Here is a 144,179-nt window from a genome sequence, read left to right as displayed (position 1 = left end):
ATTACATTATCATTAAACAGAAACAGTTTGACATCTTCCCTTCCTAGTTGTATATCTTTGCCTAATTACTCCAGTTAAACTTTGCAATTTACATTAAATAAGACTAGTGAGAGTGCATACTTGTATCATCTTCCTGATATTAATGGAAATTGTGCTCTGATTATCTCCATTTTCTAGGATAGATGTAGGCTGTGATTTTTCTCACATGCAGTCTTTATTATGTTGATTTGTTCTAGGCTCTTATCATTAAGGAAAATCAATATTTTTTTTTTGCCAGTCCTGGGCTTGAGCTCAGGGCCTGAGCACTGTCGTTGGACTTTCTCAAGGCTAGAGCTCTACCACTTGAGCTTCAGCACCACTTCTGGCTTTTTTTTTTCCAGTGTATATGGTACAGAAGAATCAAACCACAGTCTACGTGCATGCTAGGCAAGCACTCGACCACTAGGCCAAACTCCGGGCCCATGGTGTGGGGTTTTTTTTGCAGGCTTACTGCTCTGACATTAAGAGCATATAGATTTACAATTATTGTATCTTCTCATGAAAGTGATTATGTAGTGAACTTTTTCTCTTACCATGTATCCTTAAAGTCTCTTTTGTCAGATATAAGTACAGTTATTTCTGCTCCTTCCAAATTTCCATTTGATTGGAATACAGCTTCCATCCTTTTCTTTTCAGTCTGTGTATGTCTTTACTGGTAAGGGGGACTTTCTTGTAGCGCTTGTTTTTTAATCCAATGAAGCAATTTGGATTCTTTTCTTTGGAGTATTACATTTCCTTTAAGATTGTTATTGATAAGGAGTTAATCCTGTGAAGCTGCTGATTTTTCTTCTTTTGAAGATTTTGTTCTTCCTATCTTGTGTATCTTTGTGGTTTGATGGTTTATTTAATTTGTACTTTTTGATGGCTTTCTTGTTTGTTTATTTAGTGTGATTTACATTTTCACATAGTCGAGATAAATCATTTTCTCTCACTTCTGTATGTAGGACTGCCTTCAGTATCTTTTGTTAGGCCGGTTGGGTGATCACAAATTCTCTTAGTTTTTATCTGTTGTGAAAAGACTTTCTCTTATTTCTGATTCTTGCTATGTTTCAGGTTTGTTTGTTGTTTTTCTTTAGATGGCGGTTATTTTGAGACTTGGGACACATTATTCCTTTCTATCCATGCTTACAGGTATTTGTTGAGAAATGCATTGATGATATCCTTAACTATGACTTAGAGATTTGTACTTGCAAATTTTAGCAGTTAACTTTGTCGCATACTTTGGATAGCTGTAGTGAAGATATTGTCACAACCATCATGACCAGAAATGTTCTTATATTCACCTAAGATTAAGGATGATTTTTGCTATTACTTCATTGGATGATAAGATTTACATGCAATTACATAACGTAAAGTGATGAATGTATTTCTTGTTGGACATTGTTTCCCCCTGCCATGTTTTTCTCCCACTTTCCCTTCCCCCAACTCCCACCCCCAAGTTGTAGATTCATTTCCAACATTTTTATCTTGTGTGTTACATTGATTAACCCTTTATCCTTTTTTGCACCATTTGATCCCCTTCTCTTCCCTGATTTGAATAAATATACATACAATATGCCAGCCAGCAAAATCAGATTCAGCGACAACAGGAATAAAACCATAGGGGAGGGGGAACAAAAGAAAAAAGAAATAACTTAATTTAGTACATTAGAAACAACAACCATTTAAATTCTTGGTCATGTATTTCATATTAATTTCTTTGAGATCTTTTTCTAGAGAATTATCAGCTTCTGTAGGAGGAATCATATTTTAATATTTCATATTTATTGTGCTCCTTTATTGTTACCTGGGAGTGGTAGATCAGATATTCTACACGGTTTTATTTCTAGTTGAAAATTACAGCATAGACTGTCTGCTTTGGCACTGACTACAGATTTGGGACACAATGCATATTACGGTGGAGTCAGACAGTCCCTGTCTCTACAGAGAAATGTAATGCAGACAATAGTAGGTGTGGAGTTACTACTGAATGAACATATCTCCCTTGTGTATGCAATTCCTATCAACTGTTGGTCCATATCAGGCAATAGGAGCTTCTTCTGAAGCTCCTATTGCTAATAGTTCTGCTATTAGCAAAGGCCTCTGGCTTTAGCATCGCTAGCAGTGGCAAGGGGTGTGTAGTACTTCTCCTCAGCCTAATCAGTGGGAGAGGTCTAGATGGGAATGGGAGCAATATTCAGAGGAATTCAAGGGGAAAATCCTTCTTACAGTGTGCTGTGTAAACATTGCAATAAAGGTCTGTATTATTTTTCAAGGCACCTGGAATTTGTTGTATTTCCTGTGGCTGTGCAGATGCTTGGTCATCATGGCTGTGGCTTCTATTCAGATTCTATTCTGAATATTGGCAGCTAAATACTTCGCCCAGTTCACAGTTAATTTTCTATTTGCTTTTCTAACTCATCAAACCCTGAGTATATCACGAGTGCTTTTTTTTTGGATCAGTCATGGAACTTAAACTCAGGGCCTAGGCACTGTCCTTGTGAAATTTTGCTCAAGGCTAGTGCTCTACCACTGTGAGCTAGAGCATCACTTCATTTTTCTAGTGGTTAATTTCAGTAAAGAATCTCATGGACAAAAACAAAGTCTCATGGACTTTCCTTCCTACACTGGAAGATCTCAGATGTTAGCCTCCTGACTAGCTAGGATTACAGGCATGAGCCACCAGTGCACAGCAGTTGTTTAAGTAGTTTTAGGAATTATGAGTTAAATAATTATGACGTGTGTGGATTATATAGTTGACATAAATCTTTTGTGTCAGAGTTCAGGTCTATCAGACCCTGAAACATGAAATTGTGTGCTATGCATCTCCAAGAATGCGTCTCCATGTGATATGCCACATTACTGTTTGATCAAAGAATTCTTTCTCGCAGGATCGTCTGATAAATTGCCTCACTTTGATTGTTTGAATTAAAATGAAGTTCTCTCTTTTTTTTTTACCAGTCCTGGTGCTTGAATTGCGGGCCTGAGAACTGTTCTTGGGCTTTCTCAAGGCTAGCGCTGTATCTCTTGAGCCACAGCACCACTTTGGGCTTTTCCTATGTATGCGGTACTGAGGAATCAAACCCTGGTCTTTATGCACACTAGGCAAGCACTCTACCACTAGGCCAAACTCCCAGCCCTAGAATGAAGAGTTAATATACTTGATCAAAGGCAGTTTATTGAAGTTATCAGACAGTATCTTGAGAGATACATTGTTACTCATTGTATAATCTAGAAACAATTTACCATGTAGGTGTTATCTGTTGTATCCGTCAATATGTTCAGTCATGTTCTAAGGCCTCTTGGGCTCTCTCTTCATGTCCATAAACATCACAAGACTATAAAGGCAGAAGTCATAACCTATACCTGATAATCTATAACTGAATCATTCATAGTATACACATGACATAGTATTAAATACAAAATCAATACTCAATAACTATACCTTATTGGAAAATGCAGCAGAAGCAGATTTTTACCAACTTCCTTTTGTCTGAATAAAGTTGAAACTTAACTATGTTTCTAATTACTAGAAACATACATGCCTTTTTCTCTGCCTGTTTCAGTGTAAAAACAAGATAAATCAGGGCCTGGAGTTAGGCCTAGTGGTAGAGTGCTTGCCTAGCATACATGAAGCCCTGAGTTTAATTCCTCAGTACCACATACACAGAAAAGGCTGGAAGTGGTACTGTGGATCAAGTGGTAGAGTACTAGACCTGAAAAAGCTGAAGGACAATGCCCAGGCCCTGAGTTCAAGCCCCAGGACTGGCAAAAAAAAATAGGATAAGCCTAATAAGACCATTATCAAGTCTTTCTTTAATATTCATGCAATGTAAAGAATGTATCATCAGCTAGAAACTTAAAACTAATCTTAACATAGTCTTTTGTTTGATTCCTACTTAGTTTCTTCATTAATTGATCAAGAATTTTACTCCTGCTTTTTCATGCTTACATGTCCCTTAAATGTAAACTACTGTGTCTTTCAGGCTTCTTTGCACTGACAAGTCAGAAAAACTTTCCCTCTCATTCTGAGAGAGCTTAAAAGGTAAACTCCATTATCACATCCTTGAATATGAAGATCCTTAGCTTAAGCTGGTGGGATTTTGCCAAGTAAACAATTTACAGTTCATTATTTCCACTGGAAAGTCCCTTTTACTACTTGTTGAATTTCTCAAAAAAAAAAACTTTAGTGATTGTAGTTATTTGGGGTTTGCAACTTAATAATGGGGTTACTTGTAGAACTAGGTTAATAAGCCAAATATATCAAATTTACAATGGACACTTATAGGAAAAAAGGCAGATTTGTCAACAATTTCATTGTCTGTCTGCTCCTTCCCCAGCAAACTCATCTCCAAACCACTGGTCCAAATACACAGAACTCCCTAACCCCTGCTCTTGCTATCCCCTCAGCCTCATCCAGGCCCCTGAACTTGCAGCTTCTTCTTGCTGTTTCTTATCTATATTCCTTGTTGACTATTACACTCTTGGTTCTTCAAACTCTATTAACTTTCCATATACTTCCTCTTTCTTCCCAGGTCTCTCAATGACTTCTCTTCTACCACCCCAAGTCCCAACCAAGGCAAGAGACAGGGGAGGCGTGCTTCTCAAGAAAGCCTCAGGGCCACAATTCCAATGTGTGTCAATAACCCCACACCTCTCCTCACAGATTGTCCCAACACTTCTGCTTGTTCACCAGCCTCCAGGAGTATCTCAAGTCTTCCGAGATACCAAGTGCCCTGCTTATGTTCTCATCATATTCCATACCCTCTTATTTATTTGAACCACACTAACAAACTGGGCACTGTAGCCAACATGTTGACTTCCCGGCTTCTTGGACCTTACCTCTTTTGTGACTTCACAATCATCTTCCCCTGAGCACCTCCCTGCCCCCCCCAACCCCTGCATGTCCTCAATGTTTTTATTGTGTGTTGACTAGTGTAGGATCTTATAATGGACAAAGATGCTAATCAGTAGACCAACCTTACCAACCTTACCAACCAGCTTACTGCTTATTTCACACAACTGGCTCTGGCTCCATTGAGCATCTTTAACCTTTCCTATCCCAGGATAAAATTTTAAGCCAGTCTTATGGCTTTTCTAGTTCCTGACAGATGTTTATGAATTGCTTCATCTTTAATTGGTCAAAAAGTTCAGCTAAAGAACTCTCACTTATAGATGTCAGATACCGAAGCTAGTATACTGCTTCATTGGCAAGCTCTGGTAATGACATACCATTTGTAATACCTCATTTCTCCTGTTTTTGAGAAAGACTTAACAGTTTGAATGTGCTAGCAACTTGACCCCAATGTATGCGAACTAGGAGGTAAAGGCCTAGAAAGAGACTAACTGGCCATGAAGATGGAGTGAAGGAATAAATGTCATTTATTGAAAAAAAAAAAGGTCCAGCTAAGTCTAAATAAAATCTTCACTTTGGGAGAGGAAAATGGGGACAAAATCATGAGAAGGGGTGCCAATGTGTGAGAAGTAATGCACCTACTACCTGGCAAATGTAACTGTAACCCCTCTATATATTACCCCTACAATAAAACAAAAACAAAGCTTCACTTTGTGCATTAGCCTTTTCCCTTCCCCTACACTTTGGGCTACTTCCCTCTACATCCTCTTCTTGTTATTGGTTTTAGTTTGTTTGCTTTTGGTGTCAGTACTTGAACTCAGGACCTGGATGATGTCCCTTCATTTTTTATTTCTGTCAAGGCTGTCACTCTACCACTTAAGCCACAACTCCACTTTGACTTTCTAGTGGTTAGAGTCTCATAAAGAGTTTCCTGCCAGGAATGGCTTCTAATTTCCATCACAGAACTCATCTCCTGAGTAGCTAGGATTTCATGTGTGAGCCACCCGCCACTTCGTGCTTTTCTATGTATGTGGTACCGAAGAATCGAACCCCAGTCTTCATACCTGCTAGGCAAGCACTCTACCACTAGGCCAAACTCCCAGCCCGCAAAGCAGTTTAAATATTTTTCTGCTAATCACTTTTGTTTTAGTTTGCTTTAGTGTAGATTAACCATTGAAGTGTTAGCATCCAGTCTGGAGGTGTGGCTCAAATGGTATAGTACCAGCCTAGCAAGCATGATGCCCTGAGTTCAAATGCTAGTACCAAAAAAAAATACCAAGAAAGAAAGAAAATTAGTATATGCTATAAAAATAAAATACACACTAAATTTCAAAGATGTCAGAAAAAGCAAATAAAACATTGTATTAGTATATTTTACATTGATTAACTGTTGAAATTGTATTTCAGAAACTTTATCCTAGGTGTAACATTAAAAAATAGCTACATTTGTTTTTCCTGGGCAGGGCTGTTTCATGACCCCCAATTCTTCTTTATCACACATCAGCACTGTTGTGCTGAGTAATAGCTAAGTAATAAGTGTGTGCATAAACTGTTCTGTTGAATGGCAACTCCTTTGTACAACTACGAAAAGAAAATTAAAGATAATTTAAAAGAAGATTCTGGTTCTAAAAATTAATGCAGCTCAGATTCCTGAAAACAGGCTTAAGATAATGTGCTAAATTGGGCTCTGGGGAAGAAGACTATACCAATCTCCATTTCAGTGAAGAGTAATAATTCCTGTTTCAAGGGGGGGTAGTCCTGTACGGTATTCTGTTATTAGTGCTTTTAAAAATGTTGCATAATTTCTGACCATACAAAGAAAATAAGACATGATAAAATGTGTATTCTTTAAATAGTTAAAAAGTAAAGAGAAATTTTCCCTTCTTCTGATATATTGAATGCTAAATGCTAAATCCACCTTCCACATAGAAACACTGGCCAACAGGAGTTTCTAGGAGAAGAACAAATCCTACAGCAGGGGCCCAAACTGGAGTCTTGGTAACTAGGTCCCTCTAATCTTCAAGAGAGAATACATGAGGGACACAGGTTTTATTGCTATTTCCATTTTGCCAAAACAAGGACTAGTTGCTTGCTTCATCTCTAGGAGCCAAATTTCACCTCTGAATGTACATGATTGTGGGGGGGAAATCCCATTTCAATCTATAGTCCCTAATATGCGTCTTGTAAGGAAGAAAATTCTCTCATTTTTAACTCTTATTATTAGAGTTTACATTTGAAACCCCTCTATGTAGACTTCTTTGGGGTCTCTGTATAGAGATATTAGTTTGTGTGGGAATGTTGTGCATAAATGAATGCCTCTGTAGAATGCCACTAGTAGATAAAGTAATGCTGCAACGAATTTAAAGTGAAATTGGAATTTCAGAGCAATTTAATTCTCAAATGTAGATGAATCTGACTTCCAATAAATATGATAGGAAGAGAGAACACAATTACTTTATAATGGAGAAATCAGACAAACTCTTAGGCAGACAGTAATGATCAAGCTAAACATTGTAATTCATGTTTATAGCATTGGGCCCTTTTCCTTTGTGGTTTTCTCCTCCAAATCTGTAAGCATAATCTAAGCATGAGAAAAATCCCAATGATACAAAATTTAGTGGTTCATTTAGTGATAACAGAAGGATTGAAAATCAAGGCCAGCCTTAAAAAATAGTTTATACGACCCCCGTCTTAACCAATAAAAAAAAACCTAGGTATTGTGTCGTGAGCTTTTCATTCCAGATAAATGAAAAGTATAGAGAGGATTGTGATATAGGCTAGAATAGGTGAAAACCCTATATGAAAAAATAACAGAAGCAAAAAGGACTGGAAGCATGGTTCAAGAAAAGTACTTGCCTAGCAAACACAAGGCCCTGAGTTCAGATCTTATTACTGCAAATAATAATAATAATAATAATAATAATAATAATAATAATAATAAATTTTCACTGAAAGATATTCTACAAAAACAGTAGTCCTCAAAACTATTGGAGAAACCAAACACAAAACTTTGACAACTTTCTCAAGATATGATAACTACATGAAACATGGTAAGAGCATTGAAGATTCTAAATAAAGTATGGACTTAAGCTAATAATACATCTGCTGGGGGGGTTAAGTTTTAAATTATATATTTAACTTAAATATATTAACTTATACATTAATATAAGAAATAATAATATACAGAAATGTGATATAGGGTATATAGTATATCTATTCCCATACTGGCTTAAATTTGTTCCAGAATTAAAACTGTATTTATAAGTTGCTTGCTCTATACAAGTCTTTAATATATTATTAAAGAACATGAGCAGCCAGACACCAGTGGCTCATGCCTGTAATCCTAGCTACTCAGGAGGCTGAGATCTGAGGATCATGGTTCAAAACCAGCACAGGCACAAAAGTCCATGAGACTCTTATCTCCAATTAACCACCAGAAAATGGGAAGTGGCACTATGACTCAGTGGTAGAGTTCTAGCCTTCAGCAGAAGAGCTCAGGGACAATGCCCAGACTCAGATTTTAAGTCTCACAACCCACCAAAAAAATAAATAAATAAATAAATAAATAAACAAACAAAGAACATGACCGTAATGACTTATTCCAAATCTTATTATAATACCATTGGAATTAATGCCTTGATATCACCTTCTAAATTTTATATTTTAATAATTAAATGGCCCACAGAGTATCTTTCCCCAAACTCCAACGTGCTGACTCTGTGAGTCACATTGACCTTGAACTGATGCTATCTTCATTCTAGCTCTTTTGTCCATTTCAGACCTGGCCTACACCCAGTGTATTTGTTGTTTAGACAGGGTCTGGATATCTACTGCCGGCTGGCCTTGATTTGGAAATCCATCTGTCTCTGCCTCCCAAATGATGAAACTACAGGTGTGTGTCACCACTTTCATCCCCACTATGATTCACTGGAATTAGTACTTGTTTTTTGCTATGGGAGCATGAGGAACCCTTCCTATAATAGAAAGAGCGCGAGTCTTCAAACCATGGGTAGCAGTAGTCAGCTCTTAATTGCCTAACCTGTTCCTAGTTACAAAGTGAACCAATTTGGAAAGAAGTTTGTGCACCCAAAAGAAATGTTTGCTCACTGTTTCTCACTTTTTTGTGCATTTCCCCTCCGTTTAGATAAGAACTAGATATAAGTTGACTAATACCAGTTTCTAATGGGAAAGTACAATAGCAGTAACTTCTGCACCAAGTCCTTCTTTGACTGGAAAAAATGCTAGATGTTTTTTAAAATGTCATAAATTGAATAATGGACCATTATGCTTTTACAGATAGCTGTCTAATTCTCATGAGGAGTGCATGCAACCTTTTAGCTAGAAACAAACAACAACAAAAACTAAAAAGAAAAGCAGATCACTCACACTACTCACATAGTAAACAAGCCAGCATTGACAGTGTCACAGGGCAGGGCCTAATGCAGAGTACTGAGAATATGCTGTATAGTGGGGGTGAGTGTAGAGGTAGTGAAAGCACAGCAGATGTGGACTTGGTCTTCTTGGTAATATTAATCAAGGGCACTTGTGTTTGATTATGTAACCAAGTTGACTGAGCAGTTTTAACAAGTTGGGTATAAACATAGAACCATTTTATTTTTCCAGTAAATGCTTTTAACTCTGCTCTGGATGGCATGGAGCATAAACTAGCCTTGAACTTGAGAGTCCATCTACTGCAGTCTGCTAAGTGCTGAAATTACAGGTGTGTGTCACCCCCACTGTCTCCACTAGTATTGATTGGTATTCATAGGAACTGAGTCTTAGACCACAATTTGCTGTCCTTCTCAATCACTACAGCAGTGTTTTTGCTTCATATTCAGTTCTGCTTGCTTGAAAATTTTCAACCACTCACATGATAAAGCCTTCCCTTTCTTCCCATGGAAATGGATTTACAGCTGGGGGAGTATGAGTATGGAATGTCTCCTGGTCTTTCATACCACTCCTCCTTCTCTGAAGATTTATTCCTTCTACATTCCATCCAAAACAGGAAAACTCACACGTGTGGTTATGGGATAGCTCAGGCAACATTCCTTTCCTCTTGTTCTCACCTCTAAAGAACCTTGGTAGACATGGTAATAGATAACGCTGTGGAAGCCAGGGTCCGTCAGACTCATTGATGATATGCTTAGACCAAGGAGCTTGCCCATCGTGAGAGACTCAGCCAATGGATTGGCAGTGTGGCTCCTTTGGTAGAGGGCCTGCCAATGAGCGAAGACAGCAGGTACCAAGTTTGAGTCCAGGTCTCATGCTTACAATATGTGGCTGTCTTTTAGTTTTTTTTAAAGAATTTATTAACATTGATTTTTACATCATATTTCAAATGACATGTTTAACAAACAAGTGTTGTAATTTTTTAAATTTTTTTTGCCAGTTGTGGGGCTTGAACTCAGGGCCTGAGCACTGTCCTTGGACTTTTCTCAAGGCTAGAGCTCTACCCTTTAGCCACAGCACCACTTCCAGCTTTTTTTCTATGCATGTGGTGCTGGGGAATTGAACCCGGGTCTTTGTGCATGCTAGGCAAGCATTCTACCACTAGGCCAAACCCCCAGCCCTGTCTTTTAGTTTTTTAACTGGCAATCCTTTGCCATATTTCTCTGGTAAATGTATCACTTTGCTCCTCTCTGGAGAGCAAGCCTGCAAACCTCAGTCAAGTGTGATATCTGGTTCCAGTCTGGAGTGAATGGGTCTGAGCAAGATCCGTCTTCCACACATACTTGAAAATATGCAATTCCCTACTTGTCCTGAGTTTACCTCCCAGTGCTCGGAGGAGATATCATCTTTCCCTTTCTCAAGAAATAAATTAACAGGTGAAATCAAGTTTATCCCACTAGGAAAGGTATCAGTTTCCAGATACAACCATATTTACAATGGTCTTGCTCACCACACCTATTTTGGTGGCTTCAGGAATCGAGCTTACTGTAGGATAAATATTCCCTGCCATTGTTTTCTAAGATAGTTGACTGTCTGCCAACCTGAAGAAGCCTAAAGCAAACAGGCCTCCAGACAGGAAATGTTAGAAGTTACGTGTAAAATATATGTGAAATATGGCTCTAGCCTTGAGAAAGCCCAAGGACAGTGCCCAGGCCCAGAGTTCAAGGCCCAGGACTAGCAAAAAAAAAAACTGTAACAAAAGATCATAGATGGATGTACATTGAATGAAAACATTGTAGCTACAAAATCCAAGCAAATATCTCTCCAGTTTTGAATTTTTTAATTGACTTTACAATAGCACTCACAATAATGAAAGCTGTTTCACATTTCTCCAAATAAAATGTCTAGCCTTCTTCCCCTGCAATAGTGGAAAATTATTGGAACTATTTCTATCTAACTTTTCTTTTGAAAAATCTGAAGACTTTGATGTAAAATTGGCATCATTTGACACATCGAGAAGTTCTGCTAATGGAACTAACACATTAAAGTTCTTCTTTCACTTTTGCATATGCAAAGAACATTAGGAATTGAAAATGAGCAAAATAAGGGGTGGAGGCATGGCTCAGGTGATAGAACATCAGCCAATGAGCAAGAGAGTCATATGCTGAGTTTGAATCCCTGTCTCAAGTACCAAAAAAAAAAATGAATAAAATAATTTAAATGTTTGCTCTAAGTAAGTAATGCTTCACTGTGGAATAAGCACTAGTTTGGGCGAGTTGTTCATGCTAAATTACATTCTTTGGATCCAGTATTCTCTCTGTCTCTGTCTCTGTCTCTGTCTCTGTCTCTCTGTCTCTGTCTCTCTCTCTCTCCCTCCCTCCCTCCCTCCCTCCCTCCTCTCCCTTTCTCTCCCTTTCTCTCTCCCTTTCTCTCTCTCTCTCTCTCTCTCTCTCTCTCTCTCTCTCTCTCTCTCTCTCTCTCTCTCTCTCTCTCTCTCTCTCTCTCTCTCTCTCTCTCTCTCATCCTACTGCTTGAATTCAGGGCCTGGGCACTGGCCCTGAGTTCTTTTTGTTCAAGGCTAGAGCTCTACCACTTGAGCCACAGCACCACTTCTGGCTTTTTCTATGTATGTGGTACTGAGGAATCAAACCAGGGCTTCATGAATGCTAGGCAAGCACTCTACCACTGAGCCACATTCCAAGCCCTCAATCTAGGATATTGAAACAAAAGCCATATAATGAATGATTGTTGTCCTTAATGTACTATGTTATCTCTCATCTCTTTTGCTGTCCCTTGGTTATCTCATATTGTTACAGTATCTCACTTTGTTATCTGATATATTGGATGTATTTGTATTTGGTTATTTGAAATTGGATAGGGAAGGGGGGAAAACCAAGATGGGGGTGTGGGGGGAGGGTAATGGGGACCAAGACATATGACAGAGTATCAATGTATGTGAATTAATGCACCTTCTGTCTGGCAAATATAATGTAACCCTTTTATTAATTACAATAAAAATATTTAAAAAAAGAAAAAAAAGGAAAAAAGCACATTGTTCTAGTAAACACTATACTGAAGTATAATTCTCTTGCTTTATAGGAAACTGAGTATAAATGTTGAGCTCAATAAATATTTGATCATTATCTTGATATTAGTGCTATCATTCAGCATTGCCTAATTTTTAGCTTGATGGAAACCATACATTATGCATTTTCTCTTGCTTTTGGTTTCTTTCCTCGTAAATCCTTACATTGTGCTTAACTTTTGCACTGGTACTAGGGTGTGAACTCAGGGCCTCAGGTCAACTCAGATTTTTTGCTTATGGCTTGTGAGCTACTACTCGAGCTATGCCTACTTTTCCTAAGCACTATGTTTATGAAATCAATCTGTGTTGCATAAAGCAAGCACTTCTATTCTTTGCAAAGAATTCCTTTGTGTGATGAACAGGCTGAGAACCAATGGAATAAAATTAAAGACCCAGAAATCATTCCACAGACCTCTGGCCACCTAATCTTTGATAAGCGAGCCAAGAAAACAAGATGAAAGAAAGACAGCCTCTTCAACAAATGGTGCTGGCTACACAAGTGTAGAAAACTGAAGTTAGACTTTTAAATATCACCCCGCCCCAGAATCAACTCCAAATGGATCAAGAACCTCAATTCGAGATCGGATACCCTGCAATTATTACTGGAAGGGATAGGCGATACTCTAGGGGTCCTTGGCACTGGTTGAAACTTCCTAATAAAGATCTAGAAACATAGCAAATCAAAGAAAGGCTAGATAAATGAAATAGAATTAAACTACAGAGCTTCTGCATTGCAAAAACTGTCTCAGCAAGTGCTTAACTAATACCAACAAATTCATCATGAAATGGCCTATAACTTTAAACTGATTTTCTGATCTACCATGTCTGAGTTTAATGAACCTTTAGCAGTTGTTCCTCAGAGCAAAGAAGAAATGGAGAAACACATTAAAGAAGCCTCAGAAGTCACAGATCTTAAGAGCATTTCCTCTCGTTGCTCAAGGTCATTCTATTTCAATAGGGAAGGCTTAAAAGATATTTCAGGAAAAAAAATGAACCATGTCTTGGCCGTGAGGTTACCCCTTCAAAAGAGATCTGATAGGCATCTTTTTGCCAAGAAATTAGCCTAAATCTCTTGGGTAATAACAAAAACCCTTACATTTTTCTACTGAAACCTCTTAGTCTTTTTTGTTGATAACAAAAATAGCATTGTCCATAATATCAACTTGTATTTAAGCCAATTAGGAACAAGGCCAAACCACATTCTTCCTCGGTCTATGTAATTGATAAGTGGCATTTCACTGTTGACTTTTTGTGTTGACTTTTGTCATGTAAACTAACAAAAACTTCTAAGTTGCATGGATTATTCCACAAGAGATGAGGGACAGATAATTGATATGTTCACCTCAGAAAAGATTTGCCCATTTTCTGTCCTGTTCAAGCCAAATTGTTTGGAAAAACTTGGAGAAAGACTGAAATTCCCCACCAACCTGAGACTGATGGGAGTTTTCACAACATTAACTGGGAAAAACAAGAGTCCCAACAGGGAACCCGAAAGACCTCCACAGATGAAGTCATTGACCTGTGCTCTGCTAGTTGTAGCAGTCAGAAAATGGTCCTTAGTGGGACCCCAAAGGCCAGAACAAAAGACATTGCTGCATCCATTACAGAAAAGAATATTTACCAAACCTTGATAATACTCTCCAATGCCATGGCATTTCAGGGCCTGGAAAGCCTAACATGTGTTTGTGAATTTGTCATGATGTTTGTGGTCTTCAAGCAATATGTGAACTTTTTCCAATGGAGTGGAAATGACTTCTGTGGTTCCTGAAATCACTGCATCCATGATGAGTTGCAAATTTGGGAGCATGTTAATGCTTATGGAGAAGGGAAGGCAAATTCTCATACAGACCCCAAAGGTTATGACCAGTTGTCTTCTGCATTAATGAGAGAAGAATTCCATGATACAAGTTTCAAAATCCATCCTTCCTCAACCGCATCCTGGGTTTTGAGTCCATACAATTGATCCTAAAGAGGAGCCACTGAATGGGAAATGTGACCACTATGCTGTTGAGCCCTGCACAACAACCACAGAAGTAACGCTTCATCTCACCAACATTTGTAACGTGAGGTGATAGTTTTTGCTTTGAAGATGTTTAACATCAGTGGTCTCTTTTCATGAGCTTCTGAATCCATCATGTTGCTTAAGATCTTTCTTCATGAAAGATTCTTTTTTTTTTTTTGCCAGTCCTGGGCTGGAACTCAGGGCAGAGAACTGTCCTTGGGCTTTCTCAAGGCTAGAGCTCTACCACGTGAGCCTCAGCACCACTTCCAGCTTTTTTCTATGTAGGTGGTACCGAGGAATCCAATCCACGTCTTTGTGCATGGTAGGCAAGCACTCTATCACTAGGCCAAACTCCCGGCCCCCTGAAAGATTCTTTTAAGCTGACATGCCAGCTGTAAAGAATTACAACTTTTAGGTGACTTTCTGGGTTTCTTCCATTGTTATTGGTCAGCCAGAGTTTCTCTTCTGGAGTCAAGTCTCATTTCCCATGGCTTTGAGCCCAGCCATGCCCCCGAGTATCCCACCCCCTTTGTTTTGTATATAAATTGATCTGATGTGGGGAAGGGAAGGCGAATTGCAGAAATGGTGATACTCACTAGATACTATGTTGGAAATGAACTTGACAATCTGGGGGGTGGGGAGGGAAACAGGAGGAAATGAGGGAACGTTGTTCAAAAAGGAACATGCTCGTTAGCATACTTTTGTAACTGCAACCCCTCTGTATATCACCTTTACAGTTAAAAAAAAAAATGAAAAGATCCCACTAATGCTGAACTCAGCATTGTGCTGCCGGAACACCTAGCCACAGGCATAAGGATGAATAATGCCAGCCTGGTTATCCTCGAAAGGCTCAGAATGCACAGCTCTCCAGTTTGGACTCAGTGAAGACTCCGGTTTCTGTGCAGCCATGTAAAACATATGGGAATGTACAAATGGAAGACCAGTTGCCATGTTCCCTGGATTATTCATCCTAATACCAGACGAGGTGTTAAGCCAGAATATCCCATCTCATCTTCTCAAAGAAGAATCTGTGACAGCAAGTTCCAGTAGAGGGTTTGACACCAAGCAAAAAAAAAGTTAAGTGACATTTTCAAAAAAAGTGGAAGAAACACCAAATGAGCAACAGCAACCTGTCCCTTCAGTTAGTCTGCATCTTGCACTTGCAAAAGAAAAGAACAATATGATTCTTTCTGTTCGTGAGAATCATTGTAGGTGCATATTTCTATTGATAATAAGAATTTCTTTCAATAATATTGCACATAAATGATTTTTGAAGGCAGTAATCAGAAATGTATTAATCATTATTCTCATTTAATATTTTCTAGTAAATGTAAATAAATATTTCTATATATAATAATGAATTTAGGGGGCTGGGAGTTTGGCCTAGTGGTAGAGTGCTTGCCTAGCATGCACAAAGGCCCGGGTTCGATTCCTTGGTACCACATACATACAAAAAAGCCGGAATGGTGCTGAGGCTCAAGTGGTAGAGCTCTAGACTTGAGAAAGTCCAAGGACAGTGGTCAAGCCCTGAGCTCAAGCCCAAGACTGGCAAAAAAAATGAATTTAGGGTTATATTTAGATATAAGAAAATCTCCAGCACACTGATGATAAGTGTGTCTGAAATTTAGCAGAATAGGGACTCTGTTACATCACTCATAGTTTAAATTTTAATTTCTGTTTCCTAAGTTGGCTGAACAGCGTAGGAGATGAGTTATTGTGCTATTCTGAGGAGAATTCCACCTAAGTAAAATATTATGGACATGAAAATTTTTCTCTTTGATTATATAAAATATAATCAAATAATGATCTTATCCACATGACATCTGAGTAAGGCACAACAAAACATGAATTAACTCACACTTACATTTTCTCAGAATAGTGTATGACTAAACACCAAAGTATTTCACAAATTAATACTTGAGTAGTTTTTTCTCTTACATAGGACTTCCTGCCTGCCTGCCTGCCTGCCTGCCTTCTTCCTTTTATTCTCTCTCTCTGTCTCTCTCTCTCTGTCTCTCTCTGTCTCTCTCTCTGTCTGTCTCTCTCTCTGTCTCTCTCTCTGTCTCTTTCTCTCTTTCTCTCTCTCTCTCTCTGTCTTTCTTTCCTTCTTCCTTCCCTCCCTCCTTCCCTTCCTGCCTTCCTTCCTTCCCTTCTTGAGAAATTTCCAGAAAATATCATAAACATGTGCCAAAATACTGTTTCCACCATGAAAATTCTGGAAAATTCAACTAAATTTAGGCTTCTTACTGCCTCTCATTATATCTGGAAGCTTAAATCTAATTAATGTTTTATAAATGCAATTCACATTTTGCTTGAAAACTTGTACTTGCATCATATTGTGTTCAGTGATACTAAATTCACTGCAATAAAAAAAAAGCTAAAAAAAAAAAAAGAATCTGTGAGCAATAGGACCAGACAGGCATGTATATTGCTAATTCAAGTTATGTTTTCAGATTATTGTTGGAGTAACATATAGAGGGGTTACAGGTAATGGATACATTACTTCTTGAACATTGATACTGGTGATTTTGTTTGAAGGGTCCTCAGGGAACATGTGGGAAGCCCATTGGGAAGAAGTGAGATCCAAAGTTGTGCTGAGCTCAGGACAGGCATTTCAAGTTAAACATAATTTGAAAAAATAAACCTCTGAGGACCACAAAAAAATGTAAAACAAAAACAAGAGAAAACCTAATGTTACATAGTCTACAAATAGAATCCAAAATACACATAAAATTCAAAGATCTACTCTGGTCTTTATTTCTAATCTTCACAAAAAATGAATAATTTTAATGATTCTTATCCTTTCAAAAGTGTCCTAGTTAATATATTAAATATGTTAACTTATCTGGTCTCCTCACCTATAACAAATAGCTGAATTATCCATCTAACCATATTTTTCTTCCATCTCCAACAATCTTCACCTTCTTACTCCAGACCGAAGGAAGGGCCCACACAAGGCTATATGGACGGTAGATCTGCCTGAGGTGAGGACAGTGGGGAGAAGATTTAAACTACCATGTTGTTTCTCAGGCTCTTCCCAAATGGAAAACTGTCCTGTCTAAGAAACTAGTACAAAAAAAAAAAAGAACTAGTCCATCATGGATGGCAGGACAATGAAAAATGAAGAGCTAGAAAGAGAATGAGGCTTGAGCCAGGACTTTGGCCTAGTGGTAGAGTGCTTGCCTCGCATGCACAAAGACCCAGGTTCAATTCCTCCGTACCACATACATATCAAAAAGCCGGAAGTGGTACGGAGGCTCCAGTGGTAGAGCTCTAGCCTTGAGAAAGTCCAAGGACAGTGCTCAGGCCCTGAGCTCAAGCCCAGGACTGGTGAAACAAAAAAGAAAGAAAGAAAAGAAAGAGGATGAGGCTAGAGAGCTCCACTGCAAACATCTACCTAGACCAAAAATTTAGAAGTTTATCCAATAATCAATGGAAAATCCCTAAAAAGTTTCATAGAGAAGATCTCACATGCGCATTTAGGGAAATAATTTTGACAAGAGCAAACCAGGGATTAAACTAGAAGCAAGGAGATCAATTGGCTTCACTCAGCAAAATTTTTACTTTTATCTTCATTGTCCTTAAGGAGTTGTACAAAGAGGTTTCAAATCAACATGTCAGTTTGTGAGTACAATGCATATTGACCAATAGCAACCCTTCTATCATTCTCCCCATCATTCCCCAAACCCACCCATCTCCTCAATTCATTTGAGTTTTATTTTTACATATGTATGTTGAATATATGAAATTACATTTAAAAGGGGGGAAGGGAAGGTGATAGGGGAGGGCAGGTTAGGTTGTTGGGATAGAATGTGTACTAAATTAGAAATGTCACAATAAAATCCCTCTTATACAAGTAATCTATGAAAGCTAAAAAAGATTCTTGGGGTCTGGTTTGCTTTGCTTAATACAATTTTTCCAAGTCTTTCCATTTCCTTATGAGTGGTACAATAATATTCTTTCCATGGTGTCTATATATCACATTTTCTTGATCTATTCATCTCCATATCTTGGAGAAGATTTTTTTTTACCAGCTGTTCATCAGACAAGTTCCACCACTCTGGAAGGAAGTATAGAGGTTCTTCAAAAGATTGAACATAGAACTTCCTAAGACCCAGAAATTCCACTCCTGGGCATTTATCCAATAGACCACAAACAAGGCCAATGCTAAAGTGACCAGCACAACCATGTTCGTGTCACCAGTGTTTACCATAGCTAAAAGAGTTTGTGATATTTCCTTACATATGCATCATATACTATGCTTGACCTCTCTATTCCCATTTCTATTCCCTTTCTTTTTAAAATTTTCACTATATATATATATATAGATATATCTATATCTATATATATATATATATATATATAGAGAGAGAGAGAGAGAGAGAGAGAGTGCTTTGATTATATTTGCCCTTTCACACACTCTTTTCCCCTTCCCACTCTTGCAGAATCCTATACCCATTTCCTCAATTTTACACTCATACATACTATTTTTCTTTATAGGTCTAGAATATATGTTTGAGAGGGAGAATGTAACATTTGTCTTTCTTAGTCTGACATGCTGCAGTCAGCATAATAATTTCCAATTATTCTTCTATATATTCCATTCTTCTGTGTACAGATGATATATTTTACTTATCCATTTGTCAGCTGGTGGTCACCGGGGCTGATTCCATAGCTTGGCTATTGCAAATACTGCTGATACAAGCACAAGTGTCAATTTATCTCTGTTGTATGCTGACTTTTCTTCAGGTAGAAGCCTAGGAGTAGTATGCAGGATCATACGATTGGAGTTTCCTCAGGAAATGAAAAGATCTTACTGATTTCTGTAATGGTTTCACTACTTTACAGTCCCAGCAACAGTGTATGAGGGTTTCTTTCTTTCTTTGTTTTTTGTTTACAGTCCTGGGCTTGGGCTCAGGGCCTGAGCTCTGTCCTTGGATTTTCTCAAGGCTGGAGCTCTACCACCTGAGCCACAGTACCACTTCTGGCTTTTTTCTATGTATGTGGTACCAAGGAATTGAACTGCAGTCTTCATGCATACTAGGCAAGCACTCTATCACTAGGTCAAACTCCCAGCCTGGGGTTCTTTTTTAATTTTTTTTTAATTTTATTGTCAGGATAATCTATACAGTTACATTCATCAGGTAATAGGTGCATTACTTCTCACACATACTCCTTCTCAAATTTTTGTCATCATTTTCCTCCCTCGACCCCCTCCCAATCATTTTGTTTTGAGGGTTTCCTTTTTTTTTTTTTTACAGCATTCTTGCCTACAATTTGCCTTTGCTTTTTGATTATCACTATACTGGGGTGAGATGAATTCTCAGTGTTGTTTTGATTTGTATTCTCTTAATGGCTAAAGTTATTAAACCTTTCTTCAAGGATTGTCCATTTATGTTTCCTTTGAGAGCTAAATGTTTAATCCATTTGGCTATTTAACAATTGATCTATTCATTGTTAATGATACTTGATTTTTAGAGCTCTTTAGATATTCTGCCTGTTTAACCCTTTATCTGATGAGTATCTGACAAAGATGTTCTGCCTCTCTGTAGGTTGTCTCTTGACTCAGTAATTCTTTCCTTTGCTGCACAGAAGCTTTTTAAATTGGATTCAATCAGGAGACAGAAGATAGCACCGAGACAATAGGGACGCTGCCTAGCTCTCTCTCACAAAAAGAGAGAACCAGGGAGTCCCACGAGCCAACTACCTTAAGAAATCCACAACAACAAACTCAAAAAGCAACAGAGAAGGACTCAAACCAGAAAAGAAATCCAGATAAAGCTTACATCCAACTTTCTCAAAGAATTCGGAACGCGAGGACCACTCCCCCACTCCTCCCCACCGGCTCTGAGCCACCAAAAGCGGCAGCGGAGGGCGACAGGCCGGGCAGCCCTGACCAGCATAGGACCGGGCCAGCGAGCCACAGAAGCAGCAGAACCCAGACGTGCAACCAGAACAGCAAGCAGCGGAACCCAGACGCGGAACACAGGCAGTGGAGGAGACCCGAGGGGAGTGAAAGACTCCTCATCACCATGGAGCACCCACAGATGGAACGCAGAGGCGTAAGTAATACAGCGCGTCCCCAAATCCATCGGGAAAGCAGAGCGGTGCCAAGCAATAGAACTTAACTCAGACCCCAACACCCCGCCCGAGAAAGACTGGCTGGAGCAGGGGGGCAAGGAATTTAGAATCCTGTCCCTTCCCTCAACAGCCCCCTCCCTCAGGCCATTGACTGGAGACTGACAGGCGGGCAGTGCTAAGACCCAGCACCCAACCAAGGGAGGCGGGACTGTCCCAACTCCCACCAGCCCAACGGGCTCAACTCCCAGCCCTCTAACTGGAGACTGACAGGCGGGCTACACTAAGACTCAGTACCCAACCAGAGGAGGCAGAGCTGTCCCAGCTCCCTCCCACACAATAGGTTCCTCTCCCAGGTCACTGGATCTGGAGAGTGGACAGCACTGAGTCCCTGCCTTACAACAGTGGGTAGGGGGTGCGGGTAAATAGGAGCCTGTATCTGCCCCCCCTCAATTCTTGAGCGGGGCATCCTCCAGCTGGGAATCCTGAACAAGACAGCACCGAGGGCCCCCCCACAGTCACAGACTCTCTGACAAAGCAGTGGAAACACAACAGGGATCTGAAGGGCCAACCAGCAGCCACACTCGCCTTCTGAGAATCAGAAAGGCGCGGCTCTGCCCTTGGAGCCCACCCCTGGGAACAGAGGGGTCTCCTGCTGGTCCTGCTGAGAGCCCCTGGAAACTCTCAAACCCCAGACACTTGGCTGGGGGCCGCCCCTGGAAGCAGCACAGGAAAACATCTGCCCAGCATGCTCAGACTGAAGCTCACAGATCCATCCTATGGCCCACTGTGAGGCCACTGGCTGGGCTGAGAGCTAGTAGTGGAGCAACACATAAGTTTTATTCTAATACTTTCCAAACTTTGTACTCAAATATGCTACCTACTTACCAACTTAGGTCAGTTATCCCTACGCTATGCCTTTTCTTCATTACTATAATAATCTTACACTCCTACATTAATCCTCTTATACCTCCCCTGATCTCTCTCATTCTATTTTTCTATCTCTGGTCCTCTGTTCCTCTTTCAACCCTTATAATGCATGGATCTACACTTGATGGCTGTTGAGCAATACTGTATATCTAGGTGTTCAATTATACTCTAGGTTCAGAAGGACTTAAATACAATAGAGATTGGATTGAGAGGCTTATTGTTTTGGTTATAAATCGCTGATCAGTGGTTGTATTAGACTGGTCTGTAAGTGCACAAAAAGAAAGAGTGATAACATCAATCAAAAATTATGAACATCTAGTGTCTGCCAGCTAAAGAGGTCTAGGTTGGTTATATCTGAAAAACTATAATTATGTTTAGTATTAATCTTGCTCCCATTTTCAAATGGGCAGAACAAGAAACTCAAGAAAATTGTCAAACCAAGGAATAACATCCCCACCCAATATAAACAGACAATGGAACAGTCACTGGCAAACCTAGAGGAGAGTCTTCCAAGTGCTATACAAATGCAATTGATAAACATCATTAATGAAAAATGTGAAAATATAAAGAAAGAGATAAGGGAGGAAGCCATAGCTGAACAAGAGGAAACCATAAACAAGGTGATAAGTGAAAAAGAAGAAGCCATAAAGGAGGCCATAATAAATGTTTTTCAAAGAAAAATATATGAATTCATAGAATCCACAAATAAAAAGGTGACTGAACTCCAACAAATGTCCAAAGAAAATAAAGCTACTGAGCTAACCACTCAAATGGAAATCAAGGAGCTAAAGAAATCCATACATGATCTAAAAGAAGAGATGCAAGGCATCAAAAATGAGCAATCAGAAGCAAGGGAGATGAAAAATAAAGTAGATAGCTTTGATAACAGGTTAGACAATGCAGAGGAGAGAATTTCCGGGGCTGAGGATAATTTAGTTGTTATAGAGAAAGAACAGAAAATGAGTCAATCCAAATCTAGGAAATATGAAAGAGCGCTTCAGGAGGTCCAAGATACAATTAGGAAGCCTAATTTATGGCTAATTGGTATTGAGGAGGGTATGGAGAAAGAGGTCAATGGTACTGGAACTATACTTCAGGGAGTCATCTTAGAGAATTTCCCAAATATCCAGAAGGGCAGGCCCAGCCACATACAAGAAGCTTTTAGAACCCCAAACAGACCAGATCAGAAAAGAACATCCCACCACCACATTGTAATCCGAACTGGATCAATAGAGACCAAAGAAAGGATCCTAAAGGCAGCCAGGGAAAAGGGATCAATAACCTATAAAGGCAAACCAATCAGAATAACCCCAGATTTCTCAGCAGAAACCATGCAAGCAAGAAGTGACTGGAAGCACATATGTCATTGCCTTAAGTCAAATAACTACCAACCAAGAATACTGTACCCAGCTAAGCTCTCATTCATAACTGAGGGAACACTAAAAACATTCCATTCCAGGGAAAAGCTGCAACAATATGTAGCAACAAAACCAACACTACAGAAAATTCTCAGATATGTTCTACACATAGAAAATCAAAATAAATGCAATATAGGGAAAGAAATGGCACCTAAACAGCATACCATCTAAGGATCACAAGAACTGTCAAGACACAGGCCCTAATACAAGCTTTTAAAAATGGTAGGAATTAACAAATATCTCTCAATCCTAACTCTCAATATCAATGGACTTAACTCTCCAATTAAACAGCATAGGCTGTCTAGTTGGATCAAAAAGCAAGAGCCATTGTTCTGCTGTCTTCAAGACACACATCTTACCCAAAAAAACAAACATCTTTTGAAAGTGAGAGGCTGGATAAACTCTATCAAGCTAACGGCCCCCATAAACAGGCTGGAGTTGCCATCCTCATATCACATAAAATAGACTTCAAACTAAAATTAGTAAGAAAAGACAAAGAAGGTTACTACATACTACTAAAGGGATCTTTCCTCCAGGAAGACATAATGATCCTAAATATCTACACACCCAATCCTGGAGCTCCAAACTTCATCAAGCAAACTTTACTTTCACTGAAACCATTCATAGATCGAAACACAGTGATTGTTGGTGACTTTAACATACCACTCTCACCTATGGACAGATCAACAAGGCAAAAACTCAACAAAGAAACCTTAGAACTGAACAACTATATAGACCAACTAGATCTAACAGACATCTGCAGAATATTCCACCCAGCAACAACACAATATATGTTTTTCTCAGCAGCACACGGAACATTTTCCAAAATAGACCACATCTTAGGCCATAAAACAAACCTGGACAGATTCAGTAACACTGAAGTTATTCTCTGCACACTCTCAGACCACAAAGGCATCAAATTGGAACTGAACACACATCTCCACCAACGAAAACCCTGTAACTCACGGAGACTGAACAACACATTGTTGAATCACCAATGGGTCATCGAAGAGATCAGAACAGAAATCCAACAGTTTATGAAATTTAACAATAAGGAGCACACAAAATACCAACTCCTTTGGGACACGGCAAAGGCAGTACTCAGAGGAAAATTTATAGTGCTGAGTGCCTACAACAACAAGTTGGAAAAATTGCAAACCAACAAGTTAATGTCTCACCTTAAGCTCCTGGAAAAAGAGCAACAAACCAACCCTAACCCCAGCAGAAGGAAGCAAATTATTAAAATCAAAGCAGAATTAAATGATTTGGAATCCAAAAAAACTATAATAAGAATCAACAAAACAAGGAGTTGGTTCTTTGAAAGAATTAACAAAATTGACAAACCCTTAGCAAATCTTACGAAAAAAAGAAGAGAGCATACCGAAATAAACAAAATCGCAGATGAAAATGGTAATATCACGACAGAAATTACCAAGATCCAGAATATCATGAGGGAATACTTCTCAAACCTTTATGCCAACAAATTTGAGAATCTAGAAGAAATGGATGAATTCCTAGCCAATATTAACATACCCACAATGAACCAAGAAGAACTAACCCAACTCAACAGGCCTTTTCAAGCTCTGAAATACAAATGGCAATAAGAGAACTTCTACCTAAGAAAAGCCCAGGGCCAGATGGATTCACAGCTGAATTCTATAAGGTCTTCAAAGCAGAGCTCACACCAATACTCCTCAAGCTCTTCAATGAAATTGAAAATGAAGGTTCTTTACCAAACTCATTCTATGAAGCCAGTATAACCCTGATCCCCAAACCAGACAGAGATTCATCAAAGAAAGAGAACTATAGACCTATTTCTTTGATGAACATCGATGCAAAACTTCTCAACAAAATACTGGCCAACCGTCTACAACAACATATCAAAAAAATTGTACACTATGATAAAACAGGATTCATCACAGGGAGGCAAAGCTGGTTCACCATACGCAAATCAATTAACATAACTCAACACATCAACAGGAGCAAGGACAAAAATAACATGATTGTCTCAATAGATGCGGAAAAGGCATTTGACAACATCCAACACCCCTTTATGTTAAAAGCTCTGGATAAACTAGGAATCCATGGAACATTCCTCAATATAATAAAGGCTGTGTATGACAAACCCACAGCTAGTATTATACTTAATCGCGAAAAGCTAAAGCCAGTTCCTCTAAAATCAGGAACGAGACAAGGATGCCCACTCTCTCCACTCCTCTTTAACATAGTATTAGAATTCCTAGCCAGTGCAATAAGGCAAGAAGCAAGCATAAAGGGGATCCAAATAGGGAAAGAGGAAGTAAAACTATCCCTCTTTGCAGACGACATGATTCTGTATTTAAAGAATCCTATAGACTCTACTCCCAAGCTCCTTGAGCTGATTCAAAACTTTGGAAGGGTAGCAGGCTATAAAATTAACCCTCAAAAATCACCTGCCTTCCTCTATGCCAACAGTGAGAGGAACGAGGCAATAATCAGGAAAGAAACTCCTTTCACAATAGCCTCAAAGAAAATAAAGTACCTAGGAATTAGCTTAACTAAGAATGTAAAGGACCTTTTTGATGAAAACTTTAAAACCCTAAAAAAGGAAATTAAAGCAGAACTAAGGAAATGGAAAAACCTCCCATGCTCCTGGATTGGAAGAATCAACATTGTGAAAATGACAATCTTGCCAAGGGCTGTCTACAAATTCAGCGCAATACCCATCAACATCACAATGTCATTCTTTAAAGAAATAGAAGAGGCGACCCAAAATTTCATATGGAATAATAAAAGAGCCCGTATAGCAAAAACACTTCTTAGCAGAAAGAACAAGGCAGGAGGAATTTCAATTCCAAACTTTAGACTCTATTACAGAGCTATAATTATCAAAACAGCTTGGTACTGGCACAAGAACAGCCCTGAAGACCAATGGAATAGAACTGAGGACCCAGATATTAAACCACAGACCTATAGCCACATAATCTTTGACAAGGGAGCCAAAAAAATAGACTGGAAGAAAGACAGCCTCTTCAACAAGTTGTGCTGGCAGAACTGGTTAAGCACCTGCAGAAAACTAAAGTTGGATCCTTCTTTGTCACCCTGCACTAGAATTAACTCCAAATGGATCAAAGACCTGGAGGTAAAAGCTGACACATTGAAAACTTTACAGGAAGGAATAGGAGATACACTAGGCCTCCTTGGCACAGGTCGAAACTTTCTTAATAAGGACCAAGAATCACAGCAAATAAGAGAAAGCCTGGATAAGTGGGACTGCATTAAACTGCAGAGCTTTTGTATGGCAAAGGATATAGCTAGTAAATTAATTAGGAAGCCTACAGAGTGGGAGAAGATCTTCACCAACCAAACAACGGACGAAGGCCTCATATCTAAAATATATCAACAACTCAAAAAATTGAATCACTCCAAAACTAACCTCCAAATTAACAACCATCCCATTAAAAAATGGGCCAAAGACTTAAAGAGAGTCTTCTCTGAAGAAGAAACAAAAATGGCCTATAGACACATGAAGAAATGCTCAACATCTCTGGTCATAAAAGAAATGCAAATCAAAACAACTCTAACATTCCACCTCACTCCAGTTAGAATGGCCAGGATCAGGAAAACGAATAATAGCAGATGCTGGAGGGGATGTGGCCAGGAGGGATCACTGCTACACTGTTGGTGGGAGTGCAAACTCGTTCAACCACTATGGAAAGCAGTGTGGCAGTGCCTCAAAAGACTAAACATAGAGCTCCCCTATGACCCAGCAATTCCACTACTTGGCATTTACCCAACAATCCAGAAACTAGGGCATACTAAGTCCACTAGCACATCAACATTCATTGCAGCATTATTCACCATAGCAAAGATATGGAACCAACCTAGATGTCCCTCAGTTGATGAGTGGATCAACAAGTTGTGGTATTTATACACAATGGAATTCTATGCTGCTGTCAGAAAGAATGACATCACCCCATTTGTTAGGAAATGGAAAGACTTAGAAAAAATCATATTAAGTGAAGTAACCCAGACTCTAAGGAAATTAGGCTCAATGGTTCCCCTCATTTGTCATAATCAGTAGAAACCTTGGGCTCTCCTAGCAGAGATTTGCAATAGAGCAAAACCTTGATGCATAAGGCCATATAGTATGAAGCTAATTGAAAAGACCTCCAGGATATTGAAACAAAAGCCATACAATGAATGATTGTTGTCTTTAATGTACTATGTTATCTCTCATCTCTTTTGTTGTCCCTTGGTTATCTCCTATTGTTACAGTATCTCACTTTGTTATCTGATATATTGGATTTATTTGTATTTGGTTATTTGAAAGTGGATAGGGAAGGGGGGAGAACCAAGACGGGGGGGGGGGGGAGGGGAGGGTAATGGGGACCAAGACATGTGAAAGGGTATCAATATATATGAATTAATGCACCTTCTATCTGGCAAATATCATGTAACCCTTTTATTAATTACAATAAAAATAAATTGAAAAAAATAAAAAAATAAATTGGATTCAATCCTATTTGTCACTTTTTGCTCTTAGTCCCTGAGTAACTGGAGCTTTATTCAGAAAGGTGCTGCCTGTACCTACTTCAAAGGTCATCCCTACACTTTCCTCGAGGCCTACATTTAGTCCTTTGATAGAGATAAATATATTGGTACCCATCACAAACTTATTACACATTTAAAACATTGGCAATAAAAATAGAGAAAACAAAGAGCCAAATATGTATTGTTCTCTAAGCTCCAGAATGATGATCTGCTCACTACTTGCTAAAGGCTGCAGGGCAAAAATGGGGTCACATTTTTAAATGCTCCCCACAGAAGCAATAAACTACCATGATACAGTAGACAGTTCTATTTGTTTGGGCTTCACCCACGGGCAATTCAGTCATTGTTCCTGCAATTCAATCATCGCTTTTGGACTGGTCACCTTCTCAGAACGAATCTCCATCCTGATCGTGTGCAAAGGCCAGCCACAGAATTTAATCCTGCAACCAGTACCACTTGACAGGCACGACCAAGGCTGTCTCAAGCCATCACGTGGTCACAACAGTTCTGAGCCTGAGCAAATGAATTCCATCAGCCTTTTCAGAGCATCAGATGAGGGCAGTATTTAGTACTAAACAAGTTCATTCATTTAGCTGACCAATCTAAGGTCTGGTTCACACACCAGAAATCTTTTCAGTTGGCATAGAGTTTTCTTTTTAGAGGGGGGAAGGTTTTGATGGCATTTTGCACACAGCTGCTGCCCATATAGAAACACAGCAGCTACATCAAACTCATCCCAGGATTTGTTCCTTATTGCCCTATACACACCTTCTGGAAAATAATTTGTTTAAAAGAAGGAAGGTGAGGGGGGATGGAGAAAGGGAAGAGAGAAGGAGACAAAGATAAATAGAGAATGGACAGAAAGAAAGAAGGAAGGAAAGATAAGAGTGCGAGAGAGAGGAAACGGGGAGAAAAAGCTGGCACTGGTGGCTCATACGTCTCCGGAGCCTGAGATCTGAGGATCATGGTTTGAAGCCAGCCCAGGTAAGAATACCCATGAGACTCTTATTTACAGTTAACCAGCTGTACATTAAGCTCTGGTTGAAGTGATAGAGCGCTAGCCTTGAGAAAAAGAAGCTCAGGGACAGTGCTCAATTCCTGATTCAAGCCTAAGAACTAGTACAAAAATGGTAGGGGGGGTGAGTGGCATGATGGAGGGATAGAGGAGGGGAACAAAGAAAAAAAGAATCTAAGAATCTGCAATGAAAAGGATTCAATAAATGGCCTTCAATATAAGAATGGGACAATATTGCCACCTAGTGTTGAAAAGGAGGGAGTGAGCAGCTACATAAACATTGGGAGAAAGGGAAGGATTTGTGGGAAGACAAGGAAACACAGATACAACCTTATTAGGCAAGTGTGTTTAACACATCTGCTTTTTTAATCCTTACAGACTTTTTGCAAGCTCACTGTTATATTCCTCATTTTCGTGGGTAATAAAAATAGAGATTGAAAACTTTACTCAAAGTCTCATAGCAAGGAATAAATAGAAGCTTGATTTCTTTGCATCATTCTGTAGGCTTTATAAAAATGGGGTCTTTAAGCCCAGTATTAATGGCTCAAACTTTTAATCCTAGCTATTGAGGAGGCTGAGATCTGAGCCAGCCCAGGCAGGAAAGTTAATGAGACTCTTATCTCCAAAGAAAAGTGGAGCTATGGCTAAAATGGCACAGCACTAAGAGTTTTTAATACTGAAAAATCTATTCAGCATCGATTGATTGATGCCATACAGTGAACATGAGGATATCTGAGGACATGAGGATGCTTTAGAGTTCTTGTGTGGGGGGAGGGAGGAGGAGGAGGAGGAGGAGGAAGGGGAGGAGGGGGAGGAGGAGGGGGAGGAGGAGGAGGAGGAGAGACTATTTTGGTGTGTGTCCCCATGTGTTTCATTCATTAATAATGACTCCTACAACTTTGATAATACTTTCCTACATCCCTTATAAAATTTCCTCATCAGTCTTCACTGATTCTTGGCTCTCTTGCTTTTGAGCATCCTACCAATTTCTCAACACCAGCTTTCTTAGTCATGCTGCCTTATTGTACCATAATGGGTTTATCTGTCTTATTCCTGTGTTTACCATACCTATATGGTAAGTTACCTGGGAGCTGAGATTCTCTTGTTATTTTTTTCTCAGAACTGGGGCCTAAGGTCTGGTGCTTGTAAGGCAACTGCTTTGCACCCCAAATACTCTCTTTCTCCCTCTCCCTCTCTCCCTCCCTCCCTCCCTCCCTCCCTCCCTCCCTCCCTCCCTCCCTCCCTCCCTCTCTCTCTCTCTCTCTCTCTCTCTCTCTCTCTCTCTCTCTCTCTCTCTCTCTCTCTCCCCTCTCCTCCCCTCCCCTCCCCTCCCCTCGCCCCAAGCCCTTGTCCTTTAAAAACATTATGCCTCTATAACAACTCTCATAATGCCCCACTATAGGCAATTAATATGTGTTCAGGATTTGGACTCCAGTGAATGTCAGCCACTGTCTCAGATGAGATTTCAGTTCCAAGAAGTTAACAACTTCCAATCTAATAAAATCTCACACTTGTCTGTCCTTTTACTGAGTAAACTAGCCATGTGAAGGCTAATAGCATGACAGGATCAAAGCTCCCCAAGTTACATCCAGATACAATTTTTCAAAGCACAAGACACCAAACCCAGCAACTGGGAAATGGGCTAGAGGAACTCTGTCTCCCTAAAAGAAGAGTAGGAGTAGTATTCTGCTATGCTTATTTCTGTCTCATTTCCCCACCCTACCCCACACACCCCCTTCTCCGTATTTGGTAGTTACTCGGTTCTCTTTAGCAGCATCTATCCTCTCATCCAGCTGTTCCCTTAAATAGACCCTTTATGCTTTTCCTTTCCGTAAATGGCGTTCACTGATCCTGACTCTGGCATGTCCTCTGTTTTCAGGGAAATGTGGCTAACCTACTCACCTCTAAGTTTGCTCCAGCCCAGCTGTCTTCCCACAGGCCATATATTAACCCTGTTTAAGCAACTCTTTAAATTCCTGGCATGCTCAGTCAGCAATATCATTAACAGTCACACCATCTGCTAGGAGTTTAACCCCTAGATCCCTGGACTTGATTGGTGGAGGCAGATTAGAAATGATTTTTACATGTAGCCTTGTATATGCTACATATTACCTAAATTCTCTTTACAACCTGTTTAAAGTAAGTTTTTTTTATGTTAGAAAACAAAAATTACAACATACTTATGCTAGTCTCATCCTACAATAGAGAAAAATATTAGAAGCAATTTAAAATAATACGATAAAACAAAAAATCAGCCAAATGATAACCAAACAAAGCACTTTGGATGGCATCATAATACTTGTGTGGTTCTGAAGTATATTTATGAATCTTGAGAAATACCAGCGTTAGATAACAGGCTACATTTTTAAAAAATTTTGCCAGTCCTGAGGCTCAAACTCATGGCCTAGACACTGTCCTTGAGCTTTCTCATGGCTAGTGCTATACCACTTGAGCCACAGTACCACTGCTGGCTTTTTCTGTGTATGTAGTACCAAGGAATTGAACCCAAGGCTTCATGCATGTTAGGCAAGCACTAGGCTATACTCTCGGCCTACAAAAATGAGTTGTAGTAGTGACGCCAGGTGCCATTGGCTCACGCCTGAAATCCTAGATGTTTATGAGGCAGAGGAGCATGGTGTAAAGCCAGCCTGGGCAGAAAAGTCCCTGAGATACCTTATTTCCAACTAATTATACAAAAAATCTGGAAGTGGTACTGCGGCTCAAGTGATAGAATGCTAGCTCTGACACAAACGGTTCGGGGACAGACCAAAAAAAACACCCCCAAAAGTAGTAATCATCTTGATGAATTTTCCAGGGACTTTTTTCTACACATATTTTTTAAAACAAAGAACTAGCACTGGTTTTGCAAGCATGCATACTTTCTAAACAGTCATAAAGCAAGACCACAATAATAGCTCTGCTAGGCACAGCATGTTGACAGTCACAGGTGACAAGAAAGAGAAAACATGTCACTATTTCTACTAGTTCTGGAACTTTTTACCAATTCTTTAAAAGCACCACTCTCAAAAAAAAAAGCCTCACCTTTAAAACGAGATGTTGATGGCCCACACTTATAATTCTGCCCACAATTTGAAAATTATGGTTCAAAGGTATCCCAGGATGGACAGTCCATGAGACTTCTCCAATTAAAGCTCAGAGCAGAGCTGTGGCTGAAGTGCCAGTATGCCAGCTTTGAATGAAAAAGCTAAGGGAGAGCCAGGAGGTTAGCCTAGTGGTAGAGTGCTTGCCTAGCATGCACGAAGACCCACGTTCAATTCCTTAGTACCACATACATAGAAAAAAGCCAGAAGTGGTGCCGTGGCTCAAGTGGTAGAGCTCTAGCCTTGAGAAAGCCCAATGACAGCACTCAGGCCCTGAGCTCAAGCCCAGGACTGGCAAAGAAAAAAAAATGCTAAGGGACCATATTCAGGCCATGCATTTTAGGCCTCCGTATAGGTACACACATACCATAAAAAAGGAAAATCCAACATTTTTATTTTTTCCTTCTTCTACCTCTTCGCTAAGTCATCCCCAGAGCCTCTCTTTGGCACTTCTCTGAATTGGAGATGAGGAGAAGCAGAACTGAAAACACATTTCTCCATTCACCAAGCCTCATCCTCATATCCCTAAGAGAGGTCAACTACAGAAAAAGTGGCCTTTGAATAGACAATTCCATTGGAAGATGATGGTCCCATTACTGTGTAATATGGGCAACATATTTGCTTTTAAAAGCCATGGAAGGCACTCTGTCCTTTGGCACATTTGCTGGAAGGATTTCTTATTCCTCTCCCTGGCATTTGTTTTCAGGATATGGCACGTTACTGTGAGCCCACATGACAGAACACTTGTCCCTCCAGACAGCTGAGCATTTCCACAGATTGTCAACGGCATCTACTTGGAAGAGCTTTAATGTGCATTTAGACAACAGGTGCTCAGAACATAGATCAGTCCTACCAGACAAAGCCATTTCTAGTCATTTCACAAGGATTCTGAATGTAATCAGATCAGAAATAATATTATTCTGGGTCATGTTAGAGAGCGGAAGGGTCACCATGTTCCATTCTAAGCCCATCCACTGTGCCTTGGAATCTGGGAACATACACACAGACGTATAGATTTTAGGTGGTTAAGATTTCTGATTTATGAACTCCTATACTTGATTATATATTTATATAGAATATATATTCTATATAAATAATATTCTACATAAATATTTATTTAAATATATATTATACAAATATACTACACATCAATATGTTTAATCCATATTATCAATATATCTCTTTTTCTATTGCAGCAAATACACACCTCTCAATTAGGGATTGATGTATTATGTGAAGTTATTTTTCTTTTTCCTTTGGTTTATCCCCTGCTGTCACTGTATTTGATTCTGATATCCTGTGTCTTGTCTATACATCATTTGATTTGTGGAAGGGAAAGGGCACAACAAAATAGTGAGACAGGGAAAAGGGCAACCCAATGAAACAGCAATACTGCAAGACACTATGTTGGAAATGTACTTTACAACTTGGGATGATTGTGTGGAGAGTTAAAATGGGAGAAAACCAATCAAAAGGGTAATAGTGTTTGACAAGCAATGTAGTCATTACCTTATGATTAACTATAATCCCTTCATATATCACCTTAACACTAAATTTTAAACAAGATCTCCCCTGCTTTTTCTGTCATCTTAAGGAAAAGAAGGGTATGAGGTTGGCTGTTATAGAGAATTGATTCCTTTTCCATGTAGCAACTTTCAAATATTTTAAGGGATGCCATATTTCTAAATCTTTAATTCATTTGATAAAAATTTATTGAGGACATTATGCAAAGATCAGAGAAAAAGTGGCTTCACTATCCAAAAAATGAGAAGTTACACAGTGTCTAGACTTTGATGCTTTTTTCACCTCTGTAAGCTTCATTCTGGATTTCCCAATGGGTTTATGATTCCCTGCTCTCCTGCTCAAAATAAAACAAACAAACAAAAAACCCTGCCAAGAACCATTTTGCATTGAGAGTCGAATCTAGCATTAAAGTTCACATAGTTTGTAAGCAGTGAAACAGGTATTTATAAAGAAACTTGGCCACAAAAAACAACTGCCTATCCAGTTGTGCTGAAACCCAGTCTGCAGGGGTAAGAGAAGTGGAAATTTCAGGTCAATGTCTGAATCTAACTTCCTTGCCACAGAACAGAAAGTCACATATTCAGAACATATAGTCCATTTTATTTTTCCTTTTAAAGCTATACAATAGTAACTAAACTTTCAGATTTAGCTGAGCTACCATAGATAAATTGCTTCACGAGGGAATGAAGTCCCCTTCGCGAGGTAAGGGAGGAAAATTATGTAAGTATTCTATGCAAATATTTTAAGTATTTGAGCCATGCCACTATTATGCTCTGAGAAGTTATAAGTAGGTGTTTAGCTTTCTGCCCAGGCCAGCCATGGCCATGAGCCTTCCATGTAAATTTCCTGCCATGGCTGGGTTCACCAGCACACACCATCACACCCAGTTTCTGCTGAGCATAGGCCTTACAAACTTTTTTGCTTGCTGACCTAAAACCATGATCCTCTTGACTCAGCCTCTCATGAGCTGAAATGGTAGGTGCCCACCTGTGCCCAGCTATTGATTAAAATGAGGATTTTTCTTCCTGGGCTGGCCTTGACCCATGATGCTTTGGATCTCCTCCCAAATAACTAGGCTTCTAGGACACCAAACATCCCGAGGCTGGCTTCTTTATCAATCACTTCAGGTTAGCATTAACCATTGGAAAGGAGGGAAAACTAGAAAATTTCTCTTAGTGCTTCAGGTATCATTTCCAGGACTCAATGTTCTCTGTGATCAGAGCCCCCAAAGATGCCCCTCCTTCCTTGATAGCACCAGCTATGAGAAGCCCTTATCATGGCTGCAGTCCTGCTAGGAAACTCCAACTCCAATGTCCTGTTTACTGTCTAAAATGGCAGTGATGGCTTGTGAATGTCATTAATCCCTGGTTTGCCTCACCATTTACTATTTGACTTCATCTTTCTCTCACCCACTTACCTCGACTGAAAGAGAGGAGCTTCTATTTTTCCTGTGAACCATGGCTATTGGGAACTTCTAAACTAATTCACAAAAAGAGATGACAAGTTCTTACAAATTTGTCTACATTGCACTTTCAAATATGGTCTATACATTTATCTTGATATGTTCTACATAAGTTTTAAGTCTTCAGTATACATTTACAAAGTACTGTTATGTACATGCATACAAATACATACACACACTTGCACATACATAGTACCTATATGTCAAATATTACTGTCTTCTGTAGTAATCCAGAAATGCTAGAATTATCTGACACGAAACCTTCTCCTCTTGCCTTGGGAAAGAGACTGGCATTCAGAAAGTTTTTATAAGTATGTGAAAAAACAATGCAGTCATAACAAAGGCCTTGGTAATTTCACAGAGAGATTTGGAGCTGGCAAGTCCCTTTAGAATTGCTCACACACTGGTAGATGGGAGCTGAGCCTTAATCCCACTTGACCAGTTATCAGCAGCAGGAACCCCTATACTTCTCAAATGTGGAATGGTCTTCTTAAAATTAGAGAGTCCCAGCTTCCTCTATCACAGCAGATGAAAAAAAAAAATGAGTCCTAAAGAGGGGACTCAACAGGATACCTCAGGGCCAGGAAGTTGGCCCAGTGGTAGAGTGCTTATCTAGTATGCATGAAGACCTGGGGTCAATCTCTTAGAACCACATACATAGAAAAAGCTGGAAGTAGAACCACATACATAGAAAAAGCTGGAAGTAGTGCTGTGGCTCAAGTGCTCTTGAGAAAGTCCAAGGACAGTGCTTAGGCCCTGAGCTCAAGCCCCAGCACCAACCCCCTCTCACCCCCCCACCCCCCCGCAAAAAAAAGAGAGGGTGCAACACCACAGCATCACCTTGGGCTATGTAGTCACTTGACTTTGTGTATCCTTGGGTACCAAATACAACATCCATTGTACTGAAGCACTGCATAACAACAGATGAAGCTCTAAGCTCATAGGTGTGCAAGATCTCATGACACAGTGGGAAAGGCCTTTTGCACTATAGCTAAGACTGTTTCACAGCCCTTTCCCACATCAACTGGTGTCCAAGACCTCATGGCTAATAAATTTTCAATCTTTGTGGGCCATGGTTGCAACTGGAAAACAAAGAATTACAGTATGCATTTTACTGAGTTGTGAGAATAAGATGTAAGAAGCACACAAAGCCTGTTTCAAAAGCACTTTTTAAATTGTTTTTTAGTTGTACAAAGGAATTATTCAATAGTTTCTAAGTACAATGCATCTTGACTGATGTTACCTCTTGTATCCTCTGCCATCCATCCCAAATTCCCCAGCCCTCTAAACATAAGTTCTACTTGTATTTGCCATGATCTACAAATGAGGAGTAAAATATTTCAGTAAGATCTTTATCATTTGCTATTGTAACTAAGTGTATCTCCTTTGTTTCAACAGAAATCCAAAATCTCTCTGCATGTCAAATCTGAAGAAAAACAGACTCGGTCTGTGAGGGAGTTAACACTCAGGTAAGTGACCTTTGACTAATGGGATAGAGGAACGATTGGATACTAGCTTCTTGTTCCTTAGATGGACATCGCTAATAGGGATCTTCAAGCCTCAGTTGCCTAGATGATTTTGGCTCAGTAACTCATCACTTTCCTTGATTCTTCAGTCCTCTTGTCTCAGATCATGACCCTAAATTCACTACCTGCACAAATTTCTCAGGCTCTGTCCTTGATAGAAAATTGACTTAATCTAGTAGCAGAAACAGGCCAAGGACATATTCTGGATCTGGATCACTCTTAGTCTCATCACACTGCTTGTTGAGGCACCAATATGCTTTCACTGGTGATGGATTTGATGTAGAGCAATCATCCATTAGGTATTACTCAAGGGCAAACATTAAAGATCAGCCTGAGGATTCACATATGAGAAAGAGCCACAGAAAATATCAACATGATCTTCAAGTTGTACATGAAATTCTTAACTGGAATAGAGAAGGGAAGAAGACACATTGGTCATAGTCTCAGAACTTCTTGTAATGGAATGTTACTTTCATTCTACTATTGAGGGTTGGCTGGTTCTTGGTTTTTGTTTTTTGTTTTGTTTTGTTTTTTTTCTGTCACAGCCAATAAGGCTGTGATGAGATGGCCTTAACAGTAAGGCCAAACTAATCTCAATTGTGCAAAGGACACATTACCATACTATCTTGTGTTTAGTGTCACAACCTCAGCTCCCTTCCTGTTCTTACTACTGCATCAGTAACCAGACTCACACAGGTAATTCAGTGTAGTTGGCACTAGCCATATCATACATTTCTTGCTTTCGGTACTATCAAGCCTATTTTTTTCACTATTATGTGGGACACCTGCAGTAAGATGCCACCTGAATTTGAAACAAAGATGAGAAAACGAATTGACACCCATGGAGTACCATTCTCTACATAGGAGATGGTAATCCACAATTCCCTGCTCTCATAGTTTACATGAACAATGCCAGAGGGCACTCCATTCCTCAAAGTCCCTGGAGGTTTATGCCCCACCATAATGTACCACTGGCTTTGCTTTTCCTTCTTCCCAGTCCATTTTCTGGTCAATATCAAAATAAGCTATCTCAACCAGGTGCTACTGGCTCTCACCTATAATCCTAGCTACTCAGGAGGCTGAGATCTCTGGATCACAGTTCAAAGCCAGCCTAGGCATACAAATTCATGAGATTCTCAGCTCCAATTAACCACCACAAAACCAAAAATGGTGCTGTGGTTCAAGGAACAGAGTGCTAGCCTTGAGCTGAAGAGCTCAGGGACAGGGCCCCTGGCTCAGACTTCAAGTCACATGACCAACCAAAAAAAAACAGCTATCTCTATGCAAGCCCTCATCTTAGGCTCTGCTTAAGAAAACTTTACCGATGAGCCTTGTTTTGCCCAGAGTCACATAGCAGAATGAAGGAACACCTAGCGATTATCTTCTAAGCCCTAAGGAGCATGTTTTGAACAGTCATCTTGAAATGTAGGCTTAGAAATCTACTTTACATGTGAGTGCTGCAGCTCTTTGAGAACTTCCTTAAGGTTTAGCAATATAAAGGCAGGACCCTCCAGCTGACACTGAATTCGTCATTAAAGGGACAAGTGAGCAGTGCACGTTCAACTTAGAAATTTTGACAATGTTGGCAAATTGTCATTCTTATTTCAAAATAACCTGCCATATCTTCCTAAACACTTTTTAGGTTGATCCACTCAGTTTGTGTCACTCACTCCAAGAATGGTATTCTAAATGGTACATCTTTCTCCCCTCTACCTTCTTTCCAAGATTGTAAGTCTTAAGATTAGCCAACATGTGAACTTTTATCTGTCCCCTAAAGCATCTTGTTCCTCAAACTTATCTTAACGTTAGTACTATTAACTCAGCTGGTCTGTTTGATGTTTGTCTATCACTCAGGATGTACCAAATTTATATCCTTACAAAAAATCTTTATATTAAAGATATTAAGACTTAAGTTAGGGCCAGGAGTGTGGCCTAGTGGTAGAGTGTTCTCCTAGCATGCACAAAGCCCTGTGTTTGATTCCTTGGTATCACATACACAGAAAAAGCCATAAGTGGTGATAAGGCTAGTACTCATCTACTTGAGCCACAAGAAAGCTCAAGGACAGTGTCCATGACTGGCACAAAAAAAAAAAAGAAGACAAGTTATTTCTTACTATATGTACTACATGTCCAAAGGTCAGAGGAAACTTGTTTCACCAAAATCACTTAAGGGTCTAGAATGAAAATTCTTGGCATATATTTACATGATCACCAAGGCAAGAAAATGAAATATGTACCATATCTAAAATTCCACCCACAAGTGGCACAGGTTTCTTTGTGAAGACTTCTACTGGCAAAGCAAATCATATTAATTCAAAATCTATTCTAAAGAAAGTACTCAATATGGGACTGGGAGTTTGGCTTAGTGGTAGAGAGCTTGATTAGCATGCACAAAGACCTGGTTCGATTCCTCTGTACCACAAACATAGAAAAAGCTGGTAGTGATGCTATGGCTCAAGTAGTAGAGTGCTAGCCTTGAGAAAGCCCAAGGACAGTGCTCAGGCCCTCAGTTCAAGCCCCAGGACTGGCAAAAAAATATATACAATGTACGTACACACACACACGTACACACACACACACACACAGAGCCTGCTGTAATCACCTCCCTAGTTTACTTTCTAAGAGAAATACCAACATAAATACAGAAACTAACATTTTTACAAATAATCAAAAACCAAGACAAAAATATGCAGTTGCAAAATGGCCATTTATTGCCTACAGGGGAAGGAAGGGGAGGGGAGAAGGGAGAAGTACACAGGTGCAAGGAAACAAGCATATATATTTAGCCCTATACATCATGTGTGAGCAGTACCCAATCTCCAAAATGGATAAAAGTATTTTGTCATCTGACATAGTAATTAAGGTTCTTAAGCACCTCCCTTCTGAGCTGCCATGAGGTTTAAAAGGCAGGGCTGCTTTGTATAGTCAATGTTCACATTAATGAAAAAATACTACCACCCAACTGTACTTTTGCACGCACACGTTGTACAGTGTCTATAGTGAAAAACAGCTGAGCAGTTTGGTCAAGCTTCAGACATCAACTGTTTAATAAATAGAAAAATAAAGCAGCTGGTGGTTTTATCAGAGAATGTGATCAGTAAGAGTAGAACCACTTTCTCCAGGGATGACAGAGTGTTGTGTGTTTAAACATCACAGAATCAGTCTATTAAACATTAAACACTAGCAAGCTACAGTTACATGGCACTTCATTATATCTTCTAATATAAAATTAAAAGGAAAATTAAAACTGGTTGGAATATATTAACAAGTTGATTTAATGCTTGGCTTTTTCTTGGGACAATAATCAAAAGTAAATACAAAACTGAAAACAGTAAAATTTGCTTTGGAATAGTAGTCAGAAATTACCAAGTATTCGGGGAGAAATTACCAAACCTCTTGCTCAGTTTTAAAATCATGTGCTTTGCTTTTGGATCATTATAATTAGTTGTAAAAACACTTCATAGACCTCAGAATCACTCAAATGTGTACAAAATAATTTTTCAGCTTAATGCCAAGTGATGAAAGAAAAGTTGAGTTCTTTCCTACAAATTGCACACTGAGTGAAAGAGTAGACAGTCCATAGACAACTAGTTGGCACTTAGCAGAAATCACAATTGAAAACAAGTCATGATGAATTTGTCCAAACATCATGGCCCTTTTGAAGAGGTACATAGACATTCTAAGAAAGAAAGCATTATGCCACCCAACTTCAGAAAACCGAGCTGAAATGCCTCTTAACACTCCAAGTATGCCCACTGAATCCTCTATACTTCGGCTCCTAGAACTATTTGTGTTTAGAAAACTGTGAATGCCCACAGTGCACTTCTCAGTGCTGCTGGTGTTTAAGAAATTTGCCACAACACTGAACAAATCCAGATCCACAGTGCAGTAACACAGCCATCCAAGCCCCTCCTCCCCCAAACACTGGCAAAGCACCCCTCAGGAATTTCACAGGTAAGGGAATATATTTTTAGCACATTAAGCACAGAGAAAGAGCAGTACAGTTTCTGGACAAATATAAACTCAGAGACTGCATCAATTACTCTATCAAGATTGAAATATGTAGCAGTATACTAAAATCTGTTCAGTGGAAAGCAAAGCCATTGTTTAATACATTAATGCTGAGCCCATTTTGTGGGTTAAGATAACTACAAGCAAATTAAACGTGGTACATTTTTTTTAATGAAAGCAAAATAAAAACCTGAAAGCTAAAATACATCAGTAATCTGAAGAAAAAAATGACAAAGAACTGTTCTTGTTACCATGATTCCCATGCTTTACAGTTAAAAGTGACAGACATACAAGTAAACACATTGTATAGATTTGGGGAGATTGTAAGAACTAGAAGTGAGTGCCAAATTATGCTTTTTGAAGGATACTGAAAGCTGAATGTACCATGCTATTGTGCCCAAAGTCATGACCCTGGTATTTGAATACCCTTGTGTGTTATTTCTGATGCACACTCAGTATGCATGCTACTCAACTTGTAGGATGTTTCATAAAAAGTTTTAACATTTAATAGACATATCCTTGATTCGTATGTTTTCTAAGTATTCCCTTCAATGGAGAGTACTCCCAGGCTTGCTGAATAAATACCTCACCATGCTTGTTTTCCCTTTAAGAGTAACAAGTCTAACCGAATTTATGCCAAAGGAAATTACTGATTGGGTTAACTTGGCTTGCTTTGCTTGGTATCTTCCTATTTCTTACAGGATTTTTTTATAGAGAAATTTACATAAAGGTTTGAATAAAATGAAAAATGCATGTTCTCCTTTTACCATCCTAAAGGAAGGGGAGGTTATTCCTCCAATGTCTATCTGTGGGTTTTTCTTGTTTAGAACATCTGTGGTGTATGTATGAGGATGTGGTTTTTCTTTTTAACCCTTCAACTTTTACGTGGTACTTACAAAAGATGCTTTTGCTTCCTGCTTCTAACTATGTTACAGCTTTAAGAAGCCATGTTAAAGATGTACTAGTTTACTTTAGGTTTCAATCTGAAGATCCTGATGCTTTCACGAATAAATATAACCCATAGCCATCATAAGCATCAAGTCTCTTTCTGTAAATTCAAAGCTTTAGTTGAAATTGCTGACTTAGAAAAATAATTCTAACTTCTCTAGTTCATTTGCTTAACACTAATTCAGAGTTCTACAAAGATAATACAATTCAAAAAGAATGGGAGTAAACAATCTTCAATATGTTAAAAAGGTGATTTGTGGGGAGAGAGGGATAGGAAAAAAAACTTACAAATGTGAGAACTCACATTTCTGTCAAAACATAAATGTTACTTTGAAATCGTGCCTTAAAGCCTTTGCTTGCTATTAAAACTGATCATGGTTTGTCACTGAACTACTAATCAGTCATCAGTTTGTAAAGCTATTACAAGACCTCATAAATTCATTGAATATAAAAGATTAGAATCAAATAAATACTGGGACACAGGTCCAATTTTTAACACTAGAAAATCTAGCCTTGTATTATGGATTAAAACCCAAATGCTTCTGATCCCTTCAAAGAATATATTCAACCTATTTTTCCTTGTGCTTTCTCTACTCTTTGCTTTGATATCAAAATTATAGATGACATTGTATTTTTTAAATTTGTGAAAATGCAATACAGACTTAATTTCACCTATCGAATCTAAGTTTGAGACAATTTTTCAATGGAACACAGTATGTTGACCCATGTTCCAGTTTTTAACATGTCACAACCTCAGTTCTGACAATCCGAGTCTTGGATACCTTTCAACTTATTCTCTTGCTTCTCTGTAATATATAACTTTATTTAAAGGGATTGGGGGGGCAAATGAAATGGAATTTTGTATTTCTGCAAACTACAACACTAAAACAGTGGCTAGGGCTTTTAAAAATACATTCACACAGGAAGCTCATTAGTAAAATTAAATATCTGCCTATGATTATCAGAAAAATTAAAGAAAAATAAAAAGCTTGGAAAAGGCAAATGGGAAGGGAAAAAAGCTGGTCTCAGAACCCATTATGCCATACCTGACTTTAACATATGGTATTCAAACAAACGTTCACACGCTTTACATGAAAGAAATGAAACAAAAATATTCAGCTATGTTGTACAAAAGTTTTTTACATAAAACACCATAAATCTCGAACAGATTTACTATATCTGAATTCTAAAAAGTTGCCTATAGAATGGTGCTGGGATTCTGTTCTCTGCTTGCTTTTAGGCAGTGCTGTTGCTTAAAAGTTGACACCAGGCACAATATTTTAAAACAAAGTCAACAAGCAAGGAGCAGTAAGTGGATGTGAGCCTTTTCCAGATGTCAGTCCTGAGGATGCTGCAATGTCCCCTGTAAAACATGTAAAGCTATGAGGACGATACGGATGCCTGAGAGTGGGTGACATGACATGCACTTGTATGACTGCTAGAATGGCAAACAGTGTGGTTATCCTTCCTCAAACAACACTGTTTTTCATCAATTTAAAGAACACTCCAGTTCTTAGATAAATATCAGAAGTCATTAATAGTTAAAAAAAATTACAACCTAAAAATGCCCAAATTTTCTTTTATGCAGCAGCCCCACAGCATAAAGCTTATTAACTTATTCTGAGAATATATCTGAGCATAAATATTTTACTTTCATTAAACACTTATCAAATGTCATTCACCTCTTCCTTTTGGCTTCTCTCTGCCAAAGTTTCAAATGGCATGACAATGCTGAGGAGAGCAGCATTTCTGATCATCTGAATTGGCAGCTCAAAACAGATACCACTCCTTTTACAAAGGGTACAAAGGTGTGTAAAACTTGGGCAGTGGCCTAAGGGAAACTGTGCACATGAATTCGGGATACTATACCCCAAGTGTGTGCGCCACCTAAAACAACACAATTGCTTTAACAGAACTATTACCAACATTTACTAAAGCCACATTAAAAATACACAGGATAATTAATGAATGGTTTGAAAGAGTGCATTTGGAAGCAGAGAGAACCCAATTACACACCTTCCTGCAACAGAGTGCCTCAATCATACACAAAATAAACTTAAGCTGTTTACAATGTTTCCCAATTTTTTTATTTTTCTCTCTACATTTAACTATTAAAAAGGTATTTTATTAATAAATGGGCTCCTCTGTGGTTCATATACAATCATAAGTGAACTTTAAGTTCCATTTTATACAAACATCTCAAAAAATATTGGGAGTGAAGTATGGTAGGAAATATTGCTCACATTGCTAATTAACATGCGTATATGAAAGGAGGAATATGTTTTGTTAGTGCATATACCTCCAGAGCAGAAAACCCACCGAAACCAGAAATCTAAAATAAAAGATACAGTAGCTGATTACAAAGAAAGGTAATGTCCACAAAATTAAGTTTTTCATGCTATTCTACTTTCCAGTACTATGCTTCAGGTAATCAATTTGCATGGCTAGATGTTGGATGCTTGAGGTATATAAGAAGGGATACCTGTATGTTGAGGAAAATCTGTCATCTTAAGGGTTATATGTTCTGATATGTCAACATTTTTAAAAGAATGTCTTATTAACATCAAACTTCACTGAACCATAAAATGCCATTTCGAATTATAGATGACAAACAATGCCTCTATTACTAGGCACTTTTAATAGGGAGTTTAGGCTTTACAGAACCCTTCTGATGCAATCCTGTATGATAAGACATCATCCCACAACCCTCATCCCACTAAAATAACCCTTTAGGGAAACATTTTATATAGCCTGATTAGTTTACTATGGAAGAAATTAGTATAAAACGACCAAATGAAATGTGTCACTTAAGACTAATAAAACAGCCTAAGATGTCAGGTTTGAAAGGAGACAAATTACTTAGATATTTAATTAAATTTGACTTGTACTTTATATATTAGTGAGACACAAATATAGGCTATTTTCTTTTAAAATTTCATTCACATAATGGAAAATTTCTTGTTTATTAAAAATATCACATTTTGAAACTAGAAACAGTAAAGTGCATGAAAAGTTTAAAATATAAATTTCAGAAAACTCTCATATAGCAGCAAAAAAGCAGAATAAAGAAAAACTTAAAAACACAGACACAACCTTTTCCTGTTACTGTGCCATAATTAGCATCATGTAGCCAACCAACTCCCCCCCCTCCCACAAAATGGTATTACACTCACTGCCTCTCGAGTCACAGATTTTCAAATGGCTCCTCCTGAGCAAAAAAAAAAAAAAAAAAAAAAAAAGGAAAAGCTTTTCCAACATATTTGAAAGGCATCAACAGTTGGGAATAAAACCAGTAGCTTCTCAATTCAACCCTGACAGATAATGGAAAAAAAGATTAAAAGCATACGATGGCCATTTGGCAGCTAGAGTCAGGAAAAATGATCCAAGGTTTTGAACTACTACACCAAAACTGTCCTCCCCCTCATCCTTTCCGTTGTTGCCTCAAATAACCAACAGCCACTAAAACCTTAGTTTAGGAAATATCTTAAATACTTATATGGCTTTCTTTCTGAAAATTTCATCAGGACCTTTACATTCAACTGTTTTTCAAACTTCTGACCATCATGGTAAAAATGATATACATCATATCTCTTTTTCCAGTAAAACCAAACAGAAAAGGGTGGACAGGAATAAGGAGAAATATTGGACACTAATTTTGTGGGCATCTTAAACATACAAATTCCACTTCCAAGCTATAGGGCAGTATATGCCTGTTATTTCCCTATATAATGGAGAGCTGGACTTAGATTTCTAAAAGGAATATAAGGGGACAAAAAAAGTGATTCCTCAAACAAAACCTGTATTTTGCCAATGAACTATCATGTGCTGTAAAATGATTTAATTTTGAAAGCATATTATGCAATCATCTTTAATTGTCAAATTGTCCTATTATGGCTAGTGGCTATATATTTTATGTACAGATCAAGCAAATTTAAGTGCTCTATTAATGTGCAAATAACTCGGGTGCCAAAAGTTAGTTGTTTATAAAGGAAAACAAATTCTGGAAGGTTTTCCCTGCAAGGCATGCCATCATCATTCAATTTAAAATCTTGTATGTATAGTTTTTAAAAATTGCTTTTTACAAAAAAAAAGTAAGCTTACTTGAAACCATTCAGAAGAATGTATTTGTCTTAGAGAAACAAATACATTTCTGCTGAGCCTCAAATTACTGACTTACCAATTATAAATATTGGCTCTTAATATATAATATGAAGAAAGTTCAATTTAAAAACACGTTAAATTAAAATTTTGGGTAGATAGTAATACTTTGGTTCCAGCCCTAGTGCCAAATGATTATCAATATGCACAAAAATGTACAAGTCTTACAGCAACACAGAATGAAAGGAACCTGAAGAAGCAGCTTTAAGATGGCCATACTTCACTCCTACATACTTTGATTTACAACTGTACAGGTCCATAGCAACAGATCCCCGCCTTTGCAGGGCAGTGCTCCACTACCTCCGATTAGGCAAGTGAACACCATTGACAAGAGGCAGGAGGGCAGGGTGGAGTTCAAGTTGTGTTAACAGTGAGAAGTGGTCTGAAGGGATGTGAGGGTGTGGACACCCAGTGATGTTGTTCTCAACCAGCCACTGAGGATCTAAAGGCCCCAGGACACCAAGCACGTTCATATGAGTCTTGGAATAGAAAATGTAGTCAATCACGCCCTGGAAAGAGAATAAGGGAGAGAAAAAATACATATGCTTACAAAAAGAGTAACTTCATAGAAAGAATAATTAACCCAATAACAAAGTAACTTGCACTTCTGATACCTATTCAGTTAAAAATCTTCCATGTGAATTCAGATTGACATCTTTCAATTAAAGGTGCCTCAATATCCCATTGAATCATTGTCTTAAATTTGTGCATTGTGTCTAGCATCTTTGGAGCTATACTGTCCGTATAATTTTTAGACCTAACTAAATCAAACTACAGTGTCAGTTACATTATGCAGAAAATAATGACAAGTGGGAAAATATTTGCGCACTGAGACATGCAAACATCTGAACAAAGCCATTATAAAACATGCTTTCAGATTTTTAATCCTGTTTCTTCCACTTTCTGAGATTTATTATATATACTACCACATATTCTTAACTGTTGTAACCTGTTCTTCAGTTTAAAATTCTCATTTTCACAAATCCTGGATTTCCTTCCTCATAATGGCACTCAAAACAAAAATCATTTCTCAGTGGGTCATTTAAACAAATCAGTTATTTCTTAGAGCTAACCAGTTTGCATGATCATTAACTTTCAAAACCAGGTGCTAGTTTGTCCTAGATTCTATATGCAAGATAGAACTACAGACAATATTTTTCTATTTAAAACGAAGTTAGAAACATTTCTACATCTGAAAGGATCTTTTTTCTTTAAAAGTGCAACGAAGTCTTGCTATAGTACAGCCTGGCCTTGAATTTGTAATCCTTCTGCCTTCTAAGCATGTTAGTTTCTAGCTCTGTTCCATCGTGTCTGGCTGGAATACCTATTTACATTTATTTACTAATAGTGAACTCAACCAGTATTGTTTAAGTGGTATCAGAATGAAATGGGCTACTAAGAAAAAATTGAGACGCGCTGGGAGCTTGAATTCAGGGACTAGAGTTCTTGCATACTCAGCTTGTTCTCTATCATTTAAGCCACTCCAGCCCTACTTTTTGCTACTTTGGAGAACACATCTCAGTCTTTTTTGCCTGGACAGGCTTTGAACTGCAACCCTCTGGATCTCAGGATTCTGAGTAGCGAGAATGATAGGTGTGAGCCCCTGTAGTGCTTTCGTGTTGATACATGATTTCTAAAACTTCACATTTATCAATTTTCATCTGATCAAAGTGAGGAGAGCACAATTAAATCTAGGGGAGGACTTTCATTGTTAATATAAAGTCCAAATTATATAATTAAAAGGTATCACTCAGCCAGGAGTTTGGCCTAATGGTAGAGTGCTTGCCTAGTATGCATGAAGGCCTGAGTTTGATTCCTCAAAATCACATACATAGAAAGAAGCTGGGAGTGGTGCTGAGGCTCAAGTGGTAGAGCGCTAGCGCTAGCCTTGAGAAAGCCCAAGGACAGTGCTCAGGCCCTGAGCTCAAGGTCCAGGACGCGCCCCCCCCCCCCCCCCACACACACACACAAAAAAAGTTAACAAAGTCAGGTTTAATGGTGCAAGTCTATAATCCCAACTACATGTAAGACAAAGTAGGATCCTGAGTTTGAGGCCAGCTTGGACACTAAGACCCTCTTAACATACATGCCTGTAATCTCTGCTGTTTAAGAGGTGGGAATGGCAGTATTTCAAGATCAAGGCAAAAAGGTAGTGAGAACTTAAGATCAATAATGGTTCATGCCTGAAACCCCAGTTACATGGGAAACTGAGGCAGGAGGACAATGGCCCATGATAGGGTCTTATGTTTGTTACCCACGACCAATGTGAAAAAACAAAATGACTAGGAGCATAGCCCAGGTGGTAGCACTTAGTAAGTACACACCCAGACCTGAACCCCAGTACAAAGAGAAAAGAGGGAAAGAGGAAGGAGGAAGAATAAATGAAGAAATATACAAAAAACATTAATTAGGTAAAGGCCCTAATGGTAGATACTTGTCTACCATGTGTGAGGCCCCCAGCTCAATCTTTATTACTGTCCCTCCCAATGGCAAATAAAATATTGACTAAAACCTCCCATTTTACTTTGAATGCCATCATGTGTATCAGCTTCAGGTAAGAGAATTCTTTACAAATGTAACTAAATATTATACACCCAGAATGATGTATTTAACTGAAGACATCACTGGTTAACTATTTTCTCGGTTTAAAATATCCAGAATAAAAACTATCAAAACTCTTGCCAAAATCATATCTGATTGTACTCAACTACTTGTACATATGTGTCATGTATGTGGGGAAGATCCCTAACTAGTCATTCACTAAGCATGGATGGGTTATTCTTAACCATTTTCTATTCAAACTATTTTTTTGGATAAAAAGTATGTACTAGCATGCCATTATGTGTAAGTGACTAGAACAAAATGAACTATCACTAGATAGAAATTTTGCTAGTAATTCTTCTAAGCAAATTTGTTTCTACTTCCATATTACATGTGTTAATACTCTTCAGCAACTTTTATATCCCTCTCCTTTCTCTTATGTTCCTTAGAGGAACATTTAAAACAGCAAGGGTTATTGAAGATGCAAAAATCCAACATTCTAATTTATTTGGTATTCACTCATTTACAGGCTTCATATATCAAGTAACTTTCTATTGTTACCCAGAAAGTGACAGAGCTACACATACAGAACAATCAGAAAACAGGCAGTACAATTGTAGTTAGTAGGAGTTATTGAAAGCCACTATAATCTTTTTTTATAGCTGGTCCCATCTTTCTAACGAATAGATGGTCCTGTGCAATGCCCAATACTTCAGATTTTTTTGGGGGGGGAAGCCCTTTCCTTTCTAAAGCTGAAGTATTTTTAGTATAATTGTGTGGGTTGGGTTCAAGACAGACTTTCCAGGTGCCAGTGGCTAATCCCTACAATCCTCACTAGTCAGGAAGCTGATATCCAGAAAACAGAGGTTCAAAGCCAGCCCAGGAAGAAAAGTCTGAGACTCCATCTCCAAAATAACCAAACAAAAAGCTGGTTGGAAGCCAGGCAAGGTGGCTCACACCTGTTATCCTAGCTACTCAGGAGGCTAGCATCTGAGGATCACAGTTCAAAGCCAGCCTGGGCACTAAAGAACACAAGATTCTTACCTCCTACAATTAAACACCAGAAAACCGGAAGTAGTGCTGTGGCTCAAGGGGTAGGGTAGTTGCCTTGACCTGAAGAGCTCAGGGACAGTGCCTAGGCCCACAGCTTGAGCCCGACAGAGGAAAAAAAAAAAAAAAGGCTGATTGGAAACTTGGTTCATGTTGTAGAATGCCAAGCAAGTGCAAGGCCTTGAGTTGAAACTGACAACAGCCACAAAAAAAAAAAAAAACTTATAGGGGCCAGGAGTGTGGTCTAGTGGTAGAATACTGGCCTAGCAAGCACAAAGCCCTGGGTTTGATTCCTCAGTACCACATACTCAGAAAAAGCCAGAGGTGCTGTGGCTCAAGTGGAAGAGCACTAGCCTTGAGCAACAAGTGTCCAAACACAGTGCCCAAGCCCAGAGCCAAGGACTGACCAAAGAAAACAAAACACAAAAAAACGGAAAACAAAACAAAAAAAAAATACGTATAGCCCCAGCCCTAAAAGAAACAAAATTTTAGAAGTGAAATGCCAATAGAAAGCACTAAGAAAAAATTTAATACTATATGAAATCAAAGTAATGTTCTATTTGGTATTTGTTTACTTGGGTCCTTGCTGGACAGTAAAAATGTTTTGGATGGGGGATGGGGGAGGGAAATGGGGATCATGTCATGAGAAAGGGTATCCATGTTTGTAAAGTATCCATGTTTGTAAAGTAATACACCTTCTATCTGGTGAATATAATGTAACCCTTCTATTAATTACAATACAAAATTATAAAAGAATGTTTTGGATAGGTTAGGACAAAGTATATCCAGTACTTCACACGTAATAAGCTTTTTAAAAGTACTGTTATCAATATTCTGTGAAACTTTAACAAATGATGGTTCAACAACTCTAACAGTTACTAATGATACTTGTAATAACTACTGGTGTATACTTAGACATTTTGATAATCTAAAACTTCTGAAAGATTACATCATTAATAGGTTGACAGTTTATTTCAGATACAAGCATATGACAATTTTTTTTTTTTTTGCCAGTCCTTGGACTTTCTCTAGGATAGAGCTCTACCACTTGAGCCTCAGATCCTCAGCACCATTTCCAGCTTTTTTATATGTATGTGGTACCAAGGAATTGAAACTGAGTCTTTGTGCATGCTAGGCAAGCACTCTACCACTAGGCCAAACTCCCAGCCCTTGTATCTGAAATAATTTCTGTATTATCCACAATAATTTCTGTATTACTCACTTTGAAATCAAAGGTGTAATTGGTGTAAGGCATCAAGTTATTTTCATAGGCGCTCTTAAGTTGGAAGCCATGTGTGATTCTCCCTTCTGAGCTTCCATTCTTTCCATTGCAGCTGAAGTTCATAAGACACTCGTTGTACCTTAGTTCCTTGAAATCTTTATGGTTGTCAGCTACTCCTCCATTGCTTAAATATTCTACAACACCTAGCAGAAAAGAAAGGAATACTACCATTTAACAGTCTCCACACAAGACTAAGTAGCTATTATCTACTGCCATAGAATCAGGAAGTTCAGAGTCGACTGAACCTGGAACTGTCTTCTTTTTTTTAATGTATTAGCAATATTATAAAACAAGACAAATTGAAAGGCATTTTGCTTACTGCAGAATCAAGTATCAAGATTACCAAGAATATCATCAATGGAATATCATCAACAGTCCTCTAGGACCTGCATGGCATTCATAAAAAGGATTTGACCTTAAGTGTTCCTGGAATAGTATTCTAAACCACAGTATTTGCAGTATTTTCATTTTACAAGTCAATTAACAATTATGAGAGTATATAATATATACAATACAAATCATTTGAAAAGAAAGATTTTGGATTTTCCAAATTTCCATTGTATTAGAAAACATTACCATAAACCTTATTACTAAGATTAACACTAATACTAGAGTCCTATTTGTAGTTAGAAATGATAAGGCAATGAATAAGTAATGAACACAGAACAAATACTGTGAATATTTCAAACAATTGAGTTACTTTACTATAAACTAGGCATTAGTCTAAGCACTTCAGACTTAAACCTCACAAAGAATTCAGTGACATTGTGGTAAAGGCTGGGTTCAATCTCCAGCACAATAATTATGCCAAGTTCAGAATGTTTTGAACACAGCAAAGAGTAATATTTTACTGTTTTTAACATTTGAAATTTTTTACCTAAATGGAGCACTGTGTTTTATAATGATCTAAAATAAAAGTTTGAACATAATGGTTGTGGAAGTTAAGAACTTAATATAAAATCCTAGAAGAATGTTGACTATTCTGCATCTAGTATGGACATCCCAACACCATTTCATAACTTTGAGCAAATTTTCACTGAAGCATTTAACTACCTACAATGAATACTTTGAATACTTTCTGGTTGCTCCTTCTCTGTACCTCAGGAGACTGACCTTTATTACCATTAACTGCAACCCCTTTTGCCACCCTCCATATTCTATGTGGCTTTGGTCCAATGGGAAGCACTGCCAGTGATTAGAGAACAGAAACAGAAGGGGTGCATTTTCTCCTCCGTTCCCTTTTTGTTAGTTTGGCAGGCACCAATTTTATTACTGAAATCAGTTACCAACCCTCGCCTATAACTACTTTTCCCAAATACTGATGACAGGTCCTACTTTCCTTTGAGGAGTAAGTAGTAAAAGCCCAATACCCCCCAGTATTCAGTACTGCAGTATCCAGTTTCGGTTCCTTCTGGAAATAAGTTTCTTTGTTAAGTTTTTAGCTGTTAGCCATTGTCCCATCCCAGGAATTCTCTTTATATGTTCCCCCTGGTTTAGAAGCAAAATTCTCTATTAGTTAGGAAATTACTGGCCTTTTCAATTAAGACTGAAAACAAAACAAAATTAAGGACATGCTGTTATAAATACCTGAATCTGGCAATGAGTTAAGATCTGCACATAGCACCAGCGGGATGGAGTTAGGATCTGCAGTTGGGCTGCCAGGCCTACTTGAGGCTTTTTCCAGAATGTTTTTAACCTCTGAGACAAACATCATGGTTTGGATAAGTTTCACATCCGAATACTCTGGGTCCCAGTGCATGTGGGCATTTGCCACTATAAGCAGCTGTTTATCTGCAGCATGAATAGGCTTCATACCTGTATTGAAACATTAAAATATAAAAGACAGAAGAAACTGATGCTTTATGTTTCAAGAAAAGTCGTATCTTCAAAATCTTCTCGAAAAGATCCCTGACCATTCATTTGCTCTTCTCTAGGAACTTTTATCTTCCTTTTTATCTCAAACTAGTCTTAAAAGCCAAAGGATTGGGATTCTGGTAATGCTAGTATGGAAACTACTTTTCTATTTTCAGGAGGATAAATGGTACCCTAGGGCTAAACCTGAGATTTCTCTAGAGCCTGTGGCTTAGATTTTTAGAGGATTCTTTAACAAATAAAATTATGATTAGGACTGCAAGTGACCCACCGACTAAAACATTTACTATAGAGCCATTTATAGAAAAACTTTGCTGACCACTGCTCTACAAGTCCAAGTTAGAAATAATGTCATGATCAATGTTTTATTAAAATACATTCAATCTGCTGAGCTCCTAGTTTAACAAAACACTGGTAATATTTCAACACTGGTTATGCCTCTGCCATTTAAAGAATATAAAAGGACAGGTTTTCAGTTGTCTTATTTTTTTTGGCCAGTCCTGGGGCTTGACCTTAGAGCCTGAGCGCTGTCCTTAGGCTTTCTCAAAGCTAGAGTCTACCATTTTAGCCACAGCACCATTCCCGGCTTTTTCTATATATGGGGTACTGAGGAATCGAACCCAGGTCTTCATGCGTACTAGGCAAGCACTCTACTACTAGGCTAAACTCCCAGCCCTTCAGCTGTCTAAATCTTAATTAAAATCTTGATGAAGCTAAAACCTGGCTTAACTAAATCTTAATGTTTAATTTAGCAGAAGTTGTAAATCCCAAATTATCCCCATTTAGTAGAGTTATTAAATTCTGTCTCAAATATTCAAAGCTCAACCCTTTGCTTTATTTAAAACATAATATTCATTAGGTTTAGTGAAACCATTTGAAGAAAACTGTCTGCACATAATCTGCATATTAGGATTTATAGTATAGAGAAATGAATAGGGATTATTCCTAGAAAGTGTGGCTGAGATGAGTTTATTGGTTTTGTTTTTTGCCCATTCCAGGGCTTGAACTCTGGGTCTAGTTGTTGTCCTTGAGCATCTTTTGCCAAGGCCCTCATGCTCCCACTTGAGCCATAACACCACTTCTGGCTTTTTGAGTTGTTTATTGGAGGTAAGAGTCTCAATCCAGTTTCCTGCCCAGGTTGGCTTTGAACCACAAACTTCAGATCTCAGCCTCTTGAGTAGTTTAGGTTTAGAAGCATAAACCACCATGGTCCAGCTGAGACTCTCACTATTTAAGCTAATACTTTTAGACTGTTGAGGTATCAGTGAAAATTTAAATTTTTCTATTAAAATGTCTATAGAAGTGACTCAAATATTTCTACTAAAATATACTCTAAAGGGAAACATTTTCCCTCTAATTTTACCAAACTATCATCAACTTTAATGTGGCAAACAAGTAACTGAAGTCATCTTTAAAGTGATTCCTGTCACTTTACAAGTATCTGATCACAAAGATAAAATTTACAACCCAAACCTCTAAGTTATCTTCTTTTCCTATAAGTTTTAGTGTCATTTCTGAGAGTTCAAAATATTCACTGTATTAAATTCTAAAAATGTATCCCTATCAAGGTAGCACTTGCTATAACACCAAATAAATACTGCAGTAAGAATAGGACTGGCTACACATAAAAATGAAAGTGAAAGTCAAGTGCTAATAATTCACACCTATAGTCCTATTAAGGGGCTGAGACCCAAGGGTCTCTGTTCAAAGCCAGCCCTGGCAGGAAAGTTCATGAAACTAATCACCAAAAATCTGTGAGTGCAGCTGTGGCTCAGGAGGTAGACGGTTAGCGCCTTCGGCACAAAGGCTCAGGAACAGCACCCAGACCCTGAGCTCAAACTCCAGAACCAGCACAAAAAATAAACACCAAGCCAGGTGTGGTGGTTCATGCCATTAATCCTAACTACTCAGGAGGCTGAGATCTGAGGATTAAAGTTCAAAGTCAGCTGGAACACAAAAGAGTGAGCCTCTTATCTCCAAATTAACCTCAAGAAAATGGGAAGTGGAGCTTGGCTCAAGGGTAAGGCGGTAGCCTTGAGCTGAAAGGACAATGCCCAGGCCCAGGGGTAGGGTGGTAGCCTTAAGCTGAAGAGCTCAGGGACAGTACCCAGGCTGAGTTTTTTTTTTTTAAAAAAAGAAGAAGAAGAAGAAAAATTCTCTTGGGTAACATTATTTCCTGAACTTGGAAATATCAAAGACTGTCTTTAGTGATAGAGAAGCTAAATAGGAAGAGAGAAATCAATTTTCCAGGGAACAGTATTTTCTTCTGCAAAATATACAAGTGGGGGGAAAACACCCCAAGTCAACCTTACCATTTTACTCTTGCTTAAAATATACGCTTAAAATATACTATTAAACTATGAAAAGTGCAAAAGCACAGGTAGTAGAAAGGGTAAGAAATGGTCTGGATAATGCAAACTATAAAATAAATTTTAGTTCTGAAGGAAGCTATAAATAGTCAAACACTGAAGAAAAGTAGATACAAGATCCTATGATTGCCCTGACAGTGACTGGAATATAATAAAGAAAAAAAGGTAAATATTTAACCTGAAAACAATTTACATTTAAATATCTAATAATATGGAATAAAAGAGGGCCAAGTCATTACAATTTCTAAATTCTGCTTAAACCTTTCTTATTTCAAAAAGCCTTTCTAAGTTATGGCATGTTAAAAAGACTTCCTGTAATGCACCTTCTATCTGGTGAATATAATGTAACCCTTCTATTAATTACAATAAAAAAAAGTTTAAAAAAAAAGACTTCCTGGAAATTAGTAACTGAAGAAAGACTAATAGAGACCAGAGAATATCTTAAGAAATTTCAAGAAGTACATGATGCCATTTAGGGAGAAGAGGTAATACTGGGTTTCAACATGAGGCTTTGCACTTGCCAGAAAGGCACTCTACCACTTGAGCCACATCCCAAGTTCAGTTTTTAGTAATTTTTTAAATAAAGACTCATGTTTCTGCCCAGGCTGGACTGGACCATCATCATTCTATTTACACTTCCCACTTAGATGGGATCATAGATACAAGTCACTACTCCCAGCTGGTTGGGTTAGCTGGGGGTCTTGCATTATTCCCCTGCTAGCTATGATCCATGATCCTGTAAACCTCTGCCTCTTAAGACAGACAGGCATATCTGGCCCTTTAGGATTCATATAATTGGTACTATTTTCCTGTTCATCTCTAACAGCCCCCATAAGAAAAACAACTGCAGTAATGTAATAGCAAGGTTTTCCCAGTCTTCTGTGATAAGAAAACTGAACATGATGTTTAGTGAAAGTATCCACTCACCTGCTCCGAATAATTCTTTGTGGACCTCTAACACCACAGCGACACCAATGTTATCTTTTGTCATCACTCGGTTCAACATAGCTTCAGATCCATCTGAATTAGCCATTGCCACTTGGTTAAATTCCACTGTATGCTTCTGCACCAACGTAAATCTGAAAGAAATACATTATTATGACTTACATATTTGGACTGTAATGTCACCAACATTAAAACTGAAAGGAATATGAGATAAAAACTCAGATTGATCTCACAGTCTCATCAACTTTCCTGCCAGGGATGGCTTTAAACTATAATCCTCTCAACCTGTAGAGTAACTAGGATTATAGACATGAGCAACAGGTCTCTCAAGTCTTATCAAATCAAACAGGGAAAAACCAAAACAAAACTTTTTTCTCATGACAATTAGGTAAGAGTAGAGTTAACACTTCCTGAAGTTTAAGAATTTTTCACTGTGTTTTGCTGGTTCTAGGGCTTGAACTCAGGGCTTGGGCAGTTGTCCTTGAGCTTCTTTTGCTCAAAGCTAATGCTCTACAACTTCAGCCACAACACCACTTCCAGATTTTCTGGGCATTTACTGGAGATTAGAGTTTCACACACTTTCACACCCAGGCTGCCTTCAAACTGTGACCCTCAGATCTCAGTCTCAGATGGGATTATAGGCATAAACCACTGGCACTCAGCAGTTACTCTGGCTTTTACAAATATGATTTCCAGCATGTATGTTGGTAACTATAATCTTATATAACCCAGCTTCTGTATTTAAACATTTATAATTAGTTCACCTTGTTAGACTATGTATTCTATAATGCTACCTTTAACCGTATTTACAATCAGAGCTTCAAAACTTAAGGACAGTGTTGATTCCCTCAGTAAGTTACCAAAGAATTTTTAAGTGTTTTCAAATTTGTGAGAAAGGAATAAAAGGTTTTTCACACTCTGGAAAGAAAATGGCTAGTATTTGGGGTATGGTTGTGAACATCTGTAAGCATAGTACTCAGTTCAAAAGCCAATTTAATCTACACCATTTTGTCTCAAGACAAAGAAAAGGAAAAAAGCTAAAATAGAAAGGTTATTAAATAAAATTGTATTTTTCAAAGTTACAGTGTTTCAAAGAATTTACTGTATAAACAAATGTCAAACTCAAGTCCTTTTTCCAGACAAAGTAACATTGTAAGTAGTACAAAGAAAACTGGAAGTTCAGTCCTGTGGCTTGAACTCAGGACCTGGGCACTGTCCGTGGACACATGTTGTTCAAGGCTAGCAATCTGGGCCACTTCTGGCCTTTTCTGTGTATGTGGCATCAAGGAAGTGAACCCAAGGCTTTCGTGCATGCTAGGCAAGCACTCCACTACTAGCCTATACTCCCAGCCTAATTATGAAATTTTTGGTTGTCATAATTTGGAGAACTATTACTGGCATCTACTGAGTAGAGACCACAGATTAATAGACATCCTACAAGGCAGAAGAGAACCCTTATCCCAAACAAGGAATTTTCTACTCTAAAATAGCAGTAAGGTGCTGTTGAAATACCTAGTTCTTTCTAGTTCTGTTTCTGTACTTTATCATCCTAAAGAGTAAGGTATATCCAGGCCTCTCTGTGCCTGAAGAACATGAAAATGCTATCTTTATTTCTGTTGTATTTGCCTGGATTACCAAGAGTAGTTTTCAAATTGAGCTTCCATTAGATTGCCTGCAGGGTTAGTAAAGATGCAAGTTGTTAGCAGAGGTACCCAGAGTCTTTAATTATTGAGCATGGGGCAGAACCCAAAACTTGGCCTATTTAGAATGTTCTCTAATGGTAATGATGATGACAGTGACAGTGATGGAGGAATGGTTCCAAGAACTCACTTTGTGAAGAAACTAGAGAAAACAAGAAAAAAAAAAAAAAGAAAGATAACTGGAAGTTCATACAAAATGCCCAAGTGTTTCATTTATTAAGGTGGTTAAGAGCTTGGACTATGTGTTTAGATTTCTGTGTAACTTTGGAGAAGATATGGAACCTGTCTGTGCCTTGGCTTTCATTATTTATGAAAAAGAATGAGGAAAGCCAGGCACAGTGGTCCACACCTATAATCCTTGCTACTCAGGAGGCTGAGATCTGAAGATTAAGATTCAAAGCCAGCCTGAGCACAAAAGAACCTCAGACTCTTATTTCCAATTCACCTCTAGGAAATGGCAAGTGGGGCTGTGGTTCAAGGGCAGGGCTGTATTTTGAGCTGAAGAGCTCAGGGACAGCACTCAAGCTGTGTTCAAGCCCCATGACCCAAAAAACTCCCCCCAAAAAACAAACAAAAAAACCCCTAAGAATTCATCTATGTGCATATGGTCATACAGGATGAGACCAAATGAATTCTAGGTTATAGGAACAAGAAGTTTATATTTGTGATTACTGTTCTTAATGTATTAAGTGAAGTTAATGTGAAGTTATTTCTTTTCTCTTTTTTCCACTTATGGTTAATTTCATGTGGTTACTGTACCTGACTTTGTTACCTGGTATATACTTATTTGAAATAGGGAAGGGTGACAATAAGATATCTGGGAGAGGGACGACGTGGGAGGGGAAGGGAGACAAGAACATGAGAGTGTAACTGTAACCCCTCTATACATTATTCCAACAACAAAATAATTCAGGTAAGTAATTAGAAAAGGCCCAATGTATATTAACACATCAGAAATAATTCTTGGTCTCCAATTTGTTTAAAAAAAGAAAAAGGAAGAAGGAGAATAGGAAGGAGGGCACAATATATTCTGACCTCAAATACTTTAGGGCTCTAACACAAAATATTGAGATTATCTCTAGTAAAATCAAAGAAAAGGCACATTAGAAGTGGGCCAAACACTGTTCAAATTCACTCTGTTTACTTAAAATAGTGCACCAAACATGGGTGGCCCACACCTGCAGTCCCAGCAACTTGGAAGGCTGAGACTGTTAGTTGGGACTGTGCTTCAAGACTAGCCTGGGCAAAACAGTTAAGACTCCTCAATGAGCAGCTGGATATGGTAGTTCAAGCCTGTTATCCAATTCCCTGAGAGCCTAACACAAGTGCTCAAGATGGAAGTGATATTCTAACTAAAATTAACAAGCAAACATCAGGATTGGAGGCACAGTAAAGTGCCTCAGTCACTCAGCTCAAAACCTCAAGCCACACCCACACCCACACCCCCCCCCCCACACACACACGACACTCCATTTTACAGTACCAATTTTCTAACAAAATATTGTTTCAGAAAAATATTCAGTTTCTTTCACCATCATAGGGATTAAGAAATATTGTAAAACAGCCTTAGAGCTCTTATCTTACTCTGTAAGTAATTCTCTATGTGCTATATCAAGTACAAAATACTAATCATGGACTTCCACTTTCCATCAGACACTATTTTCAACTTTTCCATCTCAAGTCTTTGAACTCCTTACTTTCTGTCTGCATAAGTAGGTATTTACACTTATTCTATGTGCCTATCCTTTCCTGATGGGCTTGAAATTTCAGGGACATTGGAGATATGCCTTATCGACAATCCTGTCTTGCTCAAGATTGTCACAGAACAGGTGTTTAGTGAGAAATGATTAAAAATGATAATTGGAAAAGCATAAAAATGTTGATGAAAGGATTTTCAAGAGATAACTAAAAAAGAGGAAGGGAAAAAATTCTCATGTTGAATATACAGCCTAAGAAACCATGAACAATTTTTTCTCTAGCTATTTACTTTTTAACAGTCCTGGGGCTTTAACTCGGGCCTAAGCACTATCCTTGTGCTTTTTCCTCAAAGCTACAGCTCTACCACTGGAGCCACAACACTACTTCTGACTTTTCTATGTATGTAGTACCAAGGAATCAAACCCAGGTATCCGTGCATGCTAGGCGATCAGTCACTCTACCACAAGGCCAAACCCCTGACCCCTCTCTTTTATTATGTGCAATAATTAAAAGAAATGTTTACATAATTTGCTTGGTTTCCTTAAACTCACTTTTCTGTTTTGAAGAATATTGCACAACCGTCCACATGCTTTCTCTCTTGCTCAGACATGATTTTGGCACGTGACTTTGGAGAAAAAAATCCATCATATCCACGCTCCTTCAAAGCTGGCAGAAAGAGTGTGAAGTATTGCTCTGTTTCCACTTCCTAAGATTAAAAACAAAAAGTTATCTACTTGAAGAAGGTGGCACTGATTGACAGATAAAACATCCAACATTTAAGTATGGTATGATTAAGTTCAATGAGACATAAAAACATTCAGCATTTATAAAACATTCAGCATTTATAAGTATGGTATGATTAAGTTCAAACAATATTTCATCTTTACTAGTTGTCATCTGCAATCAACATTGGGAGCATATTAAATGCAGCATTTTAAACAAAGAATCAGAAAGGTGACATGATTTTCTCATGCTCGTGTAACTAGTTAACAGGAGTAGAATCAAATCCCAGATCTCTTGACTCCCAAAGTTCATTCCAATGTATTTTACTTCCTCAGGACTACAATCATTAAATAAAGTAAGTAGAGTATATGATAGGTTAGGTGGCAAGGAACTGTCCATTTTTACATATAAAAGGAAAATGCTTCAACTGCTTATTCGTCTGCACTGTGCTAAAAGTAACAATACAGGATTTTTATGTACCTGAAAACAAATCACAACCACTGGTTAATAATTTTTTTATACTTTGATCCATACACCATTCTAACCTTTCAAATTAAACAATGAAATATGGAAATAATGATTTATATGGAGATTATAATCATTTTTAACAGCAAGAAAAACCTTAATCTAATCAGAATCATATATTCCTATCATAACTAGTTTTGAACAAGTCTAGAAACATGAAAATTATATTAAGAGCAAGTGTCCCTAATGTTGAAAATACACTTGTAAGTAAGTTGTAGGAGACTAAAAAGATGTGCGAAATTCTAGGCATTAGTGACTTATGCTTCTAATCAGGAAGCTGAGGTGCAGAGGATCATAATTCCAAGATAGTCAGGCAGAAAAGTCTAAGACTGCAAAATAACCAGCAGAAGAATTGGGTGATGGTGACTCAAATGACAGAATGCTATCCAAGAAGGCAAAGTTGTCCAGCAAGTGCAAGGGGCTGAATTCAAACCTTATTGCCCCCTCCCCCTAAGGAGGAGGGAAGGAAGGAGTATGTTCAAGAAAACTTTCCTGAAGTTTCAGCACAGCATCTTCAAGATCCAAGAATAATTTCCCTCTAAGAATAATGTCCCTCTATCCTATTTAAGTCTTTTCAGAATTTCAAACTTTTCTAGACTACTTTGTAATACATTGTAATTTATAATTTTTTTAAATTATAAGTGTACTTATACAGGTGAGGTTGTTATCATAAACACTAAGCCAAAAAGTAGACATTTGCACAGTCTAACCTTATTTACTTCCTTCTCTTCCCTTTATACTGAATCAGCCTCAGTGTTTACAAATGTAATTCATGATTATTACTTTTTGCTATGTCATGGGCAACAAAAAACTAGTGTGAGCACAATATCTCACACTATAATCCTATGTGGGGGGGGGAGGAAAAGATTATGAGGACTGCAGTTTGAGGTTAGCAAGATCCCCTATCTCAACAAATACAGGGTGGTACATTCATGTCACTTCAACTATGCATGAGGTGTAGCTTGAAGGATCTTAGTTTGAGGTTAGCCCAGAGAAAAAGTACAAAATCTTACCTTAAAAATAAGAGGGGAATAAGGGGGGAAAACAAGTTGAGGGGCGGGGGTGAAGAGAGGGAAATGGAGACCGAAACATGAGAAAGGCTATCAGTGTTTGTGAAGTAATGCACCTATTAATTGCAAGAAAAAAATATATGAAAAAAATAAGAGGGGCATAAGATTTGCCTGACAAGTGCTAACTAAGTATTGAGTTCAAACCCCAGTACAGTGGGTATGTATATTTGTATAGCATGTGTCATACGTATACATGAGTTTTCTTATGCTGAAAAGAAAATGTGCAATATACCAAGTTTTTAAAGCACACTTTCAGGGAATGATTAAATTTGAGTGGATATGACAAATATTTGACATTTTATGTTAATGAGCTTGATTTGATCATTCCACAGGTATTAAATACCGCCATGTAGTACTTTAAAATACGTAAGTATTGTTTGTCAAGTAAAAGTTTCAAAACCATCTTTAAGTACTTACTAGGCTTTGAAGGTTGCAAAGAAACTTAAAAAAAATTACAAGTGTTTCTGGATAATCACTAGCTAAATGTTGAAAAGTCGCAAGATGTATTTCATAGAAACAAATACTTCAGTTAAATTCATTTTAAGAAAACACAAATTCATTGAACAGAAAACTCTTAAGGTCTCTCTCTCCAAGCTATGTAACTTCCACTACTGGTTCCTTCCTCAGTGGTTCACCCCCTGGAAGGCCTTAAAGCTCTTAGGGGTCTTTAAAGAAAACAAAGGGATTTTCAATTATTTTCATTATTTCAAAAAGTCCAATAGACTATGCTTTTCCAAAATAAATCTGCATGAACTAGAATTAACTACAGAAAATTAAAGAGTATAAGATTCATAAATTTATAAAAGCAGAAAGGATTTATAGGGTAAAATTTTAACTATTTCTCTCCAAGGAACTGTGGACATACACTTTTTTTCCCCTGAGGCTCCACTCTAAGTTATATTGATTCCCAAGACACTGGTAATTTTCTGCAGTTTTCTCTTCCAACAATATCACTGTTGAATCCATAACCTGAATTATGGACATGTATAAAGTACAACATTGTAACTTTAGAAAACAGGAAATAAATTTAAGCGCTTCAAGAGCAAAATATTTACACTGAAAATCTCCTACATGCTTATTAAAACATTTTGTTCTTATTTGGGAGAAATGTTTCACATTGCTTTTTATTGTATAGAAGGGTTACAGTTATATTTGCCGGATAGTAGGTGCATTACTTCTCACACACTGGTACCCCTTCTCAAGTTTTTGTCCCCATTTAAAACTTGTTTTTGAGAGCGAATTATTAGAGTTTTCTTTGAACACAGGATCTCACCCAAAGGGAAGATCTTTAAAGTTCACCTTTAAGTTAAAGACAATTTAATTTCTATGTTTTGCTTATAATAAATGCTTTAATTATGTGTACAAGGTGGACAAAGGGGTAAAAACTAGTTTTCCAGGTTATTGATCTCTTGCACACACATAGAACTGTGTGATGTCTTATTTTAGCTTTTTTTTTTTTTTTTTTTTGCCAGTCCTGGGCTTGGACTCAGTGCCTGCTCACTGTCCCTGGATTTTCTCAAGGCTAGGGCTCTACCACTTGAGCCACAGCACCACTTCTGGCTTTTTTGCTACATATGTGGTACCGAGGAATCGAACCTGGGTCTTCGTGCATGCTAGACAAGCACTCTACCATTAGGCCAAACTCCCAGCCCCATTATTTTAGCTTTTTTCATATATTTTTATTGTAATTAATAGAAGGGTTACATTATATTCACCAGATAGAAGGTGCATTACTTCACATACATTGATACCCTTTCTCATGCCTTGGTCCCCATTTCCCTCCCCCCACCCCCGAAAGACAATTTAATTTCTATAGTGTTACCTGAAGACTAATGATATCTGCATCGCAGTTAACAATTTCTTCCATAATTCCCTTTTTCCTGTATTCCCAGTTTAATGCCCAGGATGGGCAATAGCCATATAGCTGCCGGGTAGCGTATTTATCACATAAAACATTGTAACACATAACCGTGAATGATGCTAAGACGTGGGAGAAAAAAAAAACAGGGGAGAAAATTAGGCAACTTTTTCAAAATTAATCTTGTGTATATCTGCATAGCCACACATGTTAACCCCAAATATCCCCATAAAATGCCAGGAGGAGAAATCAGACTTACTCTTTTTAAGTTTTGCTTTAAACAAGATCTTTCTTACAATTTTCCTAGGTTCACTTTTAATATAACGATAATTTCTATAGTGTTACCTCACAACAACTGGAATCCATCATACCGATGTTTAAAATTCTAGAATCAGATTTTGAGAGTTTCCTAAACATTTTAATAAAAATTCTAATTTTAATTCATGATATTAACTGTTGACATGTGATTTTCTGAGACAAAGCTTCTTATGCAAAAGGGACAAAATTTAGTTTCCTTCTAATTAAAGAGCTCTAATTTCATTATGAATTATCAAAATATCCGTACTTAGTACTTCTTAGAAGTAAAGTCTTTCTGCCCCTTCTGTCAACCACTCTTGAGCCAGAAGAATATGGATAGGACTAAAAAAGTTTAATTTTAAGAGATGCTTTTCCCCCAAATGTTCATTTCTGAAATTCAATTCTCCTTTGAGAAGTCTCTGAGCTATGACAGGACTAAACACTATGAAACTACAGCATCATGAATCATCACAAACTTAGAAATGCAAATTATCGAGCCCTGTACTGAGCAGGAACTGTAGTTTAACAAAATCCTCCAAAGATTCACATACATGTCTATGTTAAAGTCTGGAAAGCCCTCATTTTTATCACTTATTTCCCATCTTGCGTGCCTATTAGAACAAAGCTTTTACTTAAAACAGTGACTAATACCAAAGCTATAAATACATAGTGTCAGAATGTAAGGTTCTGGGCATTTGTATTTTTTAAAGACATAGAAATGAGTATAATAGGCACATGATTGAGAATCATGTATTTAAACATAGTAAAGATGTAAGAATAATCAGTTCAATAGTTTATCTCTTGGTCAGTCTAACTAGTAATCACTTTATAAATAGGGACTAAATTTGTTTAATTTGTATTCTGTGATTATTCTGGAAATGATCCAGATCATTTCCATGCTATTTCAATGATAAGCAGTGAGTTTACCATAACCTGGATTTAAAATATCCACAGGAAAAGGTAAAAATAACAATTTTTTGAAGATTTTATAGAACAGGCCAGAGATAATTATTTCTGTACTAGTGCAATGCCTACAGTTTTTAAACAGAAGTGAAAATTAGCTATGTGGCTATTAATACTACTCATTTTTTTCTGGCACTTTTTCACTATCTATACTTGACTCCTGCACAATGTACCATTATAATTATTTGGGTACAAGTCATTTCCAATCATCATTAGTTGTTCTATATATCCCCCTACACATCAGAATTAATAGCCATTGGGTGCTGATGGCTCAAGCATGTAATCCTAGCCACTCAGGAAGCTGTTATCTGAGGATCACGGTTCAAAGCCAGAGCAAGCAGTAAAGTCCATGAGACTCATCTCCAATAAACCAGCAGAAATCCAGAAGTAGCACTGTGGCTCAAAGTGGTAGAATACTAGGGGTCCAGCAAAGGTCTCTAAGATAGTGTTCAGGCCCTGAGTTCAAGGCCCATGCTACCCCTCCCCCCCAAAGAATACTAGAAGCCATTTTTTTAGACTCTCAAGACTCTTAGAGAAGTATCATGCACATTAACAAAATCTATGCTAGTTTTTCAGTTAATATATATATATATATTGAGAATTCAGCAACTCGTAAAAACTTTCTGCTTAATGGAAATGTAGCTATACAATTAGCAAAGTATTTTCTAGATTATGTCCATTCACATTCAAAACAAGATTACTTTGAAGAACTAGAAAATGGAGTTTTAAGTTAACAAGTAATTACTAGAAAAAGCTGATTATAAAATAAATCTACCGAATTCAGGCCTTTGCTGAAAACCTTAAGAAAATGATTTGATCATCTATTCTTATCCCGGTAACAGAAATATTATGAGAGAACACTCACACAATGACTCCTGTAAGGATCAAACGATGGTCCTACAATCCGGTCATGTTATACCTCCTACATTTTACACATCCTACATTTCCTAATCCTAAATACTTAACTTTTTTTAAACCAGAAGCTTGTAAGCTGAATGCCCATGTATTGTTTCAAATGTACATAATTTTGAGATTTACGATTTTGGCTATCTCCATAGACTGCTGAAATATTCCCTTAATACCCTGGCGCCAGTTTCATTAAATTAACTTATTGTTACTCAGGCTGCTTTTCAAGTAAAAAAATACTTCACTAATTTAAATTTGTTAGAAGAAATTATTACCCATTTTTTTCTTAAGCTACCCAAGACCTTTTAAGAAGCTATATTACAAGCAATAATTTTAACAGATTATCAATGTGAAAGATACAAATTACTTGTACACAGGCGCATCGATGTGGATCTAATTCTACAAATCAGTATTTTGAAATACACCTACCCATGAAGGGTAAAGTGAAGCAGTGTTAAAAAATCCCACACATTATTTCAAGTACATCTGAAAAAAGCCAAGGAAGGTTGAAGAAAAATTACCTGATGGCAGAATTTGGTCTCGTTCTTTTAATGCAATCCATGGCCTCGGAGGAAGCTGCTCTGGATGAACTATAAAAAGAATTTGTAAACATGACTTCAGGTACTTCTAAAAGTGTCAATTATATCAAATCAACCTGCTTTCTGTTATGACTGAAAAATTCACTGCTGAAATTTAAAGGTTAAGATGACCTATGCAGAAAACATAAATCCAGTACTAGAAGAGGACATCAGGAAACTCAATAGTATTTCCCTTTGAAGGTATTTATGAGATGTACCAACTTAAAGCCACAAGTACTAACTTAAAACCACAAGTAAAATCTTAACTACCTAGTGAAGACCCATCATTGTTCTCTGCTAGGAAAGCAATGCCATGTGAAATTCAAATTCCAACATTCATTTTCTCTCTCTCTCTCTCTCTCTCCCTCTCTCTCCCTCTCCCTCTCCCTCCCCCCTCCCCTCCCCCTCCCCTCCCCCTCCCCTCTCCCTCTCTCTCTCTCTCACACACACACACACCACACAATTTTCATTCACTGCTTTTGCTTTCACTATTCTATGATGGCAATGTAACTCAGGAGATTAGAACTATACTATACAGAAAAAAAATGACACTTGCCAAACATTAGTTACAGATAGTTACAGATGCCATAGAAATAAATGCCACCCAATAATCAGATCAAAGAAAAATTATTTTTACCTTCCTTTGGGAAAAGATTACATTCATTATCATCTAAGAAATATATTTCTTTATAATAAGGGCCCCTCCATCCAGCTCTGTTACTTTCAAATAAACCAGTCAAGAAGTTAGAAAGTCTCACTTCACTAACAATTTTGGCACTCCAAAATGGTAACTGTAATTTGTTTTAGCAACCCTATTTTTCTTTTGTTAATACAATGTTTATTATCTTTAACACCCTTTCCTTCCCGTTGCCCCCACTTGGTAGATGGTGGGGCTTGAACTCTGGGTTGGCCACTGTCCCTCATTTCTTCAGTTCAAGGCTACCGCCCTATCCCTAGAGCCAGTCCTGGGCATGAGCTCAGGGCCTGAGCACTGTCTCTCAAGCCTAGGACCCTACCACTTGAGCGACAGCACCACTTCTGGCTTTTTTGTATGTATGTGGTGCCAAGGAATCAAACCTAGGTCTTTGTGCATGCTAGGCAAGCACTCAACCACTAGGCCAAATTCCCAGCCCCAAAATCACCTACTTTTAAAGAGAAAATGGGAGCAACAGGAAGGAGAAAGAGGGAGGAAGAGAAAAAAGAGGGGGTAAGATGAAGGAGAGAGAAAGAGGAGAAAAAAACAGGAGAAAAAAAGAAACTTAGCCAAACAATCTGGTCACAGACTTGATCTATAGGATGATGTAGGGATACCAATGGGAGATGGGTAAATTTACCAGTGAATACACTCCTCTTGTCCCCATCAGCTAAAATCACCTGCAGTGGTCAAAGCATAAATTACTAATATTAAAAATCAGAAAAAAGAGCTAGACAATAATATGATCTAATTTAAGTTTCTGGACTACTATACCTAAAAACCAATGTATGAGTTTTATAGGAGCCGTGGAACACTAAGACAATATCATAGATCACAAAACAAATCAATTTCTAGAAACTGAAATAGTGGTGGGGCGCAGAGGCTCACGCCTGTAATCCCAGCTACTCGGGAGGCTGAGATCTGAGGATTAAGGTTCAAAGCCAGCCAGGGAACAACAGCACCTAAGACTCTTATCTCTAATTAACCTCTAGAAAACCGGAAGTGGGGCTTGAATCAAGGGGAGGGTAGTAGCCTTGAGCTGAAGAGCACAAGGACAATGCCCAGACCCAGGGGTAGGATGGTAGCCTTGAACTGAAGAGCTCAGAGACAGCGCCCAGGCCAAGTTCAAGCCCCATGACCCACAAAAAATAAATTAAAATAAAAATAAAAAGGTTTCCATCTATTCTAAATTTCTGCCTCAAACTAGCAAGCATAAGGCTCTAATTCATCTTGAGTACAGGAGAATAGTTGAGTTGATTATAATGAATAAAAACAAAACATGAAAAAAACCAAAACAATCATATGTATGTGACAATCAATATAGTAAAGTTAAATGGAAAATATTAAATTCTGCACCAACAACTACAAAGTCATATACACATGTATGTGACAAAGCATATTTTTCAAGTGCCCACTTAGCATCTATACAAATCAGTAATTTTCTAGGTAATAATACATCTTTAAAATCTGCATAAGACTGTGGACATGGTAATAGAAATATAAACATAACTATATAAACATAAAAACCTATGACTATAGACATGTTTCATTTCATAAACTAATATGTATCTATGACATACAAACCCTTAGCCTAATTTTGATTAAGTTCTATAACTAAGTGCCACTGATTGTATATAGATTCCCTTCTTAAACACTTGTTAAACTTGTCATTTCAAACATGATGTAAACATCAATGTTAATAAATTCTTCAAAGAAGTCTAAGAAAAAAATCTGCATGTGTATGTTCTATGATCATAAAGGAATTAAGATAAATATTGTTGATAAAACAAACTTCCTGGGCTAGGAATGTGGCTTAGTGGTAGAGTGCCTGCCATGAAAGCCTTGTTTCGATTCCTCAGCAACCCCAAATCAGAAAAAGCCACAAGTGGCTCTGTGGCTCAAGTGATAGAATGCTAGCTTTGGGCAAAAGCAGCTCAGGGACAGTGTCCAGGCCCTGAGTTTAAGCCCCAGAACTGGTACTGGCAACTGACACATGCATGCTTACATGCACACCCACACACAGACACACACACAAAACTAAAACTTCCCTGAATGTAAACTTCTGAGTGATTAATAGGTCAAAGAAATAATGAGGCCTATTTGAAAATATCCTGAACTGAATGACAGAAAAAAATACAAGGTAAAAAACCTATGAGATACAGAAGAAGCCACATTTTAAGAGATTTATCAGTGACTATAGTGGAAAAGCTAATGATAAAGGCTTCATAGTAAATCAGAATAGTATCAAAAGAAACCTACAAAAAGGAGAAAAAAGAAAATGATACTGAAAACATTTAGGAAGAGAACCACTGAAGTCAAAAATTGGTTCTCCATTTCTTTTACAAGCACTAAAAACAGTAATACAAAAAAAGAGCCACCAACTAAAGGGTAAAATCAATACAATATATACATGAAAAAGGTCAGGAGACTTAACTCCTACTTTACTCACTGATCCTTGGCCAGTTATAGCTCTAGGTTACAAGTTCCTCCATAAATATATGTATGGTGTAGTGTAAGAAAAGAAATTGTTGCTATAGTACTTGAGACGGCTTGCTATAAAGAGGCCTTGAATTCTATCTACTTTTTAGCTACACTCTGCTCCTTTTGTTTTCTTTTTTTATATTTGAACAGGATCTTGCTAGTTTTTGGTTTGGACTAACCACAAACTCACAATCCTCTTGACTCTTCCTCCTGAAGAGTAGTTACAATTACAGGATCATATCACCATGTCTAGCTAGGAAAAGTTTTTGTTAGAATAAAGTTCTTTTAGAGTACATGTACATTATACATTTATGTGTATGTACGATAAACATGTTAAAATTCTTATGTTCATCAAAGACTAAGGAAAAATGGCAAAGGAAAGGTGTCTGCTATGTGCATATGTACATACATACCATCAAAAGTTATCTAAAACACACATCAAGAAAAAAAAGCTGGGCCGGGATTTTGGCCTAGTGGTAAAGTGCTTGCCTAGCATGCATGAAGACCCAGGTTCGATTCTCTGGTACCACATACATAGAAAAAAGCCAGAAATAATGCTGAGGCTCAAGTGGTAGAGCTCTAACCTTGAGAAAAAAAGAACCCAAGGACAGTGCTCAGGCCCTGAGTCAAAGCCCAGGACTGTCAAAAAAGAAAAAAGAAAAAAAGTTGTAAGTTACACACATAAATAACTGAATTAATTGGCTATATGTACACCAAGAGATATTTAACTTTTTTTTCTTTTTTGGCCAGTCCTGGAGACTGAACTCAGGGACTAACACTGTCCCTTGGACTTTCCTCAAGGCTAGAGCTCTACCACTTGAATCACAGCACCACATCCGGCTTTTTTTTTTATATATGTGGTACCAAGGAGTCGAACCCAGGTCTAGAGAAGCATGCTAGAGAAGCCCTCTACCACTAGGCCAAAATCCTGGCCCCAGATATTTAACTTTTAAGAAAAGTATATAGAATGTTATGCATACATGTTAAACTTTCACACAGTCCTAATTTCTTAAAAAAGGATCTCTGAGCTGGGCATCAGCTCAAGAGGTTGAAACTTCAAGGACTAAGGTCAAAGCCAGCTTGGGCAGAAAAGTTCACAAGATAACATCTTCAATTAACTAGAAAAAAAAAAATGCCAGAAGCCCAGCTCAAGTGGTATGAGCCAAGTAGGTCAAATGAGAACAAGGTCCTGAGTTCAAGCACTGAAATCAGCCAAATAACAAAAACAATTTAAAAAAAAGAAACCCCTAGCAGTAAATGTTTATCAAATTGAAATGTTTTATCCAGAAAACATTGTAGGTAACATTGATATGCCCTTGTTGTAAATAAAGTTACTTTCTGCATAAGGAAAATATTTTTAATGAAGAGAATTTCAATACTATAATCAAAATGCTGTGATAAATGTTTCTATTTAGAAACTTTCTCAAGTTCTTTTAGAATTGTCTATTTTAGATAGTTTTCCCAGAAAAAAAAACATTTAGTGTATCCACTTTTACCCATATTTTCAATGATTTAAACAAAAAGGGGGGGATCACATACAAAAACATTCCAAATGAAATTCTTAATAACCTCCTTATGTAAGAAAACTTGCATCTTGAATACAGCCACTTTAAGCTCCTAGTAGTATGGTGTTCTTAATTTAAAAGTCTATTAGCAAGTTTACTACAGATGTAGTGATTCAAAATACAGATGGTCCTTGATTTAAATGAGGTTTACATCCCAGTTAAATTGAAACAACCTCAATCAAAAGAGTATTTAAAATATTTAGTCTGTGCCGGGAGTTTGGCCTAGTGGTAGAGTGCTTGCATGCATGAAGACCCGGGTTCGATTCCTTGGTACCTCATACATAGAAAAAAGCCAGAAGTGGTGCTGTGGCTCAAGTGGTAGAGCCCTAGCCTTGAGAAAATCCAGGGACAGTGCTCGGGCCCTAAGCTCATGCCCAGGGCTGGCAAAAAAAAAAATTTAGTCTACCAAACATCATACCTACTTTATTAAATATGTTCAGAACTAACACATTCTTAGCCTCAAGTTGGGAAAAATCATGTAACATTTTGGAAGACTAAATAGCTCCCATAATTTTCAGAATACTGTTAAATACAGTGTTCTAGTTTTCATTTTAACACCCAAAGCCAGAAACTCTTAAGTTGAATCACCCTAAGTCTGGGGACCACTGATAGTCATTTTACTTATTAAAAAAAATATATAAAAAATATTCAGGTTCAAAGTTACACTTTGATTTCTAATCCCTAATTTCCACCAATTTTAATAAATATTCATCTTTCAGATTTATTTAATCTTGATATCAGACCTGGAATTGTCTGTAAATGATTATTATCTTGTGAATTCCAAAATTCCCATCTGGAAATATAAGTAACATTTCCTACTATAGGTTCTTATAAAGATTAAACAAAATAAGGAAAGTTCCTAACATGTTGGTTGGTAAATAAAAGCACTCAGTATTTAAATTTTTTTTCTAAGTTCTACTATCAGGATGAAAGTAGAAATACCAAGCACGAAGTAATTATAAAAGCAACCTGTGGGTCAGTGCAGTGGTATACTCCTATAATCCCCTTACTCAGGCGATAGAGGATCATACTTTGAGGCTAGACAGTTTGAGAAAGTGACTCATCTCAGCAAACTGGGCGTAATGGTTCATGAATACCCATTACTTCCAGTACATAGGAAACTAAGTAGGATTGCTCCACAAAAAGTTGGCCCTAGGCCAAGAGGACAACAGTCTATCTGAAAAACAACTAAGCTTTTTTGTGTATTTGAAAATGGGAAGGTAAGGGAAAAACAAGAGGGAGTGGGAGGGGGTGGAGGAGGGGAAGTAGGAGAAAAGCATGGGAAGGGGTAACAATGTTCAAGTAGTAAGGTACCCCTTACCTGATGAATGTAAGTACAACCCCTCTGTACATCACCCCAACAATAAAATAACTCTTAAATGCAACCTGGGATACATTAACTTACAACCTCCGATACATTAACTTGAAATAACATCTGTCAAGTTTAATGTCTGATCTTTAGGAGTTACCTGCAAGATTGTCAAGCATGAAGTTCAGCAGCTTTCGGGTTCCATCTGGGTCCTGGTATAAATTGGCAATATCCTGTGATAGAGGATTGCCTAAAAACAAAGGCATAAAACATGTAAGACACTGACATAAAACACTCAACTTTTTAATTGAATTCTACTATATTTAATCTGCTAAGTGCTTTAGAAATTAAGTTTTAAAATATTCTTTTAAGGCACTCTTTTAAAAAATAACCTTAAAAGAATTATTTCTTTTCAGTTTATACTGTCATGTTATGATCTTAAAATCTGGAATTTTAACAGACAGGTACACACATATACACAAACATAATGTACATAAATACATACATATTAATTATGGTCAATTCTGAAATAACCCTATAGTTCTCCATTTGTCTTTGAAAACAGATTTTTATTTAATGAGTCTAACATACCTGTATGAGAAAGAGTGACTTTATAGAAAATAAAACTTCCCAGAATATTCATATTACTTATGGGAGAAATGACAATATTTCAAGTGAAACCAGAATGATGTGAAGATCAATTAATCCAGTGTGGAAATAAGAGTTCCATTATGACAAAGATCAGGAATGTCAGGGTATTATTAAAACAGATCTGTCAAATAGCAAAATTAAGCCACCATTAACAGACCATATATTCCCATAAGAAATAAATAAAAATACTCAACTATAATAAGCATGCTAGTCTCACATTCAAATTTGAAAGAAAACCACTGAACTTCCAGAAATTAAGTTTCCAACTGTTCAGCCTTCAATGGTTTATGCACCCACATAAACTTTCAAGAGATTACTGGTGAAATATAAAGTGAAATTACTAAATGACTATCAATCTAGTTGGCAGTTTTCAATTAACTTGAGAAAATGGGAAAAGGAAACACTATAGACTGAAATTTACTCTAGGTGATGGATTCACAAGTGTAGCCAAATAAAGCTTGACACTTGAATACTTTGCTATTTAAAAATACATAACTAGGGCTGGGAAGTTGGTTTAGTAGTAGAGCACTTCCCTAGCATGCACGAAGCCCTGGGTTTGATTCCTTAGTACCACAGAAACACAAAGACCAGAAGTAGCGCTTGTAGCTCAGTGGTAGTGTGCTAGCTTTGAGCACTGAGAGGCTTAGAGACAGTGCCCAGGCTCAGAGTTCAAGCTCCAGGACCAGGAAAAAAAAAGTAACTATAACTTAAGTACCAGAAAGAGTAAAATCTTCATGCATGAATAAGGCAGTACCTTGGGCACAACTGAAAATAAGGTAATAGGAAAAAAAGTATTAAGCAATAGGTAACAGGAAACTATTATTCAAAATGTATCACTAACTCAAAAGGACGAGAAACATTAAACAGCAACAATATGGAATTTAAAATAAGAGCTTTAATATTCCCGATATTAGAGTTCATTCAATGAACAAAGAAAACTTCTATTTTCTGTTCCAGTTTGTAAAGAACCTGGAAGTTATGACTTCTGTCCCTATAATTTTAGTCACAGAATAAATTGTGCCCCAAAACATTAACATTCTCCTTAAGTCCCATTCTCAGGGTACCAATGTTTGTAAAGAAATGCACCTTCTATCTGGTGAATATAATGTAACCCTTATATTAATTACAATAAAAAAGAAGTCCCATTCTCAAGAGAAACGTAGTGGAGTGACAGTTTAAAAAATCCCTATCAGATCTGGAAGAAAACATTCCACCCAAGCCCTTCTACTTTTCAACACTGGTAAGAAAATATCCAAGTCAGGCTCACTAAAGCCCTGCAATCTAATTCGTAAAACTCTTCCTCTCCCTCCACACCTTCAAGAGTGTGCCTGTGTAACTGAAATCACTTCTATATACATTATATAATAATATACATTTATATATAAAACTACAAGCCCCATACTTAAGGAGTCATTAGGAACACCTAAAACAGCAGAGAACACAAAGCCAAGACAGCTAATAAAAATCCATCCCCTCATACAAGCACAGTGGACTTGAGGATTTTTCTGGCTGTGCTAGGTTCTAACTGGGAGCCTGAGATGGAAGCCTTCTGTGTAGCTGTGAATACAGATATGACCACTACATGTCTGTATGAAGGCCCTATGTTTGATTCGTGGCACCATCAAAAAAACGTGAATAAAAAGGGAAAATACCGTGTTTTTAGGTACACATGAGTAGTCCCCAAGAAAGACCATATTCTATGATTTTTTAAAGACCATATTTGTGTGAAAGAGGACAAAGTCAGATTTACAGGAAATGAAACCACACAAAGCACATTTTCTCAGCTAAATAAAACTGGAAACAAGTATTTTTTAAACAGTTCTCAAACAGTCTAAAATCTCAGGTCTAAATAATACATGGGTCATAAGGTAGCCACTGGAGAATTTTAAATGTCGAAATATAAAAGAAAAAATGTGAAGAATAGAACTATATAAATGTTTTTGTGTTTTTTAGGGAGTGATTTATACCATTCAATGTGACTCTTCAAGGAAAATGTTAGACCATTCAATGTAACTATTCAAGCAAAATATATCTAAAATGAATGATAAAGCTTTCAAATTAAGACCAGTTCAAAAAAAAAAAAATCTGGGCACAGGTAGCTCAAACCTATAATCCTAGTTACTCCAAGGGCTAAATTCTGAGAGTCAGAGCAAAGACACAAGACTCTTATCCCCTTATTAACCAGCAAAAAGCCAGAAATGAAAGTGTAGCTAAAGTGTCTAAGTGATAGCTATGAGTGAAAATACCAATCAAAATGGTGAGACTCCGGAGTTTAAGCCCCAGTAAATAAATAAAAATATTTGAATTGGAGAAGAGAGGAGAAAGACAAAGAGCAAGAACATCATGACTGTGGCATATACCTATAATCTCAGGCTACTTGGTAGGTGCAGAAGGAAGATTTCAAGATCAATGTAAAGATAGAGGTGACATATGAAATGACTAAGCACAGTTTAAATGGTAGGGCACTTACCTACTATATACCTAGTACAGCCTGGGTATAACCCCCGCCCATCACAAAAAAAAAAAAAAATTAAAAAAAGGGCAAATGAGGGCTGGGAGTTTGGCCTAGTGGTAGAGTGCTTGCCTAGCATGCATAATTTCTTGGTGCCACATACATAGAAAAAGCTGGAAGTGGTGCTGAGGCTCAAGTGGTAGAGTCCTAGCCTTGAGAAAGTCCAAGGACAGTGCTCAGGCCCTGAGCCCAAGACGGGCAAAAAGAAAAAAAAAAAAAAAGCAAATGAGAGTAAATCAAATAGAAGCAACTAATAAAAAAGCAGACATTAATTTGCAGTAACAAAAAATAATGGTAATGAATTTCAAAGATGTTACTAAAATAAATACCGCTGACTAGAAGAACATAAATTATTAGTGACAAGAATGAAAGGGAGGAACAGACAGTGTGATAGAGATAAAATTAGATTAAAATTAGATTAGAATACAGTGTAAATGTGAAGATATAACAGTGAATCCACCCTACAACTAATATAAACCAATACAAAATTTAAAAAAAGGCCTGTATGGAGATGTTAAAAATATTTAGAAAACATCAGGCCCATAAATTCAACCTAGAAAAATGAACAAATTTATTGAAAGACAAAACTACCAAAGTTCACGTTAAGAAAAACTGGCTATGAGGCAGGATAAGATAGCAAATTAGAAGCTTCTTCTCTGTGATTCCATAAATGAGAAAAATCAGAATAACAAAGGAAAAAGAGAAAGGCTACAGAGAAGAAATAGGAAACAGCCCAAGCCCTACTCTACAAGAGTCAGGAAGCTAAAGCCACATTGGAAGAAAAGCCAGGCAGCTCAGGACAAACCCACAGTTCTCCCAAATCCCCTTAAATCCCGTTGAGCAATCTGGTCTGATAGTGACTCTGCTGGTAAGTCAAGCAGGAAAAACGATTCGTTTTGTCATTTCCTACATCTTGTAGAGCTTTCAGCCAAATAACCTCTTAAAATGAAGGCCTCTGCGAACTAGCTAATCTGAGGACCTCCAAACAAAGATGGGGACCTCAAAACAAAAATCAAAAGGCAAGGAGAAAAGGGACTCCATTCTAATGTCTGGAAGAACAGCCCCTCCATGTTATCAAGGCAAAGGGAGTGTTGTACACAGACCCATAAAGGTTGGGATCTGAAAGGAGCAGAAGTCAGTAAGCCCTGCCCTTCTATAAGCCAAGAGTGAGCTTAACTTCAGAAACATGAGAGCTACAGGCCGGAGTCTGGGGCCAGTAGATTGTTGGGCCTTCAAAACTGGCTCTCAACTGCATGTGTGCTTTGCTGCCCAGCAGAACTAAGAGCTCCGAGTCCAGTTCCCACACACAGCTCTACTTTTTCAGCCTTCTTCCTGCAAAGTTGCTGGTTTATCGCTAGGTAGGATGTCCAAGTTCTTACACAACAGAGCAAGATTTCTTCTACTTCCAATCGACATTTCAGCCTATTTGCTAACAAGTGGGGAAACCTCTCAATAAGTGGGAGCAGATTGTGTACAGGGAGCTGCAGCTGACAACACAGCCCAAAGAAAACATTAAAGCAAAAATAGCCCTGAAACTGATAATTGACCATTCACTGACCTGGCCCTCAGTATGAAAATAGCAGCAGTCGCTTAACCGTAGCAACTATAATCAACTCCAGTTATTAACTATCCTAGTTATTACACACAACCTAGCAGATTTAAGACTGAGAAACATTATTTTTTTCTTTTGGTGGGAGGGTGATACTAAAATTTGAACTCAGAACTTAACTTGCTAGACAAGAAATCTACCAGTGGAGCCAAGCCTCCCGCCCCTATACTTTGTTTGGGGGGTAATGACCTTATTTTTGCCAGGGCTGGCCTTGACTATTATCTTGTTTATACTAGATACCTAGTTGGGAATGACAGATGTACACCACATACCCAGCTCTTATTGTAGTTAAGGGGGCAAGCGGGTCTCACATTTTGCCCAGTCTGTTCTCAAACTTCAACTTCCCAATTTCCACCTCCCAAATCTCTGGAATTATAGGCATGAGACACTATACTAGGCTCTTCATTATTTTGTTTTGTTTTTTGCCCGTCCTGGCCTTGAGCTCAAGGCCTGAGCGCTGTCCCTGGACTTTCTCAAGGCTAGAGCACTTGAGCCTCATCACCACCTATGGTTTTTTGTTTTTCTATCTATGTGGGGCTAGGCAAGCACTCTACCACTAGGCAAAACTCCCGGCCTTCTTCATCGTATTTTTTAAACATGTTTCCATATTTGGGAGTCCTAGTACTTTAATTTTTACTACACTGTTATTTTTACTTCATTTTTTAAATTTTAAAATATTTTACTTGTATCTTTAAACAATTTTATTTATCAATGGGGGGAGGGTATCTTGTTTTTTCGTTTCCCTCTTCCTTACTTCTTTATTTAATGCTGTATCCTTCCTCCCTTTCTGTGCTGCCTCTCCTTTACTTCAATCACTTATGATGCTAACAATGATACAGGCCCTGGACTTGAACCCCAGCACTACAATATAAATCATTTATTACTACTTTCATGGGAATTTTTCTGTTCCTATATTATGGCTTGGAAGTCAGAGCCTAGCATTCACTGCTGTTCTGCTCAAGACTGGCACTCTACCACTTGAACTATACTACTTACTTCTATATTGGCTTTTTGGTGGCTAAACAGAGGTAAGAATCTGGACTTTTCTACTCGAGCCTTTGAACAGATGTCCTCAGATATCAGTCCCATGAGTAGCTAAGAATACAGGTGAGAGACACAGATGATCAGCTTATTGTTTTTAACTTCATAGTTTATTCTACACTCTTGTTTTTCTTTTCTAGATGTATTTATAGCATAATAGTTGGCATTAATTTTCACTGTGCTTCTCTATCTTATTTTGTTCTTGTTTTATCTGTGATCAAAAGATTGAGTCTTCAAAAATACTAAGAAGACCCTTTAACAAAAATGGAAGCAATATTGTTACTAATAGGTGAAAATATGGCAACTTTATAAACACCAAGAAATATTTTTTTAAAGGCAACACAACTTCTCCAGAAAACTTTGAAAGGCTGAATTTAACACTATTTGGGGATTTTGTTTGTTTGTTTTGCCAGTCCCAAGGCTTCAACTCAGGGTCTGAGCACTGTCCTTGGGCTTTCTCAAGGCTAGAGCTCTGCCACTTGAGTGACAGCAACACTCCTAGCTTTTTCTATGTATGTAGTACCAAGGAATCAAACCCAGGTCTTCATGCATGCTAAGGCAAACACTCTTACAACTAGGCCAAACTCTTGGCCCTGAATTTAACATTGTTGAAATGCAAAAATAAATAAATCAAGTCTAGGTATAAAAGTGGTCAATGTCCTCCAAGATGTTTAAAACACATGAAGTTAAAAAAAAAAGGCATCAATTCAAGAAATGGGCAATTCACCTTAAATGAGAAATAAAAACAGAAATTTTTAAAAATCTCAATGAAAGTATCAATAGATTATAGATCTATACATTAGATCAATCAGAAGAAATTATTAGGTATTGAAGAAAAGACAATTATTGTGTTCAGATAGCAAAAAAGGGGAAAGGAAAAGTAACATCCAAGAACTCTGGATTATAATTAAGAAACCAAACATAACAATGTGATAGGAAGTATATCTAAGAACTAAAAGCATAGAAAACTTAATAAAATTACAGGAAATGTTTTCCAAATTCTAGTGAAAAAAATAGATATCAAAGTACATGAGGCATTAAAAACCTCAAATATGCCCAAAAAGAAAATAACCCAGCTGAGACTTTTAGTATTTTAACTATATAAGTACAAAATAAAGAATACTTAATATTAAAAAAGTATCACCAGGTAACTTACAGAAGCAATCCTTGTCAGAATTACGAACCACTGAAAAAGACCCTAAATGTCAGCATACCAATACTAATGTATTCCAAGTCTTAAAGTAACTATCAACCAAGACAACTCTAATCAGCATAGTTATCCTTAAAAAGTGAAGGAGAGTGTCTCAAAGTGGCAGTGCACTAACACTGAGTGACAAAGCTCGGGGGCAGAACTCAGGCCTGAGTTCAAGCCCCACAACTGACCAAAAAATAAAAAGTGAAGGAGAAATACTTTTCATGGTAAGTATAAACAAAGAAATTTATGGTCACTAAGCCAGTGAAAAGAACATATTCACAGGCATACTACACAGAGATGAAAAAACCAAGATATACATAAACATGAGCTCTAGCAAGGGAAAAGTAAATCTCACTAGAGGAACAAATAACAAGTAGTAGTCAAATATTAATTCGGTAAACTAACAAACCTGTTAAGATCCAGAAGGGAAGGGAGAAATCAGTAAGTAAATAGTACCTCTCAATAATAAGTGTTAACAGTCAAAAAATACAGACTAGATGAATAGATTAAAAACAAACTGCCCTCTACTAGAAACTTGCCTCACTGACAAAAGCACAAAAATTAAGAATGGAAAACAGTATTTCAAGAAAACTGATTATGACAGGAAGCAGGTACACCTATATGCATACCTGACAAAGACTTCCAGTCAAAATTAGTTTAAGGTGATAAAGGTTAACAATGTATTAAATATAATAAACAATCAGCAACATTATAGTCAACAACTTTTGATGCACCCAATTTCATACAACAAACACCACTGACATAAAGGGACAGATAGGACCAAATACTAGGACCATGCTAGCACATGGCTTCATACCCAATTCTCATCAATAGATCATCCAGACAAAAAAAAACTTAAGGGGACTTGAGAATTCAACTGAATTAAAATAACTAGACATTTACAGATCATCCCACTCCAGAGAGGCAGAACATATGTTATTCTCAGGAGCCTGTCAATTTTTTTCTAAAGTAGATCTGATTTTAAGCCAGAAACTAAGTATTTATCAAGTATAAAATACTGAAATAACTTCTTGTATTTAATTAGATCATAAAATAAAATTTGAACAAGACAATCTATAGACACGATACCAATAGGGAGACAGAACAATCTTATTTCTGTATCATCAGTGGGTCACTAACAAAATCAGAGGGGTATCTTAGAAATTCCTAGACTTAAATGAAAATGAAAACACAACTTACCAGAACCTCTGGAATACAGGAAGGGCAGTTCTAATAGGGAAGTTTATAGCTATGAGGACCTAAATTAAAAAATCAGAATAATCTCAAATAAATAATGTAATGACACACCTCAAGGACATAGAAAAACAAGATCAAGCCAAACCTAAAATTAGTAAATAATAGATATCAGGAAAGGTATTACTGAGAGATCAAAGAGCAATACAAAAGGATTACTTTCAAGAAATTAAAGACTTAGATTTTCAAAAATATAAGCAAGAGTACAAACTCTTAGCCAAACTAGCCAAAAGAATGAAAAATCCCAGCTAAAATTTGAGGTGCGGCCCAGCAAGTAAAAACACTGACATTAAAACTTTAGTATTACTAGCAAACATAACAGACAACCAACAGGATACAACAGATACCATTAAATCTCAAAGGATTATTATGTAGTATTTTAGACTAACCCAACAAACTGGAAATTTAGAATGGAAATATTCTTGGAAAGTATTTCTAGATAAAATAGAACCAAGAGGACATCAACAACTTAAATTTATACTGAGCAAGGTGTTTAAAGCAGTAACATTTCCCCAAACAGAAAAACTTGACTAGAAAATGTCACTGCTGAATTCCAGCAGATCTTTAGCAAAAATCAACACTCCTCAAGCTATTCTATAAAACAGAAACCAAAGGAATACCTCAAACTATTCTATAAAACAGAAACAAAAAGAATACTATCAAGTTCATTCTATTACCTTGAAACCTAAACCAGCAAAAGGTACAACACAAAAAGAAAAAGCACAGACCCAGAAAAGACAGAGACTCAAACATACTTAGTGAAATACTTGCAAACCAAATTCAACTGCATACTAAAAGTATATGCCAACATCAAGGTAGCTTTCATCCCAGAAATGCAAGGGTGGCTCAATATATGCAAATCAATGTATGACATCCCAGATAAGCAAAAATCATGAGATTATCTCAACAGAAGCAAAAATAAAATTTTGATGTAATTCATAATTTCACGATAAGAACTCTGAAAAAACTAGGAATAGAAGGTAGTTCATCATAAAAAATACTATATGAAAAAACAGTAGTCAACGCTATACTTTAACAAAAGGAAAAACAAAGCACTTCCTCTAAATGAGGAAATGAGACAACTATACATACTCCACTCATACAAAATAGGACTTGATTTATCAGCCAAAGCATTAAGGCAAGAGAAGGCAACACACAATTTTTTATCCCTATTTGGAAATGGTATAATTCTATATTTAAAACACACTAAAGACTTTTCCAGAAAACATAATAGACATAAATCAATAAGCACTTATATACACATCAACAACAAGTGAATGTAGTAGCATTAGGAAAAAATATCTCATTAAGAAAACTACCTCATTCACATGACTCTAGAAAAAACACTTAGGAATAGAGGTAACCAACGAGTTTTATCTCTACACTGAAAACTTGAAAATACAATGAAAGCCGGCACAGTGGCTCACGCCTGTAATCCCAGCTACTCAAGAGGCTGAGGTTCAAAGCCATTAAAGGACCTGAGACTTACCTCCAAAGAACCTCTAGAAAATGGCAAGTGGGGCTTGGCTCAAGGGTAGGGGCTTGGCTCAAGGGTAGGGCCATAACTTTGAGCTCAAGAGCTCACAGACAACACCCAGGCCCAGGGGTAGGGTGGTAGCCTTGAGCTGCAGGGCTCCGGGACAGCATCCAGGCCAAGTTCAAGCCCCATGACCCACAAAATAAATAAATAAAATTTTACAAATATACTAAAATATGTTAAGACCTCTCTTGTGTTCATGTGGCAAACTTATAATAGCAGCTACATTTAAAAAACCCTGCAAATCCACATAATCCCTATTAAAATTCCAGTGAGTTTACATAATCAAAGCTAATATGGATGCATTAAGAGATGCCCAATATCCAACACCATCTTGAGCAAAAAAAGAGCAATGCTCGAGGTATTCCAATCCCTGTTAACAAATTATACTTCACAGCCATAGAAAAAAGGACAGCACAATACGACATGAACACACACAGACCAGGAGAACAAAACAAACGACAAAAAAAGAACAACAAAGGTTGGGCAAAAGACAGGTTCTTCAACAAATAATCTGAGGAAAACTGGATATCCAAATGCAAAACACTGAAACTAGATCCCTAGCTTGCACCTTGTATGAAAATCAACTCAAAATGGAACAAAAATCAACTCAAAATGGAACGAAGATTTTAATGTTTTATGGGAAGTTATTGGAGGAAAACAGGGATATCACTACATCATACCGGTATAGGCAACATCTAAGATTTGAAAAGATCAGAAAATAAAACCAAAAGTTGACTAATAGGTTGATCAAACTAAAAAGCTTCTGCACACTGACACACATAATTATAGAGTAAATATACAGCCTAGAGAAAGGGAGAAAATCTTTCGTTAGTGTTCAATGGATCAGCAGAATGCTGATATACAGAATATACAATGAAGTCCAAATACTAAGCACCAAGAAAAAAAAAATCCCACAATAAGTGGACAAATTAACTGAACAGTTCTTAAAAGCAATACACATTCAGAAGTATTCAACTTTAACTATCAGGATAATATAAATCAAAATAACAGAGTCCATCTCATTCTAGTCAGAAATGACTGGCCATTAAAAAAAAATGTTCACAAGGATCTGGGGGGAAAGAACCTTAATATACTATTCATGGGAATATAAATTAGTGTAATCATTATAGAACTCTTAGTAGATATTCCTCAATCAGTCAGACAAAAAAAAAACTACCAAAATATCTTGCTTTATCACTCTTGAGCATGAAAGGAATTTAAGTCATGATACAATAAAGATACCTGCATTACCCATGTTACTGCACTACAATATTGTTTAGAGTAACAAATTTATACAATCAGCCTAGATGCCCATCAAAAGATGAAAATGCAGTATCTGTATGTCTATATATAATGTATGATATATAGACATATACATAACAGAATGTGATTCAGACAAAGAATGAAATTACATTATTTTTTGCAGAATAGATGGAAATGGAGATCAAAACATTAAAATAAGACAGGCTCAAAAAGAAATATAGTTCATGTGAGATGGGCACCAGTGGCTCAAGCCAATAATCCTAGCTATTCAAGAGGTCAAGATCTAGATGACTGAAATTTAAAAGCTAGCCCAAACAGAAAAGCCTGAGAGACTACATATCAAGTTAACAAGCAAAACACAGAGCTCAGTGGTAGAAGAGAAGCCATGAAGCAGAATGTTAACAGCAAGAGGCCCTGAATTCAAGACCCAGTACCAGCACAGAGTGTGTGTGTGCACTGAATTAAATACATAATTGTTTAAAATGAAAATCACGGGGTTAGGGAGACAATTTGAGTAAATATGATCCAAGTATATGATTCCAAAGTACAATAAAACTCACTAAAAACTTTAACAAGGTCAAGATAAAAGGGAATTAATCTGGTTTTGTGTGTGCTTGTATGTATGTGAAGTGCGTTTGTGAGAGAAATAATCCTAGGATTTGAACACAGGAGCTAACACTGCCTCTAAGCTTTTTCACTCAAAGCTGGTACTTTACTACTTGAGCCTCAGCTCCATTTTCTGGCTTTTTGGTGATTATAACTTGAGATAACAATCTCATGGACTTTCCTGTCTAGGCTGGTTCCTAATTATGATCCTTAGCCTCCTGAGTAGCTAAGATTAAAGGGGTAAGCCACCCGTACCTTACTTTCAATCTTTTTAATTGAAATAGTGGTTAAAACGGGTTAGGAATATTTAACATGTCAGTTTATAAGTACAATGCAGCTTGATCAGTATCAACCCTTTCATCATTCTCCCCCATTCCTCTAACCCTTCCTCTCAATTTTTCTACTTTTTATCATTACAATCTTATTATTATAAAGGTGATCTACAGAGGTGTTATTGTTTCAAAAGTCAGGTAATGAGTACATTTCTTTTTTAACAGTGTCATCCCTTCCTTCTGTTTCTCCTATTTCCACCCACAAAGTATATAGTCCCTTTTGAACATAGTATCTATTGAGAACCATTGCTGCATTTGTTCATTCCTTGTCCCTCTATTACTATGCCCAACTTTTCTAATTTCATAGGGTAAGCACTGAATCTTGTGGTTGTATTCTCCCCTTCCTTATTCCTCTACTCTGTACACTAATGCACACCAATTAACTGCACAATAAAAATCCACCTGTTCAATTGGTAACTGCTAATTTTAAAAATGGGATATCTAAAAATAAAATATCCCAAGTTTTTATCTTTACTTATCCTTTAGGCTGTGTTCAAGCAGGAAATGAAGGGTATGTAAGTTCTTAGGTAAAAGCACCTTGAGGAGATAAAGTCAAGTGGGTCTCAAAGATATTACAGTGAGAAGGAATTAATATAGCTCTTGCAGGACCACTTGCATTAATTTTCATTGATAGATTTGTATACAAGACCAGTCCATATGTTTGGCTCCTGTAATAGGCCATTCCCTTTCTACTTATCTACCATGTTAATTGTGGTTCTTATCAGTACATGTTGTTTAGACTACAAATCACAAACCAAGTACACTTCTTTACTTTGCAAATTAAGGTATAATGGGATTAAGTCACAAGAGAAATCTCTCATAAAAATACTGAAAAAATTAGAATGGCAAAAACAAAAATCCTAGTAACTACAATATAGGTACAACAAATACTCTGACCACAAAACTACAGACTGTTACAAAACAAGTATAGCTATAGAAATAAACTTATGCACAAGAGAAGGAAGGCTGAAGTCAGAAAAAAGATTCAATCAAGCAATGGCACTGTGGCTCAAGTGTTAGAACTCTAGCCTTAGAGCCCAGGCCCAGAGTTCAAGCCCCATGACCAATTGTCAAAGAATAAAATGTTACCTAATTAGTAAAAACCTTGAGCTCTCCTAGCAAAGGTTTACAATAGAGCAAAACCTAGATACATAAGGCCATATAGGATGAGACTAAATGAAAGGACCTCCAGGATATGGAAACAAGAGCCATATAATGTATGATTGTTCTTCTTAGTGTGATTGTTCTTCTTAATGTACTATGTCCCTTGGTTAATTATTTGTTCATTTGAAATGGGAAAGGGAAGGAGGGAAAACAAGAGGGGCGGGGGTGGGGGGAGGAAAATGAGGACCAAAACATGAGAAAGGGTATCAGTGTTTGTGAAGTAATGCACCTTCTATCTGGCCAATATAATGTAACCCTTCTATTAATTACAATAAAAATATATTAAAAAATAAATGTTACCTTTAAAAAAGGATACAACCAAGCTTTAAAGCTGAAGAAAACTGGCATAACTGTATTAAATGAAATGGAGAAAAACTTGGTAATTCAAGGGCTGGTGGCTACACTTGTAATCCTTGCTACTCAGGAAGCTAAAAAATCTGAGGTTCAGAGTTTCAAGACAGCCTAGGCAGAAAAGTCTGTGAAACACCTGTGTTTAATTAACCAACAATAAGTTCAAGTAGAGAATACCTTGAGTGAAAAAGTGAAGAGCACAAGGCCCTAAATTCAAGCCCCAGTACTGGCACATGCACATGTACATAAACACACAAACAAAAACAAGCCTAGAGTTTGTTAAGTATCAAGAAAGAAAAGGGGGGAAGGGAGGGAGGAAGCAAAAAGGGGGGTAGGGGTATCAAGTCAATTCAGAATCTCTAACATTAAGCTAGTACTTTATTTTGAGACTTTTTTTTACTATAAAACGTCACTACATTAAAACCTAACATTTAATGTAAATTAATATAAATATACCAGTTGTTGATAAAGCAAAAATTTCTAACAATACAGAAAAATTTAAGCAACAATATTTACTATTTGATCTAATATATAGCCCTGGGCCTAACAATAAAATTAAGCACCTGGAGTCAAAACTTGAGAATCCAAAAAGCCAGGTAAGTTAACCAAAAAGTTTCAAAAGTTAGCACATTTAAATAAGAAAAGCACACATCTACTTTATTTGCAAACATATATAGAAAAATCCTTAAAAACTGTTGTTGAAAGAGGCCCCAACTGTGCTTCCTTCTCCATTCTTGGTGCACTTGATTCCAAAACCTATCTCCCAACACTGAGCAGTTTCAATAGCTACTTACATAGGCAACTAAATAGGTCAAGGCATAACTGCCATGTAACTCTTCCCCTAGGGAAGCAGGACTAGCATTTCGCCACTTGTTACGGTATTTTCTGTTTGTTTAAAAAGTGCTGGACACCTGATCCTGAATTACAATATAAACTCATTGTCCATGTATCTGGGCCATATTCATAGCTTAAATAATGTACTTTGTTACTGACATAACTCTCCTGTCTTTTCACTATGGAAATGCAGCTAATTTAATAGCCTATAAATTCAGTACAATCTGGGTCTTCACTTATTGAGTAGTTATCAAATTAAGTCAAATATTATCAAATTTAATGTATAAAAGCATTTAATATGACCAACCTGGATCTATTACTGCAAGGACTATTATTTAAGTAGGAAGAGTACACATATATTCTCTCTCTATATATATATATATTAACATTCAATATAATCGTAATACAATCACACTAGTCTTTGAAATTTTAAAAACAATTATCTCAATATATTAGAAAAGCATTTGATAAACTATCTGAACAAGGATTAATCAGGAATAAAAAACTACCATAATCTCAATTATTTAAGTAAAGACACAGGATAAATACTAGATTTTGTGTATTTGTGGTGTTGCTGTAGTTATTGCTCTTTGAAAAGGGTCCCACTACTATGATTCTCAGTATGTCCTAGAACTTGCAATCCTCCTATCTACTGGATGCTATGATTACAACAGACACCACTACACCCTGCAAATACAACCATGCCGAGCAAAAATCTCATTAATTTTTTTTTTGCCAGTCCTTGGGCTTGAACTCAGGGCCTGGGCACTGTCCTTGAACACTTTCGCTCAAAGCTGGCACTCTGGCACTTGAGCCACGGCACACTTCCAGCTTTTTCTGTGTATGTGGTACCAAGGAATTAAACCCAGGGCTTTGTGCATGCTAAGCAAACACTCTACCACTAGGCCATGCTCCTGGCCCTCATTCTTCATTTTGTTTAAAAAATTAGAAGTACTTTCTATAAAACTGGCTATAACAGAAGCATAGCCAGTGCTATTAATTCTATCCAACACAAATATCCTAGTTAATACAATAAAATAAAGTACAAATTTAATATGTAAGAATTCAAAAGGAAGCAACAAAACTTATCGGCCGATAGTGATTATTTTCATACAAACATCAAAAGAGCTTATAAGTTTCTAGAAAGAAGATACAGCTAAGAAGGCTTATTGTAAAATCAATTTTTATTTTTTTTGCCAACCCTGGGGCTTGAACTCAGGGCCTGAGCATTGTCTTTAGGTTTTCTCAAGTCTAGCGCTCTACCACTTGAGCCAGAGCACTATTTCTGACATTTTCTATGTATGTGGTTCCAAGGTCTCCAACCCCAATCTTCGTACATGGTAGGGCAAGCACCCTAACACTAGGCCAAACTCCCAGCCCCTAAAATCAATTTTTACACAAGTTATGATAACTTGAGTGTAAGGATAGGAGAAGAAAAAGTGGGAAAACAAAGGGGTAACATTAATAATACACAAAGGCCAGTATGTGCTCCTAGCTACTCAGGAGGCTGAGATCTGTGGATCATGATTCAAACCCAGCCTAGGCAACAAAATCCATGAGACTCTTTTCTCCAATTAACCAGTAAAAAAGCCTGAAGTGAAGCTATGACTCAAGTGGTAGAGCACCTATCCAGCAAGCAGAAAGACCTGAGCTCAAAACTCAGTAGCAAAAAAAAAAAAAAAAAACCCGTAGTAACATCATAATTGTTGGTACAAGATTAGACAAATGTAACTACTAGAATAGAATATAGATCACAAAAGTAGACTTACCATAGCAGTTATGAGAAAGGTGACTTTGCTGAATAGTAGGAAAAGGAAAACTGTCATAAGTAACAGAGGACTGTAAATATGCATAATTACGTCCTCCCTAAATAAGAGCCTCACACCATATTTAAACAACTTCTAAGTGTATCAATGAATTAATTATGAAGGGTAAAACTTAAAAATTTTATAGGAAAAAAAATCACTTGTAGGGAAGGTTTAACAAAATGTAAAATACATGAATAATGAGATTTAAATCCACATAGTAATTTAAACTGTTTTATTAAAAGATAGCACAAAGCAAGGAGTGTGGCCTAGTGGTAGAGTGCTCACCTAGTATGCATGAAGCCCTGGGTTCAATTTCTCAGTACCACACATACATAAAAAAAGCTGGAAGTGGTGCTGTGGCTCAAAAGCTCAAGGACCATGCCTAGGACCTGAGTTCAAGCCCTGGGATGGATGGAGGAGATGGAGGGAGAGAGAGAGGGACGGAGGGAGAGGGGGACGGAGGGAGAGGGGGACGGAGGGAGAGGGGGACGGAGGGAGAGGGGGACGGAGGGAGAGGGGGACGGAGGGAGAGGGGGACGGAGGGAGAGGGGGACGGAGGGAGAGGGGGAGGACTAAGTAGTACAAAGAAAAAAAGCTATGTAGTAGACATTTGTTAACAAAATAGGCAAAAACTTAATACAAATCAGTAAGAAATGATCCCATACATAACAGAAAAGGCATCAACAATACTTTCAAAGAAATTATTGCCAGTAAATACAAAAAACTATGTTCAATCTTATTACCAATTAGGAAAATGAAAATTTAGAGTATCATTAAGAGTCTTTCATATTCAATAATTGGAAGAACTTTTGACAACACAAATTATTGGAAAGACAAAAATGAAAACTATGTAATTCTTGAAGCATAATTTAATACAACTCGTTTGTAAAACATTATAAGGCTGGCACCAATAATCCCAGTTACTCATGAGGCCGAGACTAAAGTAGCACAGCTCAAAGCCAGCCCAGGCAGACGAATCCCAGAGATTCTTTATCTCCCAAACACAAGCAAAAAGCTAGACCTAGAGATGTAATTCAAGTGGTAAGGTGCCAGCCTTGGAAAAAATTCGAGTGGTAAAGGTGCCAGCCTTGGGCAAAAGTAATTCAAGTGGTAAGGTACCAATCCTTGGACAAAAGAACTAAGTAAGGCCCTGAGTTCAAGACCCAGTACCAGTACACATGCACACAAACACACAATACCTATCATAGCATTTACTTAATCAAGTGAAAAGATGCAAATTTCTACAATACAACTAATTCACTTCCATTCTTATGAACTGTATCGGAACATACATATACTAAAATGTTCATATGTACTCATTAGGTAGCCAAAGGGGAAAAAAATAAAAAACAATATCCCTAACAGAATTAATTAACTATAGCAAATTCATCTATCAGGAGGTAACAGCACTGAATCAAATGTAGCTACAGGTATGCTTCAACAGGGCTGAAATCATAAAAATACTTTGGAAGTAGTATTTTGTATGAGTCTATTTAATTAAAGTTCAGCTATATTTAACAAATACATATATATAGTGTTCTTATTTTCCTGTAATCTCACCAACCAATTCTCAGTTTTTAAAATTTTTCCAATTTGATTAAAAGAACGATTAACTGAACATATTTAAAATTTGTCAATTTTATTATCATGCATAAGGTTCATCAATACTCTTAGAGCTATTTGTATCCTGAAATAGAAACTAGTAATAAATTTTCCTTTATTGATAATGGTAGTTCATATGTAACACAGAAATAAGCACCTTGCCTCCTAAAGCAAAGATAATCACAGTTTTCAAGTGCCTTTTGTAAAAAGGTATTCAGACACACTTGGATAACAATATAGCACTATTATTTTCTGTAATATGAATGCCATTATTTTCTTATGATATATTTCAAATTTTAAGAAAGTTAAACTACAAATATTTGGAAGTGTTGAAGCCCTAGATAATGTTATGACTTGGACATCAATGTCTTTAATGAATGATAGCATCTCACTGGCCCATATGGCAGATAAAAGTACTGCCTTATCTCAGACCCAAGGGCATGAAATCCAAACTACTTAAAAACTTTTTACTTCTGTCTTGGCTTCTACAAAGTTAACACATTTGGACTTCATTTAAGACATCATAAAGAACACTTAGAAATTGCCGTACTGATTCTGCCTATAGTATTGCAGTTCTCATCCAAACTCCTCAAATAATCTATATTCCATAAACACTCATGTCAAAACTTACAGAAATTAGTTTGTTGGGTCAGGATGATGCCAGTCATTAAAACTTGAGCATCTATGATCCCAAGTAAAAGAAACAAATTCTCTTTTCTAGTTTCAAGATAAAATGGAACCTCACAGGCAGCTTATTCTCATTTTGTCTTTTAATATAGCACACTACCATTTTAAATGCTTTTTATGTCTATAACATAAAAGACCACATTGTGACTATTAAGACCAAGAAATTACTTCAAATTTTATCTTTAAAAATATATTATTTTTTATATTTTTATTCATAAATTGCTCCATAAAGCCTTTTCTGTTTTTATCATCTTGAATTTTTTTATTTTTTTAAAGTAGGGAGAGTTTTCCTTCTTTGCTCTTCTGTACTAGATCATCTGAGTAGAAAATGTTTCTGAATGGCTTTCTCACAAAGAGAAAAGGGCTGAAATCCAGTATGAATTCAGCATTCCTAATCTGAAATTCAGAAATGAACCTAGGTATAATGATGTTCCCTTGGCATCCTAAGTGTTACAAGGCATCAGGGATCTCAAATTCTAGGTCACCTTGAAGTATATGGAAACAATTTTTTTTCTTCAGGAGCGAAATTTTAAGTAATACAAAATCATAAATGATCCAAAATCCTAAACTCTTTTGAGCACTGACATAATACATCAGGGGAAATTTCTGCTCCAGACTTCATATGATGCATCCTAGTCAAAATGCAAGTGCACTAAAAATCATACGTAAGTCTACAGTAATACTTCTGGAGTATGTGTATATGGCATGCATAAAACCAGTTTGCTATAGTAAACAATGCTACAATGAACATGGTTATGCTAGTGGCTTTAGTGCAGCCTCATTTGTGGCCATTTGGCTAAATGTTTACATTTTGTTTCATTCCCAAGGTACTTTATGTGTTTGAAAATATTAAAAATCTATACTATCCCATCTATATTTACTATGGATCAAATTGAAACAATGAGGAGTTTATCCACAGACATCAACAAAATCCAGATACTGCTAGTGAAGTACCTAACTCGTACCTGAGAGAATCAACAGACACAGAAGATATTTTAATGTTTATTACACAAAAAATTGACAGTGCCGGCATGGTGGCTCATGCCTGTAATCCTAGCTACTCAGGAGGCTGAGACCTAAGGATCATGGTTCAAAGCCAGCCTGGGCACAAAAGGACTGAGACTCTTATCTCCAATTAACCTCTAGAAAATGGCAAGTGGGGCTTAGCTCAAGCGTAGGGCATTAGCTGTGAACTGTAGAGCTCAGGGACAATGCCCACGTCCAGTGGTAGGGTGGTAGCCTTGAGTTGAAGAGCTTAGGGACCGCACCCAAGCCAAGTTCAAGCCCCATGACCTGCCGCCCCCCCCCAAAAAAGGACAGTGTGCAAAGATAGTTAATGTTAGTGTTAAAATTACTCATAAAATAAAAAGGATTTGAATGGATATTCAGAATCCATTCGCCGATATTGAAGCATAAATTTTCTGGGAGCATGTCTATGTGATAAACAGTAAAATCATGAAAAAGGATGAAATATTACCATTTCCTCTTAGAAATGCTGCCTTGTACAAAATTAAGTTAGCTGGACTCAATTATTAATGTATTACTAATGTCCTATCAATATCAGAAGCAATAGTTACTTCTTTCAACATTACACAGAACAAGTAATTCTTACAAATAACCATTATTAACTATTTCATAAGTGTAAATTTTCATATTCCTTGAATCTAAGATCACAAAAAATATCATTCCACAATTTTTTTCCTCAAGTGTTACAGACTTGGCAAAAGAAAAAAAAAAGCCCTAGGACTGGCAAAAATAAAAAAAAAAAAAAGGGATAGACTAGACTTGCCCTTACTGCACCTCTTGATAATTATTTTAACTAGTTAAAATACAGAATAGAAAAAGTAAGATCAGTTGGCTGCCAGTGGCTATCATCCCAATCAGGAAGATCTCATAGTTCAAAGCTAAGTTAAGGCTTGTAGTTCAAAGCTAGCCCAGGCTGGCAAAGACAGACTCAACTTCAATTAACCAGCAAAAAGCTGTAAGTGAAAGTGTAGTTCAAGTGGTAGAGTACCATTAATATCCTTGAGAAAAAGCCAAGGGAGCAAACACCCCAAGTTTAAGACTTCAAATACACATACATGGTTAAATGTCCCACCTAAAACATTTCAAATATTTTGGGTTAATCCTCATTCTCAAATCATTCTAAAATTTGATCTATACTAGGGCCAAAATAATCTTTAAAGGGATGGTAGCAATTCAATACTGATTGCTGACACATCACTTCTCTTAAAAAGAAGTCACTCACCTGTCAAACCTAGAGTTTGTAGCTGGAAGAGCCGACCAAGTTCATAAGGCAAAACCCGTAACTGATTGTGATTTAAAAGCAATTCCCTGTTTAAAAAAAAAGTAATTTAATATACTAAACTTTACTAATATTTAATTTACCATTCATAACTATCTTTGTAACAAACTATGATGTTCAGATTCAAGGCATTTCTCAATGTTAACCCCAAAATGCTGATCAAACTGGTATACAATCCATGTCACAAATATTCAGAGGTTCTATGCTTATTCATTCTCTAGTACATATAAATGCAGAAGTTAATAATTTCACATTATTCTCAAGCTAAATCTACACTCTTTACTGTCATCATAAAGGCTGTTACTGCTAGTACCAGTGGCTCACGCCTGTAATCCTAGCTACTCAGGCTGAGATCTGAGGATCCCAGTTCAAAAACAGCCCAGCACTCAAGTCTGTGAGACACTTATATCCAATTAACCACCAGAAAACCTGAAGTGGGGCTGAGGCTCAAGGGATAGGGTAGTAGCCTTGATCTAAAGAGCTCAGGGACAGCACCCAGGCACAGAGGGGAGAAAAAAAAAATTAACATTAACCCAAAGTTTTAAAAAATTCAAATAACCACCTTAAGGAAACATCATAAAAAAGACCAAGGGATTAAGTTTAACCTTAAATATGTGATAAAAAAATGTATTGTATTTTATTGTCGAAGTGATACAGGGCTTACAGTTACATTCATCGTGTAGTGGGTACATCTTGGCCCAGGTGCGGGTAGCTCACACCTGCACTCACAGACTCAGGGGGCTGAGATCTCAAGACAAGGTTCAAAGCTAGCCCAGGAAGGAAAGTCTGTGAGACTCTCATCTCCAATTAACCACCACAAAGCTGGAAATGAAGCTACAGCCCAACTGGCAGAACACTAATCTTGAGTAGAAGAGCTGAAGGACAGCACCTAGGCTTTGAACTCAAACCCCAGAACTGGCAAAATACTACATACAAAATATCAAATATAATTATATTTTAATATGATATATAGTTTATGTATTTCATAAAACTGTATGAACATATAAAGCATATAAGTATATATTTTATTATACATTTTCCAAGTTTATTATGTAATTATATATTTATATATAAAATTTGTTTCATATTTTCTGTAATTTATACATCATACTTATATATTTATTTCTATTTACACATTATACATTCCTATATTTATATATAAACAAATATACAAAAATTAAAGTGATTTTTAAATATAAAAAAATTTTATTTGCTTAACAAATAAAACAGAGAGGCAACTCATTGGGAATATTTGGGGGTGGAGGAGGGGGAGTTGGTGGTAGCCCTTAAACTCGGCCTGGGCACTGTCCATCAACTCTTCAACTCAAGGCTATCACCCTACCCCTTCAGCCACTCAGCACTTCCGATTTTCTGGTGGTTAATTGGAGATAGGAGTCTCAGAGTGCCCAGGATGGCTTTGAACCATGATCTTCAGATTACAGCCTCCTCCCTCAGTAGCTAGGATTACAGGTGTGAGCCGCCGGTGCCCACCTGATAATGTTTTTATAAGATTTAGTATTTCTGCAAAATTTTTCCTATAGCAAACTATCTTAGGGTTAAAATTTTGAAATACATTTCAGCTACATATGAAAACTCATAAAGACCCTTCATAAAAGCTGACCAAGCAGGTAGGGGAGTGGCAAAGACAAACAAGATCTTTTTGATGAGGGTCGGGTAATATGAAGGGATGAAGATGTGTATGGTCAAAAACATTTTATGAAAACAATGAAACCTGTTGAAATTGTTTTAGGAAGGTGGAAAGAGAGCAAAGTAAGAAAGTGAGAGTAACTGGATCACATGGTATACATATGTAGAAATTCCACTGTGAAACCCCTTTTGTACGAATTACCTTTGCAAAAAAAAATTCTTAGGTTGCATTGAAGACTTGTGGTATGAAATATAAATATGCATAGCTTTACATAATTGAGATGTTTCTAAAGTTCTTGCTTATAAGTAAATCATGTGTTATCAAAGATTTTTCTACATTCTCAGACTTTAGTCTCTCAACTGAGACATTTAACCTCATCCCAGCTCAAAGCTGGGATAAGAAATGGAAACTGGTACTAGAAACCCAAATATAAAGGAAAATAAATCCTCAATGAAGGTTGAATTAAGCACAACAATTAGTTTGATCTTCACAAACATGGAAGGAAATTCCACTGAAAAAGTGAGGCCGGGAGTTTGGCCTAGTGGTAGAGTGCTTGCCTAGCACACATGAAGACCCAGGTTTGATTCCTCGGTACCACGTACATGGAACAAAACAGCTGGAAGTGGTGCTGTGGCTCTAGTGGTAGGGCACTACCCTTGAGAAAGCCCAAGGACAGTGCTCAGTCCCTGAGTTCAAGCCCCAGCAATGGCAAAAAAAAAAAGAAGTAAGGTAATTAGGAACACAGGAATGGAAGGAGGAAAGGTGAACAAATGCACTGACTATATTCAATGAACATTATGTGAAAATTTAACTGCATAACATGAAGGAATAGGAATGAGAGAAAATAAGAGAATGATGGAAGGGCTAGCATTGTGCCTTTTTGTATAACGTAGTAGTAGTAGTAGTAGTAGTAGTAGTAGTAGTAGTAGTAGTAATGGTAATAGGTCAGGAGCTGATGGCTCACACCTGTAATCCTAACTACTCAGAAGGCTGAGTTCTGAGGACCAAGGTTCAAAGTCAGCTCAAGAAAGGAAGTTCAGGGACGGAAAGTTGGCATAAAGGACAGTGCTCAGGCACTAAACTCAAAGCCCCACCCCCAAAAAGGGGGGGGGGGGGTTCAAACTTTTTTTCCCATTAACCACTGGAAAATCAAAAGTAAAGCTGTGGCTCCAGTGATAAAATGCTAGCCTTGAGCAAAAACACTCAGGCAGCATCCAAGCCAGATTCAAGCCCCAGGACCAGCACCTCCTCAGACAAAAAAAAGTATCTCATTTTATCTGGAAAATTTCAAATTTTATGAGTTATGTCTTTAATATTTTTTTACCTGAGAGACACCATGTTTCCTAGTTCTGCTGGTAAACTTCTGAGTTTATTGGATGACAGATCCAGGTAAACCAGATTATGAAGCTTGGCAATATCAGGTGGAATGCGAGTAAGGTTATTGTCATTAAGGTGTAGCGCTGTCAAGTGTGTCAATGACCAAAGTGATGTACTTAAGCTCCGCACTTTACCTGAAAGGCAAAATATTCAAGCATAAAACACTAGGCTCACAATCAAAGTTGAATTTTAGCAAGGTTAAAATAGAACAATCTGAAAATATACAGGTACTGTACATCATATACAATGTACAGGCATTTTAATCAATTGCCTCCAAAGATATCTTGCCTTCAATCTTTAATTTCACACTTTTTGTTGAACATAAACTCCCTTTCATGGCCTTCCCGTATTAAATGAGATAAAGCAAAACATGGAGACCCCTGCTGTGAAATCTCAGTGATAAAGAATGAAGCTGCCTTGAGCTTTTACAGTAGATCAGTGATTTTTTTTTTATTAATAGCCACACAATTATTTCTTGCATACTTAATAAAAATTACTGCAGGGGCCAGGAGTTTGGCCTAGTGGTAGAGTGCTTGTCTAGCATGCATGAAGACCTGGGTTCGATTCCTCAGTACCACATACATAGAAAAAAGGCAGAAGTGGTGCTGAGGCTCAAGTGGTAGAGCTCTAGCCTTGATAAAGTCCAAGGACAGTGCTCAGATCCTGAGCTCAAGCCCAAGACTGGCAAAAATAAATAAAATAAATAAATTACTGCAAAGCTCATATTCAAGACCTGGATTAGTCTGCAAATATTAAGTAACCAAAATTAGTTACTACAATTTAGAACCAATCTTTTATTAGCTATCACAAAGCACTGTATTCTCAAAGAAAACATCTTCCCCAGATTTCTGATGTTGAAATTAGCGATGAACAACTCTGGCTTAAGATTTATGATTAAATGCAACACATTCAAGGAAACAGTCATATAACAAGCTCTATCAGTCAATACCTGTGTGGAGTACACACTTATCAGAATACCTAGTTCAGAGTTCAGACTCTTAGCATTTATCAGCTCTTAAAGGCATCAGCTTCTATAAAATGAGATATCTCTTCTCCTGTCTTTGCAGTACTTATCAATTATACAAAACAATTCATACAAAAAATTGTTTTGTATGGGGCCGGAGTTTGGCCTAGTGATAGAGTGCTTGCCTAGAATGCATGAAACCCTGAGTTCAATTCCTCAGTGCCACATACATATAAAAAGCCAAAGTGATGCTATGGCTCAAGTAGTAAACTGCTAGCCTTTAGAAAGCCCAAGGATAGTGCTCAAGCCCTAAGTTCAAGCCCCAAGACTGGCAAAAAGAAAACAAAGAGGGAAAGAGCGAGGGAGGGAGGGAGAGGGAGGGGGAGAGGGAGAGAGGGAGAGGGAGAAAGAGAGAGGGGGAGAGGGAGAAGGAGAGAGGGAGAGAGAGAGGGAAAGGGGGAGAGGGAGAGAGGGGGGGAGAGGAAGGGGAAAGGGGGAGGGGAAGAGGGGGAGGAGAAGAGGGGGAGGGGGAGGGGGAGAGGGGAGAGAGGGAGAGGGGGAGGGGAGAGAGGAGAGAGGGGGAGGAGGGGGGAGAGGGGGAGAGGGGGAGAAATTTTTATAGATTTTACAAAAAGAAAAATGTGCACAAAAATACCTGCACAAACCTGCAGAAAACTAAAGTTGGATCCTTCTTTGTCACCCTGCACTAGAATTAACTCCAAATGGATCAAAGACCTGGAGGTAAAAGAGGACACACTGAAAACTTTACAGGAAGGAATAGGAGATACACTAGGCCTCCTTGGCACAGGTCGAAACTTTCTTAATAAGGACCAAGAATCACAACAAATCAGAGAAAGACTGGATAAGTGGGACTGCATTAAACTGCAGAGCTTTTGTAAGGCAAAGGACATAGCTAGTAAACTAATCAGGAAGCCTACAGAGTGGGAGAAGATCTTCACCAACCAAACAACGGACAAAGGCCTCATATCTAAAATATATCAACAACTCAAAAAATTGAATCACTCCAAAACTAACCTCCAAAGTAACAACCATCCCATTAAAAAATGGGCCAAAGGCTTAAAGAGTCTTCTCTGAAGTAGAAACAAAAATGGCCTATAGACACATGAAGAAATGCTCAACATCTCTGGTCATAAAAGAAATGCAAATCAAAACAACTCTAAGATTCCACCTCACTCCAGTTAGAATGGCCAGGATCAGGAAAACGAATAATAACAGATGCTGGAGGGGATGTGGCCAGGAGGGATCACTACTACACTGTTGGTGGGAGTGCAAACTCATTCAACCACTATGGAAAGCAGTGTGGCAGTGCCTCAAAAGGCTAAACATAGAACTCCCCTATGACCCAGCAATTCCACTACTTGGCATTTACCCAACCATCCAGAAACAAGGACATACTAAATCCACTAGCACAACAATGTTCATTGCAGCACTATTCACCATAGCAAAGACATGGAACCAACCTAGATGTCCCTCAGTTGATGAGTGGATCAACAAGTTGTGGTATTAGTACACAATGGAATTCTATGCTGCTGTCAGAAAGAATGACATCGCCCCATTTGTTAGGAAATGGAGAGACTTAGAAAAAATCATATTAAGTGAAGTAAGCCAGACTCAAAGGAACTTAGGCTCAATGGTTTCCCTCATTCGTCATAATCAGTAGAAACCTTGGGCTCTACTAGCAGAGATCTGCAATAGAGCAAAATCTTGATACATAAGGCCATATAATGTGAAGCTAATTGAAAGGACCTCCAGGATAGTGAAACAAAAGCCATATAATGAATGATTGTTGTCCTTAATGTACTATGTTGTCTCTCATCTCCTTTGCTGTCCCTTGGTTATCTCATATTGGTATAGTATCTCACTTTGTTATCTGATATATTGAATTTATTTGTATTTGGATATTTGAAATTTGATAGGGAAGGGGGGGAAACCAAGACGGTTATCTCATATTGGTATAGTATCTCACTTTGTTATCTGATATATTGAATTTATTTGTATTTGGATATTTGAAATTTGATAGGGGGGGAGGGAAATGGGTACCAAGACATGTGAAAGGGTATCAATGTATGTGAATTAATGTACCTTCTATCTGGCAAGTATCATGTAACCCTTTTACTAATTACAATAAAAAAAATATGGAAAAAAGAAAAAAAAATACCTGCACAAAAACTGGTAAGGTAGCAGTGGAAAAAGATAGAGATCTATTCAACAGAAGACTTCCACCTTCACTACCATCGCTAACCAAGTGTCAACCAGAGTTTTTAGAATTTGTAGAACAAAACTTACAACTAAAAAGGCTCTACATCAAAGAGAACCTAATTTTTTTTTTTTACTCAACCTTCAACACAGTGGCTTTCATCAAGAATAATTCTGCTCCTTCTCTTTAGACTTCAGTGGATGGATCTGTGACATGTTTTTTTCTGTCCCTATTTTCCATGGTCTCAGTCATTTGAAGGTTTACCAGTTGGGCATTCTGTTGAATTTCCTTCAGCTTGTGTGTGATGCTTTTCTATTAGCAGTTATGTATTTTTATGAATGATGTTGTACCTTAAATTCTAACCATGTCCTGTAACACAAATTATCAGACATTCTTACAATAGCTTCCAAGTTTTCTTCTTTGCTCACACTTAAGATGATAGGAGAATGACAGTTTAATTTACAAAGATTACTTCAATATGGTCAAAATCAAATGTAGCCAGCCGTCACTGTCTCATACCTATCATCTTAACTACTGTAGAGGCTAAGATCTGAGGATAGAGGTTCAAAGCCAGCCCAATCAGGAAAGTCCACAAGACTTATTTCCAAGTAACTAACAGAAAGCTAGAAATCAAGCTGTAGTTCATGTATAATGCACTACATGGACAGTGTCCAAACCCCAAGTTCAAGCCTAAGGACTGGCACATGTCCACACAAACAAAAGCCAATTTATTCTATCACAAGAACCATTAATCTCAAAAAAGGAGAATGTAAATCACAAAATTACCTTGGCAATCCTTTGTATTTTCCAATAGCCCATCTAACTAAAATACACAACAGAACAGTGATAGCCCACACCTGTAATCCTACCTAGGACACAGTTCAAAACCAGCACAGGCAGGAAAAATGCCCCCGATTCTTCTCCAATTAATCAACAAAAAGGCAGAAGTAGAGCTGTGCTCAAGTTGTAGGATCTCAGTTCTGAGCCAAAAAGCTACAGGACAGTGCCTTGAGGAAGGATACACACATACACATACACACATAAGCACACAAATGTTATGAATAATGTAGCAATATTCTTTAGTTATGAATAATGTAGCAATATTCTTTATTATTACACTTATGTCTCAAAAAATGCCTCAGCTTTTACTCACCGGAAATTTCTAATTCTGCCCAGTGAGATTTTTTCCCATTGGCTACCTCCTCTGCTGACATGATGGTATAAATTCTGCGAGGATCTGGAGGATCATATTTTTCCTTTGGCATCCCTATTAGTCTGTGAAAAAAATTAAAGGATCACAATTACTACAGTTTTTTTAAAAAGAGTAAGATAGGACATTTTCTTTTCCTCTCATTGCAGGCTAGCAAATCACTTTACAAATTCTCACTTGAAGAAAAGGACATCATCTGCAGAATGCAAGGCTTTTGCAGATACTCAAACAGGTACAGATGGAAAAAGGCAAACCAGTATCACACTAGACTTTTGCAGTGAATCTGTAGTTCCTTCTGAAGCCCATACTCACTTGAGCACTGCTTTTCTATAAAAGACTGACTTTGCAACCAGCTTCCTGAATGGACTCTGACTAGGAGAATAAGGTAATATGAAGATATCCTAAGGAGAATATGAAGATATCCTAAGGAGAATAGAGTTATATTAAAATATCCTAAAATGATTAGCTTATAACATCCCCCCTGCCACCGAGAACCATCTAATAATCACACCACATTTAGACTCATTCTATGTTTCTAGGAAAAGCAGGGTGCTCCCTCCTGCTGATAATATAAAGAATACAGTCCACAAATACTGCAGGCAGCCATTCGACTACAAAGAAGCCAGCCATAGAATACAATACTAAAATATAAGAGAAACAAAGCCCAAGTCTGGAGTCTCATCTGTTGCACAATTCAACAAGGTAATATGTTTTCTTAAGGTAATTTGACTTTTATTCTCTGTATTTCCCATTTCCTACTTAGGTGACTGCTTATTTTGTTGGCTAGCCTGGGCCATTCTTGATTTATAATCACTGCCTTAAATATTTGTATCATTCCTTTATACTTTCAAAAGTGCTCTACTGGATAATGTATAAGCTACTATGACCAAAGTTATTATGCATAGTCTTTCATAATCAGTACACAATTACCAATAATGACCAACTTAGACATAATGAAGCTGCTCAAATGTTTGGCACGATGGCTTACACATGCAATCCTAGCTTCTCAATAGGCCAAGATCTGAGGGTCCAAGTTCAAAATGGTTTTGGTTTGATGTGTGTGGCCCCATATTGATATTAAGGCTTTAACTCAATGCCTGGGCACAATCTCCCAGCTTTTTCACTGAAGGATTGTGCTGTTCCACTTACACAGAGTTCTACTTCTGGTTCCTGGATAATAAGAGATAGGAGTCTCATTGACTTTCCTACCCATGCAAATATCAAGTCACAATACTCTGTGAATGCAAACTATTTATTAGAAATAATATTCTAAATAATTGTTACTTTCAGGTAGTTTGAAATGTATTAAATGGATACAGAAAAGTAGTGTTCTATCATTTACCAAGAAATTCAAGCTAGTGTAAAAGAGTACAATCAATAAAATACTTTAAAACAAAAATTAAAGGAGCCCATGCAGTAAAGTCCTTGAGAGTCTTATCTCCAATGAAATATAAATAAATCCTACGTGAGCTCTGGCTCAAATAGTAGAGTTCTAGCCTCATGCAAAAAAGCTCAGGAACAGCACTGACGCCCCAAGTTCAAGCCCCAATACTGGCACTAAAAATAAATAAAAGGGTTCAGGTGGGAGGTGTGAGTCAATGGTACTATACCTACCTAGCAACTCTACAACTCTGAGTACAAATCTCCAACACAGCCAAAAAATATTAAAAGGCACAAAAATTGCTTGTGGGCTCCTTTTTTATGTTTGATTTTTACAGGGTTTCACTTATACAGCTCAAACTGAATCTTACTATGTAACCCAGACTTGCTTAGAATTTGTAATTCTCCTACCTTAGCTTCCTCCCAGGACCTTCTGGGAAAGACATGTGCCACCACAATCACCTACATTCCCTCGGCTTGAGGCAAATTTAAAATTACATTTCCTGTGAGTGTCCAATTTCTATATCGTATTAATTCCCAAAGGAACTTCCCACTACATTAGGTTCTTTAATATACTAGAGAATATTGATATATACTAAAGAACCTAATTACATAAACAAAGGGAGCTAAAAAAATCCCTTAGTAACACAACAGTTTGTAACCTCCCAGTTTTGAAACCACTTCAGCACTATGAAAAATAAAAAAATAAAATACTCATATGGCTCCCTAAACACTGACTATACAAACTGCTTTAAACTTGCTTTCCATTCTCTGTTCCAATTTTGAAGCCTTTGGACAATCTATTATAAATGTCCTGAAACTAACCATTAGTCCGGGACAAGAACTTGACTACTTACTACTTCTTGGTCTCTATATGAACTATGCTACCTAACAGTGAAACAATTCAATTTCCATTACTTACAGCTAATTCAACACTATCAGAGTAAAAATTGGTAAGTTTACTCATCACAAATTCTCTGTCCCACTAAACAAACATTTCAGGTAATTCTATAAAATACTGATTTGCTGTAAAATTGTTTCATTCTTCATTTCAAACCACATTAAACGTATTAGAACTACTCTATATAGAAAAATCTAAATTTAGCTGGGTGCAGTGGCTCATGCCTATAATCCAAGCTACTCAGGAGGCTGAGATCTGAGGATCAAGGTTCAAAACCAACCCAGGCACAAAAGGACCTGAGATTCGAACTAACCTCTAGAAAATGGAAAGGGGAGCTTGGCTCAAGGATAGGGCAGTAGCCTTTAGCTGAAGAGCTCAGGGACAATGCCCAAGCCCAGAGGTAGGACAGCAGCCTTGAGCTGAAGGATTAGCACCCAGGCTGAGTTCAAGACACATGACCCACAAAAAAATAAAAAATCTAAATTTATGTTCATATTTATGTTCATTTTACTTGGACAATTGGAAACAATAAGGATGCTATTTCAATGAATAGCCTATTACAAAATATACATGAAATACATACAAGTATTCTATTATACAATCCTAAATCTCAAGTTTCATATCTGAAGCTAGGAAAATCAAGCAGCATCCTGCTCCTTGAAAACAATCTGAGAAAAATCAGAAGCATTAAAAGCTAGAACTAAACTTCTACAGCTTTTGTAGCCACACACATACACACACACAAAATCCTGAAGCACATGTAAAGATATAAGCATTTGGGTACTAAACCACAATTTGTCTCAGCTGATTTACCCAAGTTTAAAATCACTCTAGTTCAGCATATCACCTAGTATTTAGGTTGAGAATGCTACAATCACCTTGAATACTTCATAAGGCATCAGTAACTTCTAGTAAAACTACTAGTAATCCAACATTAACCCATCATAATTAAGCATTATTTATGTTCATGGAATTATTAAGTGATCATGTTACAACAGTTTTACAAAATCAATCTTAGGCAGAGATACAGACACTAGTAGGATGGAACAACAAAAAACTAAGCCTTTATATTTCAGCTGACATTTTAGTTTTATAGCTCTTCATTCTTTATGGTTAATTACATTTTACACATCCTCAAGGAAGTCTATCTCATGGTGGCATTTATTCTTAAAGACTACAGAAATACATTGTCACTTATGGTAATCATAAGAGCTTAGCCAATGCCCTGAAATAAAGAACAATTTCCTTAGCAAGAGCTCTGGATGACTTGTCTCCAAGTCCATACATGGTAAATATTGCAACCATTCCAAAACAACTATATTCCAAGCTTAACCATCATCTCCAGCTCTGAAATCTCACTTACAAAAGAAAACTGTTGGCCAGGTCCCAATGACTCATGCCTGTAATCCTAGCTGCTCGTGAGGCTGCAATCCGAGGATCACAGATCGAAGCCAGCTTAGGCAGGAAGTTCCAGAGACTTTTGTCTCCCATTATGCATCAAAAAAAGCTCAAAGTGAGTTAACAGACAGAGGTCAGGTTGAAAAAAATGTATTTAAATACAAAGTCTGAATTCAGAGCTTTTAGCTTGCCAGGCAAGCACTTTACCACGGAGTCATACTTCAATCCCTTTTTGGCACTGGCCATTTTTGCTGCCTGGAGATCCACTTCTGATAGCAGGGTTGACTGGTGAGCACAACTGCACCATGCATGCATCACTCTGTTGAGATGGCATCTCTTTTTTTTGCCCAGGCAGACCTGGAACTGTAATCCTAATAGTCTCAGTCTCCACATAGTTGGACACAGTGATATGCTTGCCATCCCCAACTATCAATTGAGAAAGGAGTTTTGAGAACTTTTTCTGCCTGGGTTGGCCTCCAACCATAATCTAGAGCTCTACCACTTGAGCCTCAGCACCACTTCTGGCTTTTTTGTATGTGGTACGGAGGAATCAAACCCGGGTCTTCGTGCATGCTAGGCAAGCACTCTACCACTAGGCCAAACTCCCAGCCCCTGATCATTCTTTTTCTACTATCCTAACTCACAAACCATGTAATCAGATTGCAGCAATTACAAGAACTATTGGCTCTTTAGAAATAACGAACTCAATATGACATTGCTAGTCAGTTTATTCTTATAGATCTACTTGATAAACTAGTTATCTACCCAACAAAATGCATAGGCTTATAACACAATAAAGCCTCTAGATGAAGGTGAGGAAATGTTAGTTTGTTTTATAGCTTTCCAGAAGTACTCCAAACATTATGTCAATCCAGAGGTAATACAATGAGCTTTCAGCTCTGAAAAAGGGTACTAAGAGGGTCATCCACTTGACAGGTAAAAAAGCACTAACAAGTGAGAAAGAACAAAGAATGTAACGCTATTGCTAAATAGTTAGAAACTTTCTCCCATCTTTAGGATTCAAAACAAACACTAGCAAAAAAAAAAAAAAAGTAAATATTTAAAGAAAAAAAAACGGGCACCAAACTGGTCCCCAGTAACTAATACCTGCAATCCTACCTAAGGTGGCTGAGATATGAGGATTGAGATTCAAAGTCAGCCCCACCAGAAAGTCCACAACTCTTCCTTTCCAATGAACAAAGAAAGCCAGAAGTGGAGCTGTAGATTAAATGGTAATCTTGAGCAAGAAAGCTCTGACATAGCTCCCAGATCCTGAGTTCAATCTTCAGGACTGGTACCAAAAATAAAAAAATGGACACCAAACTAGAGGCTATTACCTATCGATCAGTAATTTTAAAAAATTATGTCAGACTTGCTTCATTTTAATGGCATTAATTTAGACAAAGTTTATATTTTTTCAATCACTCCAAAGTTATAAATAAGACCTAGATCTGAGGATCACAGTTCAAAACCAGCCTGGGCAGGAAGGTCCATGAGACTCATCTCCAATCCATCACCAAAAAAAGCCACAAATGGAGCTGTGGCTCAAGTGGTAAAGCAGTAGCTTTAAACAAAAAAGCTTGGGGACAGTGCCCAGGCCCTGAGCTCAACCCTGGGACCCAGCACACAAAGCCAGCTCAAGCAGTAAAGTCTGAGAGCCTTATCTCCAATCACCAAAAATCCAGAAGTCAAACTGTGGTTAGGCTTGAGTGAAAAGGCTCAGGGACAACACAGAAGCCCTGCGTTTAAGCCCTAGGACGCCCCACACACACACATACACACCCCAAAAGAGCCAGAAATGATGTGTGGCTCAAGAGTTAGAGCACCAGCCTTAAGTGATAAAGCTGAAAGAAAATGCCCTGGACCTGACCCGAGTTCAGGCCCCAGTACTGGAATTAAACATTCTGTTCATCCCTTTCTCAGGTCTGGATTATATTAATTTCTACTTAAAACCTATTTTCATGATACAAATGCTCCCACATAATAAATGGAATGCACTTTATATGATATGAAAATCCCATAGCTAATTTTGCATTTAATGATACAATTCTTAGTGCTTTCCTCCCAAGATCAGAAATGTGGGAGGAAAAGTCTTTCTTCCTATTCAATCTTCTACTAGAATTTCTAATACATGTTACCAAAAAAAAAAAAAAAAACATAAAAGCTATGGAAATTAAATAGCTAAGTAAATAACCACTTGTATTATATTCATGAATCAAAAGACAATACAGTTAAGATAGTCGTTCTTCTCAAACTGGTCTATATATTGGTTTAAAATTCCAGTGAAATGACAACTTTTCCTAAAATTTATATGGATATACGAAAGACCTAAAAGAGCTAACTCTTAAAACAACTAAAAAGAAAAGAAATCTGGTTATACTACCAAATTTCAAAGAGTTATTATAGTTATGATAATCATGGTAATAGTTATTGGCAAAATAAAAACAAATCAGGAGAACAAACAGATCCAAAGAACAGTCTTAAAGTAACCCCACAATTCGTTTTCAACAAATACACTAAAACAATTCAAAACAAAATCCCATAAAGCAAATCAGTATCTTGAACTCTGGGACATTAGGAGAAAAAAAAACAACAACAACCCTCCCCCCCCATAGCCAGTGTGTGCAGTAACTCACACCCAGAAATCCTAGCTACTCAGGAGGCTGAGATCTGAGGATCAAGGTTCAAAGCCAGCCCAGGAACAAAAGGACCCAAGACTCTATCTCCACTTAACCTCTAGAAAACGGAAAGTGGGGCTTGGCTCAAGGGTAGGGCGATAGCCTTGAGCTGAAGAGCTCAGGGACAGTGCCCGGGCTGAGTTTAAGCCCCATGACCCACAAATAAAAGAACCTACAGTCTGGGAAAAAAAGAATCTTACAGAGTATATTATGAAGAATATATGCAACATGAACTCAAGCAAAATGCAATAATAAACTTTAATGTATGAAATATGTTAACAGTTATAGTGCCAAAGAAGATACGTAATGAAATTCTGAAGGTGTTCAATGTAATTAAGTAAATAAAAAGTAAGCCATTGAGATACTATGAAATACCTATTATAATGGGTGATGGTTGAAATAATTAAATCCTAATCAAATGAAAACATGGAGCAAGTAGAGCTCTCATACAATATAGATGAGAATATAACAGAGTAGCACTTTGGAAAACAATTTGTTTCTTTAAAAGAAACATACCTATAAAAGAAACGTACCTATTGAATATGACCTAGGTGTCACATTCCTAAAGTTACCACCACTACCACCACCATGAGAAAGAAAAAGCGAAGAGAAGAGAGGGGAAGGGAGAAAGGTAAGAGGGGAAGGAGAAAGGCTAGAAGGGAGGGGAGGAGAAAGGAGAAAGGTGGGAGGGGAGGGGAAGGGAAAAAAGGGGAGGGAAGTAGGAGGGGAAGGGAAGGGGAGAATTTAAGTCCCAGTGCCATAATAAAAACAATTTATGGTAAGTCCACACAATGAATCCACCAGTAAAAAATGAATACATTACTAATGTAATGTACATCATGGATACATTTCAAAACAATTTTTGGCATGAAAGCAATAGGCATATTTTGAAATTTTCCCAAAATCTTTTCAAAAAACTGATCTAGAAACAGGACAGCTCAAGTAGGAAGGCTCTATAGAGGCCTCTACTGTAAGAGATCCAGCCTAAGTCCTAGTAGTAAATTAGAAATCCAGTTCTCCTATTTCTTTACATCTACAGTTCAGAAATGTCAGCCACAGCCCAACTCTCAGGTTAGAGACCTAGCAACACCCAAAACTTATCCTTATCATACCTACACATTCTGAATCAAATACAAAAAGCACAGCGATTCCAAAGGCATTCATTTATTGTTCTGATATATGACCAAACATTATATATCCAGTACAGTACAGTATATAGACACACACAATGTTCCCATTAACCTGAATCCTGTGGCTAGCAGAATTATTTTTCTTAAGTCATTCCCACTGCAAGCAAAAGAGCTTCATTTTTTAAATTTGTCTTGTCTTCCAACTTTTGTCAGCATGACCCTAATAGAGTTCATATACTTTTGCCAGCATAACCCTAATAGAGCTCACATACTTATAATACAGATAAGAACAAAATTTCTTCCCTATTATATATTCAATATGTCCATGTATAATCAAAACCAATATATCCAATAAAAATGGCGTATGTTCAAGGATGTTTACTTCTCACAAATCCATTTATTCTCCAGCATTGTCCTTAATGTACTAGTTATCAAAGATCATTTTCCTGACTACTTCAAGTTCTCTTTTGAATTTCTCTATCCATGATAGTTAATAAAGTTAAAAGATGCAAAAAACCCAGAAGAATACTCTTTTCTATGTGAACAGTTTATGAAAATGGACTATCCAACTCATAGGTAGGGTTGGAGGGAAAAATGGGGAGATTGTGAGGGAAGGGCTAACATTGTCAAAAAGGGAAATGTACTCATTACCTGACTTATTTAACTATACATCACCTTTGTAATAAGAAAAAATGAGAAAAAAAAGAGAACACTTATTGAAAGGTCTCCTAAAACTTGTGGTTGATTAGCAAGTATTTCCTAAAGAAAGAGTTCTGCGAAACCAATGGGCTGTACTATCAAGATGGGTAAACAGTCCCAAGACTAACAGAATGATTTCCCAAATCCAGCAGAAATGAAACCATCTTTGCTGCTATAAACAGTAAAATTAAATTTTGTCAGATCCAAGCTACAAGAACTCCTGCAAATAGGACCATTGAAATGATACATACTATGAATAGGCAAGCCTGTCAAATGTATGATTTGAGACCCTTTCACTCTAAGGAACAAAAATACTCAAAAATCTTGATTGGCCCAGCATGTTTAAATTTGGGAGGAGGAGGAGGAGACAACCTGAAACATGCTAATGTTTCACAGAAAGTACTTCGCCTTTTTTTCTTTTCTCACCTTCCAATTTCATGTTCTCTCTAGTCATTCTTAAAACCACTGATTTGAACAGTATTTCATAAATATGTTTAGGTATATATATCATCACCATATATAAACCGAATATGTTGTATTGTATCCAAAAACTAAACAGCAATTTAAGATATTGTTTGGAGCCAGGCATGGTGGCTCAAGCCTTGTAATCCTAGTAACTCAGGAGGCTGATATCTGAAGATCAAAGTACAAAGCCAGCCTGGGCACTAAAGACTGTGAGACTCATCTCCAATTAACCATTAGAAAACTGCAATTGGCACTGAGGCTCAAGGGGTAGGGCAGTAACCTTGAGCTGAAGGGCTCAGGGACAGCGTCCAGGGCCAGAATCAAGCCCCATGACCGAACCAAAAAAAAAAAAAAAAAAGATTTTATTGTTTGGGGTCAATTGCTAGGAAAGTAAACTTGGTTTAAACATTGTAGTGTCAAAATTTCCTTACTTGCATAGCAAGTGTAAAGGTCTATGTTCAAACTTCAATATCACCAAAAAAAAAAAAATTGCTAAAGGTAAATAATGCTATTAGAGTAATGAACCACCTTTTCAATGAAAAGGTTAAAAACTAAAAGTTTAATTAATGGATGTTTTTCATAAGTAACTTACATCTAAATTTTATCATTTCATTCAGAAATTAATTTAGGTTATTATTCCACAATTTTGGGGGTGGAAGGGGTTTTAGGCTTTTTGCCTGTCCTATGGCTTAAATTCAGGGCCTAAGCGGTATCTGTCAGCTTTTGTACTCAAGTCTAATTAGTGCTCTACCATTTGAGCCACAGATCCACTTCCAGCTTTCTGGTGGTTGGAGATTAAGAGTCTGATCAAGTATTAGAAATATAAACACAACTACATAGACATAAAAATTTATGACTCTATAGACATATGTTTTATTACATAGATTAATATGTATCTGACATACAAACATACCTCAGCCAAATTTTAATTATGTTCTGCAACCTAAGAGCAAGTGATTGTATATAAGATTCCCTTCTTGAAAACTTGTTTGTTAAACACGTCATTTGAAGTATGACGTAAAAATCAATGTTAATTTTTTAATAATTTTTTTAAAGTCTGACAGATTTTCATACCCAAGCTGGCTTTAAACCACTATCTTCAGATCTCAGCCTCCTGTGTAACTACAATTACAGGAGTGAAACAACCAGCGACTGGCTCAAATATTACAACCCTATAATCATAATAACAGTTTCATCCTTTGACCTAAACCAAAACATGTTTTCAGAGCAAACTATTAAATTTTATTAAAACTATTGGGGGCAGAGGTTTGGCCTAGTGGTAGAGTGCTTGCCTAGCATGCACAAAAACTGGGGTTCGATTCCTCGGTACCAGATATACATAGAAAAAAGCCAGAAGTGGTGTTGAGGCTCAAGTGGTAGAGCTTGACAAAGTCCAAGGACAGTGCTCAGGCCCTGAGCTCAAGCCCAGGACTGGCAAGGGGTGGGGTGGGGAGTAGTAATGATTCTGAGAACCAATGTTTGTTTAGAATGTGGCAAAGTCTTATCTACACATCTTCATTTAAAACAATGAAGAGAGAAAAACCTTTGTAACTAAAGGACAAAACTTGACAAGCACAAAGAAAAACTCCCCCATCTAGGAACAAATTCCAGAATTGCCAACATCTTTTTACTAGCAAGAAATTCAAAAGAAAAGTTAAGTTCAGTCTAACTCATAAGGATCCAAAACAGGTAACATTAAACAAAGAGCTAACCCTTAATTTCTGGCATAAATTCCTAACAGAGATATCACTTATACAAACTGCCAGAAAGGTGATGCTTCCTTTCTACAAAATGGAAAAGATTCAAAGAGAATGAATACCAACATTAAAACAGTGCCTGAAATAGTCACTGAAGAATAAAGAATATAAGAACTTATTTAAAAAAAGATGTTTTGAATCAAAACTAGATCCAGAGAAAAAGGCCCTATATGAACAACAACAACAAAAAAAAAACCAACGTCCAGGTTTTGTTGTGTGAAGAAGTTTTGACAGGCTGGTACTCTATAAAACAATGAAGCAGGGCCAGGAGAATGGCCCAATGGTAGAGTACTTACCTAGCATGCATTGGTTTAAAATTTCTTTTTGTACTTCAAGCGATAGAACATCAGCCTTGAATGAAAAAGCTTAGGAAGGAGCCAAGAGCGTGGCTTAGTGATAGAGTGATTGCCTCGAATGCATGAAGCCCTGGGTTCGATTCCTGGGTATCACATACACAGAAAAAAACAGAGGTGGTGCTGTGGCTCAAGTGGTATAGAGCCTTGAGAAAGCTCAAGGACAGTGCCCAGGCTCTGAGTTCAAGCCCCAAGACTAGCCAAAAAAACAAAACAAAAAAGCCTGTTCTTCTACATGAAAAACCCAATAGCTTAAAAACATCAGAAATGTAAAATTTTAATAGAAACTTTTCACAAAGATAAAGCTGTTGACAAATCACTGAAATTTAATGAACAATGTATATAAATTCCATAAAAGATCACTGAGAACTATTTGAAGTAGTTCTTAGCCAGGTTGGCTATGAAGTATGCTACAAATACTATAATTTGTAGCTATTAATAAAAGTTGCCTGAAATTGTATACAATTTATACGTACAATATAAATGTATCATGTGTAATATTGCTATTTCTGTCCTCATAGATATTACATTTTAACGAAAGACAAAGAATGAAGCTGACTAACAGTGCCTCTTACCTATCATCCTAGCTACTTACAAGGGTGAAATCTCAGGATCTTGGTTTAAAGCCCTCCTTGGAGCCCAGAGTATTCACCTATCATGTAGAAGCCCTCCGTTCAATTCTTTGCTACCATGTACACAACATCACTTCTGGCCACAGGACCAAGGGGTAGAGCACTAGCCTTGAGAAAGCTCAAGGGAAGTTCCCAGGCCCTGAGTACAAGCCCCACAACTGGCAATAAATAAAGCCATACTGGGAAAAGAAAGTCCATGAGATTTATCTCCAACTATCAAAAAGCCAGAAACAGAGCTGTGGCTTTCTGTGGTAGAGCACTAGCCTTGAAAGAAAGAAAAAAAAAAGCTAATGAACAATGCACAGATCCTGAGTTCAAGCCTCAGATTAGCACAAAAGGAAAAAAAATCTGCACGGAATGGTCAACATGTGTTCAGACCATGTACTGAGTGGCATGCATGTTCATCTTCACTAAAATTATGATCTATGCATTAGCCGCCATTTTACAGATAAGGAAGCTAAGTACAAAGAAGTAAAACACACGAAACTTAGATTAAGTGACTCTTGGAGGTATTGCAATACCCAAGTAGATGGAGTCTACTCATACCTGAGTGGACGGATTGCTCCAAAATTCTATGTAATATATTATCCTTGGATAGAGAATTACTAAACGTTAAACTGATTAGAATAGATACTACACTGGATCTTAACCAAAAACAAGAGCAAAAAAAAAAAAAGTCTGATTGAAATTTTAATACAGGTTTAAAAAATGGGTTTGAGGGGCCAAGAGTGTGGCCTAGTGGTAGAGTGCTTGCCTAACATGCATGAAGTCCTGGAATCAATTCCTTGGGCACCACACACTCCAAGAAGGCCAGAAGTGGTGCTATGGCTCAAGGAGTAGGGTGGTAGCCTTGAGCTGAAGAGCTCAGATACAGTGCCCAAGCCCTGAGTTCAAACCCCACAACTAGCCAAAAAAAAAAAAAGAAAAAGGAACCTAGTACCTATGAATCACACTTGTAATCCTAGCTACTAAAAAGGGTGAGATCTGATAAATTCAAAATCAGACTACATAGACAACCCAGCAAAAAGCCAGAAATAGAGGTGGCAGAGCCCTATTGCTTGCTGACTACAAAAAACCCAGTCAAGGAGAACTTGAGGCCCTCAGCTCAAGCCCCCAGACTGGGACCAAACAAAAAATTAGTGAGAGAAAGACAGCAAGAGAAGCCAGCCATCAAGATTCAAATTAGTCATGTAGTAAGCCAAACCTGAATTCAGGCAACAATAGAAATCATGCCAATAGAGATAACACTAATTCATTAGTCACTAATTCATTAGTCTAACATATAATTCATTTCTTCAAAGACCTAAGTTTGGACCTCAGCAATACACACACGACCACACAAAACTTTCCTTCTTTCCTTTTTGATAGTAATTTTTCATTTTTGTTTGACATACTGAGGTTTAAACGTTGGAACTTGTTCAGCTGGTGCTGTACCACTTGAGCACACAGGCCCTGATTTTTGCTGGTTATTTTCAAGACAGGGTCTCAAAAGCTTTTCTGCACAGACTTTCATCCTTCCACTCTCAGCATTGAGTAGTTATAAGTACACATGTGAGCCATGCAAACACAGCTCTACATACAAGAGTTTATAGCTAGTAAAGAAATACCAGTCAGATATATACTTTTTTTAAGACAGGGTCATAGCATGGAATACATGCTAAACTTCAATTCACCACATACCCTGCTCTGGCCTCGTACTCAAAATCCTTTTGCCTCAACCTCAATGCTGAGAACATAGGTGTACACCCTCACATTCAGCTAGTAATTCAAATTTGTATACCAATTCAAGGTTACTGTTGTATATAATCTGAAATGTTCCCTAATACTTATGTTAAAAGGCTTGGTTGCAAGCTAATACAATTTTGAAAAAAGTGATTAGATCAAGAGGGATTAGGCCTTATAGCATTGTTACTTAGCAATAAATTAAGCTCATTAGATTTTTCTGAAATTGAAATTTGAGTACTTTGTATATACAATTTCTGTGAATAGTAGCTTTTGGACTTTTAGTGTTCATGTAATATTTAAAGAGAATAGAATCATCTGCCATATGGATAAGTATAAAGAAATCTTCCCTTAATAGGGTGGGTGTATATGTATGTGTCTATGTAAATTTTTTTTTTTTGCCAGTTCTGGGGCTTGAACTTAGGACCTATGCACTGTTCCTGAGCTCTACTTCTGGCTATGGACTTACTTGCTCAGACTGGCTTGGAGTGGTCATCTTCAGACCTCAACCCTTATCCCCCTTTTTTTGTGGTCAGTCCTGGGGCTTGAACTCAGGGCCCAATTGGTAAAAATGGCATTTGTAAACAGATATAAACTTAAGCCAATGAAATTCCTACCACATTCTTTGTCATACCTTCACCCAAAAAACTGTCATACCTTAACCCAAAAAGGGGGGGGGGAGGCGAGAAGGACACCCTTTAAATAACCTTTCCATAGTCAAATAGAATATAAGGTAAAAGACAATTTTTACCCATTAGGCTACTTAAAATTTTAAATTTAATAGACATTTACTACACCACACAAACAACTAAGATTAAAATTACTGGAGGTTGACAATTGTTTCCACTCAACACTACAAAAAGTTTTGCTTTAAAAGATCTGGCAACTTGAACTAAAAAAAAATATGTAGTATTGGGCCAGGAGTTTGGCCTAGTGGTAGAGTGCTTGCCTAGCATGCATGAAGACCTGAGTTCAATTCCTTGGTACCACATATATAGAAAAGGCTGGAAGTTGGTGCTGTTGCTCAAGTGGTAGAGCTCTAGCTTTGAGAAAAGCCCAAAGACAGTGCTTAAGCCCTGAGTTCAAGCCCCATGATGGGCCAAAAAAAAAAAAATTAAGTAGTGTTGTGTAGACTCTTAGCAAATACATAGATATACTATGGTTCTTCAGTTTTAGTATTTGAGTATAATGGAACACATGTAGAGCTCCAAAAGAAAAATTCCAAGGCCACCAAGCAAATATTCGTATTTCTATAACAAAATCCAGATAGGTTATTTCAAAATATGGCAACTTCTCTATAAATATACAAAACCATATTAATTTCATTTCTAGAAGGATATCTAATATACATTAAAAGATGTGAAAAATAAAGAGCTTGAAAACATCCTCCCACTCCCAGTGCTTTGAGACCAAACTCCCAGCATTGCACTATTAGGCAAGTACTGTACCACTTAGCTATGTCCCTACCGCTAGTATCCTGATTCTTAACTCACACTTACACAACATTAATTATCTATTTGCACTTATGCTTTTTCATATAGTCAGGATCACGGGAGACAGAGCTAAAATTAAGCCTTTCCTATGAGCCAATCATGTTTCTCTTCCTATCCTCATGGCCTTCCTGAAAAGCCATCATCTATTACAGATAAGAAAATAGATTTTAAAAAAAAAAAACCTAGATACTTTGTCTAAAGCCAAATATCTAAGAAAATGGCATAGCCAGGGTTTCAACTGAGATGTGTAAAACAAGTCCTATTTCCACTAAACTACATGTGTTAACTTGTTATGCAAGTAGTAGTAATAGAAAACAGCTTTTCACTCCTATTACCCCCACTTCACAGGGAACACCACACGCTATGTTAGTGTTAAAACCAGGTTCAGACATGATCTGCATTACACAGACCATGGCCTAAAAGCCTCAAACCTGTGTACCCAACGACTTCCCTCGTAGAACGGTTCTAGTTAGGTGATAACTAAATACACACGGTAAGAAGAGTATGAAGTACATCAGCAATTACCACTTGCATTTGAAATGCCTCCTAGGCTTATGAGCTGCAAATTCATCTTCATAGCCCCTTTTTGCTTAGACTACTCTCAAAAAAAAAAATGGCTTTCCAGGAGCACACCAAGTATGTGGTCCTAGGCTGCTCCATCCAGGGAAGGAGACTGGGAGGAAAACACGTTTGGCGTTCTGTGCCCACCTTGATTGACAATTAAGATAACAGGAAGTAATAAGGTAGCATCTCCCGAAGTGCGGTAACGTGCTTCCACGTGTACAAACAGCTCAGCTAAACAACCCCAGCACCATCCTCCCCAACAGCCTCTGCTAAATAAGCTGGCCAAGTTAAGGAAGATGACAGCTCCAGTAACTTCCTCTTCCTCACCAACCTCCTCCGCGCGCCAGCGAGTGCACGCCTCCCCCAGGCTCCCCCCTGCGCGCGCCCTCCCGCCGAATAAAACAATTTCCAACGCAAAAAAAAAAAAAAAAAAAACCCTTCCAATCCCACAAACACCACCGACCCAAGAAGCCAGTTTCCTTTCTTCCACCTCCTCTCCGAAGAGATGGGGGGGGGGCGCCTTGAGGAAGGGGGGAGCCATCTCAGCCACGACAAAGTACTTGCAACGAAACCTGAAAATATTTACTCAGTCCCTCCACACGGAGCCCTCAGGGAAGGGTGAAAGAAAGGGATCCGAGCACCTCGAATCCGAAATTTACTGCTCTGATTCACTTTCCCCTGGGTCCCCAACGCCAGGAGAAGGCGGCTTGCTGTCAGAACGCCAAAATAAGCAAGCCATCGCCTCTGCTTTGAAGACGCGGAGGCGGCCTGGGAGACAGCGATCGACGGGTCCCGCCCCCCGACCCTCACCTGCCCAGGCCAGAGGCAGCGCCCCGGGTCAGCGCGAGCTGGGCGTCCCGGGAGCGTCGGGGGAGGCCGGCGGGCGGGCCGGCGGGCGCCGAGGCGGTTAGGCCGCGCAGCAGGCCGAGCGCGCTTCCTGCCGCCGCCGCGGCCCCAGCCCCCGGAACAGCGGCGGCCCCGGGGAATCGCAGCGCGGCACCGACCCGCAGCTTTCGTGGCCCGACGAAGGCCAGCGGACGAGGGGGTGGGGGGGAAGATGCCGCACTCACTCCCCCCCTCGGCGGCCCGGCTCCCCGCGAGCCGTTCTCACCTGCGAAGCTCCGGAGCCCGGGCCACAAAGGGGGAGGGGCGCGCCACTCGGGGGTCCCGGACACACGCAAGCCACCCCCGGAGCCGCGGCCCCTCTCCCAGCACACACATACACACACACGCGCGCGCGCGCGCGCACACCACCCCGGAGCCCTCGCCCCCTCCGGAGAGCCGCGGGCCGGCCCCGCCGCCCTTCCCCGACACACACCCACTCGCCGTGGGTGCTCGGGCCGCCTCCCGCCCGCCAAAGTCCCAACTCGCTCACCCACCCACACGTCGGCTCCTCTCCCTTCATTCTCCCGTCAAAAAAGAAAAACGGGGGAAAAAAAACAAACCCAAACCGCGCTCCCTGTCCCCCACACCGGCTCCTACCCGGCGGCAGAGACACTCTACCTCATTCTCCTCCCCTGGCCCACAAGGAGCAACAGCAGCCATTTCCCCGCGGCAGGGGAAACACACTCACACTCACTCACACGCGCGCGCGCGCGCACCCCCGCTCCCCCGCCGGAGCCGCGGCCGCAGACGCAAACACAAACACCCACGCCCGCCCGCCCCGAAGGGAAGCCAGCCGCGCGGCACGCAGGGCCGGGGCTCGCGGGCGGACGCGCCGGGCCCGCGGCGCCCCAGGGCCCGCGTCCCCCGGGCCTCACCTGCATTCAGCGCGCCAGGGTCCGGGCGGCGACGGCGGCGGCGGCGGCGGGGCGGCTGCTGCTGGGGCTGCGGTGGCGGGGGAGGTGGCGGCGGCGGCGGTGGCGGTGGGGCTGAGAGCAGCAAAGACATGCAGGCAGCCCGCCGGGGGGAAAGAGGCACCGGCCGGAGGGGACGCGGGGCGGGAGGGCCGGGCCGGGCCGCCTGGAGAACGACAGAGGCGGCGGCGGCGGCGGCGGCGGTGCGGAGGGCGGCTGGAGAGAGCGAGGAGGAGAACGGAGGGGGGGCGGGGAGGGGGGGGACGAGGGCCGCGCCGCTGGACTTCGGAGACGGTGACCCGGGGCGCGCAGAAGAGGCCTCGCGGCCGCGGTCGCAAAACCCTCCGCCGGAAGAAGCGGCGCCCCCGCAGCCGCCGGGAACCTCGGCTACTGCTCCGAGAGCCTCGGGGAGCCTGGCCTTGGCCTTGGCCTCCTGGCACGGGGGCTGCCGCCGCTGCGGGAGTTGTTGCTAAGCCGGGTGGTTGCCGAGGCCGAAGCCGAGCAGAGAAGCCAGCTTTCGGTGCCTTCGCTCTCGCTCACACACGTTCACACCCCAGAGGGTCCGGGGAGAGGCGTCCGGGCGGTATCTGTATTGAGATTAATAACAAGGTGCAGAGTGCGAGAAGGAGAAGACTTGATTGACGTGGAGAGGCTGGCGGGAGTCAGTCACTCCCAGGCTAAGAGGGTGGGGTGACGGGAAGGAGGCGGGGCGGCGGGAGGGGCGGAGCTTTAGCACCGCGCTTTGGCTCCGCCCCTCGGGCCCCGCGCTGCGTCTCAGTGCGCCTGCGCGGGCTGGAGCCAAGCGTTCTTACTCATTTTCTCTTTTACCCTGGCGAGTGCCTGTCTTCCATACACACCCCTCCCCGGGGTTCTTGCAATAATAGCCCGGGGTGGCGTCAAACTCGTGATCCCTCACTGCCTACGCGCCCCCCCCACCCCGAGAGGTAAGATTGTAGGCGCACCACCATGCACCCTGGATGTGTTCTCTCTCATTCCCTTACGTTTGCTTCCACGAACGGCACAGCGAAGATCTGTAAGGTTGTCAGAAGCCCACGTCTTTTAAAGCCGAGGGGGGAAGGCTCGGTGGAACCGCCTTGCGCCTGTTCCCGCGGGGACTGGCTACTGTGGACTGCCTGCCCTCAGGCCGTCTGATTGACAGCGAAGCGCAGGACAGGTGTGGGGGGTTCAGGAGACGCCAGGTGAGGCGAAGTGGCCGCAGGAATTGCTTCCAGACCTCCTCCGTGGATTTTGAATGGGTAAAAGCTATTAAGTTGTATAGGGAAGGAAAGAACCTGCGATAACCCCCGTCCTGTTTTCTAATTTTCCCTTCTCTTGATAAAATTACATTGGGCAGTTTCTTTGTGCCCGCTACAGAAGGAAAACATCTCGGCGTGAACTAGAAATACTGGCTTAGTGTGAGAATGGGACCGTAGTCATTCTAAGTGGGGAAGTTTTGTTTTTATGAGCCAGTTTTTACCACCTGCAGCCCAGAACGCAAATAACCAGGCTCTAGAGGCAGAATTCTGTTATTGAAGGTGTTTGGGGCGGGGGGGGGGGGAATGGTTCTCCCTTCCCTCAACGCGTACTGTGGCTTATTTATTTATTCTCAGTGCATGACCAGGGCTTGTGTATTTACCAGTGGGAAAATTAGCATATTAGCACTGTCAACTATGTCTTCCCTCTATGTGTTTTAGCACAGAAAATATGTGCTGATTGCAGCTCATCTTGAGTCCTGCTATCACATGTGCAATGACTTTATTGATGAGCAAAAAATAAAAACCAGAAAAAGTACAAATCATCATTTAGCCAGAACTGAATGGCATTAAGAGTCTACCTTTGCAGCATTCTACACACTTTCCAGTTGCAATCAGGAAGTGGAAGGCAGAGAGAGAGAGAGAGAGAGAGGTGGGGAGGATGGGGAGAGGGAGAGGGGGAGAGGGAGAGAGGGGGAGAGGGAAAGGGAAAGGGAGGGGGGGGGAGAAGAGAAGAGAACTACCTGAGTAGCCCCAGCTAGGGTTAAGTTTCCATTTCCCTGCCTAGCAACACTGCCCTCATATCACTTTTGTAAAAGGTGTCAAAATGACCTTAATTCTGGAAGAAATCTAATTTGTTTCCAACTATTTGGAGTCCCTCCTGCTATATAATGAATTTCTTTAGGCTTTATAAGCAACAAGTAACAGTGAACCTGCATCTGTGGCACCTTGTTTAACATAGCATTTCTCTTGGACACCAACACTTCAGTAAAGCAGAAATTCTACCACATGTTGAAAGAAAGAGGAAAACAAATGCCTCAAAAATGTAAGACACAGACCTATTTCTTCAGACACCTGTAGCTAGATTTCTAGTTTACCATACAGAAATATATGGAGGGGCTGGGAGTTTGGCCTAGTGGTAGAGTGCTTGCCTAGCATGCACGAAGACCCGGGTTCAATTCCTCGGTACCACATACATAGAAAAAAGCCAGAAATGGTGCTGAGGCTCATGTGGTAGAGCTCTAACCTTGAGAAAGTCCAAGGACAGTGCTCAGGCCCTTGAGCTCAAGTCCATGATTGGCAAAAAAAAAAAAAAAAAAAAAAGAAGAAACTGACAGTGCCCAGGCCCTGAGTTCAAGCACCATGGCTGGCCAAAAATAAATAAATAAAATGAATAAAGTTTAAAAAAAAATATATGGAGATGGGTCGTGAGTTTGGCCTAGTGGTAAGAATAGTGCTTGACATACACACTTTTATTGTGGGAAGGGGGGCTGTAACTTTTTGTCATCATCATTGTCAAATATGATAAAATACATATATACGAAAATAAATATTTGTCATTCTTGACCATAAAAAAATAAGAATAGTGCTTGAATAGCATGCACAAAGATCCTGGTTCGATTCCTTGGTACCATATACATAGAAAAAAATTGGAAGTGGTTCTGTGGTTCAAGTGGTAGAGCTCTAGCCTTGAGAAAGCCCACGGAGAGTACTCAGGCCCTGAGTTCAAGCCCCAGGACTGGCAAAAAATAAATATGGAGATTGTATCATGTTCCAGACTCTATTTAGTTCTACAGATATACAATCAAGTATGTATAGTATGAAAAGTGACACCCGATCACCACAATAATGTTAGGAGGATAGACTGATAACTCTAGCATTTTTTTTTTAAATCTGATATTTTCGGGGGGGAAAGGAAAGGGTGTAGATGATAAAGAAGTTCTAATGAATGATGGAGTTTGCTGGCCCTGAAGCTTAGATTTATGTATAAAATGCAAGATCATTTTTGCTAACAGTAAATATACCACAATTCACTGAAGGAAAGGATGATTGTCACTTGTAGAATTTCAAACAATCTATGCTGTTACTTAGAAGATCAATTGAATTTAGGTTAAATTTAAGCAATCTCTAACCAGAGATGGTTGTGTTTTCTACAGATAATCAAATGGATTGCCTCATTTGAAAGCAATGTTTTTCTTACTACTTTTGGTCCACACTGTGGCTTAAATGTAAGACCTCAATAATGGTAAACAATCACTCCTCCTACAGAGCTGCATCTCCAGACCTACGATATTTGTGTATTAACTAATATAATTGCTTCATGCAGGAAAAAAAATAGACTGTTGGGGCCAGAAGTGTGACCTAGAGGTAGAGTGCTTGCCTAGCATGCACAAAGGCCCAGGTTCGATTCCTTGATACTACATACATAGAAAAAAAAAACTGCTGGAAGTCGTGCCGTGGCTCAAGTGGCAAAGCTCTAGCCTTGAGAAAGTCCAAGGACAGGGATCAGGCCCTGAGTTCAAGCCCCAGAACTGGCAAAAAGAAAAAAAAAAGATGGTTGCTTTTCTTACTTGCAATCAGTTGCAATCAGATTGATTTCAGAAAATAATCATTTTCAGAAACGTCACTGAATTGATGCAAAATCATCAGTGATGATTTTAAAAGACCAATTTTCCTTCTACAATTCCAATTCCAAAGACTTTCCAAAGCACAACAAAATAACCCAGTCTTTTGTGGGAAAAAGAATTGAACTCCATGCTTCATACAACTTGTACTCTTCCACTGGGCTGTATCCCCGGTGCTAGTCTTTAGTTTTCATTTGGTTTTAGGTTTGAAGGTTTTGTTTGTCAGATGGTCTCACTATATAGTTCAGGCTGGCCAGAAATATTTTATCCTCCTAACTTCCAAGTGCTGAAATTAGAGCTATGTACCACCACACCCAGTTTCCTGGCTTTTTTTTTTTTTTTTTTTTGCCGGGACCTGGTCACTGTCCTTGAACACTTTTTGCTCAAGGCTAGTGTTCTGCCACTTGAGCCACAGCACCACTTCCAGCTTTTTGTGTGTATGTGATACAGAGGACTCAAACCCAGGGCTTCCTGCAGGCTAGGTGAGAATTCTACCACTAGGCCACACTCTTTGTCCCTCCTGGTCATTTTTTTTTTTCATCTTTTTTTTTTTTTTGCCAGTCCTGGGCTTGAGCTCAGGGCCTGAACACTGTCCTTGGACTTTCTCAAGGCTAGAGCTCTACCACTTGAGCCTCAGCACCACTTCCGGCTTTTTTCTATGTATGTGGTACCCAGGAATCAAACCCGGGTCTTCATGCATGCTAGGCAAGCACTTTAACCACTAGGCCAAATTCCCCGCCCCCCTCCTGGTCATTTTTAAAACTACTTTCATAACAATATTTTGCAACAGAATAGGAACCTGCTTTTGGTCTTTCTGTGGATCCTTCAAATTTGTCAGAGGTTACAATTTATTTTAAATTATAAATTAGAGCACTAGAAAATATTTAGATTGATTGTTATGAATGGTGCTACAATAAACAGGAGAGCAAGAATCTTTCTTGGTTTTTGTTTTTGTTTTTTGCTTTGTTTTGGGTTTTGGGTTTTGGGGGGTATATTTTTTTCCAGTTCTGGGGTTTGAACTCAGGGCCTGGGAAGTCCTTGAGCTTTCTCAAGCCTAGCTCTGTACCACTTGAGCCATAGCACCACTTTGGCTTTTTTCTGTGTACATAGTACTAAGTAATCAAACCCAGGGCTTTGTGCATGCCATGCAAGCATTCTACAACTAGGCCACACTCACAGCTCAAGAGTCTTTCCTAAATATGTGCATTTCATTTCTTTTAGATATATACCCAGTGGTAGATCCTATAGTTATAGAATTGCTAAATCATATAAATCTACTTTTAATTTCTTTTGAGAATCTTCATAAATGGCCATATTACTTTACATTCCAAGAACAATGTATAAAAGTCTCCTTTCTCCATATCCTTACCAATACTTGTTGTCTTTTTTCTTTTCAGTAATAGACATTCAGTAATAGACTCAAATGAGGAGGTATGTCATGTAGTTTTACTTGTCATCTCCCCACTGACAATGTTAAAAGTGATGGATGTATTACAAAACATATACAAATGCAGAAATACATAATAAAATCATATTTCATAAGAATGTACAATTCCATTAGTGGTCAAATAGCACTAAGCTAAATAATATCATTTATTTTAGCTAAAAAATGAATTAAGCTAACAATGTACCAATAAGAATACTTGCCTATTATACACAAAGCCCTGGATTAGAACCCCTACAATAGAGACAGAGACAGAGAGTGGGGAGAGGAAGGGAAGGAGGAAGAAGGATGGGAGGGAAAAAAATAAGAAGAATCTCTTTTTAAGGAAGTTTTATCCAGTTGAGAAAGTGTTTGCTTTTAGTAAGGCCTTCTGACCAAGTTGATTTAATAGCAGCAACATGTGGGGAAAATAAGTTCTGAAACATTTCTGTTTATTTGTATTATTGTGGAATTGGTTCTTCCTTAATTTTAAAAAAAGTACTTGATATTTTTAGAGACTACCAATGGATATTCCAAATTAGCAATTCATTTTTCATATTTGATCTGACTAAACCTTCCTGTCTCCCCCAGGGTTTTTTTGGTAGCAGGGATACCTAGGCCAGTAAGAGCCTTTGATCCTTTTGCCCTTTTCTCAAATTATGTATTATAACTTACTCAAAAGATGTTCAGTGGGGCCGGAGTTTGGTCTAGTGGTAGAGTGCTTGCCTAGCATGCATGAGCACCTGGGTTCAGTTCCTCAGTACCATATAGACATAGAAAAAGGCAGAAATGGTGCTGTGGCTCGAATGGCAGAATGCTAGCCTTAAGAAAGCCCAAGGACAGTGCTCAGGCCCTGAGTACAAGCTCCAGGACTAGCAAAAAAAAAAATGTTCAGCATTTTTAGGAACATTATTAATGAATTCCAAAAATTGAATAAATTTTGTTTTATTGGTCTATTAGTAAGGTTTTAAATAAGCTATCTTATACAATTACAGAGTTTCTTTACTGACAAGGCAGTAGAGGCTGTATACTCTGAGGGACTGCAGGTAACTGGAGGAAGAACTTTTTCTAAGTCGTCCATAAAGATGAGTCCTTCCTATTCTGTTTGAAGGTACCAAGATATTAACAGGAAGAGTATGAAGTTAGAATTTTAGCTAAGACATTGTCCTGAGAGGGCAAAATTACCCTCACTGCTAAGTAATTTACTAGAATGCCTTGTTTGGATTTCATGGCCCACAAACTTAATGAAATGCCATAGGTAGTTGGGAAACAGTATTTCAGTTAAAAACACTGCCGCCATAAGTAAACTAATGGAGGGGTAGAAAGGTTCAAGAAGCAATGTACCCACTACCTGATGAACTGTAACCTCTCTACACATCACCCCACAATAAAATAGAATAAAGCAAACAAACCTGTAGCCTCAGTACAAGTTCAGACTAGATGAATTTAGCACTTCAACCTGGTGGGTCCAAAGAAGTAAGAGTAAAAGTATTGTATGGAGTCTATAGCCAAAAGTTCTAACTCTATCAAAGCAAACATGTTTATCAAAAAGCAAACACTTTCAACAAAACTATCAAGGTCAGACTTAGAAACAAAACAACCTACTCCCTTTTCTTTTTCCATTTCATCTCTTTATGTCTGTCCTCTCTGGAAATTTTCATATTCCAAAGAATGTCTATATTTAAATCCTGTGTAGTTAAATAGGATTCCTTTATGTTGCTAATTTAAAAAGGAAAAAAATGAGTGACCTTTCAGATACCTTTGTATGTTTAGGATGGTGGGTTCGTTTTTCATTTTAATTGGGGGGAAGGGGGTGTTAGTGGCAGTGATAGGGCTTGAACTTGGAGCCTCTTGCTGTTGCTTAGATTTTTCCACTCAAGGTTGGTGCTCTACTACTTGAGCCACAACTTCACTTCTGGTTTTTTTTATACAAAAGTCTCTTAGATTGTCTGCCCTGGCTGACAGTCAACCATAATCTTCATATCTCAGTCTCCTTAGTAGCTAGTATTACAAATGTGAACCACTAGCTTACTGTAGTGTATGTTCATACCTCTGTTTCTAAGCCTCTAGTGAAAAGCAAAGTTTCTCTACTTATTGTATGTTTATTCAAGTATCTTTATAACCAGGATTCAAGCATTTCCAAACTGGCATATTTTTCCTTCACCTACCCGAGGCTCTATCCAAACTGATTCCCTTCACATACCAACTCTCCCACTCTCTTCCTTTCTTCCTATTGCTTTGAGTTTCTGACTCTAAATCTTCCATTCCCACCTAGAAAAAGCACATGGTCCAAATATGTCAAGAGCTACCTTGAAGGGATTGTGGTGTGTAAACTTGGTGTGTAGTAGGAACCCAATGGGTTTTGAAAGAAGACCCATTTGAACACAAATTCAAATCCTATAAAAATAGCTTACCTTACATGAAACAGAAAATAGCTGCTTGCAGGAGTAGCATTTTAAAAAAAAAGACAATAAAGCAGGGAGCGGTGGCTCACACCTGTAATCCTAGCAACTCAGAAGGCTGAGATCTAAGAATCAAGGTTCAAAGCCAGCCCAGCACAAAAGGACTCTTATTAACCTCTAGAAAATGGGAAGTGGGACTTGTCTCAAGGGTTGGGTGATAGCCTTGGGCTGAAGAGCTCAGGGACAGCACCCAAGCCAAGTTTAAGCTCCATGACCCCCCCCCACACACACACAAACACAAAGAAATAATAACTACTAAGCCTGACAAAACTAAGCATTCAATGTTTCTTAAGTTAATGAATATAATATATAGCTTTGTGCTGAGCTATACTTAATGTTACAAGTTCTCCCTTTCCTCTCCCCACCTCCCCTCTCCCCTCTCCTCCCCTTTTTCCCCACCTTTCTTCCTCTCTCTCTTGCCAATCCTGGGTCTTGAACCCAGGGCCTGGGCACTAAACCTGAACTTTTGTGTTCAAGGCTAGTCTTCTACCACTTGAGTCACAGCTCCACTTCCACCTTTTGAGTGGTTAGAGATAAGAGTCTTACAGACTTTTCTGCCCAGCCTGGCTTTGAACTTCAGTTCTCAGAACTCAGCCTCCTGAGTAGTTAGGATCATAGGTATAAGCCACTGGCCCTTGGCAATTTGTAAAATCTTAAAAGATATTTTCTAGGACTAGTTCTATGCTTTTTTTCCCCCCATAAGATGCCATTAGAGAGCCCTGGAGTGTGGCCTAGTAGTAGAGTGCTTGCCTAGCATGCATATAGAAAATACTTAAAGCACACATTTAATTTTTTAAATCTCTTCATAAACTATCAGCAAACAACCATAATCCAAAAAGCAGCAGAAATACATATATCACTTTGCAATTGGCTAGGAGACAGGAGAGCATTTTCTCACTTCTAATTTGAACATTAAAAGTATAGTTTTGTGGGGTGCCAATGGCTCATGCCTGGATCTTAGCTTCTCAAGAAGTTAAGGTCTGAGGATCGTGGTTCAAAGCCAGACCAGAGAGGAAAGTTCTTGAGACTCTCATCTCTAATAAGCTACCAAAGATAGCTGGAGCTCATGTGGCAGAGCACTAACCTTGAGCAAAAGAAGTTCAGGGACAGAACCCAGACCTGAGTTCAAGCCCCAGGACTGGCACAAAAAAAGTAAGTAGGAATTGGTGGCTGTAATCCTAGCTACTCAGGATACCAGATCTGAGGCTCAAGTTCTAAGCCAGCCTGGGCAGAAACATCAATGATACTTTTATCTCCAAAGAAAAAGCCAGATATGGTGTGTGGCTCAAGGGTAGAGCTCTACACATGAGTGAAAGAAACTCGGGGACAGAAACCAGACCCTGAGTTCAAGCCCCAGGTCCAGCAGAAAAGGAAGAAAAAAAAAGTTTAGTTTTGCTAACTTTAACAATTTACAAGGATTTTCATGTCTCAGCTTTTTAATCTATCAAAAATGAAGTAACAAAACAACATAATATTATGTTTTAAATAACTTGAAGACAAACATAAGGAAAGGAAGATATTCTGAGAAATAACAAGTAGCACAAATGCTAAGTATTACCATAAATCTTACGATTCTCTTTTTGCAGTAACAAAAATCTGTCTGGCTGGGATGGGACAGTTCAGAGAACTTGCTTAGCATGCCCAAGACCCTAGGTTAATTCTTAGTATGACAAAAAAAAAGTTTCTTGGTTCTCTTTTTGCCATGACATTTTTGTATCAGGTTTAGTGTCTTGTTTTTAGATAGTATGCCCTAGTCAGTTCCCTGGATCAACCTACCTTCTTTTTCTCCTTTTCCCTTCCTTCCTTCAACAGTGTAATATTTACCACTAAGTTAATGTTTTCACCTTTCGGTGGCTAGAAGGAGATTATATGATTATATGCTAATGCTTGGGCTAACCCACATAACTGCCTTAACAAAGCCCCCAAGCATCAATGTCCTCTCTTGCAAAAAGCATTAAGAAAAGATGGTGTTCCTCTCTGTTTCTTGTGCTTGTTTTCAGGGCAAGCATGATTGAGAACTTGAAACCACCAGAAGATTATGTGGTATCACATCAGGACTTACACTGTCATGTGAACTGTGTTGTTGGGAGGATGAGAACTTCCTTTGACATTCCAAACTTACCAAAGAATGTAATTGTTTGACCTTTGGATCTTTGTTTTTATATTATTGTGCACTTTGAAATTAAAATTCCAGTATACACAATAGAGAAGTAAAAGCAATACTTTAAAACAAACAAACAGATAAAAAGGTATTAATTACAAGCCTGGAACTGACAATTTACACCTGTAATCCTAGTTACTCAGGAGGCTAAGATCTGAGGATCCAGGTTTGGAGCAAACCAGGCAAGTGAGTCTGGGAGGCCAGAGTTCAAGCTCCAGTATTGCACTCCCCATGTGTGGGGGTTGGAGGTGGAAGAAGCCACATATGGGTGTTTTTACCCATGTGGGTAATGTAGACTTAACATGGCAATAATGATGATGATGATGATGATGATGATGATGATGATGATACATCGTATATATCTAAGGGATTATTATAACAAACCCCCTTTTCCTGTTAATGTACGCTAATAAAAGTAGTAAAAAATAAAAAGATTTGGAAGATTACAGTGTTATATGTGTTGTTGGATAGTATATTAATTAGAAAATAAAAAGAAAGTTTTTGTTGATTTTAAACTAATACCAACCTATACAAAACTAACTCATTGAACTTCTACTGCTGACCTTAAGATCATCATTAAAGACTTATGCTCTTTTCTATAACAGGTTTATTATATATGTTCTCAGAATTACATTCTACTTCTTTAAGTTTTCTATATTGGTGCCCCATTCCCCAATAGCTAGAATAGAAAAATATTCTTACTTTTTCACATATTTAAACATCTTCCTGCTTATTTTTCTTATATAATAATATGTTCCTATATCTATGGTGGCTGTTTTTTTTTCTACAACTTACCAATTTAACTATTTTAAGTAAACAAGCCAACCAAGCCTTTATTTCTTCACAGCTTTATGAAATGTAGCAATCTTTTGATATGAACATAGAGCCTCTTTTTCACTCTTTGGTTCTAAAATGAGTCATGATTATCACACATTTGAATTTGTGTTCTTTGGTTAACCTTTTCAGTTTCTTCTTTTAGTCAAGCTGAACTGACAAGTTAGAATTCTGGCTTGTGATGTGATTTAAAAGAACAATTACACAAAACTGCTTTCCCTTTGCATATGATCGTGCCTTAAAAATCACCATGGGGATTCAATTCCATACAAAGCTTCTAAAGTATCCTATACCATCTTAAATTAGTAAGTTGCAATATGTGCTATATGAAACATTATTTTTTTCCAGTTCTGGGGCTTGAACTCAGGGCTTGGACACTGTCCTTGAGCTTTCTCAAGGCAAGTACTCTTCCACTTGAGCCATAGCACCACTTCCAGCTTTTTCTGTGTATGTGGTACCCAGGAATCAAACCCAGGGCTTCCTGCATGCTAGGCAAGCACTCTGCCTGTAGGCTAAACCCCCAGGCCAAAACAGTATTTTTTGTAAGATTTTCAGGGCATAGAGAAAGGGAAGATTCTGTGCTTAAGTTAAAACAGGAAATGGTATACACTTCATTTTTTGCTCTTGTTTTCTAGGGAATTTTCTCACAATAGTCTTAACTTGGACAAGAATATTCAAAGTATCTTACTAAAATACCATGCTTAACTTTGTTTAACCTATTGTTTTTTTTTCAAATACATTGATCCAAGAGACCAATTAGCCTTCATAAATGTCCTACCAGACAGACCAGTGCTCTTTGGAACATACTATCATCAACACAGTCTTGTTGTACAATTATAGACCTATAGTAAGAAATCTTATGTAACTAAAAATATAGTTAAAGTTTCTGGCTTTTCAGATTTAAAAAATCTGTAAAAGTTAAATGACTTAGCTTCAATAAAATAGCAAGGTTAGCCAGTGGCAGTGCTCACATCTATAATCCTAGCTGCACAGGAGGCTGAGATCAGAGGATCATTATTCAAAGCCAGTCATGACAGGAAAATCTGTGAGACTTTTATCTCCAATTAACCACCAGAAAACTGGAAGTAGTTCTGTGGCTTAAAGTGATGGAGTGCTAGCTTTGTGCTGAACTACTCAGGGACAGTGCCAGGCCCAGAGTTCAAGCCTCATGACCGACCCCCCCCAAAAAAAAGCAAGATTAGAACTTACATTATATATATATATATATATATATATATATATATATATATATATTGCCAATCAAGGGGCTTGAACTCAGGGCCTGAACACTGTCCTTGGACTTTTCTCAAGGCTAGAGCTCTACCACTTGAGCCACAGCACCACTTCCAGCTTCTTTTTTCCTATGTATGTGGTACCCAGGAATTGAACCCGGGCCTTCGTGCATGCTAGGCAAGCACTCTACCACTAGGCCAAACTCCTGGCCCCTTACATTGTACTTTCTATCTGATTCTTGGGAACTCAAACACAATGCCATAATTCTCCAATTGAAAAGAAGTACATAAATTATATGATCCAAAATGTTACAGAACTATAATGAACTTGAGAAGCCATTTCACTTGGGTTACTATATTATATTTGTGATCTTATAAGATGTTACAGAGAAAGAAGTGTGGAGTCTTCTGGTGTATGTGGGTATGTGTAGGTGTGTGTGTGTGTGTGTGTGTGTGTGTGTGTGTGTGTGTAGTAAAATGGGATCAACTCAATCTGAGAAATTCACTTTTTTCATTTAATCTTTATATGTAACATGTGTATACATATATATACATGCATGTATGTATATATGTATGTATAATTTGTGTGTGTACACACACACTGGTACTGGAGCTTGAAGTCAGGGCTTCACACACTTGCTTAGATTTTTTTTTTAACCCCAGATTTGTGCTCTACCACCTAAGCCACACCTGCATTTCCAGGTTTTTCTGGTTAAATATAGGTAAGAATCTCTCCAATATGTTTGTTCTGATTGTCTACAAACTTCAGTCCTCAGATCTCAGTCTCCTGAGTAGTTAAGATTACAGAAGTGAACCATGGGTACACAACTTATTAATATGTCATAGAGCATAAGGATTGCTGTCGATCCTATTGAAACCAATATTTGCTATTAAAAATGGCAAATATTTTGTGATCTATTTTTCTGGCCCAGCATATTATATGTATATGAACACATATAAGCAATTTATTTAAAAATAGTAGGTTCATTATAATATATAAGATAATTAAAAGCAAATAATTTTGTAATAAAATAATTTTGTGGAATGCTCAGGAAATACTACATTAGAAAACAAAGTAAATACATTAGAAGCTTATATACACGTTTAACTTTCATGTGAATTCCATGAAAACCAGAGCCAATTGATATCCAGATGTGTTGATGTGTCATAGAAGTGGCATGTAAAAATAACAAACTACTCTTGGTAAAATTCCGGCAAACAAAGTGCATTTTTCCTGAATTTATATAATAGCTACATCTTTAGAAAATTTATGTTTAAACCATAAACACCGTTCCAAATCTCCAAATGTTCTAAAGTTAACCAAAGTTGGTTCAAAGTTCATATGGCTACAAGCAGGTTTTTCCTGTTTTTCCAGAGGGTCCATTAGTTTGTTGTCATTTTAAATTTACTTTTTATTTTTTAGTAGTAGAGATTTAGCCCAAGGCTTTTCAATGTTAGGCGTTTCTATACCACTAAGCTATACTGACACTCCTTAGACATCTGAATATGTGCAGGACTTTCCTGACAGTTTTAAGACCCTCATTTATCCTGAGTACCACTTTCCTATTCCTCTTTCTTCCATGGTTGCCACATCTAAATGCCTTTCCTACCCACATTCAAACTTTTTTGATATTTTACATATGATATACTTTTAATACTTGATATTTTTATATGATACAATATTTTTATTTTTTATTTTTATTTTTTTGCCAGTCCTGGGCTTGAGCTCAGGGCCTGAGCACTGTCCTTGGACTTTCTCAAGGCTAGAACTCTACCACTTGAGCCTCAGCACCACTTCCGGCTTTTTTCTATGTATGTGGTACCGAGGAATCGAACCCGGGTCTTCATGCATGCTAGGCAAGCACTTTAACCACTAGGCCAAACTCCCGGTCCCTACAATATTTTTAAATGTGTGTGTGTGTGTGTGTGTGTGTGTGTGTGTGTGTGTGTGTTTCTATGTGTGTGTGCCAGTTTCCAGGCTTGAACTCAGGTCCTCTTGCTTTCACATGGTTTTTTTTTCCCCTACTCTATTGTTGCTCTACAACTTGAGTTAGACCTCTTTTCCAACTCTTTTACTGGTAAATTTAAAATGGCATCTCAGGACTTTTCTAACCAGGCTGGCTTTGAACCTCTATCCTCTGATCTCAGCCTCCTAAAAAGCATGACTAGTGTGAACCACAGGTGTCCACTTTTTTTTAAAGATTGTTTATTTGAGGGGCTGGGAATGTGGCTTAGTGTGCTTGCCTAACATACATGAAGCCCTGGGTTTGATTCCTCAGTACCACATTAAAAAAAGGGGGCACTGTGGCTCCAATGGTAGAGTGCTAGCCATGAGTAAAAGAAGCTCAGGATAGTGGCCAGGCCTGGCAAAATAAAAAATAAAAATAAAAGATGGTTTTTTTGATTTAATATAGCACTAGTAAACTACCAACTATTCATTAAATTCAAGGACACAAACTTAAATCATTAAATAATCATGATAGAATCCAATTATTAAGAGCTTGTGTTTCTCAAACATTTTATTTGAATTTTCCTGTTTAGTTTTTACAACCACCATATAAGGTAAGTATTATTATTGCTATTATTATAACTTTTTCACACTATACAAATAAGAAAACTCAGGCTCAAAGGATGTCAACTTTCTTCAGGAAAGCTAAGATCCAAGCCAGGTCTTCTGGATGTTTAAATTGACTACAATATATTGCCAAGTGCAGTTTATAGTCCTTCTTAAGTAGCCAGTCTCTTTGTTCATATTATTCTTACCATCTGATGTAGTTTTCCTTTGTTGATGCCTTTCCCTTTTGATCTCAGTGGAACAATTCTTTCTGGAACCATATGAGACTGTTCCCCACCCCCTCCTTTCCCTGCCTTTTAAAGTAGGATCTGTGCTACATTTGGATCTGCTACAATTGGTTCTAATTAATGTCCTTACCCTAAGGCTGTCTCTGAATGAATGACTCAATGTAACTGAGCAAATTCAATTTTTAAAGGAGCTTGAGAATTTTTAACCTGAACCAACATGCCTAGGGAGTCTGCTATTTCATATTCATTAACTCTTCTTCACCAAGTAGTCACTTTTTCACCTTCATTGTTACCAACTGAAAATATTATTTCCATGGTTATAAGGGATCTGTTCACTTTTAGAGTGATGCTGAAGCATAGTGAAATGTCTGTCACTGTGTTTTCTTCAATGATACATTGTAATATGTATGCACAGTAAATTCATAGTAACTATCTGTTGAGTGATTTACATGAAAATGATTACAATCTAATTTAGTCAAAAATCATTTTATGTTTAACTGAATAGTCTTTGCTATAGTTTGAATCTGGAAAGTCCCCCAAAAATTCATCTGTTAAAAACTTGGCCACCAGCTTGGCACTAGTGGGTGGAAAGTTTAAGAGGGGTGCCCTAATGGAAGGTCTGCAGGTCATTGGGCCCGGGAACCCAAAAGGAATTGTGGGAAAGTGGAAGTGTAGTATAGTGCTACACTATACTTTTAGGCCCTGAGTTCAACTATTTCCAGAAAACATAAACAAAAACCATAGTGAACAGAGAAGGGGATATGGAGAACCATTTCCTTTTTCTTTCACTATCCAACGGTGAGGTGAGCATTTTTGCTGTCATGTGTGTCTATTTAGGCATGCTTCACAAACAACTAGTCATGGACTGAGTCTAGGAGATTATGAACCTTATGAGTTGATTATTTCAGGTGTCTTTTATAGTAATGAAAAGGCAGTCAACACGGTTCTTCACATACATCCTTAATGTTTTCTTGTCCACACATGTAAAATGAACATAATAACTTCTAGTTTGTGAGGTTGTAAAGATTCAATAAGATTCAATAATTTCTCTTCTTGTATCTTTTTCACACTATCTCTTTCCCTTTGTGAGAGAGGCTGCATGCAGAAGTTTAATCCCCTACATTTTATGTTAATGGTTTTAAGACTAGGGAAATTTAATCTGACTGTAGTGTTTAGAGGTAAGGGTTTTCAAAGATGATTAAGTTCTCAAGGTAGAGTCTCTAAACTTCTAAGACTGAATCCTCATGGACTTTTGTTGTTGTTGTTGTTGCTAGTCCTGGGGCTTGAACTCCAGGGCCTTGGTCCTGTCCCTGAGCCTCTTTGTGCTCAAGGCTCTACCACTTGAGCCATAGCACCACTTCCAGCTTTTTCTCAGCAGTTTACTGAAAATAAGAATCTCAGAGACTTTTCTGCCTGGACAGGCTTTGAACCAATCCTCAGATCTCAGCCTCCTGAGTAGCTAGGATTATAGGTGTGAGCCACTGTGTCCAGCTAAAAGGTAGGTTTTTTGGTTTGTTTGTTTTGGTGTAAGTACTGGAGCTTGAACCTGGGCACTGTCACTGAGCTTTTCTGCTCAAGGCTAGCATTCTATCATTTTGAGCCACAGCTCAGAGAGAGGCAGAGAGAGAGAGAGGAGAGAGAGAGAGAGAGAGAGAGAGAGAGAGAGAGAGAGAGAGAGAGAGAGAGAGAGAGAGAGAGAGAGAGAGAGAGGAGAGAGAGAGAGAGAGAGAGAGAGAGAGAGAGAGAGAGAGAGAGAGAGAGAGAGAGAGAGAGAGAGAGGAGAGAGAGAGAGAGAGAGAGAGAGAGAGAGAGAGAGAGGAGAGAGAGGAGAGAGAGAGAGAGGAGAGAGAGAGAGAGAGAGAGAGAGAGAGAGGAGAGAGAGAGAGAGAGAGAGAGAGGATCACAGATATACAAGCTTCTTATATGTGAAGCTTTATGAATTTTCAGCCTCCACAACTATTAGCTAAACCAATTTCTTTTCTTAATAAAGTTGTCTTGCCTCACCGGGTGCAGTGGCTCACGCCTGTAATCCTAGCTACTCAGGATGCTGAGATCTGAGGATCAAGGTTCAAAGCCAGCCCAGGCACAAAGGGACTGAGACTCTTATCTCCAATTAACCGCTAGAAAATGGGAAGTGGGGCTTGGCTCAAGGGTAGGGTGGTAGCCTTGAGCTGAAGAGCTCAGGGACAGTGCCCAGACCAAGTTCAAGCCCCATGCCCCACTCCCTGCACATATACACAAAGTTGTCTTGCCTCAAGTATCTGGATATAGTAATAAAAAGATGACACTATAAAGGCTTTGTATTTAATGCAAATTTTAGTACCTGTTTATAATATAATTTTGGGGGTTACAGAAATATCTGGACATGGCCAACACTTTTTAGTCTTGTTTAGTCATTTTTAAACTGCATATAGAGCCCATTTTTTTCTGATTAGGAATAAAAGAAAACTAGAAAATAGTGCTTTCATGGTGAGGAGCTTTCTTACTCATATTACAACTGTACATTTGTGTTCACTGGAGGGATATTCAGCTTATTGTGTCATGATGCAGTTATCTTTAGGAGTATAAGAACTACAGACTTGCAAATGGAGTCTTGACTGAAGCGTTGGGTCTTTCTTGTTGTACACTGTAGAGGGAAAAAGGGTAGGGCCAGGAGTTTGGCCTAATGTAGAGTGCTTGCCTAGCATACACAAAAACCCAAATTCAATTCCTCAATACCACATACACAGAAAAAGCCAGAAGTGTTTCTGTGGCTCAAGTGGTAGAGCCTTGAGAAAGCCCAAGGATAATGCTCAGTCCCTGAGTTCAAGCCCCAGGACTGGCAAAAAAAAAATGATGCCTCTTATCTGTGGTATAGTACCAAACAGGAAGCTAAGAAGTAAATGTACAGATATTATGTTTTTAAATTATTACTTAATACATCTAGGGAAGTGTATGAACTTTGGAGAGTTATATAGCTTCAATTGAGTAGGCAAATTAATGTATTATCTAGGCTTATTTCTTCTTTTTCTCTCTTTCTTCTTTCTTCTTTCTTTCTTTCTTTCTTCTTTCTTCTTTCTTTCTTCTTTCTTTCTTCTTTCTTTCTTCCTGAGAGAGGAGAGAGAGAGGGAAAGAGAGAAAGAGAAAGGGAAAGAGTGTTACAAAGACTTGAACACTAGTGTCTAGGTGCTGTCCCTTACCTTTCATGCTGAAGGCTAGTACTGTATCACTTGAGCCACAGCTCCACTTCTGGCTTCTTTTATATAAATGTCTCATGGATTTTCCTGCCTGAGCTAGCTTTGAACTGTGATCTTCAGATGTCAACCTCCCAAAGTCTCTCAAAATGTAGGTAAACTGCCACACTGGCTTACTTGCTAACTTGTTTTCTCTTTCTCACACTCTCCTTTTTCTTCCTCTCTCTCTCTGTCTCTCTGTCTCTGTCTCTCTCTCTGTGTCTCTGTCTCTGTCTCTGTCTCTGTCTCTCTCTCTCTCTCTCTCTCTCTCTCTCTCTCTCTCTCTCTCACACACACACACACACACACACACACACACACACACACACACACACACACACACATTTTCTCTTTTTCTGAGTTTTTACTTTGTCCCTAAACTGACCTCAGATTCCTGGGCAGTCTTGCATCAAACTCATAAACAGCTGGGACTACAAGTATGTGTCAGTGCTTTGGGCTACTTTCCTTCTCTTAATTCCTCACTCACCTCCCCACAAGTCTGAGGACTGAACCCAGTGTTTCATTGACACTAAGCAAGTACTCCTCCACTGGATTATACCCTCCAACTCCTTTTTAATTTACTTGTTTACTTTGTAATGAGTCTCTTACTATATTGCTGAAGCTACTCTAGAACTCTTAAATTTAAATGACCCTTATGACACTGTATTCCACTGTATGGTAAATATAGGCTACCATACTTGCCTCCTCTCTCTCAATACTTTTATTGCCATTTTAGTCTGGCACTTGAACTTAGGCCCTTATACTTGTTTAGGCAGGTATTCTTCTACTTGAACCACTCCCTCCGATTTTTATTTTTATATTTATTTATTATTATTTATCTATTTGTGTGTATTGGGGCTTACATAAACGTAGGATCTGGGCATAGTCTCATGGTTTCTCCATTCAAAGATGGCTCTGTATCACTGGAACCAGAGCTCTACTTCCATCCTTTTTGTGGGTAATTGGAGATAAGAGTCTTATGAACTTTTCCACTTGGGCTGACTTCAAACTGTGATCATTAAATCACTGTTACTCTTCCTCCATTTTCTCTCCTTCTCCATTTCTCTTTTTTCTTTTCTGGTGACAGCCTTAAACTCAGGGCCTGGGTGCTATCCCTGAGTTTTATGGTTAGCATTCTACCAGATTTTTTGTTGTTTATGGATGTTGTTGGTGGTGGTAGTTAACTGGAGATAACTGTCTCACATGCTTTCCAGCCAAGTCTGGCTTGTAACTGCAATTCTCAGATCTCACTCTCCTGAGTAACTAGGATTATAGGTATGAGCCCTTTCATTAGTCCTTTTCCATTTTCCCCCCTTCTCTATTATTTAGTGAACTATTTTGTAAGGAACACAGAAAGCCAAGAGGTTGTGTGTCCATGCTTAGCTCAGGATGTCAAGAGGCAGATCTGCACCTCCTCAAACCTATTATGTTTGTCTTAATAGCCATCAGTTAAAGACCTCAAAGGCAGGCAAAATAGGAGCATTAGTCCAACTATCTTCTGATCATCTGGAAATTCTCTTCCTAGTGCTCAGTTTGTAAAATCTGGATTATATTTGTGAAAAGAGAAATACAATCCTAACACATTTGATTCATTGCTCTGGCCTTGGAGCCTTCTTAGATCATTGTGCTCACTAAGATTTCATACAATGAGTAGATAAACCGGTATATATTTATAAAATGTTGTCTTTCCTTGTCCCTTTTATGTGTTTCATAGCCAACATGTGAGCTATGGTGTAGGTAACTTTTATTTATGTTCAACTCAGTGCCCACTGAGCAACTTCAATGAGCTAGGAACTAAGATAGCTGCTCTCCTGGAGGATGCAAGAATGATTATGTTACAGTGGAATCCAGTCTCTGTGGCTCAAACACTGTAATCCGACCTACTCAGAAGGCTGAGACCTGAAAATCACAACGGGAAGCTAGCCCAGACAAATTTGGAGACTCTTATTTCCAAATAATCACTAAAAAGCTGGAAGTAGAACTGTGGTTCAAATGGGATAGCAGGGGGCCAGTCTTGAGCAAAAAAGCTAAGGGACAGCACACAGGCCCAGAGTTCAAGTCCCAGAACAAGCACACACACAAAATGACATGGTACTATGCTTTAGAAGTTAGAAACTAGGCCGGGAGTTTGGCCTAGTGGCAGAGTGCTTGCCTAGCATGGACCAAGACCTGGGTTCGATTTCTCGGTACCACATACATAGAAAAAAGCCAGAAATGGTGCTGAGGCTCAAGTAGTAGAGTTCTAACCTTGAGAAAGTCCAAGGACAGTGCTCAGGCCTTGAGCTCAAGCCCACAACTGGCAAAAAAAAAAAAAAAAGTTAGAAGCTAAAAATCTAATAGCAAAGAGACATGAACATAAGTACCTCTGTCTTAAACATGCAACTTCAGAGATTTCTGGTTTCACAGCTTACTTCTTTTCTCTCTTTTTGTAAGCATTTTTTCAATTTCTTTTCCCTTAAGAACACTTGTGCTTTTGTCTCATCTTACTTGCCAGCAAAGCTCTCTTGATGTCATTCTTACATCCTTTCCTATAAACTGTTCTTATTACTCTAATAGCTTTTCCTCTCTCTTTTAATAAGTTTTGAGTGCATCCATCTTGACTGGAGAAAAGACTTCCCCAGAGGCTTTCTTTGATTATCTTTTTCTCTTTCATTTTCTTTCAAGTTTTTTTCTGTATTTCAGGCTGGTTGTTTTTAGCTATTGACAGAATAAATCTTTCTAGATTTCCCCCAGATATTTGTGTTATGGGGTGTGTGTTGCTGGGGATTGACTCCAGGACTTCATGCATGCTAAGCATGAGCTCTACAACTGAGCTACTCCCTCAGATTCCCAAGAAGATAGAAATGCATGATAAATAAAGATGAAGCCGGAGTGGCTCTTGCCTATAATCCTACCTACTCAGGAGGCTGAGATCTGAGGATCAAGGTTCAAAGCCAGCCCAGGCACAAAAGGACCTGAGACTCTTATTTCCAATTAACTTTTAGAAAACGGGAAGTGGGGCTTGGCTCAAGGGTAGGGCTGTAGCCTTGAGCTAAGAGCTCAGGGACAGTGTCCAGGCCCAGAGTTCAAGCCCCATGACCCACAATAAATAAATAAATAAATTGAAGTTGAATGTGTGTGCCTAATATGTTCCTTCAACAAATATTATAGAAACTAATTTAAGATTTCTAAGGGTATTAACTCCAAATAGATCAAAGACCTTGAGGTAAAAGCAGATACTCTGAAAACTTTACAGGAAGGAATAGGAGATACACTAGGTCTCCTTGGCACAGGTCAAAACTTTCTTAATAAGGACCAAGAAACACAACAAATCAGAAAAAAGGCTGCATAAGTGGGACTGCATTAAACTGCAGAGCTTCTGTATGGCAAAGGACATAGCTAGCAAATTAACTAGAAAGCCTACAGAGTGGGAGAAGATCTTCACTAACCAGAAAATGGACAAAGGCCTCATATCTAAAATATAGCAACAGCTAAAAAAATTGAATCACTCCAAAACTAATCTCCTAAGAAACAACCATCCCATTGAAAGATGGGCCAAAGACTTAAAAAATCTTCTCTGAAGAAGAAATAAAAATGGGCTATAGACACATGGAGAAATGCTCAACATCTCTGGCCATAAAAGAAATGCAAATCAAAACAACGCTAAGATTCCACCTCACTCCAGTTAGAATGGCCAGGATCAGGAAATCTAATAACAACAGATGCTGGAGGGGATGTGGCCAGGAGGGATCACTACTACACTGTTGGTGGGAGTGCAAACTCATTCAACCACTATGGAAAGCAGTATGGCAGTGCCTCAAAAGACTAAACATAGAGCTCCCCTATGACCCAGCAATTTCACTACTTGTCATTTACCCAATCTTCCAGAAACAAGGACATACCAACTCCACTAGCACAATGATGTTCGTTGCAGCACTATTTACCATAGCAAAGATATGGAACCAACCCAGATGTCCCTCAGTTGATGAGTGGATCAACAAGATGTGGTATTTATACACAATGGAATTCTATGCTGCTGTCAGAAAGAACGACATCGCCCCATTTGTAAGGAAATTTAAAGTCTTAGAAAAAATCATATTAAGTGAAGTAAGCCAGACTCAAAGAAACATAGGCTCAATGGTTTCCCTCATTTGTCATAATCAGTAGAAACCATGGACTCTCCTAGCAGAGATTTACAATAGAGCAAAATATAGATACATAAGGCCATATAGAATGATGGTAAATGAACGGACCTCCAGGATATAGAAACAAAAGCCATATAATGAGTGATTGTTGTCTTTAATATACTATGTTATCTCTCATCTCTTTTGCTGTCTCTTGGTTATCTCATATTGTTACAGTATTTCACCTTGTTATCTGATATATCGTGTATATACTTGATTGGTTATTTGAAATTGGATAGGGAAGAGGGGAAAACAACATGAACGGTGTGGGGCGGTGGGAAATGGGGACCATGACATGAGAAAGGGTATCAATGTATGTAAAATAATGCACCTTCTATCTGGTGAATATAATGTACTCCTTCTATTAATTACAATAAAATATATGAAAAAAAGATTTCTAAGGGTAAACATTTATTATCTTCTAGACTATATATATATAATTTCTCATTAAAGCCATATGAGCAAGAAAGTGTAGTTTTCTAAATTTAAACTTGTACAGCAAAGTATAAATAAAATCACAGAATATAGGCAAATAGTATAATGCCACTCTAAACTTTTCTAGTTTTAATGGAGAAAATGAATGGAAGTAATAGAAAATACTACTTTATATTTTAACAAATATTTATTACTATATTTCTGATTTTATATAGTTCAATTTATAAATTGTTAAGTGCAATCAGTTCATTTGATCCTTACAATAATATTACTGTGAAGGTACTGGAGTTTTGTCATGACTGCCATTTCCTTGCAGATGAATTAGGGGTTATCTTGGAAGTACAGTTGTGATTCAAATGGTAGAGCACCAACTTTGAGCAAAATACCCAAGTGAGAGTGTAAGTTTGTGAGTTCAAAAGTCATTTTAAAAAGTAAAATTAGAAGTGGCCAGGAATGGTAGAGCACAATGGTAGAACACGTACATAGTAGGAATGAGATTCTAGGTTCAATCTTCCATGCTTAAAAAATAATTTTTAGACATATGCTAAATGAGGTTCCCCAATTCAATTGTATGTAGCAGATATAGTTGTCAAATCCAGGCATGTTACCGTTCGAAAATGAGCTTTCTGCTGCTTCACGCTGCATTATTCATCAGGCCTATTCCTAATTACATTTAAATATGCTTTTGCTTATTTGAAATCTCTGGACCACACTTTCCAAAAGAGAACTACCTTTCACTAAAGCTTTTTATTGAAAGTTAGTTGAGATAATTTCTATGATTAATGAGTGAGATTAAACCAGTCAAATCCAAACCAAAGCAGCTATAGTTGTAGATCATGTTGCCTAATGTAAGGAGCTGGAGAAGCCTAGGCATTGGCATCTGAATTCAAATAATTGTATTAGATCCTAAGAGAGCCCTTTAATGAGTCTGTTACGAAGACTAGAGTAGTGAGCACTTACCATGTCTAAAGATGTATAAACACTATCAAAAATATATACTCTACGGGCTGGGAGTTTGGCCTAGTGGTAGCATGCTTGCCTAGCATGCATGAAGACCCGGGTTCAATTCCTTGGTACCACATACATAGAAAAAAAGCCGGAAATGGTGTTGTGGCTCAAGTGGTAGAGCTCTAGCCTTGAGAAAGTCCAAGGACAGTGCTCAGGCCCTGAGCTCAAGCCCAGGACTGGCAAAAAAATATACATATACTCTTGGGTTGAGAGTTTGGCCTAGTGGTAGAGTGTTTGCCTAGCATGTACAAAGACCCAGGTTCGAGATATATATATATATATATATATTTTTTTTTATTTTTATTTTTTTGCCAGTCCTGGGCTTGAGCTCAGGCCTCAAAGTCCAAGGACAGTGCTCATTCTCTGACCTCAAGACCAGGACTGGCAAAAAAAAAAAAAAGAAATATATATATATATATATATATATATATATATATTCACTGTCGTGTGTGTGTGTGTGTGTGTGTGTGTGTGTGTGTGCCAGTGCCAGTCTTGGGGCTTGGACTTCAGGGCCTAAGCACTGTCCTTGGACTTTCTCAAGGCTAGAGCTCTACCACTTGAGCAACAACACCATTTCCGAACCTGGGTTTTTGTGCATTTTAGGCAAGCACTCTACCACTAAGACAAACTCCTGGCCCCCTATATTCACTGTCTTTATCTTTCTCTGTCTCTGTCTCTGTGCCTCTGACTCTATTTCTCCTTACCCCTTTCCCCTGCTCCCACTTCCCTCTCATTATCTGTCTCTTGGAATCACAACACCCAGGGCCTCATACAAGCTGAGCAAGCATTCTTCTACTCTGCTATATCCTACACCTGTAGCCCTTTTCACTTCTTCATTTTGAGACAGGACCTGAGCTGTCTTTGGACTCAGGATCATCCTGCTTTAGTCCCCCTTCCCTGGCAAGCAAATGGGATTACAGGCATTAACTACTCTGCATAGGTAATTGGACTTCATTTAATTCAAATGAAATGTTCTGGCAATGTCTTAGTGCAATGACATAGGAAAACTTGACAATCTCTCTCCACCCCCCTCTTGCTGGAAGTAATCCACTCAGGGGCTCACACATATTAGGCAAGTAATATTTACTTATGAAGAGTTTTAGAATACAAGGATTAGATGAAAATAAGAATGCATTATGATGCATTGCCTCCAGAAGACATATGTGGTTGCATATATGTTTACAATACATAAATCTCATAATGCACTTAGCTGCCCACAATATTGACAGGTAAATGACATGAGAATTGAACAAAATAGTTCCTTTCTGAAAGTTTATTAGTAGTAAGTTTATTATTATTATTTTGAGACAGTGTCATATTATGTAGCCTAGACTGGCCCTGAATTCAAAATTCTCCAGCTTCAATCTCCCTAGTATTAGGCTACTATGTCTAGCCTAAAATCTTATTCTTATATTAGTTGATCAATAGCCCAGTTTTGTAGCATGGGTGTTTGTGAATAGATTTTGTTATTCAAACAATATGACAACATCAAAATCAGGTGTAAAAATTCAGTAAGGAAAGTGGCGCTGTGGCTCCAGGGGTAGAGCAGAAGCTAAAGAGCTCAGGGACAATGCCCAACCAGAGTTCAAGCCCCACAACCACCACCACCAACAACAAAAAATCAGTAAAGAGCCAGGGTGCCATTGGCTTACACATGTAATCCTATTTACGCAGGAGGCTGAAATCTAAAGTTCACAGCTAGCCCTGGCTGGAAAGTCTGTGAGACTTATCTCCAGTTAGGCACCAAAAAAGTCAAAAGTGGAGCTGAGGCTTAAATGGAAGAGTGCTAGCTTTGAGCACAAAAGCTCAAGAATAGTGTTCAGGCACAATCAGTAAGGTCACTTAAGAGGTCAATGAAAATTCGTTAAGACTTCTCACTTCTATCAAAAGTTATTTCTCAGATTTGTACCTTTGTAGACTAAGATATACCATAAAGCAAAGAGCCTTCAAACACAGATCTGTCAGAATTCTTTTACAAAATAGGGGTTAATCCAAGATGCTTGATAATTGTATCAGACTCTTCTCGTTCACCTAGGATTTTCTACTGCATTTTGTTCTGATTGTTGTAAAGATTTTTTAATTTAAAAACCTCTTATGAGCAATTTACATGGTGAATATAGAGTATTTTTTCTCAGAAAGAAGACAATATTGCTCAATTTGGTTTTGATGCTTCTTATACATTCTCTATTTTCTTCTCTCGAGTAATTTCTTGGAAGCTATAAAGGATTATTAAGTACTTCATCAGTCAGGAATAGTTGCACAGGTCTGTAATTCCAGAACTAAGGAGGCAAAGGTAGGAGGAGCCAACTTGGGCTACATAGAAGTTTTTCCCCACTGTAGTAGTAATCTAACATAAACCCAGACCCTCAGTTGACTTTGATAAGCCCATCTGCTGTGTAATTTTGGAAAAGTCTCCTTTTCCTCCTGAACTTAAATAAAAAGTTTAGCTTTGATGTTCTCTCAGTAAATTTGTTTTTAATATTCATTACTATAAAACAAGTGTTTATTGAAATAAATTAGTCTCTGGTTTTTAACATGAATGTTAGCCAGGATTACAAGAATTTCTATTACGGGCCGGGAGTATGGCCTAGTGCTTAAAGTGCTTGCCTAGCATGCATGAAGACCCGGGTTCGATTCCTCGGTACCACATACATAGAAAAAAGCCGGAAGAGGTGCTGAGGCTCAAGTGGTAGAGCTCTAGTCTTGAGAAAGTCCAAGGACAGTGCTCAAGCCCTGAGCTCAAGCCCAGGACTGGCAAAAAAAAAAAAAAAAGAATTTCTATTACATCAATAGAATTTGAGTAATGAGGATATGTTAAAGGCTTTTGTGCTAGAAGTATCTAACATGTGGCATCATGAGGGAGAATTTGAAATGATATAAAGCCACAAGTAAATTGTTGACTCAATTTCAATTCTGAGATTATTTTGAAGTTTTCTTCTCTCTCTCTCTCTCTCTCTCTCTCTCTCTCTCTCTCTCTCTCTCTCTCTCTCTCTCTCTCTCTCTCTCTCTCTCTCTCTCTCTCCTCTCTCTCCTCTCTCTCCTCTCTCTCCTCTCTCTGCTAGTCCTGGGGCTTAAACTCAAGGTCTGGGCACTGTCCTTGGGCTTGCTCAAGGCTAGCACTCTGCCACTTGAGGCACAGCACCATATCCTCTCTGTATATGTTTTACCAAGGAATTGAACTCGGGGCTTCGTGCATACTGGGCAAGCACTCTATTGCTAGGTCATACTCCTGGTCCAGGATGAATTCTTTACTTCATTTTCCCACTCTCTTCCCTTGGATCCACCTCCTTCCCTATGTACCTGTTTCCTGGTATTCATTTTGTTGGTCTTTGACCTAGGCTTTCTAAAAGTGTATATTGTTTGCACTCTTCATAGAGTCTCCTATTCTTTAGTTAATTCATTTGTAACCACTTGCATACTGCCCATTTCAACCTGTTTACTTCTAGATTTATAGGTAAGTTCTGTGTACCACAACTGAAGAAAACCATGAAACCTTTGTTTCTCTGGGTCTGGCTTATATAATTTAGCATAATTATATAATTATATAATTTAATATATTTTATTTTCAAGTCATTCCATTTCCTTACAAATAATACACCATCTGTTTTTTTCTTTTTGCCAGTCCTGAGGCTTGAACTCAAGGCTTGGGCACTGTCCTTGGACACTTTTTGCTCAAGGTTAGCTCTCTGCAGCTTGAGCCACAGCACCACTTCTAGCTTTTTCTGTGTATGTGATATCAAGGAATTGAACCCAGGGATGTATGCATGCTAGGTAAGCACTCTACCAATAGGCTACATTCCCAACCTCAGTACACTATCTTTCTTTCTAATAGATTAGTAACATTCTATTATGTGTATGTACATTTAAGAAGAGTAAGAGAAAAGATGGGTTAAAGGAGGATGAGAATGGATTACACTGGTTAAGACACTTGGAGTGGAACTGTGGCTCAAGG

At 38.3% G+C, this 144,179-nt stretch overlaps 1 protein-coding gene and 2 pseudogenes across 3 annotated transcripts; all 3 read right to left on the bottom strand.

Moving 5' to 3' along the window:
* Positions 1-13,582: 13,582 nt before the first annotated feature.
* LOC150055569 (mitochondrial nicotinamide adenine dinucleotide transporter SLC25A51-like) lies at positions 13,583-14,483 on the bottom strand (annotated as a pseudogene).
* A 24,141-nt stretch (positions 14,484-38,624) lies between these two features.
* Cnot6l (CCR4-NOT transcription complex subunit 6 like) lies at positions 38,625-116,791 on the bottom strand. 3 transcript variants are annotated; one of them, XM_090343375.1, is made up of 12 exons: positions 116,583-116,791; positions 99,594-99,715; positions 95,206-95,392; positions 92,177-92,262; positions 71,640-71,729; positions 65,374-65,442; positions 62,651-62,808; positions 59,062-59,216; positions 55,095-55,246; positions 51,514-51,741; positions 49,867-50,069; positions 38,625-45,562 (listed from the first exon to the last, which is right to left on the bottom strand). In XM_090343375.1, exons 2-12 carry the CDS (start codon positions 99,703-99,705, stop codon positions 45,350-45,352), a joined length of 1,653 nt encoding a protein of 550 aa, XP_090199501.1. In that variant the 5' UTR covers positions 99,706-99,715; positions 116,583-116,791; the 3' UTR covers positions 38,625-45,349. The 3 variants fall into 3 exon arrangements, with proteins under 3 accessions (XP_090199501.1, XP_090199498.1, XP_090199500.1); XM_090343372.1 differs by lacking the exon at positions 116,583-116,791 and adding an exon at positions 116,326-116,428; XM_090343374.1 differs by lacking the exon at positions 116,583-116,791 and adding an exon at positions 115,934-115,948.
* LOC150055568 (U2 spliceosomal RNA) lies at positions 111,531-111,710 on the bottom strand (annotated as a pseudogene).
* Positions 116,792-144,179: the final 27,388 nt, after the last annotated feature.

This window comes from Megascapheus bottae, chromosome 13, assembly GCF_031878675.1.
Source record: "Megascapheus bottae isolate mThoBot1 chromosome 13, mThoBot2.hap1, whole genome shotgun sequence".
Classification (NCBI taxonomy): Eukaryota; Metazoa; Chordata; class Mammalia; order Rodentia; family Geomyidae; genus Megascapheus; species Megascapheus bottae.
This window is presented reverse-complemented; position numbering and strand designations above follow the sequence as displayed.

Excerpts from the sequence above, each read along its gene's own strand:
- Cnot6l (XM_090343372.1), bottom strand. Across the intron at positions 95,393-99,593 it reads GGCAGAATTAGAAATTTCCG|GTAAAGTGCGGAGCTTAAGT; the intron begins GTGAGTAAAAGC and ends TTTGCCTTTCAG. Across the intron at positions 51,742-55,094 it reads CAAAGAATTATTCGGAGCAG|GTATGAAGCCTATTCATGCT; the intron begins GTGAGTGGATAC and ends GTTTCAATACAG.